At 51.1% G+C, this 138,947-nt stretch overlaps 6 protein-coding genes across 13 annotated transcripts; 3 read left to right on the top strand and 3 right to left on the bottom strand.

Annotated features, from left to right (window-relative positions):
• Nucleotides 1–1,301: 1,301 nt before the first annotated feature.
• Ciapin1 (cytokine induced apoptosis inhibitor 1) lies at nt 1,302–17,209 on the bottom strand. Of its 4 annotated transcripts, none has more exons than XM_013366046.4 (9): nt 17,091–17,209; nt 11,659–11,841; nt 11,046–11,198; nt 9,712–9,788; nt 7,798–7,963; nt 6,051–6,124; nt 4,874–4,989; nt 2,382–2,463; nt 1,302–1,516 (listed from the first exon to the last, which is right to left on the bottom strand). In XM_013366046.4, the coding sequence occupies exons 2-9, from the start codon at nt 11,813–11,815 to the stop codon at nt 1,406–1,408; spliced, it is 936 nt and encodes a 311-aa protein (XP_013221500.1). In that variant the 5' UTR covers nt 11,816–11,841; nt 17,091–17,209; the 3' UTR covers nt 1,302–1,405. The 4 variants fall into 4 exon arrangements, with proteins under 4 accessions (XP_013221500.1, XP_005318281.1, XP_013221498.1 ...); XM_005318224.5 differs by having other exon boundaries at nt 11,659–11,844; nt 17,091–17,187; XM_013366044.4 differs by having other exon boundaries at nt 16,985–17,133.
• Nucleotides 17,172–32,176, top strand: Coq9 (coenzyme Q9). Its single transcript, XM_005318225.4, has 9 exons — nt 17,172–17,331; nt 18,841–19,009; nt 20,369–20,504; nt 27,465–27,607; nt 27,891–27,975; nt 29,352–29,456; nt 30,707–30,862; nt 31,183–31,236; nt 31,478–32,176. The coding sequence occupies exons 1-9, from the start codon at nt 17,256–17,258 to the stop codon at nt 31,511–31,513; spliced, it is 960 nt and encodes a 319-aa protein (XP_005318282.1). The 5' UTR covers nt 17,172–17,255; the 3' UTR covers nt 31,514–32,176.
• A 1,730-nt stretch (nt 32,177–33,906) lies between these two features.
• On the top strand, nt 33,907–42,707 carry Polr2c (RNA polymerase II subunit C). The gene is made up of 9 exons (XM_005318226.5): nt 33,907–34,066; nt 34,226–34,275; nt 36,434–36,502; nt 36,856–36,908; nt 40,214–40,342; nt 40,746–40,797; nt 41,024–41,192; nt 41,335–41,409; nt 41,982–42,707. Exons 1-9 carry the CDS (start codon nt 33,981–33,983, stop codon nt 42,124–42,126), a joined length of 828 nt encoding a protein of 275 aa, XP_005318283.1. The 5' UTR covers nt 33,907–33,980; the 3' UTR covers nt 42,127–42,707.
• A 214-nt stretch (nt 42,708–42,921) lies between these two features.
• Dok4 (docking protein 4) lies at nt 42,922–54,811 on the bottom strand. Of its 5 annotated transcripts, XM_078032373.1 has the most exons (9): nt 54,633–54,807; nt 49,929–50,186; nt 46,573–46,680; nt 46,295–46,409; nt 45,940–46,059; nt 45,665–45,854; nt 44,833–44,971; nt 44,498–44,621; nt 42,922–44,413 (listed from the first exon to the last, which is right to left on the bottom strand). In XM_078032373.1, exons 2-9 carry the CDS (start codon nt 49,992–49,994, stop codon nt 44,295–44,297), a joined length of 981 nt encoding a protein of 326 aa, XP_077888499.1. In that variant the 5' UTR covers nt 49,995–50,186; nt 54,633–54,807; the 3' UTR covers nt 42,922–44,294. The 5 variants fall into 5 exon arrangements, with proteins under 5 accessions (XP_077888499.1, XP_077888498.1, XP_077888496.1 ...); XM_078032372.1 differs by having other exon boundaries at nt 42,922–44,621; nt 49,929–50,183; nt 54,633–54,811; XM_078032370.1 differs by having other exon boundaries at nt 42,922–44,621; nt 54,633–54,811.
• A 22,692-nt stretch (nt 54,812–77,503) lies between these two features.
• Ccdc102a (coiled-coil domain containing 102A) lies at nt 77,504–94,915 on the bottom strand. Its single transcript, XM_078032374.1, has 9 exons — nt 94,757–94,915; nt 87,626–88,361; nt 85,968–86,194; nt 85,170–85,278; nt 83,312–83,428; nt 82,849–83,058; nt 80,901–81,071; nt 80,023–80,126; nt 77,504–78,032 (listed from the first exon to the last, which is right to left on the bottom strand). The coding sequence occupies exons 2-9, from the start codon at nt 88,217–88,219 to the stop codon at nt 77,903–77,905; spliced, it is 1,662 nt and encodes a 553-aa protein (XP_077888500.1). The 5' UTR covers nt 88,220–88,361; nt 94,757–94,915; the 3' UTR covers nt 77,504–77,902.
• A 22,150-nt stretch (nt 94,916–117,065) lies between these two features.
• Nucleotides 117,066–129,779, top strand: Adgrg5 (adhesion G protein-coupled receptor G5). Its single transcript, XM_040279780.2, has 11 exons — nt 117,066–117,827; nt 118,050–118,125; nt 118,982–119,138; nt 119,660–119,776; nt 120,576–120,692; nt 121,923–122,075; nt 122,791–122,912; nt 123,081–123,349; nt 125,164–125,281; nt 126,802–127,079; nt 127,384–129,779. The coding sequence occupies exons 1-11, from the start codon at nt 117,764–117,766 to the stop codon at nt 127,482–127,484; spliced, it is 1,572 nt and encodes a 523-aa protein (XP_040135714.2). The 5' UTR covers nt 117,066–117,763; the 3' UTR covers nt 127,485–129,779.
• Nucleotides 129,780–138,947: the final 9,168 nt, after the last annotated feature.

Consider the following 138,947-nt stretch of genomic DNA (forward strand, 5'->3'; position numbering starts at 1 on the left):
AGGCTGTGCTCTCACCTGGAACTCCAGTTCTTCCAAAGGACTGAAGTGAGGTCCCCATTTTCATGAGGACTGTGTGCTCGGGACTTGTCTGCACTAGGAGTTTCTTGCCCCATGGGCCTCTCACACTGTCGTGCTGATCCCTACAAGGTGGGTAAGGAAAGCTCTTCCTTCTCTAAGTTCTTTTAAAGGATCAACAGTGGGCAAGCTCATTCAGGATAATCTTCCTTTTCATTAAATCCATCAGGATTTTAAGTATCTCTGCAAAATCCTTTTACTTTTGCCACAGAACCTCACCTGATCCCAGAAGGGAGATTCTAGCGCATTCACAGGTCTTGCTCAAACTCAAGGTCACACAGCGCAGGGGCCAATGGTTGTCTCCAAACTCTGCCTCCCACAAAGGATTTGGAATCCAGCTAGAATTTAGTCACAGCCACAACTCCAACAGTGTGGACCAGGGCCAGCAAAAGGAAACTGAGAGAATCAATACTTTTTAAATCCACACAATCTCTTCAAATATTTGGCAAGATGGATTCCCAGATCTCTGTGGGTGGGTCATGAGGAGAATAAAGGGGTCTCTTGCTCAGAGACTTCAGTTGGTTTAGAGTGCTCTCCTACTTCTCTACAAATCCTTACTAACCTGGACTCTTCCACAGTAGAGGAGAGAGGCTATACTATAGTATAGCACTAGCCCTATTTGTGGGGAGACACGAAGTTCCTCCAGAAAGATGGTTTCATGGTCCCTACTGACTGGATGTCTGTGACAGATATCACACACACGTACAGAGCCTCTCTTTACAATGGACACACAGAAGTATGAAAGTTTAATACCTATAGAGGAACAGAAATGACATGGGACACAGATGTAACACTAAAGTGAGGGGGGAAGGGGTAGAGAGACATGGGATGGGATCACAGTAACCTGTGAGTGACTCCTTTGGTGTTGAGACATGAGACAGTTGACTCGTCACTAAAAACTGCATATCAAGTAAACCACCAACTTGGGAAGACAGGTACGTGGCAGGGTAACTGAGCTTAGGACGGGGCAGGGCCTGGAGCTCGTCCCGGAGCACAGACACTCAAGGATGTCTGGGCTCGAGAGTGTCTGGTCAGTGCTTCTGTAACACCAGGAGAGGGGCCTCTTCCGGGCATGCTCCCTTCTCCTAACACTAGATGAGGAAAGAGGCCCCCCCTGCAGGAAGCCAGGCCACCAAGCCTGGGTCTTTGCATACAAACAGCAGCACGACACACCACTGCACCCACAGCCAGCTTCCCTGTCTACAAGCACCCTCCCTGAAAAGGGATTTCCAACGGAGAGCCAGAGAGTCCAAGGAGGTGGGAGGAGCCACAGTGGTGGGATCTGAGGGACAGGAGGTGGTGGAGGAGCAGATGTGTCCCATGGGTCCTCCTAGGCATCGTGAAGATTGCCATCGCTCAGCAGCACCTTCTCGCCAGGTTTGAAGGCTGGCATCCCAAGGTAGGGGCAGTTGGCACAGCGGAAAGCATCGCCCAGGTAGCACTGTCAGGAGAGAACCGGCAATCACGCAGGGGAACCCAAGAGCCAGCTCACCCAGAGATGCGGGCCAGGAGGAGGGACTGGGTGCATTTGCAGGTCCCACTGGGACCCAAATACTAGTAATTTTTAAGATCTCTAGTTGCATGAAAAATAATAGCTAAGTTAAGTACCCTTTCACAGGTCATGGCTATAGTTTTTTTTTTTTTTTTTTTGTACTAGGATTGAACACAGGGGTGCTCAACCACTGAACCATATCCCCGACATTTTTATTTTTTATTTTGAGAGAGGATCTTGCTAAATTGTTTAGGGACACTCTAAGTTGCTGAGGTTGGCTCTGAATTTACGATTCTCCTACCTCAGCCTCCTTAGTCGCTGGGATTACAGGTGTGTGCCACCAGGCCCAGTCACATGTCTATGATCTAAGCTGTTCAAGTCTTAGCCAAGCTCAGCCTTAGGGCTGAACAACATCAAGACACACTCTGGGTGGACTTGTAGAAAGAAAGGGGCCAAACCAGGCCTGGAGGTGTACACCTATAACCCCAGTGACTTGGGAAGCTGAGGCAGAAAGATCAAAAATTAGAGGTCAGCCCCAGCAACTTAGTAAGATCTTATCTCAAATTTAAATAAATAAGTAAATAGAACTAAGGATGCCAAGTAAGAAGTGACCAGAGTCCTCCCCATGTGTGAGCATGTAGGGAGATAGCCTCTTCCCACAACCACCCAACACGCACGTCTTTCCATGCTGGCCCAGTACTAGAGCACTTGACAGGTGATCCTTTAGAGGTGGAGCCAGTCTGTGCATAGTTTAGGGTGATGCCTGATACCACTGGGGGTTTTGCAAATGCTGAGTAAGGATCCCGATATTTACGTTTCCACAGGCTGACTTGGGCTGGGCATTCTTCTGTTCCTGTAACTTCTCTTTTTCTAGTTCTTCTGCAAGGCCACAGGTGCTAGGGGAAAACAGTTGCTGATGAATGAGATATGCCACCATCCAGGAAGTCCAAATCCACAACAGTACCAAAATGTGCTCAAAGACTTTCCTCATTACCAGGGTTTCAACTCAAATGCCTGCAAGGTCAGGCAGACAGCAGCCACAGGCAGGGGGCTACTGGGAAGCAGGAGGTGGGTGGGGTGTGCTGGGGAGCACCTGCTGCAGAGGGCGCCACTGCTCAGCCTGCCCATCACAGTGCAAAGCAGATCCAAGAGGGGAAAAGTCTGGAGTTCTACTTCACTCTTAAGTGACAGCAACTTGCACACTTAAAGCAAAACATCACTGACAATTCAAAAAGCCTGCAGCCAACAGTCCAAGACTTTCACCACCGTTCTATTCACTTGTAAAACACCAACACCAAGGCTTGCAGGTTCAGAAGATGCACTGAAGCAGGTACCCCAGTTTCACCCTCCTTCCGACCCCACCAAAATTTGGCAAAGACTAGAGCCACACGACAGAAAACTGGAAAGGAGACAACTGTGATGCAGCTGGAAACCAAAGCAGAGAGGAAGAGGGCACTGCCGTGGCAGATCTGGCACTGCTCATCAGAGCCAGGGGTGGGGGTGGGGGGTGGTGCCAAGAAGATCCTCCTGAGAGGTTAAAAGGGGAAAGGTTCAAAGATAAAGAGTTTGGATTGTTCCCCAAAGGCCTGCCTGGCTTCCCTTCATAAAATTCACCTACAGGGGCTGGGGCTGAGTGGTAGAGCACTTGCCTGGCACGTGTGCAGTACTGGGTTCAATCCTCAGCACCACAAAGAAATAAATAAATAAAGACACTGTACCAACTACAATATATACAAAATCCACCTACAGGCTCAGAGCAGCCAGCTAGCTTTTGCCCACCATTTTTTTCAAAATATTTTTTTAGTTGTAAATGGACACAATATTTATTTATCTTTTTACATGGTGCTGATGTTCAAACCCAGTGCCCCACGCATGCAAGGCAAGTGCTCAACCGCTGAGCCACAAACCCAGCCCCCTTGCCTGTCACTCTTAACCATGAAAAACCCAGGGATATTTTATCAGAATCATCTGAAGAAAGAAAACAACAAAACTAAATAAGAAAATAATTTTCAGCCCACATTTCTATACCCAAATTACCACTCATCCAAGAGTAGGAAAAAGACATTTTCATACATACAAAGTCATAAGCAAAATTTACCTTCTAAGTAGGATTTCAAAAAGTACTACAGAAGAATTCACTCCACTGACACATACGTGCACGCGCGCGCACACACACACACACACACACACAAAACAAAACAAAAAAGAGGAAAGACAGGAGCAGGAGGGACTCCTCAGGACAGTGAAGTGGGAGGCCAGGATGTCAGCTCTGTGACAGTCACGTGAAGACAGACACGCCGAAGGCTGCCGTCCCCATGCTCCCTGCTACCATCACAGCTTTATGTGAATCTGAGGCCAGGCAGGCCAGCTGGATTTCTGTCCCTGGCTTACTTCAAACATGGGCTGGTAACATTGAACTCCCTCCCACCCTGCCACACACACACTCTGAGGCCCGGAACCACTGAGGACACTCACCTCTGCTTTGATCCACTCCGGAAAGTAGAGCGTGGGCTGCAGCAAGCTCGCAGCAGCCTCCCCACCCCCATTATTATCTGCGCCTCCTGAACCCTGCCCAAGGCTCACCACACTGCGGCCTCGGTTCCCTTCAATTCTCTCAGGACTCTTCCTCACTTCCAGAGGGGCTCTTCCAGATTTTTAAAGAGGCTGACACCAAATAATCCATGACCCAAGACGCTGTTCAGTTGACCTTTCCGGGGGCCTCCATGTCATGCTCAATACTGACCTGTCCTTTACAGTCAGAGTGGGCTTTCTACTCAGTTCTTTACAACAATATCACATGGAGATTCACACATAGGCGGTCAAATATCAAAAACCCCACATGCGGGGGGGGCTGGGGTTATGGCTCAGTGGCAAAGCATTTGCCTAGCATGTGTGAGGCACTGGGTTCGATCCTTAGCACCACATAAAAATGAAACAAATAAAGGCACGCCACCCATCTACAACTACAAAACAACAACAAAACCAAAAACCAGATGGGTAAATATGATCAAAGTGTTATATGCACATATGCCACAATGAAACCCATTGTTCTATACAATTAATTATGCCCTAATTAAAAAGTAGAAATGATTAATACAAACTCAGGAGAATAGTAACCTCTTGTGGGAAAGAAGATGCAGCTAAGGTAACAGTAAACATTTCTCTTCCTTAAACTGGGTGATCAATACATGGGTGTTCATTATTCTTTAAAATGCACCTATTTAATACATGCCTTATACAATATGCATTTCACAGTAAGCATGTTTTAAACAGTATGACACTGTGACAACTTATTCTAGCACTTACCAGTTCTTACAAGCCTTCCTCTTTTTTCTTTCTCCACAAGAAGCAGCCCGTAGGGAAGCAGGATCTGGTTTTTTCAAATCTTCTGGATCCAGTAGCTCATCTGAGTCAATGAGATCCTGGAATGTTCAAAGCAATTAGTGATACCGACATGGTCTCTCTAATAAAAAGCTGAAGTGATCACAGGCTGTGAGAGCAAATGTGCACTGTTCACCCTGTCCTCGGGTTGGTTGTCATGCTCAACCAGACCACACACTCAAGAGGCCAACTGTTCACAAAAATGCACCAGGATGTAAGGGAATTGGGAACTAATTACATGAGAAATTCCTGCAACACTACCAGCAATGTGTAGAGAATACGTGCACTTGTAGGAAGGGTGGAAGCAGGCAGGGCAGAGAGAAGGGTTACCCTTAGTCCAGTGTAGGAAGAGCCACGGGAAAAAGGGAGTAAAATATTTTCCACATAAGTCCAAAGTCAAATGATTACACATGTATTGTGTAACTCTTTGTAAACAAGCATACAGTGGGTCTGTAAGTTCTATGAAGGTGTGAACTAGGACCCATGCTATCCATTAATTTAACTTTAATCATAGAAGCACAGAAATAAAGAATTTTATTATAGACAGAGCTGATCAACGTTTGCAAGGACTGTTTTTGGTGTTATTTTTTTTGGTACTGGGGACTGAGCCCAGGGGTGCTCTACCACTGAGCTATCTCCTTTGTCCTTTTGATTTTGAGATATGATCTCAAGTTGTTGAGGCTGGTCTTGCAGCCTCCTGCCTAACCTCCTGAGTAGCTGGGATTACAGACATGCAGCAGCAAAGCCAGCTTAAGGTATTGCTTTTAAGACAGTGAATATACAGTGACTTGTCCAAAAGGGTCAATAAAAACATTTTAGCTCACAAACTCTTTTTTTGGTTTATACATGTTCACATAAGTGTATCACATAAATGAGAATAAGAAAATCTGTGGGGAAAAGAGATAGTAAAAAAAATAATTTAAAATGCCACCAACAGGGAGTGCCCTTGAAATCAAAGACTCCAGTGACAGGCACAACCACGATGCTGGATTTTAAACACGTTCATACCTACAGGTCCAGAATGGTCACTCCAAACTATAATTGTTTACACCCAAAGTGGTGCCTGGAAGGAGGAGGCCAAGTGACCATAGTGCCAACTCACCATGGTCTCGTCCTCCATGTCATTGGCTGAGAGGGTCCAGAGCTTGGCAGTGGCAGGGTCCACAGCAGGTTTCACTGAATCCAACCAATAAAAGAAAAAGAGTTCCATAAGCAGCAATAAACTACTTGTAGATGTAAGCACTTCCTTTTTTTGGGTGAGGACGGGGGCAGGGGACCAGGGATTGAACTCAGGAGCACTTGACCACTGAGCCACATACCCAGCCCTATTTTGTATTTTATTTAGAGACAGGGCCTCACTAAGTTGCTAAGACTGGCCTTCAACTTGTGCTCCACCTGCCTCAGGCTCCTAAGTCACTGGGATTACAGACATGTGCCACTGCACCTGGCCACTCAAGTGCTTTCTATGGACTCTGTAGAGAACTACTGAACTCTTCTGAGAAGAGCTGAGTTTGGGTCCAGCTTGACAAGAGGCATGACCTTGGAAGCCATATGTTTAGCACGTCCTTTGTTCCAGACACTACAACAACACTTTATATACATCAACTCAATTTTGCTCACAACCTTATGAGGTTTTTGTCATCCTAATTTTATACTTATGAGAACAGATTTAGACTTAGGCCTGCTATATGAGGTCACAAATACATATACATTGCTTCTCCTTTTTATCTTGGTTCCCACCCCTATAACATGGAGCTAAACCGAGTTTCCTCCACCTATTTTGAGAATTAAATGAGAAATCTGTCAGACTTCATAAATAGCAAAACCTAACCTCACCTAAACCTGCTATTTAAGAAAATATGCACTAGAGCTATTGGTGGCAAGGTATCACAGTTGGCAGACACCCCTCACACCTGCTGATTCTCTGTCTAGGTCAGAAGAAGGCAAGGAAGGGCTGAGAGGGCTAAGGCCTGGGACTGAGTGGGGGAAAATCTCAGAAAGGCTTTTAGGGCAAGCGCACTCCCCAGGGATTGAAATGTTACAACAAGGTGCTCAGACTTTCCATCGTCTAATTGTGCCCACCCATTAGAACTATGAATCCAAAAGTCAGATTCCAAAGGATTTCCTAAGATTTAGACTAGACAGTCAAAAGCGTGCTACACGGATGTGCCAGTAAATACCGATCAAATTTTGTATTTCTTATAGCTGGGACAGAAACTCAGACATTGAAAATAATGAAAGGGCTGGGTATGGTGACACATGCCAGCAACTTGGGAAGCTGAGGCAGGAAGATTACAAATTTAAGGCCAGCCTCAGCAATTTGGCAAAACACTCAGCAACTTAGAGCCTCTTTCAAAATAAAAAAAGGGCTGAGATTGTAGCTCAGTGGTGAAGCACCCCTGGGTTCAATCCCCAGCACCAAAAAAAAGAAAAAAAAAAGATATTATAGGACCCTCAAAGTTAGAAAAGCTGACTTAATAGGCATACAAAAAAGCTATGGGAACAGAAACTGGGTATCATATCTCTATTGCTATTGCCATGAGGAGAAATAGCATACCCCATATCTCTGGGGCCTACAAAGACTTCACTGACGAGCTATGTGACTCCAGCCTCCAGAATGAGGAAGCCTCAATACCTCTGTGCAGAAGGGGCTGAGCTAGACAATACTTATGTATTATATCAGGTCTGTATCCTGATACACCCAGAATAGAAATATTTGAGCATTCTGTGCTCTGGAAATGACAGAAATTAAAGGAATAATCTTCTAGAAATATTTAGATCGCTCACCCAATTTCTAACATGTTTCCCTGGCCCAGTTACACAGGAGAATGTCCCCAGGCCAGACTTACCCAAAGGAGACTTTTTGGTGGTAGAAAGTTTAAGCTGACTGGAAGAACCCACTTCAAAGTTTGGTTTTTTGCCTGTGATCTGAACAGAGAGCAGGCTCTCACTGTTGCAGCCCAGATGTTCCTGGATAGACTGCTTCTCCTCAGGGCTCAAGGACTCCCGCTGCAGCTGGAATTCAAGATATCAAAGGGATTAGTCCACACACTTTCTATCAAACGTTTTACTATGTTCATCCACACAGGGTTAAACACTCATCCTGTGTATTAAGTATATAATAGCAGAAGGGAACATCAATTTTTTTTTTTTTTTGGTACTAAGAACTGAATCCAGAGGCTTTTAACCACTGAGCCACATTCCCAGACCTTTTTACTTATTTTTTATTTTGAGACTTGGTCTAAGTTGCTTAGGGCCTCAATAAGCTGATGCGGCTTACCTAGAACTTGTGATCCTCCTGCCTCAGCCTCTTGAGTGGTGGGGATTACAGGCATGGCCCACTATGCCTAGCCTAATGTCACTTTTCATGACACATTCAGGTTCACTGATCAGAACCCTAAACTATAGTTTTGTTGGCATATTTGCTTTGAGAGTCTACCTTTGGAAAGTTTTAAAATACTTATGAAAATTAGGTTCAAGGCATTATGCTAGTCTTTGTGTTTAATAATTATGATTACAAAGATGAATTATCAAGAGCTTTGTAATGTTTTGAACAACCAATAAAAAATAAAAATTAAAAAAAAAAAAGATGAATTAGACACGGTCCTGCTGAATAACAGAGAAGCCTATTCACAGTGAAGATAGTAGAAATTTATATCCTAAAAGAGAAAGGGGAGGGCTGGGGCTGTAGCTCAGTGGTAGAGCGCCTGCCTCACACATGTGAGGCACTGGGTTCGATCCTCAGCAACACATAAAACTAACTAAATAAAGATATTGTGTCCATCTACAACTAAAAAAAAATATTAAAAAAAAAAAGAAGAAAAGAGGAAAGGAATCCTTTCTATATTCCTTGAGAAGTAGAGCAGATTGTAAAGGTAGGAAAAAATGGGCCAGGGTGCCAGCTTTAGGTCCACTAATTTTTGAATGGTTAAATCATAGTCCATCTGTGGCATGGAGTACTGTTACATCATTCACAAAAATAAGGGAAAACATACTAAGGTGAATAAGTATCAAACACATTTAAAGATAGGAAAAATATAGTGACTAAACTACACTGACATACATCATTTACATAAAAAAGAAGTTTATGCATATGATAGTAAGTACAAAAGAGAAATTCTGAACAGATGCACAAAATGCTTCCTCTGAGGAGGGAGTGTGAGCAATGACTGGTATTTCACTTTCAAATTCTATATTTTTCAGTATAAACTGAATCTTTATGAACATTCATTATTTTAAAATCAAACACGGAAAATCTTAAAAGGAAAAATAAGCAAGGATGGCATAAACAATCTAAGGCCTATAAGAAATCAGCTATAAACTAGCACAGGATAACATTTACCTCTCCCACACCCAAGACAATGTTGGCATCAGAGAGGAGCGCGGAAATATAAACACCCCTGCTGCACAGGAACATCTCTGCTGAGTGGTCTCAAACATGATATTCCCTCAACTCTTACCAGCCTGACAGAGTGGTGGCAGGCTGTCTAGAAGACAGCGTTTCACCCAGGCCTAGGATTTGGGTCCACTGACAGATGGATCCGAGGCAGCAGGGCACCTTCTCTCCTCACCACACTGCTACCACCACCAAATAGTTCCTGGGCGACCAGAACAAGTGGTCTCCATGGGTCCTGCTGAGTCTCTTTCCTCGTTCCCTGCAATACTGACCCCTCCCCTCCCCCTGATTATTCTAACAAGCAGGCTCAATGTGGCCACCCAAGGTTTAAATTCATAGCAAATAAGGTTGTCTACACAATGCATACCTCTTTTACTTCCACAAGACCAGAGAGAGTGAGAGTTGAACACAGTTTAGACGCTGTCTTCACTTTGCTATCTTTATCTGCCAAGAGGAAATCCCCAGTTAATAGGTCAGAACAGGAAAAATACTAGAGGCTCTCCCTATGCAAGTCAGCAGGCCCAGCCCCAGAGTCCAAGGTGTACAGAGTGCAGTAACAGCATTTTAATTTGAAAACTCCTGTGGTTTTCAAAGTGCTCTTACCTATGCTCTTGTGATTGTGTCTTATTACCTGTTTCTTAGAACACCTCCCTTCAGGGGATGTTGGACAATGAATGTTATAAACTGTAAAGTGCAGAGAAATAGAAGTATTCTCTCTGTAAAGTTCTGTCAGAAACACTATATTTAGTCATCCAGCAAAGAATGTCTGCTAGTTCCATAAAAGTAATGGATTCTTTTATACATTTCAAAATCCTTTCATTTCTATTATTTCATTTGAGTAAGTAAATCCTCACATTTTGATTGAAAGACCAGGGGAAAATGCTAAAAACTCAGATACATAATTAAAGGTCTCTGACAGCTATGCCCCTGAGCAAAAAGGAGGTTTTTATTTCTTGGACACTGCCATTAATTTCACATGACTTAAATCTACCTCACCACTCTCAGACTTCCAGTTGTTATTTTAATAACTTTATATTTTGAAATAACAACAACAATAAAAATATAATAAAATATATTAAATTTGGGCTGGGGATGTGGCTCAGTTGTGGAATGCTTGCCTAGCAAGTGCAAGGCCCTGGGTTTAATTTTCCTAGGGGGAAAAATGTTCAGGGAGGTTTGTGGACCCCTTTACCTCATCTCGTGTACGCTAATATTTCTCAAAATATGAAGAAATCCTTCCTTACCCACAGGAAACCACATGCACTTTCTCCCTTGAGATGTGCTCTCTGTGTTATAATTTGCTATTTCAAGAATATTAATAGAAATACAGACTTTTGAGACTGACTTTTCCTCTCTGCACACTTCTCTTGAGCCACATACCTGACACACAGATCAGTCAACTCCTTTTTATTGTGCTCTTTTCCACACTACAGACATACCAAAGTTTGACCTTTCACTTGCTGAATGACCCATCCATTTGTAGGTGGTAGTTAAGTTTCCTTCTGTTTTATTACCAACTGGGTCAGCCAAAGTTTGGAATTTCTTTGATCTATTTCCTCAGTCTTTATCAATAATTTATCCCTGACGAGAGGCTGTGCGACAGGAATACTGATCTCCAAAATGGCATCTTCTATTCAGAAAGACATAGCAAGCATGCCCATCAACCCGCGACTCTAGTTTTTCAAGTGAAGATTTCCTTACCTACAGCTGTCTCTACTGGTTCTTTCAGGAAAAGACATCCCCCAGGCTTAAGAATCCGGGCCATCTCAGCCAAAACCTCGGCACTGTGCAGAGTCACACTTCCTGGGACTACACCTGACAAGATTACGTCAAAGCTGGATTCCTTGTGGGCAGCTGAAAAGAAGGAAGATAGTCAGCCCTCACCTGAGACCCTGAAGCAGCCTCCCAACCCCTCCCAAGCCCCCACAGAAGCTCCGCCTCCTGCCCAGGCCAGGGAAACCCTACCTGTCTAGTGAGCACAATTAAACCACCACCACTAGCAAAGCAGGCATGAGGCTCTGCCTGCTCTACTCCAGACTCAGTAATTTCATATTCTTTCATGTGCTCAGAAAGTAAAAAGTTAAAAAAAAAAAACAAAAACAAAAAAGTGAAACAGCTACTAAGGAAGAAGAACACATAAAAATCAACTATACTCCTAAGGCCACTACATATCTCAAGTGAAAAACAACAAGGTGATTGGCCACTACTTTCATGTACTACCCCATAAAAAAACTTGGATGTCACAGAACTGCAGACATGCAGCACTCCCGTGGAAACTCCCGGAAGTCCTGAAGTCAGCAGGCTACATACTTACACTGCAACAGCTGGCTCATGTTCTCCACCGACACTTGGCCTTTGTCACCAGTTAACACTTGAAGTTTATCCACCAGATCTTTCAGAGCCTCCACAGGGGATGACTTATCCCAGACCACTGCCACAGCCTGGCCAGCTGAGATCCCAAAATCGGCCATTCTTCCAGTGTTGACAGACCTAAAAGCTACTGACCAAGAGAGAATCAGGACTGAGCAGAGACAGCAGTGCAATTTAACCCAGATGCAGTTAGAATGGCAACCTACTCCAACCTCCCACCCAGGACCTCTGATATCATCAGAAAGCTTATTGTAGACTCTGGAGTTGAATAAATGAACCCATGGTCTCAAGGCTTCCTAATCCCTATACTCTCCAACAAGGCAGAAGGTGGGAACCCTGATGTGGCAGAGTCAAGAAAAGGGGATTAGATTCGAGTAAGAAGTTGGCAGCAGGAAGATTTTTCTTTTTTGAGATAACTCAGCAAGAAGAGACTATAAAACACAAAGGGCATTAATTAGGCAGAAGTGTGACTCAGCAAGGAAGGCAAATAAATGGAGATATAACTCAACCACAGCTTACTATTTCTAAAAAAGAGAATACACTAAATTTTACAAATTAAATATTGATATTTTCCTTTTCATCAAAGTATAAAAATTCAATTAATTTATATCTATAAAATCAATGGTATCAACTATGTCTTTAACATTTAATCTTGCCAGACTATTCAAAACACTACATATATTATCTAGCTGACCTCAGAACAGACTTAAACTGCTACTGTTGCCGAAAGCTCAGTCCTTGCCCCTGATGCCAATTCAATAACGAGGACATGGTTTTGAGAAAAAGGAAAAAGAATGTTTACTGCTTTGCCAGCAAAGGAGAAACACAGGGACTCCTGACCCAGAAGCTGTGATTCTGCCCATCAGCAGGAACGGGGGCTTTTAAAGAGGTGACTCAAAGGCTACGTGCCAGTGTTCTCTGTCTGGAGTGTAATTCACTTGTTAATTTGGGAGACAGTCATTTCTGAGGTCTTCTGGTACCATCCCCAAAGTCTGGATTTCTTCATTCCTATGGTGAGAGTGTGCTCAAGGACAGGTAACTGTCTGGGATGGGGGAAGAAAAATAATCCTATTTCCCCTGAGATTAGGGAGGAGCAGGGAAAGAGGAAGAGAAAGTAACACGTCCATTTTTAAAAATAAGCTGCAGTGGCAGAGCAGCAGGGTTATATTCAAAGCATAAACTGGACCACTGTTACAATACTGCTATCATTTTAGAGAGAGGGAACTGAGGCAGGTAACTATGTACAATTCACACAACCAGTAAGCATTAGGTGGATAAAGAAAGGGCTGGAATTTCCTGTACTTTAACTGTGGAAATTTCTCTCCAAGGGTCAACTTTCTCCTCCATTTGATATGCAGATAAGTATATACAGTGTTTACAATGAAAATAGGTCAAGGGCTGAGTTGCTGCTCAGCTCCTCCTTACTTAAACATTAATGCCACTAAATTTGACTTAAAATATCTCAAATAAATGAAACAGAATAGGTAGTAGAAGGTCAAGCATTGATTAATCTTAGGTGGAACACTTCTGGCTTCTGCAGAAGTGGTTGACTCAGAGTCAATTATGTCACCACGAACATTCTGGGGCTGAATTTAAGCCCTGTCCACTACACTATTCCTTCTTTAAAAATGTGTACTTCAAATGATAGTCTCCTAGCCAAGCACAATGGCACAAACCCATAATCCCAGTAACTCTGGAGGCTGAGCACACAAGTTCAAGGTCAGCCTGTGTGATGTAGTCAGAATTCATCTTAAAATAAGAAATAAAAAAGGACCAGGAACGATAAAACACCCCTGGGTTCAATCCCCAGTACCAAGAAAAAAAAAAAAGGCATAAAAAACCCAACAGTGTCTACAAATCATGTTAACCAGAGTCCCTCCCTAAACACTATAGAGCTTTGATGTTATTACTCATTTCAGAAATGAGTTACTAAAGGTTTTAATTTCTAGAGCAAAGTCAACACTGCTTAGCCTGCTGGATTCAGGCCCTTCATAATCTGGCTCCACCATTCCAAAAGTTTGCGTTTTCTCTCTATTGTGCCTTTTATGTTGTTTTCATGTGAACACCAACCCTTTGTTATCCCGATCTGATTATAAACCCCAGTCAGTAAAAGGATGCCAGGTGTCAAGACAGGCAGGATTCCTTAGTCATTTAATTTCAGCTTTTAAATCCCCAAAAAGAATACCAGAGAGAACTAAAACGTTTAAGCTTTTAATTGTCACATGATGTTGAAGAAGAGTTCTTGCAAAATCTTTATGGTAACTTGGGATCAGTTTCACACTTAAGAACCAGCCAGGGGCTGGGCATGGTGGCACACGCCTGTAATCCCAGCCACTTGGGAGGCAAGGGCTAGGGATGTAGCTCAGTGGTTAAGTACTCCTAGGTTCAATTCTCAGTAACAACAACAAAGGAACCAGCAAGGGAGAGTGGTTGGGAGTGGTTGGGAATGAAGCTCAGCTCTAGCATGTGCAAGGCCCAGATTTTGATTACTGGCAAAAACCAAGACAAGACAAAAAAAGAGCCAGTCAGAGAAGACAAGAATAAAATTGCTGGGCAGTTAAGTTATAAGAAATATGGGCTGGGGATGTAGCTCAGTTGGTAGAATGCTTGCTTTGCATGCGCACAAGATCCTGGGTTGGATCCCCAGCACCACAAAGAAAAAAAAAAAAAAAGAAAGAAAGAAAGGACCTGGGGTTCTATCTACACTGGGTCTTATCAGGTACATGGCCATGGGTAAGTTACTAGCCTTCCTGAGTTTATCTCTCATCAATAAAGAACAGTAACTTCTATTTTGCAAGGCTGCTATGAGAAATAAGGAAACAATATGTAAAGTTCTCACTAGGGTCTGGTATACAGAGTTCAATAAAACAATGTTCTAAGCTGGGCACTGCACGCCTGTAATCACAGTGGCTCAAGAGGCTGAGGGAGAAGGATCACAAGTTCAAAGTCAGCCTCAAAAACTTAGCGAGGCCCTAAGCAACTCAGCAAGACTCTGTCTCTAAATAAAATATTAAAAAAGGGCTGGGAATGTGGCTCAGTGGTACCTGGGTTCAATCCCTGGTACCAAAAAAAAAAAAAAGAAAAGAAAAAGAAAAAAGTTCTAAGTACATTAGGCTCCCACTCCTGTGGCTAGTTCATTTGCCTTTGCTTTAGATAGTCCTATAAAACCTTTTTCTTCCTCCTTGGCCATGCTTGCTAGGACTCCTCAGGGAACTATGTGAAGCTTATTTTTCATGGTTAGTATGAGAGTTACACTTCATGACATCTTAGTATCCTTGTGGGACTGTCAGTAAGTTAGAAAAATGTAAATATCTTGCTTTCCATATCTCCCAAAACAATCTTACAGCAAAAGGGAGATCATAAAATGCATTTACTAAATATTAACAAAGAGGCATAGATCCTACTTTCAGTTGGTGTTTTCTGCATAAAATAGGAGACTGTGTTCTTTTATATATCTAAAAACCAGAAGTGTGATACTTTTCCTCATCTGCTTTGTGTTGCTGTTGTGAACTTATCTTTATATATGTAAAAAAAAAAAAAAGGGAAAAAAATTCAGTCAACATACTTAGGAGCTGACTCAGGGCCCATTTCATAACTAAAGAAGTGGAATAGAAGTCATCGTCACATCATTGACCTTGCTTATTAGATACCTCTCCAAATGACTGCTGACACATATATCCAGGGCTTTACTAAAATGGCAGGAAATAAAAGCAGACTTCTGAGAATAACAAACTTGCTCATTTTTACGCTATCCAAATCTTGAGGCATTTGGACCCTCTTAAGAAGGATAACATGCCTGTAATCTCAGAGGCTAGGGAGGAGAAATCTCAAGCTCAAAACCAGCCTCAACAACTTGGTGAAGCCCTGAGCAATTCAGTGAGACCTGATCTCAAAAATAAAATATTAAAAAAGGGCTGGGGATGTGGCTCAGCTTAAACACCCCTGGGTTCAATCCCTAGCACGCATAAATAAATAAATGAAGCCAAAAAAAGAAGGAAATAAAGAAAACAAAGCCCAGCAGAGCACAGGCCTACAGTCCCATCCACCTGGAGACTGAGGTAAACAGGATCACTTGCTCTATTAGTTCTAGACCAATCTGGGCAGCATAGTGGGACCCACAGAACAAAATATAAACAAAAAGAAAAAAAGCCTCAGAGAGAGATCAGTATTCCTTTACCTAAATTTAGAGATATGGATCTAAAATTTGTAGAATTTTGGCCCAGGGGTCTCATCCCCTTCCCCCATCACCCATGCAGGGGAGAGCAAGATATTTTGAAAAAAACTAGTTGCTAGGGGTGTACATACAACTTTTTAAATTTGGGGGGTACTTCGGATTGAACCCAGTGGCCCTTTGCTACACCCGGAATCCTTTAATTTTTATGTTGATAGAAGGCCTTGCTAAATTGCTGAGGCTGGTATGGAACTTGAGATTTTCTGCATCACCCTCCCCAGTCGCTGGGATTACAGGCCTGTGCCAAGGGCCGTGCAAAACACAATTTAAGCAGATAAAAAAAAAAAAAAAAAGATGAGACCTAATCTGCAAACACAAAATTTACATAATTATCCCTAACCAAAAATCATTTACTTCTTCCTATTAGCCTACCCTTAAGATTCCCCACTGAGGTGCTCTGCATTTACATTTTTTAATGACAACACTGTGACCTCCTGGAGCCATCAGGCCATTGCCTGGCCAGTTAGTAATTCCAGAAGCAACACAATCAACTTCTCCCAAACTTGCAGATCCTGCAAGCCACCCTCGGCACTTGGTAAAGCAAGACTGCCGCCTACACACCATAACAACTCTCGAGGACCAAGACTGGGGTGTTCGTTTTAACAAGCATCCTAGAAGATTCGTCCTAACTGGCAAGTCTGAGGAAGACTCAATATCTTGGGAGGTTCAGACAAATCACAGGTTCAAATTTCATCTGTTGGCTTATGGAGCCCCAAGCTTTCGTGCTCCGCTGCCTGGCACCTTCAGAGACGCAAACTTCGGAGAACTGCGACGCAAGGTCACAACAGTTGGCTAAGAGGTAGAACCGGGTCTCAGACTCCGTCTCCCCGCCCGAGCTCAGGTCCTTCCCACCTCAGCGATCAGTGCTCAGGGGCGGCTGAGCGACAAACGAGACAACCCAGGAAGGACAGGGAGCCACAGCGTCAGGAGCCCAAGCAAGTAGGTCCGGGACCGGGCTCGGGCTCGGCCCCTTGCTTCCCAAAGCATAAGCCCGCCGCCGCCGGGGTTCTCCACGGGGCGGCCTTGGCTACATTCCTACCTAGGCACGAGGCTGGAAATAGGAAATGGGAGGATGTGGGTCATGGAGGTGGCGGGAGAGGCCGTTGGAGAATGTCGGGCGTTCAGGTTGCTCCAAGTGCGCTCACCTACAGCTAGGGCTGGCTCCAGGGCTCTCCGCGCTCGCCGGCTCCGGGTCTCGTGCCTCTCGCGAGAGGGGGAGGCTCCGCGGTGTCAAAAGGGCAGAGCGGCTGCGCAGCCGACCCGGCGTTTCCCTTTACGTCAAGTCGTCGGCCTGCGTGCCCGCTCCCAAGATGGCGGCGGCGGCGGCAGCGTCGGGTGTGCTGGGCAAGGCAGGCTGGAGGTTCCTACAGCTGCGGTGCCTGCCCGGTGAGGGAGCGGCCGAGCCCGGGAGCGGGGAAGAACTGGGATGGGGATTGAGGCCGGCTTGGCCTGGGTGGGGGACGGAAGAGGCCGTCGTGGCGGCCAGCGAGCAAGGTGAGATGAAGGACATCGGCGCGGAGTCGCCGGCTTTTCAGTCTGGAACGGTCCATTTGGCCGCTTCGGTCTCCAGTTTGCAGCTGTTAGGGGCGCGAGCAGCGGGGCAGGGACTGTCACTCCCATATCACGGAGTTGGCGGAGCCTCTGAGGGTTGAGTGTGTCCAGATCACGCCGCTCGTCTGTTGCAGAACTGTCAGCCGCGGACCCATTCCCAAGTCCATTGCCTTTGGTCCCAAGACAGGATCACTTGAGGGACAGTTGGACCGAGAGCGTCCAGTCTGTTGTTTTCTAAAAGTCAGTCATTTCCCCAGCACTTCACTAATTCTGTGACATTCTCTTTACCACCTTTGCCGCTATGTGCACAGTATTTTATTTCTACATCTGAGTATCCTAAAAATAGACATTTACTTTATATCACTGTCATAAATGGAAAACTGATATCATTTGCCACAAATAGAACATAGTATGCATTGACCCATTAACATAAATATATAGCTAATGAAATATTCTTTGGCATTTCACTTAAAATTTTCTCATGAGCTGCAGTAATTCCCGACATATTTTGGGATCTTCCTCTTTTTCAAAGTTTTATGGATACTTCTGTTTATCCACTAACATAGTGATATATATATATATATATGAATGAATGAGGGAGAGATACTGATTCTGTGTCTTTTGAATTCATTGTTCCCCGAATTCTATAGATTTTTTTAATGAGTGCCTTTTTGTCATTTTTATACAAATTTCTAGTAATATGTTTAGTAAAAGTAATGCCTATGACCTATCCCTTAAGATATTTATCCAAAAGAATTGAAAGCATGTGTGTACAAAAAGGTTTGTACAAGTATATGCATAATCATTTAATCATAACAGTCAAAATTTGAATCATCCCAGGTATCCATCAACAAAACAATAGTGATTTGGGGGGGAGGTTTTGGTCTCTCTTTCCCAGGCTGGCCTCAAACTGGTAATCCTCTTGCCCCAGCCTCCTTAGTGGCTAGAATTATGGACTTGTGCCATGCACCAGTGGCTTGATAGAATTTGCTAATGTAATAATACTAGGCAATAACAACCGAAAGATCTGTCAAAGATAAACAAAGCCAGACACTAATTAAAGGATTTGGGACAGATTTTAATCAATAATAACTTTGCAGAAAGGAAACTTTTTACCACACAGCTGACAAATGCAGATACAGGCCCAGAAGCCAGGTAGGATTTTCCTCCTGGCTCACTGTTTTTGCCAACACATGTCGCAAGGTTCCATTTTTGTGTGTGATCCAACACTTGGTTGTCAAGGTGTCTCTGCCCTATATTTCCTCAACCCCATTCTTTTAGCACCTCTAGGTTTCAAAGGGTCTTCTTTGATGCAAGATCCTGACAGCCCTGTTTCTGTTTCAGTGTCCCGCTGCCGAACACTCCTGGTGCCACGTGCCTTCCATGCTTCAGCTTTGAGGTTCAGGTCTTCCGAGGAGCAGAAGCAGCAGCCTCCCCCATCTTTTTCTCAGCAGCATTCTGAGCCACCAGGAGCACAAAAACCCGATGTAGAGTCTCCCCGCATACCTCCCAGGTAGGCACCAGAACCCAGTCCACCTGTCTGTGGCTACCTTGCCTGCTTGGTTCTGTCTGTCCCTTCCTGGCTCAGGCTCCTGTCCATTCCCCTCCTCACCTTCTGTCAGCTGTCTTTGAAAAGAACCTATTGTTTTTATAAAGATGGTACCCGTGCAGTCTAAAACATCTGAACAGTACAGAGAAGTTTGCAAAAATTATCTGAAACCCCACACAGAGATAACCCTGCTGACATTTTTGCCTTCAGGTATTTCTCTAAGCATGTTTCATAAATCTGTGTATATAATAAATGATTGATTACATTCTATATGCTATTCAGAACCTGTTTTTTCACTCCGCAATAACTTTTTTTTTTTTTTTTTTTTGGTACTGGGGATTGAATCCCGAGGCACTTAACCACTGAGTCACATCCCCAGCCCTTTTTTAATATTTTATTTAGAGACAGGGTCTTGCTGAGTTGCTTAGGACCTCACTAAATTGCTGAGGCTGGCTTTGAACTCAACAATCCTCTTGCCTCAGCCTCCCAAGCTGCTGTGATTACAGGTGGGCGCCACCATGCCCAGCTCAACAGTACACTTTTAATAACCCCTCACAGTTTATTTTAGTGATTGTATAACATTCCAGGAAGGAATGGGCCAAAATCTATTTAACCTGTCCTAAATTGATGACTATTTAGGTTTCCTTCGGTTATATGAAAGATTATGTGATAAACTGTGTAAACTTTCCTTAAAGATGGGAGCACTGAGTCAAAAGAGATTTACATTTAAGTCTTCTTACATATGTGGGGCCAAATTACCTTTCAAAAAGATAATAATGATTTACCTTTCCACTAGATTTGATTTTTCTTCCTAATCCTACCACTGAAAATTGAATGTTCCTCGATATGAAGTTAGAGTGTTCTTCTTCATCTTTTTCTGGTTTCCTAATGAAAATCTTTTCATTTCAATTTAACAAATATTTTTTGAGAATCTACCATGTGTCAGCCTTATGAATGATACACTATTGTCCCTACCCTTATTGGGGACATGGAGTTATAGTCTGCTGCAAATAATGGGAACAAAACTCTGAGCTCAGTGTGCTGAGAGCCGGAAACAGGGAAGCCCAGGGTGCTGTGGGAATATTGCCTTCATGTCACGAGACCTCAACTCACTTGGTCCCTTTTCTTTGGCTGTGTGGCCGGGGAAGGATGATGGGACTTTTACTGGGCTGGCAGTGCGACATTCATGCTAACAGAAGTAAATGTCCTGCCAGCGTGTGCTTAGAGGAGACCCAGAGCCTGTGGCTTCTGGTCAGGCCCACTTTGCACTCCAGGCGATAGAGAGTGAGGTAAAGTGTGCTGGGCTCTGTTCCCACATTTCAGGTACACTGACCAGAGCGGGGAGGAGGAGGAGGACCATGAGAGTGAGGAGCAATTGCAGGACCGCATCCTGACGGCAGCCCTGGAGTTTGTGCCTGCCCATGGGTGGACCGCAGAAGCTATTGCTGAAGGAGCCCAGGTGTGTATAGGTGGGGGCGGGGCAGCCTGACCCAGATCAGCCAGGAGTCCCTCGAGTCGACAGAGGGCTTCATGCCCTTTACCAGCCCAACTTGGAGCCTCTCACAGGTAAAGACTGTCTAGGTTTTGGGGTTTGTTTCCCAACAGGGTGGATACGGCTTTATTTTTAATTATAAAAAGAGTAGCAGGCTGGGCACATGCCTGTAATCCTGAGTCTGAAGGCTGAGGCAGGAGGATTGCAAGTTTGATGTTAGCCTCAGCAATTTACCAAGGCTACAAGCAACATAGGGAGATCCTGTCTCAAAATAAAAAATAAAAAGGGCTGGGGATTTTGTAGCTCAGTGGTAAAACAACCCCTGGGTTCAATCCCCAGGGATTGAACCAAAAAGGAAAAAAAAGAAATCCTCCACCCAGAATTCAATCACAAAAATAATACGTGGCATTATGGTCTAAGGTAGCTGGCTAAGCAGGCATTATCTGTGATCAAAATTACCATATCTCACTGATTCTAAGATGCCATTGTTTGTAAGAAGCACCATTTTTAATGTATCAATAAAAAATAAAAATGCTGTTATTAAACTGATACAAAGTTATAATTTAGATCTGGAGTGTCCCCCAAAGGCTTATGTGTTGAAGGCTTGATCCCCAGTACAGCAATGTTCAGAGTTGGGGGCTTTTGGGGAGTGATTGGGTCATGAAGGCTGGTTTTACCAATGAATTCATAATTAACAGGCTGTTGGGAGGTAATGGAGACTGGTGGAGGTGGGGCCTAATCGGAGGAAGGGGTCACTGAGAGAATATGTTGTCCCTACGCCTTCCTCACTCTCTGCTTCCTGGCTGCCAGGAGGTGAGCAGCTTTCCTCTGCCGTGCCCTTGGGCCATGATATTTCTGCCTTACCACAGGCCTAAAAGCCATGGGGCCAGCCAGTCATGCACGGAAACCTTTGAAACTAGGAGCCCAAATAAACCTGTCCTCCTTTAAGTTGTTATTCTCAGGTATTTTGTCACAGTAACAGGAAGCTGACTGACACATCATCAATTCTGTGATTCACACTGATTTTTTTTTATTAATAGAAAATATATGTGCATCTTAGAATTAATAAGATATGGTGTCAACCCCCAGGAGGAAACCACTGTGAAAACCAGATTTCTTTCAGTAGGTCTAACAGCATTTACTCATGCATTGAAATAGACTACCTCTAGTAGTCTATTTTTAGTTTAGGCCATGTGTGCAGAATCATCTAGCAAAGCCAGATACTATCCTATGCAGGGCCTCTTGGATGATGGGCAAGTTTGCTGCTTTACTTAGATCTGTTGTTTCTTGTCTTTCACTCTCTCAGAAGAGAACATTTGGTAATAGAAATCATGTAAGTGGAATTTGTAAACTCAGATTCCACCATATGCTCATTGTGAGGCACAGAGTTGGATCCTCAACACCACATAAAAATAAATTAATGAAATAAAGATATTGTTCCTTGTATAACTAAAAAATATTTTAAAAATTACATGTAATGTTTAGATTCATTGCTGTATATCCATTCGTGCACATGATACAGTGATATAATTTGGCTAATGTTATTCCCTAGGATTTCCCCTTTCCCTTCCCCTCCTCTCCCTCTCTGGCCCCTTTCCTCTACTCTATTGGTCTCCCTTTGATTTTCAAGAAACACCCCCACACTTATCTTTCTTTTCCTTTTTCCTAAATTCCTCATATGAGAGGAAACGTACAACCCTTGGCTTTCTCTTAACATAATATTCCCAACTTACATCCATTTTCTGCAAATGACATAATTTAATTCTTCCTTATGGCTGAATAAAACCCCATTGTGTGTGTGTGTATCACATTTTCTTTACCAATTCATCCATTGAGGGACACCTAGGCTGGTTCCATAGTTTGGCTGTTGTGAATTATGCTGCTGTAAACATGGGCATGCATGTATCACTGTAGTGTGTTGACTTTAATTCTTCAGGATAAAGACCCAGGAGTGGTATAGCTGGGTCATATGGTGATTCCTTGTGTGGTCTTTTAAGGAGTCTCCATACTGATTTCTAGATTGTACATTGTACCAATGTACAATCCCACCAGTGTAAAAGGGTTCCTTTTTCTCTATATCCTCACCATTTATTATTGCTTGTATTCTTGATGACTGCCATTTTTACTGGAGATGAAGTCTCAGTGTAGCTTTGATTTGCATTTCCCTAATTGCTAATGATGTTGAACATTTTTTCATGTATTTTTGGCTATCTATAGTTCTTCGTTTGAGAAGTGTCTAAGTTTACGTGCCAATTTATTAATTGGGTTATTTGTTTTGTTTTTATTATTTATTTGATGTTGTTTTTTGAATTTTTTTTTTTTTAAAGAGAGAGTGAGAGAAGAGAGAGAGAGAGAGAGAGAGAGAATTTTTTTTTTTTTTTAAATGTTTTATTGTTTAGTTCTCGGCGGACACAACATCTTTGTTGGTATGTGGTGCTGAGGATCGAACCCGGGCCGCTCGCATGTCAGGCGAGCGCGCTACCGCTTGAGCCACATCCCCAGCCCTGTTTTTTGAATTTTTAAAAATGTTTTCAAAGTTGTCAATGGACTTTATTTTATTTATGTATATGTGATGCTGAGAATCAAACCCAGTGCCTTACACATGCCAGGCAAGTGCTCTACCACTGAGCCCCAGCCCTAGCCCCTGTTTTTTGAATTCTTTATATATTCTGGATATTAATGCTCTGTCTGAAGAGTCACTAGCAGAGATTTTCTCCCATTCTGTAGATTCTTTCTTCACATTCTTGTTTCCTTTGCTGTGCAGAAGCTTTTTAATTTGATGCCATCGTATTTATTAATTCTTACTTTTAGGAGTCCTATTGAGAAAGCTATTGCCTGTGCCTATATTTTGGAGCTTTGAACCCTGTGTTTTCTTCTAGGAGTTGCACAGTGTCTGGACTAATTCCTAGGTCTTTGATCCATTTTGAGTTGGCTTTTGTGTAGGGTGAGAGATAAGGATCTAGTCTTATTCTTCTACGAATGGATAATCAGTTTTCCCAGCACCATTTGTTTAAAAAGCTATCTTTCCTCCAACATGATTTTGGCACTTTAATCAAGGATCAGATGACTGTAGGTATACGGGCTTATCTCTGTGTCTTTTATTTTGTCTCATTGGTCTGTGTGTCTGTTTTATGCCAATACCAAACAATTTTTGTTACAATAGCTCTGTAGTATAATTTGGAATCAAGTATGGCAATTTTGGTTTTGGGTTTTTTTCCCTAGTTCTATGAAGCATGTTATTAGTTCATTGTGAAAACTTTGAAAAGTACAAACATATATAAAAAAAAAGAATTTGAAAATAAAGCACTTGTGATCACACCAGAGAGTCTCTTTTCAGTATTTCAGTGCCTGTTCTTTTTTGTTGTTGTGTTGTACTGGAGGTTGGACTCAGGGGCACTCAACTGCTGAGTCACATCCCCAGCCCTATTATTTTGTATTTTATTTAGAGACAGGGTCTCACTGAGTTGCTTAGTGCCTTGCTGTTGCTGAGGCTGGCTTTGAACTCAAGATCCTCCTGCCTCAGCCTCCAGAGCCACTGGGATCATAGGCATGTGCCACTGTGCCCAGCTCAATGCCTATTCTTTCAATTTTAAAAAAAGAACTTTATTAATCATTAATTATTGAGCAAGTACTGTGCATTAGGCTCTATTAGGGACATGACAGTGGGCACAGTGGACAAAGTTTCTGCCTGTGGAGCTTCCAATTCTGACATTAAGCAAACAGACACAGTGTAGACTTATGAAATATGACAAGTGCTGCCAAGAAGAGGTGCTATTGGGACACGCAGTTGAAGACTCTGAAAGGCTTTTGTGTTGATAAACAAGTAGACTTTCTCTGGTTTTGGAGGGAGATGGGGATGGCTAAGTCCAGATAGGGAAACCACATGTGCAACATAAGGAGAAGAACGCTGCCGTAGAAGGGCCAGAGGAAACCAGCGTGCAAAGGAGGTGCCTGGAGGAGTAGGACTGAGGAAGGCCCGTGGGGGCCAGGTCAGGCAAGGCTGCGAGGTCTTGTTAAGGAGCTTTTACTCTAAGAACAGTTGAAGATGTGAGGTCACATTGGCAATTCAGAGCATCGCGGGGTAGAAATGGATTGGAGGCGGAGAGAATCAGTCCTTGGAGGCGGAAACCAGTCATCCACAGGAGATGAAGTGACCCAGTTTAGAGCACTGGCAGTGGAGGGGAGACCAGTGGGTGGGTGTGGTGGTAGACTGGACATGGGAGGGAGCAACAGGATGGTGGTACCAGTGTTGTCATGCATGGGTACACGGTGGTATGGCTTCTGAGAGGAGAACCACTGGCAGAGGGCCAGGTTTGAGGAAGGACCATACAGTCTTGATCTGTGCTAAGTGTGGCAGGTCTTTTGTCTTTTGAATTGCTTAGAGGAGGCACGGAGCCCCGGCACTGGAGGAGCTAGCTGGACTAGAGGCGGGCCTTCAGGCATGGCCAGCATGTGTATGTCATGATTAAATTGTGCAAGTGAACGAGATTGCCCAAGGCAAGGGAGTAATGTGATGAGAGAGAGGACCATAGACCTTCAAGGAAATCTGACATGACAGAGGAGAGTGGGACAGAGCGAGCCGCTTAAGTACTGGTTAGAGTCCTGGCTGTGGGAGGCAGAGCCCGAGAGCCACAGACTGAGCCACAAAACTTTGGTTGCTTCAGTGGCAGCTGTCACTGGGTGAAGACCCCGGTCAGAAGCCAGCTGGGATGGGTTGATAAGGTGAGGAAGTAGCAAAGCATTTGGCCCGGCAGAGGGGTGGAGTGGAAGTTTGAGCCTGACTGGACCCCGCAGGAAGAGCACAGAAACAGGGGGAGGGGAGAAGATGGGCAAAATCCAAAGCAGCAGACACCTCCAAGGCAAGGACTTGAGCTCTGGAAGATACATAGAAGGACTGACCGTGAACATGTGAGCACAGAGCTGGAAAAGACAGCTGCAGGCTTGGTTTCTAGAAGAACACTAAGGGGGTTCCCAGAGAATGGCCCCTGTTTTCTCTGTGAAGTAGGCGTAGCTGCATCTTGAACCTGAGGTGAGGAAAGGGTGGGAGGAGGCAGAGGTTTGAGGGTAGAGAAGGTTTAAAAGAAAGTGATGGAATAAAGTAGAAGAAAGAAATGTAACAGGTCGTGTGGAAACAGCAGATTATGCTGAATATTCTAGGTAACTCTTCGGTGCATCTTCTTTTTTAGTGGCCGCAGAGTGCCTACTGAATTTACTCGACTTCATTTGTCAAACATTTGGGTATTTCTGATTTTTTAGTATTGTAAACTTATTTATACAACACAGTACATTTATTAGTTTCCTTAGGACAAATTTCAGGTGGAGTTGCTTTATCAGGAAATATATTGCTCAGAATTCAGTTAGGAGACCATAACTTGCCAGTTATTGGAATAGAATTTAATAGAAAGAGTTGTTAACTGGTATCAGTAACCAGGTAATGGAAAGGATAGAAAGAAGGGTATCGTGGAGGTGGCAGCAGCAGGAAGCAACTTCATCCGGCCGAGGAAACAAAAGGAAGAGTTGGAATTATTGAAATGAGGAGCTTGAAGGAGAGTTCCCATGTGGGAGGAATCTCGGGCCTCTGAGGTGGAGCTGCTTAGCTGGCACAGGTGTCTCTGTGCTTGGAGGGAGGGTCCTTGGAGGCTGTCGTCTGAGTTGGGAGGGCAGGACGAGGATGTGGCTTGATGAAGCTTGTTCCGCACATGCTGGGAAAACTGCACCCCAGGCTCTGCAGTTGTGTTGCTGCTCCTGGAGGGAATTACTGCTTCCAGGCTGAAGGGCTTCCCTAGGGTGCTGCTCCTGGGAACCTCAAGCAACAGGATGCAGACAAGAAATGTGTTTGCAGAGTGCCAGCCCCACAGTGCAGGAGCCAGCAGGGATGTCACACGTGGCCCACGCTCACACCCTGTTGGAGACAGAGCAGCTTCGTGTGTCAGAGCTTCACGCTCTATGAAGAGTGAGTGACAGTAGTGCCCAGCTGATAGAGCTGCTGTGCAGGGGCAGAGACCACGTAATGTGCTCAGGGTGTCCCTAGCAGGTGGCGTGCATGAAGTCACCATCCGCATCGAGGCTGCTGTCAGACTGTCCTCTATGGAGTCTGCACTCCTCCAAAAGAGAGTGCTAACCCCTCCCAACAGTAGGAATTCATATTTAATATATTTGTGTTCTTTTCCTGCCATCTGTCTCTGCTGCTGTCAGTGTTCTGCTTTCAGTAGATGCTCAATTATTGCTGTAGATCAGGAATAACAAAATTTCTGTGGTTTTGTTAACTCCTTGACAACTCATTATGAAAAAATTTGTTTTAAACCATTGAGCGCTCCAATTTCCAGCAGATGCAGGGAATCAAAAGAGGAGTCAGGAAGGGAGGAATGAGTGCCCTTCCCAGACCCCCTGGTGGTATTAGGGCTCCAGGTTTCAATGGCCAGACCAGAGCTGACTCTGACTCTGACTCTACTGACTTACGACTGACTTATGCTAGAGAGGATGTTTTGGCTCATTTTAATACAGAATAGTCTGAAAGTAGCCCTGGCCAGTGTTCTTTTTGCTTTCCTCTCTGAGCTGACTTCCCAGCAGGGGCCGCCCAGGCAAGAGTAAAGGTGGTGCAGCAGGACAGCAGGACGAGTACCTTCCCTCAGTACTAGGGAGAGTGCTATGGTGGCCCGGGACCTGCATGTAGTGCTGTGCCCATCCCTATGCTGGTCAGTGAACTCTGGTCATCCAACATGTGCTTGGCACACACACCAAGGGGCTTGGTGGATAGTGGAGAGACAGGTGGTGGTGAGTTTCACCAAAATCACAGGGACCTGGGGTGAGGAATGTGGAGTCTCACTGAAGTCAAGGCCTTGCTTCTGGAAGAGGCATTAGAGATGCACAGGCGATGAATGTCTGTCACACCTGCCCACCTCTCTGTGTTCTCTCTCCCCTCTGTAGTCTCTGGGTCTGTCCAGTGCAGCAGCCAGCATGTTTGGGAACGATGGCAGTGAGCTGATATTGCACTTTGTCACCCAATGCAACGCTCGGCTCGCCCACATACTAGAAGAGGAGCAGAAGCTGGTGCAGCTGGGCCAGGCAGAGTAAGTCCTTTGGCTTTGTTGTTGTTCAGAGTGGCAGCTAAGGATGGGGACTCGGGCCCTACCAGCTGTCTCCAGAAGCCAGCCCAAGCAGAGCCAAAAGAGGGTAGCACCAACGGCCTTGCTGCTTGGAGGGAACCGAAACCCAGCAGCGTGTCTCTGACAGCTTTAGCCAGGCCAGCATCAGGAGCTGGTGGGACCCTCCTCCCCAGGGCTGAATAGGCAGTGTAGCGCCAAGTTCTGGCCTCTGACCTGGAGACACACTGTTTTCTTTTCCCTCTTCCAGGAAGAGGAAGACAGACCAGTTCCTGAGGGACGCAGTGGAAACCAGACTGAGAATGCTGATCCCGTACATTGAGCACTGGCCCCGGGTACAGAGTCCACATCCAGGCCCCAGAGCACAATAATACTTAACATTCTCAGTACCTTTCACTCAGAGGACTTGCGTATTATTGAGAAGTTAGCTCACTAATCTCCATAAAGCCAGGAACGCTTACTACACTCAGTAAAGCTAGGTTCAAACTTGGGAGTGCCCACAAGAGCGACTCTGAGCCGTTTCTCTCTCAGTCTTGGACATGCGAGTGGCCTAGATCACATCCTGGGGGCGGGGGTCCCCGCAGCTGAGTGAGCCACTAGGTCATTGTAAGGAAGACCCCATGGAAGAGGTTAGGAGAGTCAGGGATTTTTCAGCCGTCTTCACTTTAATGATAGTCCTGTTGTGCTTAACATCTCAAGGACTGGAACTTCTTGTCCAATTGCCAATGCTTGGGAAAGGCTTTTTTCTGGAGTTTCCTTTTTCCTCTGTTTCAAAGCATGTCACAGTGTGGGCCATTCTCTGAGTTAAGAAAATGCAGTCAAAGTACCTTAGAAATGAGAAGGATTTAAACATCCAGTGCCTTCAGTCCAGCTGGAAGACTATTGAACGCATAATTTCCTTGACAGCCTTGTGAGCACCTATGGTGCTCCTGACCTCAAGCTGGGTGTGAAGGGGTCACAGCCTGGGGTCATCCCGCCCCCTGCAGGTGAAGCTGTGGAAGTGCATGGGCCTGGCCTCAGCTGCCTTCCAGATTGAGCACAGCTTTTCCTCCAGGGCTGCTTAGCTGAGAGAAAACTTCCCAGCCCATCCGGGACCTCTGTCATCAGACAACAGCCAGTGGGTTTTAGAGTTGATAAAGAGGCAAGACCTTGTCCAGTTAGGCCAGGAGGAGCTGAAGTCTGCTAATGGCCAGGTCCCTGGTTTGTGTCATCACTGGTATAAGTTGAAGGGTTTTTGCTTTCAGGAGACCGAAGTCAGCTTGAGTTAAGCAGAAGAGCCTGGGAGGATTCCTGGTGATGCTGCTGTGGGGCACTGAGGGCCGGATGCTGCAGGGCGCTGGGGTCGGCCTGGCATGTCCTGGAAACCACCCCAAACTCTCCTGCTTTTTACCCTCGCTCCCCTCTGCTTCTAACTCTTTGTGACAGAATGAGGTCCCCTCTCCCATCCTTGCTCTCAGGACTCAGAGAGACCAGTCTAGACCCTTTGGCTATTTGCATTCCCAATTACAAATATTAGGGATGGAGAATCTGTTTTTGTCCGAGTTAGGACAAAAACATGCCCCAGGCTCCCAGCTTTGGTCAGGGTTGGTAACTGCCAGGAGCTCCCACCGCTGGGTGGAGAGGGCAGATCTCAGAGAACCAGAGCTGGGCCGACCCCCTTTATGTTCCTTAGCCGCCTGTGCAGTACCTATTCCTGTTACTCTCTCCTCAGGCCCTCAGCATCCTCCTACTCCCTCACAACATCCCACCCAGCCTGAGCCTGCTGACCAGCATGGTGGATGACATGTGGCATTATGCTGGGGACCAGTCTACTGACGTGAGTTTTCTGAGGGCCCACAGGACACTAGGAGAGGGTTGGGGAAAGCACTTCTTAAAAGTTGGTGAAATTTCTTTGATCACAAGTCTCCTCAGGGGGCCTGCAAGAGTCATTCCCATCTGAGGCATGAAGAGGATCCCTCAATAAGCCAGAGTGGGATGTAGGTCATCTTCATTCAGGGACCAGCATTCCAGTCACAAGCCAGAGCTTATTCCTTCCCAGGCACAGTGGTGGTGCGAGACCTCAGGAGGCCTCGGGATTGGGAGGCCCTTTATTAGTCATGCCCCCTCCCTCGCCTGAGATGTAGATTCTGCAGCAGAGTTCCTCAGCGTCTGTCCTTGCTGAGCCTGATTTTGCAAAAAGGAGGTGCCATGTTGACACCATTGCTTTAAAGAGAAACTCTCCCTGCCGCCCATCTTGACCTGCTTTGCTAAGAGATCAATAATTCCTTTTAAAGGGGTACCAGGGAAGAATCTGACTTGTTAATGCTACTGTATTTCTGGTGGGAAATTAAAAAATCAAAGTACACCTTCATAAAATAAATTAAAATCTGATGGTACTTCGTGGAATCCAGAATGAGGAGGCCCACAGATCCTCCCACCACACTTATAACAAAGTGCTTTAATCAACATCTTCATGTGGGAATATACCACCAACAGAGAGGGTAGGAACATGAAATTAGAAAGCAAAGAAATTAAAGGAATAAAACACCAAGCAGCTGAGCTGGTCCTCTGGAGAGTGGTTTGCCAGGACCAACACAAGTCACCAGAGACTTGAATGCTCATCTTTCCAAGGTGTTGTAACCTGTCCCTGATCTGCCCCAGCCCTCACTGGACTGAGAACACACTAGGGTTTGGTCATAACTGTCTGGTTGCAGAGCCTCCCCAGGACTCTAAGACGCCCTAGGACTTAGTCTTTTCCCCAGCAGTTCTAAAATGGACTGGATGTAGTCAGATCACCTGAGATGTTTATTAGAACTCCTGGCTCCTACCCCTTAATTCAGATTCACTGACTCAAGACTCTTAAGAGGTTGGGGCCAGGAGCTCACATTTTTAATCCTCCAGACAATTCTGATGTGCAGCCACATTGGGGACACTATTGTTGTCCAGAGGACCATGTGTATTGTATCTATGAGGGAAAGAAGTCAGGAGAGAGTTCGGGAGTCAGCAAGGCCTTAGATAGGAACTACCTTGACCACCACAGCCCACAAAAGCAATGGTGACTCTCTTTCCCGGGGGGTTTCTCCGCAGTTTAACTGGTACACCCGCCGGGCCGTGCTGGTTGGCATCTACAACACAACAGAGCTGGTGATGATGCAGGACTCGTCCCCAGACTTCGAGGACACTTGGCGCTTCCTGGAAAACCGGATTAATGATGCAATGAACATGGGCCACACTGCCAAGCAGGTAATTGGGGACTAGCCGTTTAGGAACCTCTTCAAAGGGTGCATTGATTCTCCTTGGGCCACAGCTGGTCACCTGGCTGTTCTGCTCCTGCTCCCTCTCTGCCTCAGCTGATGGTCCCCAGGGCCTTCCCAGGGAGCCTGGCTGAGCAGCTCTCTTATACTAGCCCGCCCTGAGGAGCTGTGCTTTGCCCATTTGTAACTGTGTTGTCCATAGACTCTTCCTCCAGTGCACAGTGCAGGGGGTCACAGGCTTCCTGATCAGTCCCATCTGTCCCACCTTTGAGTTCATGTTGGGGCTTAAGGGCCACTGACTCCTTCCAGGTGAAGTCCACTGGAGAGGCGCTGGTGCAGGGCCTCATGGGTGCAGCAGTGACGGTGAGTACAGCGCAGCTTATCCCATCTACCCCTCTGATACGTGTCGCCCCACATGGTTTTGTAGTCTTAAGACTAAAAAGATGGCAGCCCTAGTGTTGATCCCAAATGCCCCTTTTTACTCCCGGTGTGTGTCAAGAGTGGGTTTCAGAGCCAGCCCTGCCACCTGGAAAACGCCAGTCTTCCCCTCTGGAGTCCTGGAGGAGGGAAGGACCTCACCACTCTGTTTCCATCCCTGTATCAGCTCAAGAACTTGACAGGTCTAAACCAGCGCCGGTGAAAGGAAGGGGTGAACCCTGAGTGCCTGGAAGAAAAGGAGCAGGTAGATTTAAAGAGTTTTAACAAGTAAGGAGTGCAACCGTGGGACAGGGTGTTACCAAGTGTTACCGAGAACACGGGAGGACTCAAGTCACCAGCAGCTACCTGGAAACGAGGGCACTTGGTGATACAGTTGTGACATGGGATGCGGCCACCGCTTCAGTTCCCGATCCTAGGCCTGGCCTTCTGATGCCTTTCTGCATTACAACTGTGTGACTGGAAAACCACACTCACCCAAGCTTTCAAGCCACAGAAACTCAGCATGTCCCTGTCATGGTCTCCCAGTCACCTTGGTCCTGTCCTAGCCTTCCTAGGAAAGCTCTGTGGCGCTCCCAAGTCAGAAACAAAGTCTACCGCCAGGTGGCAGCTCAGCCCCAGTGCGACACAGGCATGAGTGACCCAGGTGTTCCTTTGCTGTCCTGAGAGCGGCTCCTGTGGGTCCATTCAAAAAGCTGCCTCACCTGAGACAGTTCCTGCTGGGTGGTGGCTCTCAGCCTGGCCAGAAGTATGGTACAGTGTGTCACATTACACCACAGGTGGCCAGTGGTGTCACCTTACACCAGCATGCATTGCAGCATTATTAGTGTATTTAGAATCTGTAAAAATAATAAATACGTTTGAAGCATTTGGCTGTTTTGAGCTTTCCATGTAGACCACGATCGATATCCAAGACCCCCGTGGGACACAGAAGTATGGGGAAAAGGCGTGAGCCAAGCGGCCAGGAGACTTGAGTTCTGGCTGTGGTGCTGATCCCCACTGGATAACTAGGACCACCCCATGTCTCTGGGCCCAGGTCTTCTGTCAGACAAATGAGGGTAACAGGTTGTCCCCCTAAACCACTCGATGTCTTGGCTACTCTTGTCTCACCACTTCAGTGATCGTCTGTAGCTCTCAGCCCAGTGCTCACTGGGCTCCTTTGCATCTCTGGTTGACTGTCTCCTGCTTTGCTCTCTCCTGCCTGTGTCAGCCGAATATTGATGGGGATGTCAGGAGCTAATCAGATCTCAGATCTCTTCTCCTGGGCCTACCACTGGTTTTTTTTTTCCCCCCTATACTTCTGATTCTTTGTGCCTTGTGACACCCTGTGAAGTTCCTGCAGAAGCTACTCCACATCGCATTTCCCCCTTTATCCTTCAGGGCATCCCCCTCATCTTAGCAGATGGCTATAATTCATAATTCCCTGAGATGGCATGAGCTGCCGAGTAAGAGCCCCCTTGGTGCCCTTCCTCTAGGCTCAGGAAAAGGTGTTACTCTTTGCCACAGCAAACTTCTCTTTATTTTCTGATTGCTTTTCTGCTCCCTAGATGAAGCTCCTGCTGGGTTCTATCTAAGGGCCTCTCTTCTCTATGAGCAGCTGCCACTTTTTTAAGACCCGTTTAAACTCATCTCTAGTCTGTTTAGGGGCTTTGGTAATGGAGCACACACTGTGGAGCCCACCACCAGGCACTGGGGATGCAGAGATGAAGAGCTCTCACCCACTGTAACTACACAGAGCTGTAGATGATAAGCCCAGCATGGTGGTGCACACCTGTTATCTCAGCTACTGGGGAGGCTGGGGCAGGAGGATTGAAGTTCAAAGCCAGGCTTGGCAATTTAGTAAGACTCTATCACAAAAAATAAATAGGACTGGAAATGTTCCCCTGCATTCAGTTCCCAGGACCACAAAGAAAAAAAAAAAAAAAACCTAGATGCATTGTATCTTCCTGCTGTTTTCTGAAGTGCACGATCCCAACTTAAAGGGCCAACAGGAAAGGGTATATGCCCATCTTTCAAGCACATTTAGCTCAAGTATACACACATTGTTTTTCCATAGGTGTACCAAGCTTACTTAATTCTTTTTAAAGCTTCATAGTATTCCTGTGTGTTTAACCAAGTCTCTCAAAAATTACTGTCTAGTGAATATTTTTGCCATTACAATACTGCCACGAACAACCCTGTACATATTTTTACAACTGCAAAGTTTTCTGCAGTATGAATTCTTAGAAGTTTATTTTTTAAAAAGTTGGTACTGGAGATTGAACCCAGGGTACCACTGAGCAACATATATCCCTAGCCCTTTTTGTTTTTTATTTTGAGGTAGGGTCTCACTAAATAGCTGAGGCTGGCCTCAAACTTTCAATCCTCCTGATTCAGCCTCCCAAGCCTCTGGGATTATAGGCGCGCGCCACCACCCGCAGCTAGTTCATTGTTGAGTCAAAAACATGCTCAAGTTTTGCCACATTACCTTCCACGATGGTTGAACCTGATGTACTTAGGAACAGATGGGGTTTGAAAACGCGGACCTGGGGTGGTTTCGGCCTCCGAGCAGCAGGTGGCGCTGCGCGCGATCCTCAACAAAAGGGGCAGAGGCCGCGCTGACCGACTTCCGGTGGCGGAGTCGGCGCAGGCGCGGCGCAGCTGTCGCGGGGCCCGGCTGGACGCGGGGCGCAATGCCGTACGCCAACCAGCCCACGGTGCGGATCACGGAGCTCACCGACGAGAACGTCAAGTTCATCATTGAGAACACGGACCTGGCGTAAGGCCGGGGAGGGGCGAGGCTGGCGGCTCTGGAGCGGGGGGAGGGAGGGACTTCCCGAGCCGCCCGGTGCCAGGGTTGCGCTTGGGAGCCTGCGCGCGGGGCGGCCTGTCGCGGCAGCGGCACCCTCACGCCGCCGCTCGGGGTTTTCGCCTTCAGAGTGGCCAATTCCATTCGGAGGGTCTTCATCGCCGAGGTGCCCATAATAGGTAAGCGACCCCCTGGTTGCCAGAACCGCCATTCCCGCCCCCATTCCCTCCGCCACCTGAGGCTCCTGCCGCCAGTCCTCGGGTGGGGCTGGCATTGGGGGTGCTGAGAAGACGGCAGTGCTGGAGACTTGATCAGGCCCTGTGCCCTTGATCCCGTGGTCACTGCTGGCCTTCCTGGCTCCCTCGGGCCAGTTAGGTCCACCCTTACCCTGTGGGTGAGGAGCGTAGGCGGCTTGGGTTCCAGTACTGTTTTCACTTACCGTCTGTGCAAACAAGAGAAGGTAAGAGGGCAAGTTATTCAGCTTCCGCATGCTGCAGGTAGTCCTCCTCTGCAACGTTCAGACACTCTACGCCTTACCGACTTCTAGCAAGGATCAAGTGAGGTCATCTGTAAGTGCTTTGCGATCACTAAGCCTTTTCTAATGATCTATTCTTCCGCTGCTTATATAGAGCATGTAAGTGCCAGGCATGGTGCCAAGCACTGGAGGTGCAGAGCTGTGTGGAACAGCGTTTCAGCCTTCTTGGAGCTCACAGTGAAGTTGCAGGGGGGAAAAATCGAATCCTTACACAACATTAGTGTAAGGTAGACTGTGGTCAAAACAAGAGAAGCATAGCCACAGTGAAGCTGGCACTTAGTGGAGGGAAAACTTGTCTCTGGTTGGGGTCCAGCCACTCTGCTGTGAATGTTTTATGCATTGACCATGCGTGTGTAAAATTCAACAAGTAGATTCCAAGTGTCAGCTCAAAGAAAATGGGCCCCAAAAAAGGAAATATAGCTGCTGTTTCAAGTGTTCATGCTTTTAAGGAAATAAACAGATCAAATGATTATAGAACAAGAAAATTTTTAGTTCATCCACATCACCACTCCCAGTCAAGTTTATCAGCTCAGCCTGGACTGCTGGTCCTCCCCCTGCCTAATCCCTGCAGCCTCTGGGTATGTTTCATCCTGAGTAAAGAGAGTTGTACTTCATGATGTACTTCTGGGTCTAAATGCTGCTTTTCCCACAAATTTGGTTTTACGAATGACATTGAGCACCCACACTAGAAATGCAAAGGGTCTCAAGACCCTGCCTTGGGCATTTTCAAAGGTTGAAGTAGAGATAAGACATGCACATGTCACAAGGCAACATGTGAGAGGTGACTTAAGGGAGCTCTGGTGGTTTGTGAAAGCAGTTCAAAGGGAGCAATTGATCATAGCTGTAATAGGAAGAGCAGAGAAGTCTTGGTTTTTAGGCCAGGATTTTAACCTGTATTGAGGTGGGGGGCAGTAGAGGTAAAGACATTTCAGGGAATGGAGATGGGAGAGTAAAGAAGCAGAAAAGCTTGGGTCATGGTCCTTGCTTGGGTTGAGGAAGTGTAGCAGGACAAAGCAGGTATCTGGTCCTCTTCTGACCTCTGTTACTAGTGTCCGTGCCCTAGTAACAGTTGGGCTGCAATGCTATTTTACTTCTTGACTTAATCATGTGCAGATCTATATGTGAGGACAGTTGTGTTTAAGTCAAGCTTATTTGAGAGTACAGTCCTTCCTCATCCACCTCATTGTTGATAGGATTGTGCCTTACCCACTGAAGAAATTCAGTAAACATCTATCCATTGAAAGATAGTGAAGTTTTAAATTGGGTGATCTGGTCATTGTATCATAAAATGACATATGACCATAAGTCTGTTATTTCTGTGAAATTTTCCACATTTTAAAAAAATATTTTCAGTTGTAGATGGACACGATGCCTTTATTTTTATGTGGTGCTGAGTATCGAACCCAGTGCCTCACATGTGTGAGGCAAGCATTTTACCACTGATCCACAACCCCAGTCCATTTTCCATAATTTTTAAGTGCCCCAATAGTTTTTGGATTTGGTGTTGGCACAGGTTGGCTTCTCACAGAAATATTCAGCTCAATGATATGTTCCCATTCCTTTTATATTCTTTAGGTGAGTGTCAACCCCCTGCATTATCACCTGGGCAGGGAGGTGGAGTATGGGGTGTGTAGTTTTTGTTAAAATGCAGATTCCTAGGCTATGGTACTGTGGAATCAGCCTCTGGCAGCTGGCTCAGGAGTCTGCATTTTAGAAGCATCAGGTGATTTCTGAATCTTGAGCACACTGTTTGATTCTCTGATGAAGTTGGTGACTTAACTACTCTTCATTTTTTTTTTTAGCTATTGACTGGGTTCAGATTGATGCCAATTCTTCAGTCCTTCATGATGAGTTCATTGCTCACAGGCTTGGTGAGTGCTGGTGTTGGGAGAGTGAGGGGAGAGTACTATGCCTGGTGTCATAGGAGGAGCCTCTCAAGGGGAATTTAGGTTCTTGGGTTGGCGTTCCTGTTGGGTGTTTTTTTGTTTGTTTGTTTGTTTCCCCAGAACTGGGGATTGAATTAGGGGGCTCTGTACCACTGAGCATACATTGCCCAGCCCTTTTCTGTTTTTTTATTTTGAGACAGGGTCTTGCTAAGTTGCCCAGCTGGTCTAGAACTTGTGATCCTCCTGCCTCAGGCTCCTGAGTAGCTGGGCTATAGGAGGAGTGTGCTACCATGTCCAGCTGTTGGGTCTTGTTTAAAGTGCTTTTCTGTGTCTTACAGGACTAATTCCCCTCACTAGTGATGACATTGTGGACAAGCTGCAGTACTCCCGGGTAAGTGTGTAATGGGTTGACTGTGGAGGAGGGGAGAAGCTTCAGCTCTCTGAGGGATCTTTTCTGACCTCTTGCTTTTAGGTTGATATTTTAGAAAGACATGAAAATGTTGTCTAAAGCCTGAAGTACATCCAGGTTCTTGGTTCTGATGGAACTCAGATTGATGATAGGTACCCAGGGCATGAGGTGTCTTGTTAGCCACACAAGAGGGCGCATCCATCAGAATGTCCATTTATGCTGAACAGTGGGTTCCTTCCTTCCTTCTTTCCTTCCAAAGTGTGTCTTCCCAGGGTGGAGGCCTGGCAGCCTAAAGGGAGGCAGCAGAAGGTTGTGGTGAAGATAAGGAGTATAGAGGGAGTGGAAGCCCTCAGAAGAATAGCACCCGAGGCACTCACATAACTAACTGGTGCCTGCCAGATCCATGCCTCTTCCTGTAGGTGATGCTGGTTAACATGGCCAGGGTAGGATCCCTGGCTCCAAGGTCAGGTTTGTTCTTTGATGATTTTATCAGGAAAAAATGGGAGATTAGGTTTCCTCCATGTTTTTATGGGGCTGCATTAGATAACAGTCTGAGTATGCTTTCTTGGTGGCTTTGGTGATCCTTGAATCAGCTCATTCTCTGTTTCCAAGGGCATGTGTTTGTGTTTTTGTTTTTGTTTTATTGTGATTTTTTTTGGGGGGGGGGGTTCTTGTTTGTTTTTGTTGTAGTTAATTTGATACATCTTGTAACATAATTTTTTTTGAGAGAGAGAGAGAGAATTTCAATGTTTATTTTTCAGTTTTTGGAGGACACAACATCTTTGTTGGTATGTGGTGCTGAGGATCGAACCCAGGCCACACGCATGCCAGGCGAGCGCAATACCGCTTGAGCCACATCCCCAGCCCCTAACATAGTCTTTTTTTTTTTTTTAAGAGGAATATTGAAGCACACAGAAAAATATGAAGCTAATAACATAGTGCATTAACAACTTGCTTTTGTGTGTGACAGAGAGAGAGACAGACAGACAAACTGGATACTGACCCCAGTGGCTCCCACGTGCTAGGCAAGGACTACCCCTAGCCAAGACTTTTGTTGTTGTTTTGTTTTGTTTTGTTTTGTTTTGTTGGAACTGGAAATTGAACCCAGGGGCACTTGACCACTGAGCCACATCCCCAGACTTTTTAAATTTTTTATTTTAAGACAAGGTCTCGCTAAGTTGCTTAGGCTCTCACTAAATTGCTGAGGCTGACCTTAAACTTGTGATCCTTCTACCTCAGCCTCCCAAGTCGCTGGGATTATAGGGGTGCATCACCATGGCCTGGCAAGACTTGTTTTTAAGAAATAAAACATGGATGTTGGTGGAGATAGTTGTACCACAATTACAAATAATTTGGCAATGTCTTGCATAAAGATATGCATGTCCTATGGCCTAGCAATTCCTTCCATTAAATTTTCTTCCAGTATTATATTTATTGAACAAAGATGGTATGGGTTTTTTTCAGCTCATCTTTTTCTAAAAATCTACAGAAAATTTTGGGAAAAAATATTAAACATTAAAAGAATGTTTTCTCTGTAGTTATCAGTTGTAAATAGTTTGCTACATTCACTTATTTTCATATCTGGTGTTTTGGTTTTTTTATGAACTATTGGAAAGTAAGTTACAGACATCTGATCCATATCACCTAAATACTTTTCAGACACTTCTTTTTTTTTTTTTTTTTTTTGGGGGGTGGTGCTGGGGATTGAACCCAGGCCTTGTACATGTGATGGCAAGCACTCTACCAACTGAGCTATGTCCCCAGCCCCTTCAGACACTTTTTCTAAGAATGGTATTTTCTTATATAATTACCCTATTATTGTGCCCAAGAAAATTAGTATTAGTTATATAATATTTATATAAAGTATATATTCATATTTTTATAGCTATCCCCAAGATATTCTTTACTGTTTGTATGTATATGTGGGTTGTGACATTGTCAAGATTTACTTGGGGGCTGGGGTTGTGGCTCAGTGGTAAGTGCTCACCTAGCATGTGTGAGGCACTGGGTTCGATCCTCAGCACCACATAAAAATAAAATAAAGATATTGTGTCTACCCAAAACGAAAAAATATATACATAAAAAAGATTTACCTGGTTGGTAGAGCTTTTTAGTCTTCGCATTTGGTTATCCTAGCTCTATGGTCTTTTTTCCATCTTGAACAAACTCCTTTTTGGTATACTTTTATTTTTTCAGGTTGAGTTTCTTTTCATATTTTATCTTCCTGAATATATTTTGATTCTTCCCTTTCACATCTTTAAGAAGGATCCAGTCCAAAGGCCTGAGTTGCCTTCCTGCCCCATCTGTATACGACTGTAGAGTACCTAGATGGGAGCCCTAATTATTTCTTCTTCCTCATCATCTTGCAAAATCAGAGTGTGTTGGGGTTTTCTTACTGATGTGAGGGAGAGAATGGTTTTTGTGATTGTGTTCTCCTGAGTTTCTTCTTGCCCAGAGTTAAATTGCTGCAGGAAGTCCCTAACATAGGAATAGGTGGTTTCAAGAGTGACTTATTTAAAGAGTGGCAAAATATTGCTGAGCACAGTGGCATATGCCTGAAATCCCAGTGGCTCAGGAGGCTGAGGCAGGAGGATTGTGAGTTCAGAGCCAGCCTCAGCAAAAGTAAGGTGCTAAGCAACCCAGTGAGACCCTGTCTCTAAATAAAATACAAAATAGGGCCGAGGATGTGGCTCAGTAGTCGAGTGCCCCTGAGCTCAATCCCTGGTACCCCAAAAAAAAAAAGTGTCAAAATATTGACATTTATAGGAACTGAGTGATAGTTACATGACATCAGTTTATTTTACTCAACCTCTCTTTTTTGTGTATGCATGAAACGTCATGAGATTCTTTAAAAATAGGTCAGTAGCTAAAACTTGAAAAGTGCTTTTTTCTTTTCTTCTTTGGCTTTTTATATTTTAAATGGTTTCATTCCCAAGCTGGTCTTCCTAGTCCGTGGCAAGCTGAACCACTGCGCATGGAGCATCCTTTCCCTAACAGCCTTAGTCCTCGGAGGAAGGTACTCAGGCCAGAGGGCGGTTAGCAGTTTGTGTCCCTGTGGTGCCTGGCAGCGTGGGTGCGGAGGAAGCTGGTGTCAGTGTGCATGGGTTGGCTGGAAAGTTGAGCAGCGGAGTGGAGTAGCAGATTGTCACAGCCCAGAAAGCCTGGAGACTGGTCAACCCATTGTTTATAGATGAAGAAATTTAAAGGCAGTGGATATTAGAAGCAGGGAGTCTGGTGGGGTTCACTGGCTCACCACACACGTATTCCTCCTTCTCTTCCTACCTCAGGACTGCACGTGTGAGGAATTCTGCCCTGAGTGCTCGGTGGAGTTCACCCTGGACGTGAGGTGCAATGAAGACCAGACGCGGCATGTCACATCCCGAGATCTCATCTCCAACAGCCCCCGGGTCATTCCGGTCAGTGCCTGAGCCCATCCTCCCTCCCCAGGGTTTTGTTCTTGTGATGGCTCCACATGGGCCAGGTTGGAGTGGATCCTAGCGAGTCATTGACCTTCCTGTGCCCTGTCTTCTTTAACCTGACGCCTGGAAGTGCTGATTCTGGATTCTTAGACAGAACAGGATAGGTGCCTTGTGCCCTGTCACCTGAGGAACCTGTAAAGGCCATGGGATTATTTTGACTAAACGGTATCACAGGAGCATAAACTGGAGTGGAATCCCTGGGGGCACATCTGCCACCACTTTATAAGGCGTCATTTCCCTGCTTGACAGATTGTAGGCTGGAGGTGCTGGGAGATGGCTGCCAGAGGGGCACCTGGCGGGGGACAGGCTAATAGATGCTTCTGTTTGGGCTCCAACGCAGGTGACATCCCGGAACCGAGATAATGACCCCAACGACTACGTGGAGCAGGATGGTAAGGGGCTGGAGGAGTGTGCAAACATTTTCCTGAGCTGTCACCACATGGGCCAGAGGGGCAGGCCAGATGCAGCCTCTCGTGTCACCAGGTCTCCTTGTGACTTGGTTCTGTTTTTTCTGTGTGTGTGTGTGTGTGTGTGTGTGTGTGTGTGTTTTGTTCTGATCCCACTCCAGGCCAAATTTACCTCTCCTGGTCCTTGACTGACTCACATGTCTCCTTGCAGACATCCTCATTGTCAAGCTGAGAAAGGGCCAGGAGCTGAGGCTTCGAGCCTATGCCAAAAAGGGCTTTGGCAAGGAACATGCCAAGTGGAACCCCACTGCAGGGGTGGCTTTTGAATATGATCCCGACAATGCCCTGAGGCACACAGTGTACCCCAAGCCTGAGGAATGGTATGTTCCTTTCAGAAGTGAAGGTGGGCATTTAGGGCTAGAGCCGGGGTGGACACAACTGCTAGTGAGCGAGAGAGGGTTGGCTGGCTGTGAACGTCAAAGAGCAAAAGCAGCTGCCTTATTGACCTGTGTTTGACCTCAGGCCAAAGAGTGAATATTCAGAGCTGGATGAGGACGAGTCACAGGCTCCCTATGACCCCAATGGCAAGCCAGAAAGGTAAGACCCTGGTCCTTTCTGGGATGTGGGTACAGACTGAGTTAGGCAGTCCCGCCCGCTCCCTCACATCATAGTTCCCATAGCTGAGGGAGGCCCCAGCTGCCCAATAGCCTGTGATATGTGCACATCCCAAGCCCTTTTTGGTAACCATGAGAAAGAGGATCTCTCCGCTGAGTCAAGCTGTTCCTATTCTGCCTTGAGCTTCCAAAGAAAAGGCTGTGCAGGTCCAAGTTCAAGGCAGAAACTGGCCACAGTGCTACAGTGCAGAATATGTGGGGCTGTAGCAGATTCACTGCTTATTTGATTTTCCACTTTTTCCGCAGTGTAGAACATACATGGTTGTTTTGGGAGTCTCACAATGCATCTTGAAGTAACATTAGCCTCCTTGAGGGCCTGCAAAGAGTTTGGACCACTCTGCATAAGAGGTTTTAGATGAAGGGAGGTCAGCCAGTGCTAAAGTCAAGTTCCTTACAGGAACAAAGTCAAGACTCAGAGGAAGGGTAGTCCCTGGCCGAGATGGGGCGGGCTGGCCAGCCTGCATCCAAGGCTCTCACTGGATTCTTGCTTTTTAGGTTTTACTACAACGTGGAATCCTGTGGTTCTCTGCGCCCTGAAACCATTGTTCTCTCAGCTCTCTCTGGATTAAAGAAGAAGCTGAGTGATTTACAGACTCAGTTAAGCCACGAGATCCAAAGTGATGTGCTGACCATAAACTAGCTTCAGCTCACCTATTTCAGCAAAAGTGGGGATTCCAGAGAGTAGTTGGGTTTCAGGTCTTTGACACCTTCTGGTTTGGGGTCTCTGGACTGCTATTCAAGCCTCATGACAGGCCATCAGTGCCAGCCAGAGGGGGGCTGCAGATTACCAGGGATGCCATTGGAATTTAGGGTAGGACAGTTTTTACTAGACAGTTAGCATGCCTGGCCCTATTTGTTAAGGCCCAGTGGTATTCCCTAGCACCCAGAACATCCCTCCCATCCCATTTCCTAGCACCCCAGTAGGGGGCATACTGCTTCCCCTCTGAGAACCACTGAGCGGGACTCCTCCTGGTCATTCCAGCTCATTAATACCCTTTCCATCTAAAAGGAAGGGATTTTCACAGCTGGAGCTTAGGTTTTCGGTGTTAGGATTGAGTGCTAGAACCTTCATTTAGGCAGGTGATAAATGGTCCTGGCTCTTTCCCCAGAGCCAGGCTACTGGCACCTCAAATTTCTGGGTGTTCCTAATTTGGAAAGTAATCCTTTAGGATAGACTCTGGCTGTCCCCTCCCTCCACAATAAACATGCTGTTTGAACGCCTTCCCCTCCAACAGCCTGATCCTTTTGCTTGGTGTGGGGGACCGCAGAAGCAAAGGCCCCTTCCACCTGTTTCATTTCTCCTTAATGAAGGTTCTGGCCCTGGCCCCTTAGCGCTGTCTTCAGGTAGGAGCTTACCCAAAGCAGTTAATGAGGCAGCCTGGAGAAAACCAGAGTTCAGCCTAGAAAGGAAGGGGTATTTATTGATTAGCAGTAGTTGTCTTTTTTAAAAGTTTTTATTTTTGGCAATAAAGAGTACAACATAATCTCCTTCATGCGTCATCGTGCCACTAGCTGAGCCAGCCAGCTTTACCACCAGACCCAGTCCTGTGGACCCCAGTTCCCGCTGCAGACTAGCTTACTCTGGGTGGTCATTCCCTGGGTCACATCAGAGCTGAGCTGGCTATGCCACCTCCCTGTCTCTAGGGCTCCTTTGGGAGGGGTCTTCTTGCTTTAGCATTCTCCTGCCACAAACGTAATAGTGGTTATTTACAAGAAGGTCTGTTCCCACAAATCCGAACCCTAAAGTATTAAAAAACAATAAACAAAAACCACGCAACCAAAGGTTTGATGTGAATAGAAAGATAGCCCTTCTGCAACGGTAGTCAATAAATACCAGCACTAGAAAATCAATTGCTTTAATTGCATTTCAGCAGGGAGCCTCAGCACCATGTGGGGAAGAGAAATGGGGAGGTGGTGGTTTGAGTGCTCTGGCATAGGTGGCCAAACCCATGGCAGAGGGTCTCCCTCTCCTGGGGCACTGTACCCCAGTCAATGAGAGGGCAGCAGGGGTGCTCCCCACAGCAGTCCTGCCGCAGCCATCTGGCCTGGCCTGGCCCTGGGGCAGGAACGGGCCCCAGCCATCCTCCACCTGGCTGAGGTAATAAGCACCCCTACCCTGAGGACCACTTCTCATCCTGCTAAGCAGGAAGGAGCCTGTGCAGAAATTACATTTTAAAACCAGATTTTTCACCTGAGGCATCAACCAGATGTCACCTCTGCTTAAAACTCCAAGTGCAAGGCTGCTAAGTGGCATTCTGGAAGTTCGGATCCTTCCTGTGCCACTACAGGCCCAAAGGAACAGAGAAGCCACCTGCTGTCTTGGCCACTAGGCTGCTTGGGAAAAGTCAGCAAGCATTGCCAGCCTTGAGTTCTGATTGTCCCCCTCCTCTGGCCCTGGCAATTCAAGCAGGTCCTGGCAGCAGGAGGGCTGTACCACAAAGGACAGGCAAACAGCTGCCCTCATAATCTTTATAACAGCCTTGACCATGGCCTGGTCATGGGATTAAAAATGTATGTGTTGGCGGGAAGGGACGGGGGGAAAAATCTTAATATAGAATATGTCATAAGCCATAAATATTAAAATCATCAACAGGATATAGTCCATGGTGGCTCCGGCCCCTCACATGCTCAGGCAGTGTGGCCAGCGCTTTGCCTTGGTCCAGCCTCACCCTCGGGGGCAGGGAGGGAACAGCTTGCTCCCTTTCTCCAGGTCTTGGCCAACAGCCTCTTGAGGCCATCCACAGTAGGCTGTAGTCTGTCCTGCAACAGGCAGCCCCCAACAGTCATTGGTGCCTGCCAGCCCTGCTGTCACTGGGAAGGGGTCTTTGCCTCGCTGCTGTCCCCCTGGCTGGGCTTTGGCTTTAGCAGGATGAATCTGTCGAGAAGGTCCGTTTCTGAGCTGGCCTGGGCTGCCCCGTACCCCTCACCTGTGGGTATAGAAACTGGCTCAGAACTCAGATCCAGGTCACAAGATGTGCCCTCCATGGGGGTGGGGCACAGAAGCAACTCACCGGCATAGCTGGAGGCTTCGGCTATGTTCTGGGAACCCGTGATGTGGTGCCAGTAGGCACTGCGGGGCAGCATGGTAGTGGGTGTGCAGGGATACGAGTAGTGTTCAGTGCCCTTGTTCAGCAGCTGAGGGGCAGAGGGGTCCCTTCCGTCAGCTCTGCAGGCAGTAGCTTGCTCTATCCCTGAGTAGCCAGCCCAAGACCCTGCCTGTTGACTGTGCACACCTGGCTAGAGACTTGGCTGGCAGACCCCAGGCACTCAGGCCTGCCCACCCCTGCCACCAGCCTCCCCTGCCCCCAGCCTCCCCTGCACCTGGGGCTGATACCCACTGCCTCACCCTCACATTCTTCTCCATCTCCAGCAGGACCCGCTTGTGCTGTTCGGCGATGGCCAGGGTGGCACTGTGGACCCGCTGGTATATCTGCTCCCCCTCCTGTGTCTGAAAGGTGTAGAGCCCTTCCCCAGCGTCACACATCCTGAGGACACAGGTGGCAAGGTGGTGGAGACCCTGTGCTTTCTCAGGCTCTCCTGCATGCCAGTGGTGGCCGCACCGGGGCCCTCTGGGAAGCAGGGGACTCTGCTCCCAGAGCCTGGCCACATAGCACACATGTGCCATTTTCTGTGTGCCAGCTGGAGGTCTAAATGCTTCACAGAATTAATCCATTCTGTTTCCCCACCACCACCCTCTGGTCTTCCCTCTTAATAGTTCCTCATTTTGTGTTTCCTTAAATGGTTTTTACAGATGAGGAAACTGAAGCATATAGAAGCTGAATAACAACCAAGATGATGCAGAGGATCATACAGAATTTTGGGGGTTCCAGTCTGGGGCTACTCCAGCCTCACTATAATTTTATGAAGTTAGGTACTTTACTATCCCAGGAGACAGATGAGGAAGCCAGGACCCAAGTGCACGATCACAAGTAAGTGCCGGTGCCAGCACTGGATCTGAGCCCAAGCAGTTAGACCTCTGGTACAGAGCCTCGCCTGCCCTGCCTGCCCTGGGTGAGTTGCTTCTCTGAGCCTCAACTTCTTCATCTGCATAATGGGAAATCACACTCCCCTTTGGATTGTTATGCTGATAAGTAAACAAGGTCCTAGCACAGTGCCTGATGCAGAAGAGGTCTATCATGACGATGGTGGTGCAGGATGGGGAGGCAAGAGGGTCCTACCGGCCAGCCTCGAAGGTAAAGCGTGTGGCATCCCGGCCATAGCGGCGCAACGAGCAGAGGGGCCACGAGACGAGCTTCACGCGGGGGTTGTGTGTGTCCCAGAGGTAGATGTTTTCGTGGGTGATCTGCAGCTTGCACTCGCCGTACACATCGAGGTTGGGGCAGGGCAACAGGAAGACGTTGAAGCGATCTGCAGCAGGAGAGGCAAGTGGCCTGGAGCTGCCACGGGAGGTGCCTCCTGCAGCCCGCCCCCACCCCCCAGGGCCAGGGCTCACCTGTCTGCTCGCACTGCACCCCTGGGGCCAGGAGGTCAGGCTCTCCCAGACTGATGTCATTGAGCCGTGACCCCAGACACTCCACAGACAGTGTCTTGTACCATTCTTCTGCCTCCAGCTCTAGAGAAAATGGCACCTCTTCATGCTGCGGCTCAGGGTCTCCAGCAGCCCACCCCATCCGCCTTGACCCTCAGTTACCCAACCTTGCAAGGCAAGGAGGGCAAGGCCATGCCCCCTGTCTGCCCGCCTGTCCCTCAGACACCCACACCACCACACCCCCTCTCCGCCTCTTGGCCGAACCACTGACCACGACCACTCCAGGGAGCCTAGAGGAGCCTGCGGCCTGGGACCTCACCTGAGTCGCAGGTGAAGGTGCGCGCGGAGTCGTCGGTGAATATGATGGCCACTGCCTGCCTCTTGGTCTCCTTGGGGAGCCGTGTGACACACTTCACATTGCTGATCTCTGTCACCTAGGATGGCATCCATAGGGACTTACCAGGCTGGAGCACCTCCCTCTGCTTCCCCACAGCACTCCCCTACCCCTGCCCCCACCGCCTGGAGGATGTCCTTGGACCTCCCAACAGTAGGTCATCTCTGCTCACGGGAGCGGGGAGCTAGGCCCTGGCCCCTCACCTTAGGGCAGCCTCTGAGGCACACGGACTTCTCATCCGGATACTTCTCCAGCCGCTGGGGCCCCTTGCTGGAGGATTTCCGGAACACCAGCCAGCACCTCCGGTAGATCTGGGGGGAAGACCACAGGGGATCAGGCCTCCCAGCCCCTCCACCAGCCAGTGCAGCTGCAATTCCCCTCCCTGCTGCAGGGGGCAGTGCCGCACTGCCCTGCCTGCAGCCTCAGCCTGGAGAAAACCTGGAAGGTAGAAACTGGTGTGACACCTCCCTGGGGAGAGGCTTCCTCCCCAAATAGCAAAAACAGCCATTCTCTCCTGGCTCTGGAAGGCTCTTCCACCATTTACTATGAGCACAGCTCTGAGCTGATGTGGGGGCCAGCATTTCCGAGTGGTTCCTGTTTATACATTTTGTATTAGCGCTTCCCAGTTTCAGAGTCACTCCCAAGACAGTTCTATTACCCCATTTTACAGGTGGGAAAAGTGAGGCACGACAAAGTCTCATCTGGTAAATGGTGGTGCTGGTTGAAAGCAGGCTGTGGAGACCCAGAGCCTCCCATCGTAGCCACTGCACAGGCCATTGCTGCCAGGGCTCCAGCCACATGGTCTCCAAAGACAGGGAGACCCTGGTCAAACTGCCCTGGTCCTGTTCTCAGAACCAGGCCAGGCTCTTGGTGTTGGTGCCACCATTCTTGTCTGCAAAAGTTTTCCCTCACCCTCTTCTCATCCTGATACCAACCCTGGAAGATAAGGAGTCAGGGTTACATCCCTGCTCCCCAGGGAACCAGAGGCCCCAGGAGGTGAAGGTGCAGAGCTAATCCAGTGGTGCCCCCATCATGCTGCCTTCCCCACACGGCTTCCTCCCTGTCCCACCACTGCCAACGCCCTGTGTCCCACTCCCCCTAAATCCTCCAGAGCTTTAGAAACTCCTCCCAAGGGGCAGGAGAGGGGCTGACCATTCTCCAGGGTTAAAGGGACAAACTGACCTACCAGACACCTTGAGGGGTGACCACAGCCACCTACATGAGCTACTGAATGGACTCGTCTTCCAGGGGCCCCTCCCCCATGGGACGGAGCTCTGCCTGGGACACCTGCTCCTTCCAACAGGTCCAGAAGCCTGACAGGCCTGTTCCCTGGGCATCCCTGATGCCGCTCTCACTGGCAAACAGAAAGGACCTACAGGGTGTCCCAGTGCAAAGCAGGGGAGGCCAGCGGGGGGCCTGGGCCACAAACCCAAGGCCCTGCCCCTTCCCTAGCCATAATCAGTCATGGATGCATCAGAGACTTGGCAGGCAGGGTCACAGTGGGCCTAGGTAGTCCCCAGAAAGTGCCTAGAGCCCGGTCATTTCTGGCTCCTGCCCAGGACACTTGAAGGCATGAGTGCCCCTGCACGCTGACCCTGGCTCAGCCCCTGGCCCATCCACCTAGCACAGCACCCTGAGCATCTAGCTGCAAGGCTCCTTTAGGGTAGAAATTGTTTTATTCTAAGAATCCTCACTCAAATCCTGGTGCCTCCTTCCCAGAGCTGCTGAGCAAGAGGATGACCACAAGAAGGGACAGTGGATGGACAGCGAGTGCATGCTGCTGGCCCTGATACACCCTGCCGGGCTGGGCCCCACGCAACCTGCAGCACCAGGGGCAGCAGCCCGAGGCCTGAGCACCCTGGTTGCCTGGTTACAGGATACACACTCACACCGCCCCAGGGAGCCTGACTCGAGAGCTCCTTCCCACTTCTCCCAGGCCTTTGATCAGCGCTTCAGAAGCACTCTGCCACAGCTCTGCCGGGGAGGGAGGCCCGGTAGGTAGTGGGGTGGGCTCCCAGCCCCTCCAGCGTCTCTGCCTCACCTCTGCAGGCTGACACTGGGGGAGTGAGGCTCAGGTCTGCAGAGGGAAGCTGAATTCATGGAAAGGAGTAACCCAAACACCTGGCCACACCCCACTTCCCAGCCCCTCTCCCTGGCGGTGCCTACCTGTCCACTTGGGTTCCAAGGGCCCCTTTTGGAACAGGTCGGATACTGAGCCCAAGTGGCCGCCCTAAGGCCAGCACCTTCTGGGCAAGCTCTGCCCTAGACAGGCTTCAGCCCAGCTGGCCCCTGGGGACTGCAAGGTCCAGGCCATAGGAATGAGGAGTGGGTTTAAAGCTGGGTTCCACCTCCCTGGCCTCCCCACCCGGGCCTCAGCCTCTTTGTTCTGTGCTTGAAGTCAGTGACTGAATCCCTGTCTAGGGAGAGCACAGGGGTCCACGCTGCCAGGGCTGTCCTCACCAGGCTGCACTCGGAGTTGGGCTACAAATTCAAATCATGCCACCAGCTCTGCCCTGCAGGACCAAGGGCCCACCTGATGGCAGCGAGGACACTGGCCCAGCACATAACACAGCCCTGAAAGGCCCAGGAGGGGAAGAAGGGCTGCTACGCCCCTCCCCAAGGGCATCCCTTCCCACCTGGTACCCAGGCTGGAAAGCAGGTGCCACATCCTTGGCCCCTCCTCATCCTCCACCCCACTCAGGCTGAACTGGGAGCCCTGGAGCTTCCTGGAGTCCAGGCACTAGGGGCGGGAAGGAGGAAAGGACCCGAGTCCTGAGGAGAACAGACTCAGTGACTAGGGTCACCAGGGCTTTCCTTCCTGCTGGGGAGGGGCAGCTGCCAGCCCCTTCACTGGAGGTGGGGAAGGGTCTGCAGGGGAGCAAAGGCAGCTCTTGGACTCACCAAGATCATTCAGTGGGTCCCTGGGGGCCCTGCTCATGCCTTCTAGGGGATCTTCCCCAGCCGGGTCTCAAGGCTCGGGGGAACTGGTGCACGTCCTAGAAGCCTCATCTGCCGCCCTCCAAGCCCACCACCAACTCCTACCATAAGTTCTCAAGTACAGGCCAGGTAAGTGCCAGCTCTGCCCCTCGCTCTCCTGGCCGAGTTCCCCCAAAGCACTCTTCTTTCCAAACACTTCATTACCATCAGAAACACCCTGAAATGTACATATTCACAGGAGAAAAGCAGCAAGACGCAGGGGAAGGGGTGCTCTAAGGAAAAGAGGCCCCCAGAGGTGGGGGGCGAGGGGCAGGAGGAGCAGGGCCAAGGTAGCGGATCCGGCTCAGCCCGCCCTCCAGGCTCTGCTGCTGCTGCTGCTGCTGCTACTACCCAACTTCAACAATAGCGGGAGCCGCCTGCCCACCGGCCACCACCGCTGCCCAGCGGCTGGGATGCCAGCCAGCCGCGCCAGGGCGGGGGCTGCCGCGGGCTGAGCTGGGTGGCACATGCCCAGCAGCCCGCGGAGAAGTCTCAAGACCACAAACGCACGATGCCCAGGCGGGCGGGCGGTGCACACGCACGCCATGCCTCCCGCCCGTCCCTGGCAGGGCCGCGGGCTCACCCCCAGCTTTCGGCTCTTCATCTTCACATAGCCCTGCTTGACGATGTCGTTGAAATTGGTCGCCATGGCTGTCCCGCCGTCTCCGGGGAGCTAGGCCGGTCGAGACAGGGGAGGGACGCCCAGGTGGCCTGGGTCTGGACTCCTCCGATCACCTGGGTCACCTGTTCAGAGGAGCCGCGTGGCGTCCGTCTGTCGTCGGGCCGCTCCTCACCTCGCCCGCGTCAGCATTGTTCTAGCAGCTCCTGTGCCCGGCGCCTGCTGCAAACGCAGATGACAGCGAGATCAGAGACAGTGACATCTCTCTCCCCTGGCTGTCTCGCTCGCTGTCTTTTTTCCTTCCTCTTCCCACACTCCTCCCTCCCTCCCTCCCTCCGCCCTTCTTCCTTCCCTTCCCTCCCCACCCCAGGGCGACAGAACCATTCAGGAAAACCGAGGTGGAGGCAGCACGAGAAAATGGTCCAGCCCAGTCCCTCCCTCGCGCGGGGCTGGCGGTTAACCCCTTCCTGGGCAGGCTGGCTCCTGCTCCCACCGAGGAGGAGGGTGGAGGAAGGGTGGCCACGAGCTCCCCCCAACAGGGGCTGGGACCCAGAGCTGGGTCCCTCCGTCCCCACAGCTCTCCGGCCACTGGCCCTCTCCCTGTTACAACTTTGGGGCAGACTTGGGGCAACTTGCCAGAACAAACCCCTTCCCCGGGCAGCTGAGCCCCAGGGACCGGGCGCCCGGGTGGGGCGGTAGTCCTAGGACAGGGCCCAGGGCCTGACGGCTGAGCAAAGCCCACACCCCGCTCCCTGGGGTTAAAGACAAGGGTCCTCGCAAACTCCAACCCCTGCCCCACCCATCCTCTACCTGACTCTCTCCAGCCGGGAGGAAAGCTGGGGAGCACCACCCAGGCCCCTCAGGCCGGCTCCAGGCCCCTGGACTTAGCGCTCCTCTGGGTCCTGCTTCCTGGGTAGGAGGGCAGAGTTCAATGGGGCGGGCCCCCAGATAAGCCTGAGGAATGTGCCTGCTGGCTGGAGGTGGCCGCTGTGGGAGTAGATGTCTCACCCTGACCCTGAAACTGGGAAAACTGGGCCCCAACAGGCCACTGGGTCTGGTGGGGCCAAACAGTGCCTCCATGTTCTGAGCATGGACAGGAGTTAATTTCAGGGAGACCAGCCTGGGTGCAGGGCAGAAGATAAGAGTCCAGCGGATGCAGAAGCGAGTGTGGGCACCAAGCTGAGCTCAATATGGGACTGGAAACGAGGGTACCAGCAGGGTCACTTCAAATCAGGCAGATCAGTAGTAGGTAACACAGACTCAGGGGGATCTTAGCAATGACTAACAGCCTCATTTTACATATGGGAAAGAAACTTATCCAGAGAGGGTGAGCCATAGGACTAAGGTCACACAGTAAACCCAAGGAGTAGCCAGAATTGAATGAGAAGTTTCAGGATGGGAGATGGAGGCCAGCCTGGGGACAGATTACTGTCCTCTGGACAACTCGGCCTGCCTGCTAGCACCTAAGCCTTCTTGGCCACGGAGCCTCAGGGACAGGGCTTGGCCAACCACGCGGCTTCCCGTGTCTCCAGCATTGCTAGGTGGAGGTGCAGTAGCATTTGGGGGATCCGCTTGGCCTCTGCCTGGATGGGACCCTGGGGCAAGCATGCTGCTGGACCTGCGGCCACCAGGCCTTAATCAGTCTCCTGGAGGCCAATCTGTTGAGTCCCTAACAGGGAACAGATGGGACACCACAGTGAGTACACACAAACCAGGGGAGGGCCAGAAGGGCAGTGATCCCCTGTTCCATGTGCCACTGTCAGCGGCCCTCCTGTTCATTCAATTTGTCTGTCCTTCCCAAACCCAAGTCTTCCACTTTGCTCTTGGAAGGTCTGGTCCCCACTGGCCGTGCCCAACCTGGGCTCCGGCAGTCAGAGAGAGGTCGGTTTTCCCAGCTCTGTCCCCACTGCCTGCCTCCTGGGCTGCCTTGTCACCAGAGCAAGCGCTGGCTCCCTGGAGCTCCCAAGAGGACTAGCAGGCTGGACACCGCTGTGGTCCGGCGCCGAAGGCCCCTTCCCAAACCCATCTATGAGAAGCCTGGGGGCCAACGTCCTGGCATCTGACTCCGGCCCCCAGTCACAGCAGCTCCTGGCCACACTCAGTCCCTCATGAGTTTGCAAAAGCAAGCCCCCACCTGTGACCCAAAATGGTATGGTACAGGGATGGGGAATGGCCAACAGGTGGACTCACAAATGTGACAGGCAATAAGGTCAAGGGGGGGACCTAGACCCACCCATTCCCTAGAGGGCCTGAACTTGGTGAGCAGGAAAGTGCCCCCACGCTGACCCTGTGAGCCGAGAGAGCATCCCAAGGCAGAGGGATGCAGAGGGCCCCTGCCCTGCCCAACCGGGGAGCCGCTGAGGCTCCAGCAACCTCCCAAGTCTGCAGCAGGGGACTGCCCACTACTGCAAGAGGATGTGAGGTCCTGGGCACTGGACCAGAGACCTGGAAGCTCTGATCACCTAGAAGAGCTAAGTAGTGTCCAGCAGCCCCCTTCACAGTGCTGGTGGGGGCCCCAGCCCCGTCCCAACCTCACATTAACGTGGCAGCTCCACCCCAGACAGGCCCCCACAGCTTTTCAGAAAGAGCCAGGTACGGTCCCTCTGGTCCCTCTGCTCCCTGGGCAGGCAGGTCCCTGCCCACCTGCCCCATGGGCAGCCACTCTGAGCACTCCCTCCCTGGATTCTGCCTGGAGGCTTTGGCTCCAGAACAAACGCTACTCGCTGAAGCTGGCAACCAATGACAGAGCAGGAGCAGATGCCCGCCTGGCTGGGCCTCTCCACCCGCCAGACAGATGGGATCTTATCAGAGCTTCAGGGACAGCCCTACCTGGACACCATCTCGCTGTCTGCCTGCCTCCACCCCACAGCAAAGATCCTATCAGAGGGCGGATTCTCTCCAGCACCAGGGACACTTCCCATTACCTGCTCGCCTGGCTCCTCATCCCCAGTGCTATTGTTACCAGGGCCCAGGGTATGGAGCCACCACCAAAGCACTGCAGGTCCCATCCTAGGTGACATAGACACCAAATACCTAACTGGGCAAAGGGACATGTGAACAGCCATAGTATCCAGATCTCAAGCCCAGGAAAGTGGTGCTATGTCCCTGCCATCTATCCTCTTCCAGTGTCCTACCACCCCTCAGCACGCCAAACTCCTTTCCACACAGGCCCACTGTACCTGCTGTTCCCTGCCTGTGACACTGTTCCCTCACAAGTTCTCAAGGTTCATTCCACTGCTTCATTCAGACTTCAGCTCAAAGGTCACTTCCTCCAGGAGGCCTTTCCTGACCACCCTGGCCAGAGGAGCCCTGCTAGTCAGCTCTCTCACGACATCCAGTGTCACTGTGGGATTTTCTTGTTCCTTCATCTGTCTACTCCTCAGCCACAGAAAGACATCTAGGTTGGCAGCTCCCTGATGGACAGGCCTCTTCTGTCTAGTCAGAGCTCCAGCCCGGCTCTGAGGACACTGCTGAGTGCTGAGAGAGGTGCTCAATATTTGGGGACTGAACAAACATTTCTCTCTAGGTTTTTCTTCCTCATCCTTCCACCACCACACATCTGGCTGCCAGCTCAGTTCCAAAAGCATGAGTGCCCTGAGGCCCAGTGCTGACCCTCGTGGGCAGCAGAGTTGTTAGAGGAGAGCCAGCAGGACTCAGGACCCAGTTTGGTTCAAAGCTGCCTCAGGGGACAGTGTGCTGCTGACGCTGTGTCCAGGTTTCACTGGGTGGCCCCACCTTGGCTGGGGTTGTTAGGTGAGGTCATGCCCAGCCTGATGCCTTCCGGGGAGTAACCAGCACCCAGGCATAGAAAGGAGCACTTGGTGAGAGAGCTTACAGCTTCTGGGACCCACCCCAGATGGGGGGCAGGAACTGCCTGTCCTGGACCCAATTCCCCTGAAAGGGGTCACCTGAAGCCTGGTCCCTAACTGCTATTAGTGGAGTGTTCTAGAGTAGACTCTGGCCCCTGCTCAGCGCTATCAGACCTCACCCAGCCTGAGCCCTCCATTCAGGTGCCCTGGCAACTGTCCTGCCCTGAACTATGAGGGCACCACATAGTAGAATGAGGGGCTCAACCTCAGCTCATGCCCCTTTGCCATGACAGAAAGCATTTAACTGGAACCAAGGCCCTGGGGGAGAAGGCCCCAGGATGTCAGGGGAGAAAGGGTCAAGGGCAGCAGGCAGTTGGCCATGAGTGAAAGCAACGGTAGGCACCCCATCTTCAGGTGAGGGTGGGCAGCGGGGCCAGTGCGGGTGGAGCCACAGTCTCTTGGAATTGGGAGAAGTTGAGCAAGCAGGAGGCCGTGGGGGGGGGGCTGGGAGTGGGGGGGGGCTGGGAGTCGGGGTGGGGTGCCGGGAATGGGGCTGGGAGGGCGCCAGGGGCCTGGGTTTCTCTGATGAGGTGTGAGTGGGTGCAGGTGAGGTCAGATCCTGAGCTGGGCTTCCCGGAGCGGAGAGCTGGGGGTGCGGACAGTTCAGGGGTAGTTTTAGGGCCCACGAACTGGCTTGGGGGCGCGCGTCTGAGACCCCTCCCCCTCACAGAGTTGGAAGGCTGGGGGGGGTGGGTGGAGAGTCCGCAGGTTCCGGAGGGGCCAGGGGATGAGAGCTGCCGGGGGTCTCGCAGGTTCGGCGCGGCCTAGGTCCCCTCCCCGCCCCGCGCCCCCTATTTACCTGGGCGCCGAGGCCCGGGCCGGGGGCGCTGGCTCGGCGGGGCCACGGGGCAGGCTCATGCCCACGTCACGGCGCGGCCGGCGGGGGCGGCAGGCGGCGGCGCCGGGCTCCAGGCGGGACGGCGAGGGAGGCGCGGCCGCAGACTCCGCTTGGCTGGGACTGGGCTGCGCGGCTGCTCCGCCGGGGCCCGCAGCGCCGCCCCGCCCCCAAGGCCCCGCCCCCGGCCCGCCCCCGCCGTATTCCTCCGAGTTGCGGGGCCTGTGCTTGTGCGGGGGCTCCCCACCCCTTCAGGGCGCCCTGGGATCCCGGCTTCGCGCCACCAGGAAGCCCAGATCTCTGGGCTCCAAAGCCCAAGCTCACATCGCCTTTCGGTCCCTGAAAGCTGAATTCCACATAGCTCCCCGCCCCCCAAATCGCACTCTCCCCAACTTCTTCAGAAATCACCGACACACCCTTGCTCCCCTGTCTCCTCCCCGGGCCCTCCATAGCCCGGCGGCCTCCTTGTCCCAGTGACCTCCTCCACCCCTCCACTCGCCACCCACTGGGCCCCTGTCCTGCCTGGACCCCAAATCTCAGGCCTCAGCTGTGCCAGGTAGGAATAGGGACCTCTTCCCCTCCGGGGTTTAAGTCTGTACCCAAACTAGGGGTTCCGGGAAGGTGGTCTCTGGTCCAGAAGTTTCACCATGAAACTGTAGAAATGCAAATTGCCCACCAGACTCCAGACCTAGGAAATAAGAATTTCTGGGGTGTTTCGGCCAGAAATCGATTTGCCAGACCCACAGGTGACTCTGCTGCAGGCTAACATTTGAGAAACCCTGCTTCAGACCATAAATACAAAACGAAACCAGGCCACCTCTGAACCACGGAACCCTGAGAAGTGAAGACACCTCCAATCTAACCAGTGCTCAGGATTCTCAGGGGGACAGGCTTAGTATCCGGAGGACAAGAACCCTAACACTTACCCATGAGGTCCATCCCTCTGCCTCTGAGACACCTGGGCTTGAGCTTTTCCCAGAAAACTTCCATGGGAGTCACTTCCTTCCCCCAGTAAATGTCCCTGGATGGTCCCTGGTGCCTGTGACCAGTTAGGGAGCCCCTGGGTCTTTTCAGGAGCTCTAGCGAAGTCTTTCACCAGCCCCAGACTGACTGGCAAGGAAGTGGCCTCTGTAGTCCCTGCAGCCAAACTGACCTGAGCCTGCCCTCCTGAACTGCTGGCCTGCTGACCTCCCTGTGCATCTTCCAAACTTGACCCCACCTGCTTTGCTTCAAACTACAGCCCATAAAGCCCCCAGCACTCGATCCATCACTGCAAACTGCTTTCACCCCCAGCAACCTCTGAAGAGTGAAAATGAGTTTTCAAAGTAAAAAGGCTTCATTTCTAGAATGGAGTTCTCAAACCTCTTCACTTCAGCCCCAATCCATTCTGTCTGTTCTGTTGTCACCTAATTTTTTTTCACCTAGATTTTTAAAATTAAACTTCTTATTTTGAAATATCTGTAGATTCACACACAGTTGTCAAATATAATACAGAGAAGTTCTGAGTTCTCTTTACTCAGTTCCCCCTAGAGGTAACCTCTTGCAAAACCACAGCACGATACAGTCAGGATAGGGAATATTGCATCCCAGGAAGACCCCTCTTTTTCTCTTTTTTTTTTTTTTTTGTACTGGGGATTGAACACATGGGTGCTCAACCACTGAGCCACATCCCCAGCCCCTTTTTATATTTTATTAGAGATGGGGTCTTGCTGAGTTGCTTAGGGCCTTGCTAAATTGCTGAAGCTGGCTTTGAACTTGCAATCCTGCTGCCTCAGCCTCCTGAACCCCTGGGATTACAAGATGGGTATTCCCAGCTCTCACATTGCTTTTTTATGCACACTCACTTCTCTTTCACTTCCATGCCTCTGTAACTTCAGCAACCACTAATTTGTTCTCCATTTCTATACTTGGTTATTTTAAGGGCTGGGGTTGTGGCTCAGTGGTGGAGCACTCGCCTATCATGTGTGAGGCACTGGGTTCAATCAGCGCCACATAAAAATAAAATAAAGATATTGTTTTCCACCTACAACTAAAAAACAAATTTTAAAAAAAGAATGTTTACAGTTGGAATCATTAATGTTATCTTTAGGGATTGGCTTTTTTTTTCACTTAGTAATCTTTGGCTATTCATTCAAGTGTTTTTGCATAGAACAATAGTTTGTTCTTTTTATCGTTGTATAGTATCCCTGATATGGAGGTACCAGAGTTTATTCATGGAGCCGTTTAACATTATCTCCAGTTTTTGACTACAGTGAATACAACTGTTATGAACACTGCATAGGTTTGTATGTGAACATGTATCTTCATCTCTCTGAATAAATGCCTACATTTATAGTATAGTAAGTATGTTGCACATTTTTTTGTTTGTCTGTTTTTGTTTTTTAACCTGCCACATTGTTTTCTAGAGTGTCTGTATCATTTTATATCACCAACAGCAGTGTAGGTATGACTCATTTTCTTCATGTCCCCTTCAACCTTTGGTGTAATTACTACTTTTCGATTTTTAAGCTATTCTGATCATTGTGTAGGGATGTATCCCTGTGAGTTTTTTATTTATTTTATTTTTTTTGTAGTTGTAGATGGACAGAATGCCTTTATTTTGTTTATTTTTATATGGTGCTGAGGATTGAACCCAGTTCCTCACACGCTTGAAGCAAGCACTCTGCCACTAAGCTACAGTCCCAGTCCTCACTGTTTTTTTTTTTAATTTGTATTTCTCTAATGGCTATGATATTGAACATCTTTTCATTGGGTGATTTGCAGTGTTTTCCTCAATGAAATGTTTCTTTATATGTTTTGTGAAAATTCCAGTTTGATCATTTGCTTTTCTTTTCTTTTTTTTTTAAAGTTCTTTTATTGTAACTCAGAATACTCCTTGGGTTTCATCATTTCCATTTATTCTTTTTTTTTTAATATTTATTTATTTAGTTAGTTAGTTTTCGGCGGACACAACATCTTTGTTTGTATGTGGTGCTGAGGATCGAACCCGGGCCGCACGCATGCCAGGCGAGCACGCTACCGCTTGAGCCACATCCCCAGCCCCTCATTTGCTTTTCTTGCTGTTGAATTTTGAGAGTTCTTTATATATTGTAGATGCTAATCCTTTTTTGGTTATGTGATTTGCAAATATTTCTTCCCAATCCATTGTTTGTGTACTTAACAGCAAAAGCTTTTAATTTTGGTGAAGTCCAAATTATCAATTTTTTCCTTTCATGGATCATGCTTTGGGTGCTAAATCCACTAACTCTGGGCATTTTTTTCTATGTTTTATTCTGAAAGTTATTTAACTTTATGCTATACATTTAAATCTGTGAAGTTTTATGTATTTATTTTTGTTTTGGTTTTTTTTTTAACTCATAAATGTCCAATTGTTGAAAAGGCTCTTTTTCTTCCATTTAATTGCTTTTCCAACTTTGTCAGAAGTCATCAGGCCCAAGTTGGGTGTGGTGGTGCATGCCTGTAATTCCAGTGACTCAGGAGGCTGAAGCAGCGGATCACAAGTTCAAAGCCAGCCTCAGCAACTTAGTGAGGCCCTGACTCTAAAAAATGAAAAGGGCTGAGGATGTGGCTAAGGGAACTGGGGTTCAATCCCTCGTACAAACAACAATAACAAAACAAAGCACAGCAGGACCTATTTCGGGGTTCTCTCTTCTGTTCCATTAATGTGTAGGTTTCTCTGTTAAAAGTACACAGTGTTAATTATCAAAGCTATATGGTAAGTCATGAAGCCAAATACACTGACTCTTCCCACTTTGTTAATTTTCAGAATTGCTTTAGCTCTTCTAGTTCCTTTGGCTTTTCATATAAACTTCAGAATAGTCTTATCTATCTGTACAGAATATCTTTCTGGGATTCTGGTAGAAATTGCATTAAACCTGTTCATCAGAACTGATCTTTTACTATGCTGTCTTGCAATCCAAGAACCCACTAAGTCTCTCCATCAATTTATATTGTCTTTGATTTCTTTCATCAGCAATTAGGGGAGTTTTCAGAATGCAAGTCCTATTCACGCTTGGTTAGATTTATATCTCAGTATTTTATTTAATGATTTTTGGCAATCTTACACGGTACTCTATTTTTAATTTTGCCGCTTATGAGTTTTTGCTGTATAGAAATAATTTCTTGTATATTTATCTTCTATTTTGCAACATCTCCGAACTTCTAGGAGTTTGGGGTTGTGGGGTGGAGCCTTCAAGATTTTCTACAAGGAAAAATCATGGCATCTGCACCCAGAGAAGTTTTATTTCTTCCTTTCCTGTCAGTATGTCTTATTGCCTCTGGCTCTGGCTAGAACGTTCCCGCTCCTGTGTGCATAAGAGCAGTAGGAGAAGCTGACATCCTTGCAGTCAGGGTCCACCTGTGCTGACACAAAGAAATCCCACAGATTGGGAGATTCATGAAGAACAGAAATGATTTCTCACAGATCTGGAGGTTGGGAAGCCCAACATCAAGACTCCACCCCCATATTCAGTTGTCCGCTGTGGGTTGCGCCCTCTCCTTCCAAGATGGCATCTTGTGCTGTGTCCCACGGCAGAGGAGACAGAGGCCGGAGCGGGCCCAGTATACACAGGAAGCCTCTGCTCCAGGGCCTCAACTCATTCCCCAGGAAGGAGCCTCACAGCCTCCTCCCTTCCTAAAGGCGCTGCCTCTTACACTGCCACACTGGGCATTAAGCTCCAATGCTTGAGTTTTGAAGGGGACACAGTCAAGTCACAGTACCTATTGTGTTCCTGGTCTTAGGGGGAAAGCATTCCACTCTTCATCACTAAGAATAAGTGGTAGCTGTCGATTTTTGGTAGATGTGCTTTGCCCAATGGAGGAGGGTCTCTATTGGTTTGGAAGTTTCTCTCATAAATGGAAGTCCATGTCGTTACCTGCCTTTTCTGCGTTGACTTGGTCATGCGGTTGTTGTCGTCCCCCCCTCTTCCTCCCCTCCCCCCTTTCTTTCTCCTCTCCTCTCCTTCTTCCCCCTTCCTCTCACCCCCCACTCCCCACCTCCTTTGTCCTGTACTGGGGACTGAACCCAGAACCACCTCACCCATGCTAGGCAAGCATTCTACTTCTGAGCTACATCCCAGCTCTTTTCTTTTACTTTCCATATTTTTTGGGGGGAGCATACTGGAGATAGAACGTGGGGGCACTCGACCACTGAGCCACGTCCCCAGCCCTATTTTGTTTTTTATTTAGAGACAGGGTCTCCCTGAGTTGCTGAGGGCCTCATTTGTGCTGAGGCTGGCTTTGAACTCGTGATCCTCCTGCCTCAGCCACCCGAGCCACTGGGATTACAGGTGTGTGTCACCGCGCCCAGCTACTTTCCATATTTTTTATTAGTGCATTATAGTTGTGCCCAAAGGTGGGATTCATTGCTCCCTATTTGTCCACACACAATATATATCTATATAATTGGGTCGGTGGCATTCCCCAGTATTTCCCCTTCCCCTCTCCTCCTCCTGCCCCCTTGTCCCTTTCCCACCCACCCACCTTACTTTTGCATTTTCCTCTCTAGTTTCTGCATATGAGAGAAAACATGCAACCCTTGCCCTTCTGGGTTTGGCTTATTTTGCTTAACAGAATGTTTTCAAGTTCCATCCATTTTCCTGAAACTGCCATAATTTCATTTTCTTCATCCCAGCTCCTGTCATTTTGAAACAGGATATCAGCTGCCCAGGCTGGCCTCCAACTTGCAATCCTCCTGCCTCAGCCTCCTGGGTAGCTGAGTTTACAGGCGTGCGCCACCTGGCCCCACACCCACCTTTTAACTTCAACTATTGAACTAGCTTGAAATAAACCTCCCTGAAATAAACCTCGCTAGTTATGATGTTTAATTCTAATACAATATTTCTGAATTTATTCAGGATTTTCTGCATCTATATCATGAGGGTTGTCAGGCAGTGAATTTTTCTTTTTCATTGTCTTTACCTGGTTTGGGTTCAGGGTAATACTGATCTCAAAAGATGGATTGAACAATGCTCTCTTTCTCTCACCTCTTTTTTCTGGAACAGATTGTGCCGAATTGGAGTTCTTTTTTCAAATGTTTGGTAGAATTCTCCAACAAAATATTTTGAGTCTGGAGATTTCTTTTTTGCATGTTTTAAAAATTTAAATTCAATTTCCTTAATAATTGTTGGTCCACTCAAATGATCTGTCTCGTGATAGAACTGTAGCTTGTGTATTGGGGAAAGTGGTCTTTTTTGTGGATCTTTTTTTGTGGATTCTATTCATTTGTTTATACGTGGTGCTGAGGATCGAACCCAGCGCTCACACATGCCAGGCAAGCGCTCTGCCACGGAGCCCCAGCCCCAGCCGGATGTGCTGTGTTCTCTTATTATCACCGTCGTAGATCTGCGTGGTCTGTGGTGACCTTCCCTGTTTCATTCCTGACACAGGCAATTTGTGTCCTCTCACCTTCTCTCTGTTCTCTGTCAGTCTTGCTGGAGCTTTGTCAATTTTATTGATTTTTTTCAAAGAACCAACTCTTTATTTCATTGATTTTCTCTATTTAAAAATAATTCATTGGCTTCTGCTCTTATCTTTATTATTTCCTTCCTCCGCTGGCTTAGGGTTTATATTGCTCTTCTTTTTCTTGGCTCTAAAGGTGGGATCTTAGACTATGGATTTGAGGGTTTTCCTTTTTTGTAACATATGCACTTAGTGCAGTAAAATCCTCTTTCAGCACTGCATTCGGTGGATTCCACAAAATGTGATGTTTTACCTTTTTTTTTTTTTCTTTTTTGTAATGGGGATGGAATCCACGGGTGCTCTACCACTGACTTCCATCTCTTTTTTTGTTTATTTATTTTAATTTTGGACAAGGTCTTGCTAAATTACTGAGGCGGGCCTCAAGCTTTCAATCCTCCTGCCTTAGCCTCCCCAGCCACTGGAATGACAGGCATGCGCCACCACACCTGGATTACCTTAATTTTTATTAGGTTAACGATATCTTAATATTTCCTTTGGTTTTCTCCTTTTTAATTCATTTAGAAGTGTACTGCTTAATTTCCAAGTATTGGGAGATTTTCCTGTTATATCTATATTGCCAATTTATAATTTGAATCCATTGTGGATAAAGAGAATACTCTATAAGATTTTGATTCTTTTATTAAAGTTTTTGAAGTTTGCTTTATGTCCCAGGATATGGTCTCTCTTGGTATATGTTCATGGACAAATTTAGTGTATGTTCTGCTGTTTTAGGGTGGAATGTTCTATAAATATCAATTTGACCTTGTTGGCTGATTATTCCTGTATATCCTTTTTGATTTTTTTTAACTTAATTGTCCTATCAATAGTTGAGAGAGGAATGCTGATATCTCCAACTTTAAGTGTGGCTTGGTCCATTTCTCTTTCCAATTCTATCAATTTTTATTTCACGTATTTTATAGTTCTGTTGTTTGGTGCATATGCATCTTAGATTTTTTTTAGATTAATCTTTTTTTTAAATTATTTTATACTGTCCCTTTCTGTCTCTGGAAATTTTCTTTGCTCTGAAGCCTGCTTTAGCTACTTTATTAATACAGTCATTCTTGTTTCACTTTGATTAGTGTTTACATGGTATTTCTTTTTCCATTCTTTAGTTTTCAACCTGCCTATGTGATTATATTTAAAATCTTGGAGAGGGATATATAATTGCTTCATATTTTTAAATTAAATCTGCCAATCTACTATTTAGTTGGTGCATTTAGACTCTGCATTTAATGTAATTATTGGAAGTCTGGGACTTTGACATTTTATGTCTTTGTTTTCTGTTTGTTCTTTTTTTTAAATTTCATTTCTGTGTTTTTCTTTTCCTGCCAACCTGGGAGATGTTATTTGTTTTTTGTTTGTTTTTCTTTTTCTTTTTCTTTTTCTTTTAGAATTCCGTTTATTTTGATGCACCTATTTTGAGTGGTTTCGTGGTTACTCTAGGTATTACATTATGACCAGATAACATATTGTTGTCCACTGATGTGATCATTTTACCAGTTTGAGTGACAATAGACATGTTACCTCCTATTAGGGTCCTTTACTCTACCCAGTTTATACTATACTCATGTTACAATTTTCCTCTACATATATTTACAACCACATCAGATACTGTAACAATTTTCGTGTCAACTTTACAACACAACCTAGAAAACTCCAGGTAAGGAGGAAAGCCCGTGGTGGTACAGACTGTGGTGTTTCCCATGTTCTTTCATGTCCCTGAGGATCTGTTTCCTTCTTTCATTGTTTCTGTTTAGAGAATTTCCTGTAGTAATTTTTAAAAATTATTTATTTTTAGTTATAGGTGGACACAATATCTTTATTTTACATTCATGTGGTGCTGAGGATTGAACCCAGTGCCTGACGCATGCTAGGAGAGCGCTCTACCTCTGAGCCACAACCCAGCCCAATAGTCACTTTTTAAGGTAGGTAAATTGTCTTAATTTACCTTTCTCTTAAAATGTCTAGATCTGGTTTTCATTTCTGAAGAGCAGTGTCATGGGGTTGAGGATTCCATGTTGACGGTTCTTTTGACATTTGAAAAGTAGTGTTCCATTTCCTTCCAGCCAGCATGGTTTCTGGTGAGAAATCTGCTGTCATTGGAACTGTGGTTCTCTCATCGGAAAACTATTTTTTATATTGTGATTTTTTTTTCAAGGTTGCTTTCAACATATTTATCTTTATTTTCAGAAGTTTGATTATGATGTGTCTTAGAGGCTGTCTCTTTGGGTGGTCCTCTTGGATGTTCTCTCGGATTCTTGAATTGATTGATGATCTTTACCATATTTGGAAAAATCTCAGCAATTAATTCTTTAAGCACTCCCCCACTCTAACCCAATTCTTTTTTTTTGGGGGGGGGCACTAGGGATTGAACTAAGGGGCAATTTGTCGCTGAGCCACATCTCCAGACCTATTTTGTATTTCATCTAGAGATAGGGTCTTCTGAGTCACTGAGAGGCTTGCCCCTCACTTTTGCTGAGGCTGGCTTTAAACTTGCAATTCTACTGTCTCAGCCTCTCAAGCAGCTGGGATTATAGGCGCTTGCCACATGCCCAGCTCCTCTTTCTTTCTTTCTTTTTTTTTCTTTTTTTCTTTTTTTTTTTTTTGGTACCAGGGATTGAATTCAGGGATGCTTACCACATCGCCAGCCTGTTTTACTTTTAATTTTGAGACAGGGTCTTGTTAAGTTGCTTAGGGCCTCACTAAGTTGCTGAAGCTGGCTTTGAACTTGAGATCCTCCTGCCCAGCCTCCCAAGTGGCTAGGATGACAGGCCTGTGCCATAGCCCTTGGCATCTTTCTTGCCTTTTTCAGGGACTCTAATAACACAAATATTGGATTTTTGTTATCCCACAAATCCCTGAGGCTCTGCTAATTTTGATTTTATTTTTTCAGCCTATTATCTCTCTTGCTCAGACTGGGCAATTCCTAGTGTTCTCTCTTTCAGCTCACTGATTGTTTCCTCTGTCCCCTCCCTACTTTTTCATACTGGAGAATCCAGAAGCACTCTACCACTGAGCTCCGTCCTCAGTCCTTTCTATTTTTAAATTTTGAGACAGGGTCTCACTAAGTTGCCAAGGCTGGCCTTGAACTTGTGATCCTCCCACCTCAGGCTTTCAAGTCATTGGGATTCTAGGTGTGTGCCACTGTGCCCAGTCCTGTTTCCTTTATTCTGCTGTTGAACCCATTCACTAAGTTTTTAAGTTCAATAATTGTGTTTTTTAGTCCTAAAATTTCCAGTTGGGTGTCTTTGTATCTTCTGTTTCTTTGCTGAGACTATCCATTTTTCATTTGTTTCAAAGATATTCATAACTACCAACTGAAGCATTCTATGATGGCCATTCTAAATTCTTTGTCAGATAACATCTCTGTCGCCTCGGTGTTGGAATTTATGGGTCATCTATTTTCATTCAGTTTGAGATGTTTCTGACACTTGGTATGAGTGCTTTTTAAACCGTAAGACATTTTTGTATCATGTTATATGACCCTGGGTCTTATTTAAGCCTCCTGTTCCACCTGCTCCCTTTGAGATGCTCCAGCAGGGCAAGGGGTGTAGCACTGGTGGAGATAGCAGTTGAAGGTAGAAGTTCAAGTTCAATTTCTCCTCTTTGCCTCTGTGGACACCTTGGAGGAGGCTATTGCCTCTTCCCTTTGGGCAGGAGTAGGAGTTCTAGCTCCTCATGTTCACCACTGAGGTGACTGTGGGGCTAGCTTTGTTACCCCTTAGCAGCCATGACCTGCCCGGCCGTTAATTCAGAAACTGGTGAGAGAAGGTTCTATGGGGGATTGAGAAAAGACAAACAAACACATAGAGAAAGCTGGGTCCAGGTGGGAAACTGTCCCCTGATGGAGGAACAATGACCCAGAGCTAGCTCAGCACATTTATTATATAGGTCTTATCATCAAAAGCTTGTTTGTGGGAAAGTTTCTGCACAGCAGGTAGACTGAAGGACGCAGCCCTGGTGAGACATCAGTGTGATCTTTTACGCTCAGAATTCTCTATCCCTGGAGCTGGTGTCTGAGCTCTAGGTGCAGACACATGTACCTTGGTGCATCTGCACAAAACCTTTTCAGGCTGGGCATCACCATAGCAACTGGGCAATCTTGATCTGCACTTTGCACAGGAAGTTCCCAGCACAAACGCAGCCATGAGGCCAACAGAGATCATGATCCAAGCCACCCCTCTCCACACCAGGCTGTCTGAAAGTCTTGACTCTCCACTAGGCCTCTTCTGATACCACCCCAGAGTGAAAGGGGCAGAACATCTCAGGACTGCCAAGTCAGGTGGCCCTGCTGTCACTCAGTAGGAGAGCCTCATTATAAGCTGGTTGGAATGTGTGGCAGGGGTTATGACAGACTGGCCAGCATGGAAATCTAGGGTTCCCCACTCAGCCTTGGCTGGTATGGGTACAGGTGGGACCACAGATTTTTTTTTCTTTTTCTTTTCTTTTTTTCTTTTTTTTTTTTTTGCCAGAGTAGAGTAGTATTGTCTACAAATTTTCTCTATTGCCAGCATGCCCCTTTCCTGATCTTTTGGCTAGAGATAGAGGCTTTGTTTGCTGTTTGTTATTTTTTGTGTGCATTGGCATTTCCAGGTTGTGAGCTTTCTCACCTCCAGGTATGCAATAGATAAGGTGAAACAGAAACCCAGGAAGCTTACCACCATGTGTTGCTCAGGTCCCACGTCCCCTAGCCAGCCAGCCTTCTTCTCTCCAGTTCTCAGGGTCTTCTTGAATTAGTTTCATATATAGCCTCCAGCATTATTAATTGCACTTCGTGGGAAGAAGAGGATAATACAGGCCTTCTGTCTTTTCTAGAAGCAGAACAGCCCATTCCCTTTATAAAAAAAAAAAATCCATAAACACTATTTTTGCTCTGCCCTTGAATTAAGCAATTAATATCCATTAAACCACAGGTGTTATGGTGGTGGTTGTTGTTGAAGTGTAATTGACCTGTAATGAACCTCGCATATTTAAAATATGTAATTTGATGGGTACACACCCACGAAACCACCAGCACCATCCAGAGAGTGAGCACATCCCTCCTCCCAGAGCTGCTCCCCCTCCTCATGTTCTCTGTCATCACTCCCGGCCCCTCCCCGCCAACCTCCAGCCAGCCATTTGCTGTCTGCCTCTATATATGAATTTGCATTTTTAAATGATCTTACAGAGGTAGCCATGCATCACTTGCTCTGAGAAATGCATCCTTCGGAGATTTTGTTATTGCGGGAGCATCATAGAGTTTACTTACACTAAATAAGATGGCTACAACCACACCAGGCAATAGCATCTTATTTATTTGTCTTTTTTTTTTTTTTTTTTTGTGATGATGCTGGGATTGAACCCAAGGCCTCATGCATGTCAAGTAAGCGCTTTACTACAGAGCTACATCTCCAACCCCTAGGCAATACAGTCTTCTGGGACCACCACTGTAGATGGAATATCGGTTCACAGTGCATGACTATATATACATCATGTGGGACACAAGTCAGCAATAAAAGGATCCAACTCCCAACCAATGCAACAAAATCGATGAGTCTCAAAGGGATTATGAAGTGGAAGTGAAAGAAGCCAGAGTATATATGGTACACTCCATACACACATATGCACACATATATACAATGCATAGACGATCTTTCACAACATTTATATTTCATCTACATCACAATATTTTATTTTTATCTCCGTCTCTATCTATCACATCTTGACCTGGAACTGTTTCATTCATGTGCTCTAAAATGAAGAATTCTAAAACTACTACTATGAAAAACCTTCCCAACTCCCGTCTCCACTTCTGCACTCGGCAGTTCACCCATGGGTGTTCATTCAATCCTGGGTGTGGGTGGAGGTTGAGGGGAGGGGAGGCCACTGGGAATTACTGGGAAAAGACTGAAATGGAGACGAGAGTTGCATCCCAGCCACAGCCTGCCGTCCTTCTATGAAGCCATTGGCGGGCCATGTCCCCTCTCGGAATCCCAGCGCCCTGGTGTTTAAAGTCACGGGGGGTGGGGCCAGGCCTCCCCTCGATCCACAGCTGCTGGCCCCCTCTGGCTGCATCACTGATGAAGGAGGGCAGTGCTGGGACTCAGCTCATGAGCGGGGTCCTCGGCCCCAGTGTCAGCTCAGCATTGACACTAGGCCTGGGGTCGGGTTGGAGTGGGGTCACCTGGTCCCCAGCTGTGCTTGCTCTGCTCGATCCTCTGGCTCAAGGTTGCTGAGCTAAATGCCTGCTGTCCTGGGGAGCTCACACGCCACCCCACCCTCAGAGGCCCCAGCCCTTGCGGGCAGAGGATTCACTTTATGACATTTTCATTCCCCAGCCAACACTCGCTCTCTCTCAGGAGACCAGCTTTACCTCCTGCCTGAGCATCAGCAGAGCTTGCAGCCGCTCCGGTGCTGGCTCCTGCCCAACTCGGCTGAGAGAGGATGAGCTGGAGCGGCCGAGGCTGAGCAAGCGGGCTGAGTCCTCCTGGGCAGCATCTAGGTAAGGCCGAGAGGTGCCACGGCAGCCCAGGCCTGGCAGGAGCACCAGAGTGGCCTGTGGGTCTTCCCTTTCAGGCCTGCCCTTCCCTCCTCCTTGCCAGCTCTCCTGCCCTCCTCTGCTGGGAGGACCCTCCAGGCCCCATGTGCTGCCTGGGGAAACTGAGGCAATGGGTAGGAGACGAGGGAGAAGGTGAAGCCAGCTCCCTGGAGCTTCTAGAAATGGCCTTAGAGGTCGGGCTCTGGAGACCAGGAGGATCCTGGGCATAGAAGGGCAATGCTCAAGAACTCAGGTTCTGGGGCTGGGATGGGGCTCAGTGGCGGAGTGCCTGCCGAGCCTGCGCCAAGCTCCAGGCTTGAATCCTTGTACCACAGAAGCCAACCAACAAGAGTTTAGGGTGCAGCCAGGTGCAGTGGTGCACGCCTATATTCTAAGCAGCTTGGGAGGCTGAGGCAGGAGGATCGAGAGTTCAAAGCCAGCCTCAGCAAAAGCAAAGCTCTAAGCAACTCAGTGAGACCCTGTCTCTAAATCAAATACAAAATAGGGCTGGGGACGTGGCTCAGTGGTTGAGTGCCCCTGAGTTTAATACCTTGTACCCCCCACCCCATGAAAGAAAGAAAGAAAGAAAGAAAATCAAGCAAGTACATCACATATGTGCTGCTAACACTGAAGAAAAAGCCCCAAGGCTTTTGCTAAAAGATGCTCAGCAAAGCCAGGTGTGGTGGCGCAGGCCTGTAATCCCAGCAGCTTCGGAGGCTGAGGCAGGGGGTCATGAGTTCAAGGCCAGCCTCAGCAAAAGCGAGGAGCTAAGCAACCCTGTCTCTAAATGAAATATAAAATAGGGCTGGGGATGTGGCTCAGGGGTCGAGTGCCCCTGAATTCAGTCCCCAGTACCCACCACCACCAAAAAAAAAGAGATGCTTAGCAAGCGCTAGAGAGGCGCTAAGCCCACTTGGCCACCGTCCAGGACATGCTCCTTGACAAAAGCCAGGGGACAGGGAGACTGGCTTTCTGGAGTTCCACCTGGTGTGGGTTGAGACCGTTTTGTGGAGACCGACACCATTCTGTCCACCAATGTGGTGTGACATTGGGGACACTGTACTAGCTCACTGAACATCCCAGCAGCAATCCCGAGGAGGGGAGCATCCTCATTTCACAGGCAGAGAAACGGAGGACCCCGGAAATACAAGAGTCGCACCAGGAGTTGACCTGGTGACCATGGAGACTGTCAGGTCTGGGCCTCACCTGGAGGTTCAGGGGACTGTCCATGTCACCCTCCACCCCCACCCCACAGAGCCTCCTGCAAGGTCCCCGCTGGCCCACGGGGAAGAGGGACGACTTGGTAGAGCGGGACCTGGGGGGGGATGAGATGTGGAGCCAGACGAGTCCCAGGATCCCAGGCGACATGGAGGCAGTCTTCAGACTGGTGAATTCTTTTCAAATGACGATGGTGAGAGGCTGGGAGAGCTGGCCCCCAGCCGTACAGGGGCACTGACATCCGGGTCACTTGACCAGTTAAGATGAGGCCCTGTCCTATCTCCCTCCTCCAGCTCGACAGTGACACAAACCAGTCTCTCCAGGAAACGTCACATCAAAGGGGACCTACTGGAGGAGAAGCCGGTGGAGAGGAAGGAGATGGCCCCCCGACTCCCCCTGCTTCCTCCCACGGAGGCCAGGCAGGGCAGACGTCAGCTGGGCTCAGGAAGGAGGCCTGGGAGGACATGCCGGTCCCACCTCCCAGCACAGGACTCCCTCTGGGCGCTTCTCCCCACGCTGCCCCCTGAGCGCACTGTGAGCCGCTGACAGCAGGTCCCACACGCTGTGCCCACCCGTGGGAAGGGAGCCGAGAGCCTGGGCCCGCCCCTCCCCTCCCGTCACTGATTCATCAGTTCATTCAAAGATTCTGAGCACCTACTATGTGCCAGGCGCTGGGCACTGGGGACACGGTGGTCTATAAGAACAACACATGCCCTAGAAGAGTTCATGGCCTAGTTAAGTGACAGGCCTTGATCCTGACACTCCACGGTTGCAGGCATAACTGTGAGATGGGCTGAGAGGAAGGGAAAGAGCTACATGGTGCTGGAGGAGATATAAGAGACCTAATGCGTCTGGGAGGACTGACTGAGGCAGTGACTCAAGGTGAGAGCAAAGCAGCAGGGAGTTAAGCAGGCAAAGAGGGGAGGGAGGGTGGCCTGGGTTGAAGGGACTGCATGGGCAAAAGGGGTCTCAGAGGCCACTTCAGGGTTCAGTCCCCATCTTAAGAGTAACAGGTGGCTAGTCACAGGTGCTAACTTGCATTTTGAAAAACATACTTCTGGCTGCCCTTCGAGAATAGAGGGAAAGTCCTGCCTAGGATTGGGGGAGCCAGACAGGAAGCCAGGGCAGGCCTTGCAGGAGAGGGGAGAGGGTGGGAAGAGGGTTAGAGGCCAATCTCAAGGATTTTCACACAAGTGTCCCTGAGTCCTTGGTGACGGATCCCCAGGAGTCAGGAGAGTTCAGGAGAAGAAGGAAGCACGCCATGACCCCAGACTAACCTGGCAGTGCCTGCGCCTCCACGCACAGCGAGAAAACCAAGCCCCACTCCCACCCCACCCCAGCCCACCCCCCTTGACAAGGTATATGTGGTGTGCCCCTGGAGAAGGCCCCTGTCACTCACTCATTCCACCAGCCCTGACACTGGGCCCCCAGCTGCCTGTGTTTTTGCTTTTGTAAGCAATGCCACAATGAGCATTTGTGTGGCTGAGTATTCGCACCCACACTTACAGATCACAGGTGCTCCCAGCCGCCCCTGGGGTAGATTTCCATAACTGTGCCCATTGTCTCGGCAGCATTTTGCGGGTGTATGGAGGGAGCCTTTCCCATGGATGGAGGGAGCCTTTCCAATGCCTAAGGTCAAGGCCGCTCCACCTTTCATATCTGGTACCTGGGGAATAAAAAGCCCAAACCTGTCCACAAGGCTCTATGAAGCCCCAGATCACTCCCATGCTCCGCGCCTGTCTCCTCCGGGGGCTCCAGTCCCGCACCCCCCCACGACAGATGGCTCTGTAGGGGTGAAACGCTATTTGCTCAGCCAACAGATGAGCCTTGTAACCGTGTGGATTTGGGGACCCTCTTGCCGTGCCTCTGAGCCCCCCCCCCCAGGGCCTGGGACTGAGGGACGCCTGGGAATCATTCTCCTCCAGTTTGTTCATTCTTTGGAGAGAGGGCTGCTGAGCTGGGGGGACTGGGGAAGGCGAGGAGGGGACACTGTGGGAGGAGGCCAGCCCTCTGGGGGACAGGGCCACGGCTTAAAGGCTGGGGCACTGCCTTGGGGACGCAGCCTGTGGTCATTTCCTGAAGCAGGCAGCCCTGTCCCTTGGCAGCCAGCTACCTCATTTGTGGGGCCCAATTTAAAATGAAGGTGTGGGACCCCCCTTTACAAGTTGCTCACAATTTCAAGGCAGCAGCCACAGAGCGTTAGACCAGGTGCTGGCTCTTGGAAGGGCAGAGCCCCTGTGACCTCGAGGCCACCTGCCTGTCCTGGAAGGGGTCCTCCTCAAGGAGCAGCAGAGAGGAAGTGGGGGAAGAAAGGGCCAGGGGCCAGCCCAGCCCAGCCCTGGCCCACTGCCGCACAGCCAGGGACCCCCAGGGCAGGTGCACCCAGAGCACCTGGGGGGCATTAACCCTGCGAACCTGACTCATGGGTGGCCTAGGGTAGCAGGACTGAGTCCTCTAGGGAATCAGGAGAAGGCATGGAGACTAGCCGTGTGCACAATGGTGGCACTTCCTGCGCCCTCTCATACACCTGGGTCTGTGCTTGGCCTTCAGAGCCACCCCTCTGGACTGGAGCCTGTATCCTCCAGAGAGGGGAAGGGAAGAGCCCAAGCAGCCGGCCTGCCACTCACTTGCTCTTCTGGTCCACGTCTCACCCTGCAAGGGACCAATGGGGGTGGGTACCTAGGGGAGGAGCCTGGGGTCCCAGTTCCCACAGCCACCACCCTCCTGCCTGCACGAGGTGGGGTCTGGGCAGGGGTGTGCAGGAGCCAGTGTGCTCTGGACAAGCAGGGGCTCCCCCTTCCTCAGGGCAGTCGGCCCGATCTGCCAGCCTCCAGAGCCAGGGCCAAGGCCACGGCCATGTCTCAGCTCCTGGCCGGCCCTGGCAGCTGGTGCCTGGCGCCTGGGTTAGTGTTTTCGAATCAGCCACGCAGCAGCCCTTCCACTCCATCCCGGTTTGCTCTTCCATAAAAAAATTAATGGTCCCTGCAAATAAATAAGCACAACAACGGAGGAAGGCTTTTTAGACAATCAATTAAAAGCCTGGGAGAGGGATTATCTCATTGAAATATCAATTTTTAATAGCGCTGCATCTGTGAGTTTCCTCTCAAAAAAACTTTGTGCGGTGCGCTCGCCTCTTGCTCTTGCTCTGACTCGGCTCCTTGCTGAGCCTCTGGGCAGGCCTCTGGGCACCCGCCTGCAGCAGGGGCCTGCGGGGCCAGGAGGCTCACTCTCCATTCACCCAGGGCTTGGCGAGCTGGCTGTGCGCCAGGCAGAGGGGCTGGGTACCCCGGTGAGCGCGGGCGCAGGAAGCGGGCACTGGTCAGGTGGGGAGACCAGGAAGGTGAAGTCATTTGGAAAAGTAAATGTCAAGAGGCAGAACTGGGGGCTCACGGGGACCTGGGAGCATCTGGGTGGCAGAGGAGCCGGGAAGCGTTTGCCACTTCTTGCCCTTGGGGAGTGGCCTTTAAAAGGAGACCAGAGGGTATGAAGGGAAGCTGACGCAGGCAGAGGAACAGCACACCCGGTGGCCCTGAGGCAGGAAGGGATGGGGTGATGGAGGAGTGGAAAGAAGGCCGGGCCGGGACACAGTGAGTGAAGGGACACTGGGACACGGTTGGAAGGGCCACCATCCAGACCTCCTGGAGGCCAGGGAAGGGTGTGTGGTTCCTTCAATGAACCCCGTGAGCCTCTGGGAGTGGCCCTAGTTCAGTCCTGCTTCTTAGCTGCGGTGAGGCCCAGGGAGGCTGCTGAAGGCCTCACCTTGGCTTTCTCACCTGCGAGGCAGGTAACAACGCGACCACCCAGGGCAGTAGCCCAAGAAACCACAGAGGCCGATTCCCAGGCTGCACCTCTTTTCTCTGGGCCCCACCCCTCTTAGCTTGGCAGCATCTTCAGCTCCCCCCTCCCCCCTTGGGGACGGGATCAGATAAGCTCTATCTGATGCAATATTCCCACAGCCAAGTTCCCAAGGAGCTGGGTCCACACCTGACTCCAATTTAACAGGGAAGGGAGGGGGCGGGAGGGGAGGGTGCTCTCTGAGGTGACAGCCCTTCCTGCAGTGAAGAGCCCCCAGGCCTCAGGGGCAGGCTCCTGGGATTGGCTGGGGCAGGGGAGTGGCTGGGTGGGGCCAAGTCTGCAGCCGCAGATGGGGGACCGTGGATCCCTGGCCCAGCTGAACAAAGGCACTTTCCCCACCTGGATAATGGGGGGTGGCGGGGACACGGGTCAGGAAAGGTGCCCTTGGACAAGGCCGACAAACAATTGCACCTCTGAGGTCTTGACCCCTCCTTCTAATCCCCACAGGACACCCCCAGATTTCAACCATGGACACTGAGGCTCAGAGGCTGAGTTCTTGCTTCGTTAGCAGGGAGGAGAACCCACATCGGGTTGGGGTGCCCTCTCTCTAGAGTTTTTGTAAATTTATTTCTTGGGTGCTTGCACACACTGGGCAAATGGTCCGTCACGGATCTATATGCTCCTGAGTTATTTTAATAAAGGGGCAACGGATTGAGATCCTATTGGAGGGGCTGGGGTCGAGGCTCCGTGGTAGAGCGCTTGCTCAGCATGTGTGAGGCTCTGCGGTCAATCCTCAGCACCACATATGAGTAAATAAAATAAAGGTCCAGTGACGACTAAAACATATTTTTTTAAAATCCTATTGGGAGTATCTGGGGTTCCCAGGATGCAGTTGCTAGGCACCCTGGGAGAAGCCATGTGGCTAGTGTTTGCAACTGGGTAATGAGGATGGGTGAGACTCGGGATGAGGAAGGGTTTGCGGAGTGATCTGGGGGCACAGGGCTTGGGGACGTCCCCCCAGCTCCTTGGTGCCCCTTTGGCTCTGTCCCCCACTTCCCCGCCCCTCCTTCCCCTTCTCCCTGGCACCTACCCAGAACCTGCTGGGACCAGGCTGAGACCTGGGCTGAAGGCTGTAGCCCCAAATGCCAGCTCTTTGAGTTGAGGGGATTTGAACCCTAATCCTGTCACTTGCTGGTGGGTCCCGTCCCTCTCTGGACCTCAGGTTCCCCATCTCGCTGTGGTCCATCCCCTGGGCAGCTGTGAAGATTGCTATTCTGTGGCAGAAGGGAGAAGCTTGAGCCCAGCTGACACTGTCCCTCCCCTCATGGGGAGATTCCGGTTCCCGCAGGCAGGACCCCTATCCCTGTCCTCCAGAGTGGGGCAGTCCAGGCATGTCCCCACATCCCTGTGAAGGCATGTGGCGTCCAGTCTGACGGGGCCATGAGCAGTTGCAGAGACGGTGCTGGGGAAGCTGGGGTGAGGGGCTCCCCCAGGGCCCGTCTGGACTGTATCTCAGAGCGACAGGCACCGAGAGCCCTGGGAGAAAGTGCTCCAGGGTGAGCCAGCGTCTGGGGCACTTGTGGGGCCCTGGAAAGTGGCTGGTCCTCTGATGGGAGAGGGGGAGGCCAGGGCTCCTGGAGGAGGAGGATGGGGGCCGAGGCTGGAAGTGGGAAGGGGAGGAGGCCGAGGGTTCTGAGCACGGAACCTCCCCAGCTGTAGGGGGCAGGGGAAGCCGGTCCAGGGAGCCCCTGCTCCATTGGGAGGCGCCCGCCTGGGGCCCAGGAGGCAGCTGGCGTCTAGCAACCCTGCAATTAGGGAAGGAGGCAGAGGAGCCCCGTGGGGGCGGGGCAGGCTGAGGGCTGCAGCTGGCTCCTGGGTCCTGCCTCTGCCTCCAGCCCCCAACCTGCGGCCCCAGGGGCTCGGCCTGGAGGGGCTGGAGGTCTCGGGGCAGACAAGCTCCTGGGGTCTTGCAGGGGAGTGCACAGCCATAGGAAAGGCCAGAAAGGTAACATGAACATCGAAGTCACGCTGGATGTGGGTTTGGTCGACCGACCGTTGTGGTTCCCATTTTACAGATAAGCAAACCAAAGCCCAGAGAGGGGAGGCAGCTTAGTAGAAGACACACAGCTACCCGGAGAGCAGCCTGGGTCAGAAGCCCCATTGGTCTGGAGGGTTGTGGTTTGAATGCCTGGCTCTGGACCATGGAGGGGCGGCCTGGTAGTCAGGTTGGGCAAAATGACCTTGGCTGGAGAGTAAGGGCAGACTGCAGGGGAGGAGGCCGGTCAGGCTGGGTCTGGCCCCACTGGTTCTGCAGCCAGTCTGGGCACTCCAGGCCTGGAGGAGAGGCCCTGGCACCGCTGCCCGGGGCTGCTGCGTTTCGTGCCCCCCTGGCTGCTGCCCTCTAGGAGAAAAGCAGCTGTCTAGCCCCTGCCAGGGGCTGGGTTCCAGCTTCCGCCTTCTACCATCTCCACCACCCATCTTCCCTCCACCATCCATCACCATTTCCCTCTCCCTTCTTCCTCCCTCTCTGCTAACACTTGAAGATCCCCACTAAACCCCGGGCACTGTGCAGGCAGCAACCCACTAGTACTCTAGGAATGAGCAGGGCTGGGCCTGGCTGAGGCTGCAGTGGAGTGGGTGGGGTGCAGGGGCCGTTTGTAGCCTTGCCTGGAGGGTGGCATGGGTGGACTCTGGACACAGACTGCCTGACCTGGGATCCCAGTCTCATGGGATCATTCATCAGCTGTGTGACCTTGGGATAGTTACTTGCTTTCTCTGAGCATAAATTGGGCTGGTGATGATAATAGCCGCCTCCTGAGGCTGTTGGGAGAGATCAGCAAGACACACGGCATGTGAGGCACCCAGTGTGGCTCTTGGCAGTCACCCTGTGCTGTCGGGAGCCTGGGGCAGTGCTGAGCCGTGCATGATGTGCACGTGTCCTGACTGTATCTGGCGCTGACCTGGCTCTGTGTGTTTCCTCTCGGTCACTCCAGGGCTCCCCCCTGTTCCAAGGGAAACTGGATTCAGCCAGAGGGGGCACCACGCTCAAGTTCCTGTAAGGTTGGGGCAGAGATCTAGGGAAGATGGGTGCAGGTAAGGTCGGATAAGGGTGGGGACTGCCTGCAGCATTCCAAGGAGACACATCATCTCTCTGCCCAGCAGCTCTGGCCGTGGGGGAGCGGGAGCCCGGAGTGGTCAGAGGTGCTGATGCCTTAGGAGAGAGAAACCCACACTTTTATGTGAAAACTTCCCATTACTAATATTAGCCATGCATTAAAGGGTTTTTTTTAAAGCATCATCTGAGCCAAAGCTAATGCTTCTTCTGGCAGGCGCCGCGCCCCACCCACTGGGAGGCTTGCTGTAGGGAGGGGAGCACAGGGGGCTGGAGCAGGGACCCAGGGGACCCCGGCCGAGCTGCCCCTCCGCAGTGGGGTGGGAGGCGGCCCTTTCCTGCCATTCTGGATGCAGACTAGGGGGAGAGCTGTAGAGGGCCCTGCTCAACCCCATCTCGCCCAGGTGCCGGGCAGTCTGGGAGCCGGGAAGGGGCCTGCTCTGTGTCTGGGGTGGCCGGGCAGGTGGAGGTGGCTCCCAGGGCTGCTACCAGCAAGGGTCTGGCTCCTAGCTCCTGGGGTCAAAGGGCAGCACTTTGAGCCTCCTGGGGCCAGCTTCCTGTTTGGCAGGAAATGGTCCCTTCCCTGCTGGTGGCGACTTCAGGGTGGGGGCTGGAGGGGCGGGAATCCACCCAAGACACTCCAACCCCAGGGGCCGGTCCCCGAGTCCCACCTCGACTAGAAGGTTCCACTAGGGTGTTCCCGATGACCACTCCATCGGGGATGCGATGGTCTTCTGGCTATGGGAGGTTTCAAAATGAAACATCAAACATAAAATAAGGGCTGGGGCTGGGGCTCAGTGGCAGAGCGCTTGCCTTGCACGTGTGAGGCCCTGGGTTCGATCCTCAGCACCACAGAAAGGTAAACGAATAAAAATCATTATAATTTTGTGGCCATAAAAATATTATAATTTAAAAAATAATAAGATAAAATTACCTGTAATGTTACTATTCCTAGAGCAGAGCTAGGGTACAGACACGGCTCCCCATGACTACTGTGTCTATGTTTAATGTGCCTAAGACTCAGTACTGACTGTGCCACACCTCCCTCTGGGTGAGCAGCCATTGATCACCTGCACTTCATCCCTGTGCCCAGCTGGCCACTCCCTCCTGTCCAGGGCAGACCCCCAAGTGCTTTGATAATAACTCACCTTTATGGAGCTCTGGAGAAACTCATCAAATTCTCTTGACGACTGTCACTGTGTGAGACCGCTTGGGGAAACTAAGGCTCAGAGAGGACAAGTAACTTTCCTGAGACTGCACAGCCAGTGAGGACCAGAGTAGAAATTTGAACCACCAGGTAGCAGAAGTGCAGTCTCCACTTTTCCACATGGCTGCGCACAGCATCTCCTCCTTCCAGCTAGGATGCGCCTTCCTCCCTTCTCACATTCATTCATTTTTTAAATTTTTATTTATTTTGGGGGGAGTACTGGGGGTTGAACTCAAGGGCACTAGAGCACTGAGCCACACCCCTGCCCTAGTTTGAATTTTATTTAGAGACAGGGTCTCATTGAGTTGCTTAGCGCCTCGCTGTTGCTGAGGCTGGCTTTGAACTCTAGATCCTCCGGCCTCAGCCTCCCGAGCCGCTGCTGGGATTACAGGCATGCGACACAGCGGTGGGCTCATTCATTTATCATGTCACTCGATGCTCCTGAGCTCTGGTTCAGTGTCAAGTGCAGGCTGACGCTGACCCCCATGTCCCCTCCTGGGTCAGCCACACATTTAGGACTCTGCCCCAAGATTTTGAACTCCATTTATTACAAAAGACTGGGTTCGTCACATCGTATTATGAACAGCTGCTGCCAGACCACCAAGGCAGCCCAGTGGGGACCCCAGCAACCTTCCCCGGACAGGCTCCGCCCTGCGTAAATCCTGGATGCTGACGTCACCTGGACTGGGCCTTGAGCGGTCCTGTGTTTACAAAACCAATGGCCCACGCAGTCCTGGACGTGCATAGGACATACGTGAGGCAGGAGTCCCTTCCCCAGGCGTCCTGTGAGGTCATGGAGGGAGGGATAGTCCGTGGTGGGAGCCGCATCTGTACCCACGGCACACACAGGCAGCTGTGCCCCTTCATGTGGCTGCTCAGCCTGGGGTCTGTGGCTTCCGGCCAGTCCTGCCCAGCCCTGGGAAGCTCTAGGCCACCTGGATCTGCAGGTCCTCGTCCTCATCTAGGTCACTGGCTCCATCCCCGGCCTCCTCGGTGCCAAAGCGGGTGCTGCGGATCTTCCCGAAGAGGGGTGCGTTCTGCTGCTGCCTGCGGAGCCTGCGGCAGGCAGAGGGTGACGGGTCAGCAGGAGTCCGCCACCTCCTGATAAAGTGGCTGCAGTTGGGTTGATAGCGGCTGCCAGCACCTTATGTGACCTCGGCTCTGCCCCTGGTGGGGACTCAGGGAGGAGCTACTGTCAGCCTAATTATAGACAAGGAAACTGGGCCCAAAGACACTGAGTGACCGTCCCCAGTCACAGGGAAGGGCAGCTGTGGGGCTGGGCTCTGGGGAGGGGGCTTGGAGAGGTAAGGACCTGGTTGAGGTGACACTGCAGGGCCAGGGTCCCAGGCCAGCCTCCAAGGGCAGAAGGAGCCAGGTTTGGAGGTGGGGGAGGGAGGGGGGTCTGAGCCCCTCACCTTCCCAAGGTCAGCGGGAAGGTGCTCAGCCCTAGGTGCTTCTGTCAAAATTCCTGAAGCCAAAAACGTGGAGGCCAACTTGGCCTCCAACGAGAGCCAAGGGAGGAAACGCCCGCCCCGCCCGCTCGGCGGCTTCCTGGAAGGCATGAATTATTAACAGGCGGGGAGGGGCCTGCGCTCCATTACCGCGCAGTGATTTGTGAGCTGTCCCCGGACATTAAAGTATAACCAGTGGGCAGCTAAAACGAGGCAGCTGTGCAGGGTGGCCCTGCCCGGCCCCAGGGAGGCGCCTGCCTGTTGTGAGAGTTTATGGCCCGGAAGAATGTGGCTGAGACTGCGGGGAAGCCCTGGACTAGGCGGCCTTTGGAGGGGTGCGCGCTGCATGGGACAGGCAGAGCCCGCCCACGTTGGGCTTGACCCTTGGCGGGACCCTGCACGACACCAAGGGCATCATCATCTCAGGAAGCTGGGGAAACTGAGGCTCAGTCAGCCACAGCACAGTGCTGTCCAGAGCCGGGACTCTCAGCCATGAGACGTGAGCGCACGGCCTCACAAAGTACATACTCAATAAATATGGGTTGCTGATGACGGGGTGACCCTGCAGGGCCGCCCGCCATCTGCGTGGCTGTGCAAGGGCTTTCTCTCTTGGGCCTTAGTTTTCTCCCCAGCCAGCCCCCTAGAAAAAAAGACCCCGCCCCTCTTTTCTCTCTCAGAAGGAACAGGCTGCTCCTGGCACAGTATCTAACCGGCAGCCGGGGTAGTCATGGTGGTAGTAACAGCAGCAGTTAGATCAGCATTGATTGCGCCAGGCGCTTTCATAAGCATAAATCAGCCCACTGAATTCTCCCAATGGCCACGAGGTGAGAACTATTCTCACCCCCATTTTACAGTTGGGGAAACTGAGACAGAGACGTTAAGTGACCTAAGACCACCCAAAGCCTCAGCACACAGCATGGACCTTCCACCACCCAGGCAGCCTGGCTGCAGGTAGGAGAAGGCAGGTGACGGCCTGGCCAGGGCTGGGCACAGGGAGGGATGCGGGTCAGTCCTGTGGCCCTGGCTTCCCAGCTGTGGGAATGGGGAGGGCAGGCCCTGAACTTCTCCACCATCTCCTGGCATTAGGGGAAGTGCAGGGAGAAGGTGTGACTCTCGGAGGGCAGAGTGTGCCTCTGTCAGGGACCCTCTGTCTCACTGGAGGGGCTGATGGTCCTGCTGGCACTGACGGTCTCGCCTGATATTAGGGCAGGGCCTTATTCCCTGGCCTCCAAACCCTCAGATCCCTGCTGGCCTGGAGTCACCCCAGCCCTGGGGGCTCCTTGTTCTGTCCACGAGGTCCAGCCTGCTGGCCCTCCCAGGGCTCTGCTCCTCGGGCCTGACCTCTCTGGCCAGGCTTCCTGCCCTTGCTCCCGCCCACAGCCTGCCGATCCAGGCCTCCAGCTGCTGTGGCTTCCTGCACCCCCCTTGGCTTCCTGGCCCTGGCCCTTCCGGCCTGGAAGGGACAGGATTTGGGCCCCAGGACCCTTCCTTCCCCGTCCCTGCTGTGGCTCTGGGAGGGGCTCCAGGCTTGGCAGGTTTCCCTGGGCCACACCTGGGCCGCGGGCCCTGGCCGAGCTGAGACCCCTGTGGCCTACCTGGACTGCAGGTGCTCCAGCTGCACCTGAAGGTTCTCGCTCTGCTCCGTCTGCTCGTCCAGGGACCGCTGCAGTTTGCGCGCCTGGTTGTGGGCCTCGTCCAGCTGCGGGGTGAGCAGGGACCAGAGCCCAGGGGTCACTGCGGGCGAGGACAGCCAGGCCAGACACATTCCCCCCCTCCACTGTGGGGCCGTGTTTGCTCCTAAGGCCTGGCCTGAGGTGCTCTCCGTCACTCCTGTGCCCTCCCAAATCCACTCATCCTGCAGTGTCCCCAGCCACCAGTCCAGCCATCCACCCACCTGTCCCCTCAGCCTGCATCTGCCCGTGGAATGCCCATGCCCCCCACAATCACAGACCTAACCAGCGCACTCCACCAGCCTAGTCCTGTGCCCACCTCCCCGACACCCCCACCCCCACGAGCCCTCCCTCCTTCCCTCCGTCCACTCATTCTTCTGCCCATGGATGTGGTCAGCTGTCCAGCTATCTGACCACAGTCTACACGTCCAGGTGCCATCTGTCTGTACACCCGGCAGCCTCCCATCCTTCCCCTAATGCCAGATAGCTGCTGTCTGAGCCCCTGTCCACCCTCCCTTCTCCTCCTCCCATCCACCTGTTCGTCCCCCCAGGGCACCCTCCTGGTCCTCCATTCAGCTTCCCACATGCCGCCCACCCCGGGCTGTCCACCACTCACCTGCCATTGCCTGGGTCTTTCTCGCCCCACCCTCCTGGCCCCGCCCACCTGTCCATGCATCCACCTGTCACTCCCTAGCCACCACCCGAGGAGCTTGGCCAGCCCCTAGGACCCCAGCATGGGCACAGCAGGGCCCCGAAGTCCCAGTCCTCCTGGGGACCCACAGCTGCTCGGCCACGGTACTCGCCTCGTCCTCGGCCTGGGCCAGCTCCTTCTTGAGCTCCTCCACCCGCAGCCGCAGCTTCTTCACCTCAGCCTCGTGCTGCTCCACCCGCCGGTTGGCGTGCGCCAGCTCCGCCACCTTCTCCTGAAACTGCTTCTTCAGCTTGCCGTGCACGTGCTTCAGGTCGGCCAGCTCCTGGGGGTGGGGGCGGGGACAGGGAGGACCCAGTGTCACTGGGCGCTGGGCCAGGGAGTCCTGGGGGTCAGTGTCTCCTCTTCCTGCTGCCAACACATGGGCATTATGGTCTGGAGAGCAGTGGAGGTGCCATCTCGGGAGGCCTGGAGGCTCGGGAGATGAGGCCAGGAAGGAGAAGGCTGGGCTGTGAAGGACCCGGCTCCACTTTAGCCGAGGAACTGAGATGCCCCGGGGATGCCCAGCAGATGCTGGAGCCGCAGGGCAGGATTTCTCAGGAGGGACCGAAGCATTTACAAACCCGGGTCTGAGGGTGACTGAAGCTGGGGAGAGGGTGTCTGAGGAAAAGAGGTCACAGGTAGGAGTGCCCGGAAGAGGAGGACCAGCCGGCAAAGGTGCCCAGCCCTCAGCGCTGGAATCTGTTCTCCCTTCTGCAAACGGCATCATTCTTTCTCTCTGCCAACCTGAGCCTGGTTCCTGTCTCCGTCATTTCTCGCTTCCTTGGGCGCAGCAACGGCCTCCCTGGGCCCTCCACCCAGCACAGTGGGCATGAGGAAGGGCAGCCTGCCCACACCTGCCTCCCGCTTTATTTACTTACTTATGTTCTGTGGTCCTGGGGATTGAACCCAGGGGTGCTCTACCACTGAGCTACATCCCCATCCCTTTTTTATTTTGAGGCAGTCTTGCCAAGTTGCTCAGGCTGGCCTCAAACTCCTGATCCTCCTGCCTCAGCCTCCAGAGTCACTGGGATTACAGGTGTAAGCCACTGTGCCCAGCTCACCTCCTGCCTCATGTACCTTGGATCCCTTGCTCACCCCCTCCAGCGGTGCTGCCCTGATCATCCTCATTATTCTCCAGTTCTCTCCTCCCCACCAAGTCAGCTTACCAGTTAACCTCTGCTCTTCTTGAAGACTCAGCTCAAACCTCACTGACTGCGGGGAGCTTTTCCAGGACCCTGGGCCTAAGCTAGGTTCCTGGGTATCCCCTCTTCCTGCCACAGCTCTGGAGCTGTGACTGGTATGAGCATATATGACAGTGAGAATGATGCCTGCATCTCCTGAGCTACCAGCTCCGGGAGGGGCAGAGAGGTCAGCCACACCTGTCTGCTCACTGCTAAGTCCCCAGCACCTAAGCAAGTGCTTAATACATGCAGCTACTATGTATGGGACTGACCCATAGTAGGTGCTCAATAAATGTGGCTGCTATACCAAGTGGTCTAGCATACAGGGGGTACTCAATAAATGCAGCTATAGGTTGAGCTTCTTTCATCCAAAATACTTGGGACCAAGTGTTTTATATTTCAGATTTTGGAATCTTTATATGTATGCAATGAGGTATTTGGGGGATGGGACCTAAGCCTAAAGATGAATTTTATTTTATTTTATGTTTTGGTACTAGGTATTGAACTTTGGGGTGCTTTACCACTGAGCGACCTCCCTATCTCTTTTAATTTTTAAATTTTGAGACAAGGTCTCCCTAAGTTGCTGAGTCTGGTCTTGAACTTGGGATCCTCCTTCCTCCGCCTCCTGAGTTGCTGAGTTTACAGGTGCGCACCACCACACACAGCTTGCACATGAAATTAACTTGTGTTTCTTCTACACCTCATGCCTCACTCACAGAGGCTGAACATAGTTTTACACAATATTCTGATGGACCTGTGTTTTGACTGGGACCCATCAAGTCAGGGGTGGACTTTGCTCCACGCTGGTGGGCCTTTCAGATTTCAGGTTTGTGGATTAGGGACGCTCAACCTGTTACAGTGGGGGTTCTGGATGGGCACCTTGTTCTTCTCGAAGAGAGCTGCCTGGCTGGCCCGCAGGTCGCAGTCCAGGGCGCTGGCTGTTTGGCGCCGCCGCCGGGCCAGGGCCTCCTCCAGGTCGCCGACCTGAGCGCGCAGCTTCTTGTTCTCCCGCTCCAGGCCCAGCTTCTCGGTCTCCAGCCGCTCCCGCCGGCCCCACTCGGCCGCATTCTCGGCCTGCAGACGCTCCATCTGCGACAGCAGGGACGGAGTGAGCCCCTGGGGGAGGGGGCTGGAGGCCCCCACCACCCCCAGCCGGTTTTGGCTGCAGGAAGTCAGATCCAGCTGCAGCCGCTATATTAAGCCGAGCGCCTTCCACGTGCGCAGGATGTGGGGCGCTTCTGGTCTTTGTGAAGCGTTGGGGGGATCCCTGCAGACTGGGGGATCCTGGGGGCGTGGCTGACCCCCCCAGGGCAGGCCTGACTGCCGATGGGGGGCCCCTCACCTCGCCCCGCAGCTCAGCCATCTTCCGGTCCATGCTGGAGCGTGCGCCCAGCTCATCCTCCAGGTCCTCGGACATGCGGCCCAGCTCGTCCTGGTGCGCCTCCTTCAGGATGCTGAGCTGCAAGGACACCGCCCAGCCTGTTTACAAGAAAACCGCGGGATCCATCCCTAACAGGCCTGGGGAGGTGCTCAGCAGAGAGCCTTAGCCGTGCCCCGTGGGGACAGGTGTCCAGACAGGCCCTGACTCTGACCACTCTGCCATTTCCACTGTCCCCGGCTTCCTGCCCCTTGCCATGGAGCCCCCCAGGGTTCACCGTGGCCTCCTCACCATTCTCCAGGACAGGGCCCCAGCGGGAGCTTTGAAGAGGGCCAGATTCCAAAGGATGCCCCTTGCAACACCAAAATCTCCTTTGATGGCTCCCAGCGGGTACTTGGGACAAATCCAACTCCTGTGATCTCAGGTGTCCTGCACAATGGGAGTCTCATCCGCCTTCCTCAGCCTCATTTCCCACCCCTGTCCCCTCGATTACTCGAACTCACAGAGTTCCTGCCTATCACTCGGCTTCTGCATGTGTCCCTGGAACACTCTGAGGTATTTCGCAGGATTGGCTCTTTTTATCCCCAGGCCATAGCCTAAAGGCCCCCACCCTAAGGAGGCCTCTCCTGGCCACCCGGCCTAGTGGCCCACTGGAATTGCAAGTTGAGGGGACAGGCAACACGTCCATCCTGTGTCCCTGCATGGCCTAGGTACAGCAACCCTCAGCATGCACTGATCTAAACACGGCTCTGCAAGCAGGTGCATCAGAATCGGTTGGGGTGCTTTTAAAATACTACCATTCCCTGCTGGCCACCAGTGGGACCCGGCACGCTGCTGCTCCACGTGAGCTTGACAATGAGACTTAATCACGCCTAGCGAAAGGTCCCGGATGCAAGAGAGAGAATTTCTGCTAAACTGTGTGTTTGTGTTTCACTCACGTTTCTTCAAAAGATTACTCTTCACAAGTTGAGAAGATTAATGAGGTAGGGTTCTGTACTCAAGCCCCTAAGATGATGGATAATTCAGGAAGGAAGGGAGGGGGTCTGCTTCTTGGACTTTTAGGAGCTTCCTTAAGAGGTTCTAAGGGACGACCAGACTCCTCCAGGGCACAGCCTCAGGTTGTGCAGTGTCCCAGGTCCTCCTACCTCTGGGAACCCAGTGGATCCAGCCTGGCTTTCCCTGGCTGGCTGTGCCCCCTGGTGGCCACTGAGGTCTGCACAGGAGGCAGAAGTGGCAGCCCAGCCTTTCCTGAGACCCCTAATTGCAGTGGTCACTCCTCTCTACGGAACCTCAGTTTCCTCCTCTGTAATATGGGGATGTGAGGAACAGTTCCCTCGACTGCCACGAGATCCAGCACACCCCAGGCACCCAAGGAACATCACACTCCATTCCTTCACCCTTCATCCTGTGAGATCTGGACCACTTTGAGGCCTCACCTCTCACTACTCTCCAGCCACAGTGGCCCTCTCTGTGTCTCTGTGTCCTTCACTCTCTAGGCTTGTTCTGGCCACAGGACGTTTGCATTTGCTGTGAACAGCTGCTCCCATCCCTTCTGAAGGATGGCTTCTTCTAACCCCTTTAGGTCTGGCCTCAAATGTCACCTTAGAGAGGCCCTTCCTGGCCCGCCACTCCTGTGTCTCATGACATTATGTGTCTGGTTATTGCCGCCTCCCTGCCCCTGGCTTCCACAGGTGACCTCCTGAAGGTACCCTGATACCCAGAACCACTGAGGAATGAGTTCTAATCTGTCTCCCATCCCAACTCCCAAGATTCAACAGCGTGTTTCTGCCTCCTCCAGGAAGACCCGCTGTCCCCAACTCACCTGCTTGAGCATCTCCTGCTTGGTCTTGCTCAGCTCCTCATACTTGATCTTCCACTGGCTCAGCTCCCCCTCCAGCTTCTCAATGTTCCTGCTCAGGGCCATCTTATCCCTGGGGAAGGAACAGGAAGGGGCAGGCAGACACCTCCTGTATTTCTGTTTCAGTTAGGACATTGCGGGGTGGTGGGCAGCGCTGGGGATTGAACCCAGGGCCTTGTGCATGTGAGGCAAGTGCTCTACCATTGAGCTACCTCCATTACCATTAGGTGGATTTTCATTTGTTTGGTATTTTTGGCTTAAACAGCAGCAATTTATTGTCTCTCAGATTTGGAGTCTGGAAGTCCAAGGTCACATGCTGGCAGGGGTGGTCCTATCTCGGGCTGTGAGAAGGTACCTGTTTCAGGCCCCTCTCCTAGCTTTTGGTGGTTTTCTTGGCCAAAGAGGCAATGACCTCTGCAGAAGCATCACCACAGCCTTCACTCTTACAAAGGCGTTTAGTTCTTCTACCCACTGTGGAGCTGGCGGCCAAACCCAGGGCCTTGTGCAGGCTACACAGCTCTCTATCACTCTCTCCCCGACCAGAACACACACTCCACAGAGGCAGGGACTTGTCTTATTTATGGCCGTGTGGTCAGGACTGAGCACAGCGCCCGGTCCAGAGCAGATGTGAGATGTATTATTAGGATGAATCGAGAAAACCCTGCTGTGGGTCCTCCAAAACCCGGGGCTCGTGCCTGAACAGCACCTGCACCCTAGCGGCTCTCAGGCCCAGCCCCCAGTCCCTGCCTGCCCCACACTCACTCTCGCTCCTTGAGCAGCACCTTCTGGGACTCGTCCAGCCGCAGGCGCAGGGCGGTCAGCTTGGAGGTGTCCTCCTCGGTGCTGGCGGCGTCCTCCCAGGGTAGCCGACTGCGCTCCTGGCGGCTGGAGCTGCCCCGAGGGCCCCCAGACCCCAGGCTGCGAGCCTCCCAGCAGCCCTCGGGCTCCTCTGGTCTGTTCTTCAGGAGGGTCTCCACCAGCTCCAGGTCCTGTGGGGACCGAGGTGGGGGCTACAGCAGTGGCCTGAACTCTGGCCCTGGAGGCCTTTCCCCTGGCCTCTCTAGACCCTGGTCTGGGATCAGCGTGGAAGTCACGCAGTGTCTCTGGGCCCGGTTTCCTCTCCTGCAGCCTGCCTTGAGTCTCTGGGAAGAGGGACACCCTTCACCTCCTGGAACTGCAGGCAGACACCAAGGTTTCCCGTATCCTGGGAGATTCCCCAGGAAAGGGGCTGCGTTTCCTGGTCACTGGACACACACAGACGTACAATGGCACCGGTCAGAACCAATGCCGAGGCTCAGGTTCCTCCCGGGGCTTAGGAAGATCCCCTCAGAGGAGTCCCAGCTCTCTGGTCCTATTTTTTAGGGGCAGACACCGAGGCACGCAGAGGACAGTGGCTCTGGGGAGTCCCCAAGGGGTGATCTTTTTACTCCTCCTGGATCTCAGATTATCGTGAGTGGGGTGCCCTGGATGTCACCTGGCCCAAATCCCCTTTTCACAAATTGGGAAACAGGGAGGGAAGGGACTTGTTCTGGATCACAAGGACATGGAAATGGCTGTCAAGAAGGTAAGCTCAGACTGCAGACCCAGGGCTCTGCCCCCGGTCCCCACAGCCTCCTGACTGTGATCGTAACCAGAATGAGTATTAGGCAGGAGCAGCACTGTGAGGCCCTGAAAGGAACTGGAACCTCTCCAAACACCAGGCCACCTTGGGGAGAGGGGCCTCTGTCACCAGAGGTGGCAGTGCCCACTCTAGCCCACAGAGAGGGGGCTGGGCCCAGACAAGGGGCTGCCAAGATGCTCGTCTGGAAAGGGGCTGTCTGGGTCTGGAAGTGGGGAGCAGAACCAGGACCCTGCCTCAGGTGGCCTTCTGGAAAAGGCCTGCTGACCCAGCGGCTCTGACCATGCATGCTCCAGCCATACTGACTGTCAGCATCTGGAGCCACATGGCCTGGGTTCAAACCCACTCTAATCACCAGCTTGGACCTTGGTTCTGACCCTTCTGTGCCCTGGGTCCTTAGAAGGACTGCAGGGATAGACTAAGTAATGTGCACTCAGTGCTTGGCAGGCAGAGGCACTGGGCATAGGCATTGGGCCAGGGGGCAGTTGTTGCCATTCCCCCAACCCCCCAGGCCCTCTCAGCCTCTGACCTTTGCAGTTTCAGTGCCGTCTGGTTCTGTTGACTTCTCAGGTGTGGGACTAGAGGGACCAATAGAACCTGGGATTCTCTCCCCTGAGGATCAACGGAAGGAGGTGATCCAGAGCCCAACCTGCAGACCACCCCCACCACCCAGGTGGCCTGGTCCTCACCAGCTCCTTTTGGAGCCCTGCAGCCCTGACTTCTGGCTAGGTCCAACAGCCTCACTCACTTCCAGACCCAGGCCAAAGGCTGGCACCTCCTCTCAAACCGGGCCTCCACGCACCTGGCTGCCCTGGGGCCTCTCCGCCCCGACGTCGCGCACTGGCTCATGCTCCCGCTCGGGATCTGGCTCTGGGTCTTCGTGTGTCTTGTCCGTGGCGCCTCCTCGGGAGCCTCGCAGCAGCGCCAGCTCGCGGCCCCGCGCCTCGCACTCTCCCTGCGCTTCCTGGCGCTCGCGCCGCGCACCTGCCAGCTCCTTGGTGAGCGCGTCCAGGCGCTGGCGCAGCTGGCGCACCTCCTCACGCGCGCGGTTGCGCTCGGCGCGGACCTTGCTCCACTTCTCGCGCCAGTTGGCCGTGCAGTCGGACCACCAGCGCATGGTCTTCTCCATCTGCGCCGCTCGTGCGCGCGCCTCCTCCAGCTCCCGCAAGCGCAGCTCCTCGCGGCTCTCCCAGTCCCCGTCGGCCAGCAGCGTGGACGGCGGTGGCAAGGGCAGCGCGGGCGGCGGCCCTGGCGAGGGCGTGCCGCTGGGCGGCGTAGGGGGCAGCGAGTCGATTGGCCCCATGCGCTCGGGCGACGGACTACCCAGGATGGTCAGCAGGCTGCCCTTGGATAGCTGCGGGGACTCGGCCAGTCGGGGACTTGGCCCGTGGCTCATGGCGCGGCCAGGGAGAGTGCTGGGCTAGAACTTGTGGCAGGGTTCAGAAGCGGCGCGGGGGACGCCTGGCGTTATCACTGTGCATGATGGTCACGGCGACCCACTGCTTGCCAGGCCATCAGGTAGAGATGCCTCTTCGTACCTGAGGGAGAAGGCAATCTTCATTAGGCTGTGACCATCGTAGGTCTATAAGATGGCCACAACAGCCGGACTGGCGCGGGAACAGCCCTGGCAGAGGCGGGAGGAGGGAGGTGTGTTCCAGGGCAACCAGTGAGAGAGGCAGGCCTGGCAAGCAAGGGCCTGCAGATGCACCCCGAGTCCCTTCCTGCAGCAGCTCAGCTCATTTGAAACCTGCGTTTGCTGTCCTTGACCTCCACGGGAACATCTCAATGGTTTGTAAGATGGCCCACCTTCACACACCCCTGGGCTCTCATCCTGCAACTCATTCGAGCTATCACCTCCTCCCAGAAGCCTTCTGGCCACCCCTCAGGCCAGGCCCATCAGCCCTGCCCGTCTCCCTCACCACACTAACCAGCTGGCTGGACCATTTACCCGAGTCTGCTCCCCACCTCATCCCAGGCTGCCAGTCTGCTAAGGACAGGGGCTGGGTCCTGGCCACTGTTGTAGTTCAAGCACCATAGCAATGACCATTTGTATAGTGCTGATGACAGCGGGTACCATGCCCAGGGCTATCTGTGAATTACCTCCTGTGTTCCTCTCAGACTTGAGGTGAAAGTCATGGCCATTACCATGTCTAGGAATTCAGATCCAAACACCAGTGCAGAGTTGTTGAATAAAGGCACTGGCTGGCGACAGTGACGGAAACAACCTTAGACCAGGGGGTTCTGGGGTGGCTTCTCCACTAGAGCTGCCCTGTCTGACCTCCTCATGGTGGCAAACACCTCAGTATCTCACCCAGCCTCCCGCTTTGCCCAGCACTGGCTCTGCAATTCATGGACACAACACCCTTTTTTTTTTTTTTTTGGTACCAGTAATTGAACTCAGGGACACTTAACCACTGAGCAACATCCCAGCCCTTTTTTATATTTTATTTAGAGACAGGGTCTTGCTGAGTTGCTTAGGGCCTTGCTAAGTTGCCGAGGCTGGCTTTGAACTCGCGATCCTTCTGCCTCAGCCTCCTGAGCCTCTGGGATTAGAGGTGTGCGCCACTACCTGCTAATATCCTCCTTTTAAATAAATGAGATGCCTGTCCTTCTGTGTCCCTAACATGCCTTACTACATCAGTCTTTCAGGCTAGTCATACTGCCCCTAAGACCTGCCCTTGTGGTGGGACTCCACATCAAACTGTGTGCACTCTGGGCCTCCACCTCCTTCCAGTCTCCAGCCCTCGCTGTTGGCGGTGTATCTACTGTGAATGGGAAGCTGACAGCGCTGTGCCCCGCCCCCCCAGCCTGAGAGGACATGGGAGGTCTCCTTCCTTGGGTCCAAGGCCCGTCCCCGCCCACCCCACCCTGCTAATGCTGTCCTCTCTGGGGCCTTCCCCCTGCTGCAGTCCATCCTGGCACTCCCCCGTCCCTGCCCTCTCTTCTCCCTTTTAAGGCCACACAGAGTGGCCCACACTTGCTGTCCTGCCTCCATCCACTCCCTGGCCTCTCATGGGCCACCCCACTGTGTCACCATGTCCTCTCTAGCTCCTGGCACACCAGCACTCCTCTTGCTTGCATGCCTCTTCCAGGACTCTGTCCTTCCTCCCCTCTGGCTGCTCCTCTCAGCCCAGCTGGTCAGTTCCCAGGGGTGCCCCTCAGTGCTGCTGCCACCCAGCAGCCTGGGCCCTTCTCCTGCGGCCGGCGCCTGGCCATCTCCCTCTTACTTTGACTCCTTCAAATCCACTGTCCACAGCAATAGCTGGAGTGGCTGTTTAACGACCCAAGCCTGGCGCTCATGCCCCCTCGCTCATTACCCAAAGCCAGAACCCCTCTCCCGCTTCAATCCCAGGCTCACTCCGCCCCCGGGCCTCCAGCTCCAGCAGGTCTTCAGTGGCAAAGGAGCCACAGCCCACAGAGCCCCTGAGCGTCATCTGCACCACCCTGTCTTCTAACCGGGCTCACGCTCCATGGTCCTGATCTCTCCCTTGCAAAACCCAACAGCCCCTTCCCATTCTTTCCCCAGGCAAATGCTGGCCTCAATGCTGCTCTGCCGCTCTGCCTGCTCCTGCCTTCGACAGCACAGCCAGGCGTCCCAGGTCTTGCACCACCACTTTAAATCTCTGGCTTTTGTGTCGTGGCTCCTCAGGGACCCTACTATGTACCTCTAGTCCTCTGGCTGTTTGTTTATTATTTCACCCGACAGGTACTCTAGGCCCAGCTCTGCCACCAACCTCTGGGTCTTTCTAGGCCTCGGTTCCCCTCCTTGTACAATTGGGGAGGAGTAAGGAAGCAAAGTCCTACTCCCCCCACGGCTGGCAGTACTGGGGCTTTCACCTGGGCCTTGCACATGCTAGGCTAGTCCTCTTCCACTGAGCCCTGGCCCTTTATTTTTAAAACTTTGAGACAGGATCTCACTAAGTTGCCCAGGTTGATCTTGAACTTGTGATCCTCCTGCCTCAGCCTCCTGTAGCTGGGATTGCAGCAGTGCCACCATGCCTGGCTGGAGCTCGGCACTTCTTCATGAAGTTGCTTCAGATTTATCTGGACAGTTGAAATGCAGCTGCCTGGCCCTAGTGCCCAGACAATGATGCTCAAGAGGTGTGAGCCTGGGAATTTTAGGAGTCCCAAGTTTGGGACATTTTAGTATTTTATGTGGTGTTACCTTCTCACACAAACACTTGTCCTGAGCCAATTCCACCTATGCAGCCACACAGAGCCAGGCCCCAGTTCCAGAGGGATCCCTAGCAGGCCAAGTGCCCTTGTGATCAGGGTCTTTGCCTGTGCAATGGGGTCGCTGGCCTTGAGGCCCACTGGTGCCCAGACATCTGTGCACACACAGACACCTCTGCAGACACACATGCAATCCCATGCACATAAACACACCAGCAAGACACGAGACCGACCCACGTGCACACACAACTACATGGTCCACGGAGAAGCTCACCTGTAGACTCAGACTCACCTGCAGACACACATCATGTCAGCCTACCCATAGGACACACAAAGATGTCCTCATCCCTAGAAGCAGACACGCAAACTCACATATACACACAGACACGCGCGTGCCTCCTCTCCCCATCTTCCTGGCCCAACTCCACATGGAGAAGTTCTTGGAAAAGAAAAACAATGTGTACCTCTGCGGAGAGGGGGAGGGGTGGCGGAAACCCAGTGGCAGCCCCACAGCCCTCCCGCTGGTGCTGGCCCAGCCTGTCTGCTGGGCCCTTCCTGTAGCCCCTAAGGTAGCCATGTGGCAGGGAGGGGCACAGCCACATCCTCTGCCTCTGAAGTTGCCAGGCCTGGCGTGGGGCTTGGCCAGGACCCGGGTGCTGATTCCTTCCAGGAATCCCAAGCCGGAGGCGCAGGGGCAGGGCAGGCGCCACCCAGACCCCTAATGGCTTCCAGGCACCCACGCAAGAGGTGGGGGAGGGGGCTCCAGTCAGTCCTTGTTCCCCTTCCCAGCTGCCTGGCAGGGCTCCTCCTGGGGGCTGGAGCAGCGGGAGCAGGGAGACGGGGGACAAGCCTCCTTCCTTTCCCCTACAGGGCCTGGAGGGGTGTGCGCATGCGTGTGGGGATGGGTGGGGGCAGAGGTCCACAGGTTGGTTTATGGAGAAGCCCACCCCACTGGCACAGCAGAAATCCTGCGCATGTGCGTAGACCCAAGGGCAGCCAGACCTGCCTAGCAATGCCACCCCCTCCACAACAGCCTTGGGGACTCCCTGAGGGGGCAGATGCAGCTGAGGCACAGGGAACAGCTGTAGTATAGGTAGGCTCCAGCAGTGACCCCCTCCGCACCACCCCACCTTCCCCTTCCCACCACAAGGCTCAGTGCATGGGGAGCTCCTATGTGTGGGTGGCGGGTTGATTCCCTCAGGGTGTCACCACCCCCAAGGAGCAGGTCAGGGTGGGCCCAGCCACCACAGGCCCTCCCCGCTCCTGCCTCCCTGGGTTTCTGTTCAGGCTACCCTGGGCATTCCGAGTACCCCTCCCACTCTCCAAAACCCCCACCCCATCCTTCCAGCTCAGTTGCCACCACCACCAGGAAATGCCTTGATGTCCCCATTCCCATCCCCCACCTGGAGGCCACAGCCCAGTAACCTCCCACAGTCAGACCTGGCCAGCTGCCCTCTCATTTTACAGCACAGGTTTCACCCACCCAGAAGGGACACTTGGGCAACCTAGAGCTTCTAGGACAGGCTCTGCATACAGCAGTTGCTTAAAGTTGGCCGATAATGGAGAGCAGGAAGATGAACCATGATCTTGTATTCCATTAGTGGGCAGTGGATCTGAGTGGGAATCCCAGCCCACTGTTGTGTTCACTGCCTGTCCCACGACAGAAGCAAGAAGGTTTGAATCCAACATTCACTACAGTACAGCCTCAGCAGCCCTGCCCCCAGAAAAAGACCAGGATCCTCTTGTTCACAGATCTCTCTGGAATGTCTCTCCCTCCTTTCTCCATCAGCAAACTCCTGCAGAGCATTCAAATCCCCAGCATCCACTCCCTTAGGAAGCCTCCCTTAATCTCTGTGTACAGAGTGTAGTGCCCCCAAACACCAGGTGCCTCTCTGGGTTTCAGTCATGGCCACACTGTGAAGTCCACGAGAGCATGTGGTCCTGCAGAGCCCAGCTTACAGCAGACGCCATGTGAATGCTACCTGGGCTGATGGATAGAAGAGGGACCACACTTCTGTTAGGAGTCCCTTGTGACCAGGGACAGTGTGGAAGGGTTGAGCCATCTTGAAAATCAGAATTCGGTTTTCAGCCAGGCTCTAAGACAGGTAGGTGTCTGAACCTGTTTGTGACCAAGGTCAGAATCAGAGGGGATCTCCAGGCCACTCAGGGTCTGGCATCTTGCCCAAGGAAGCGTGACAACTTTGTGTTTTGTCCTTAATATGTATGGGTAGGTCTCTCCATATCCACTGAGTTGTGAGCAATGCTAAGACCTGGACTGCGGCCAGCTGACGGGATGGGGGGGCCCAGAAACACTGACTGCTCCTCCCAAGAACACTCAAAACTCCCTGTGTCCTCCCAGAACCTTTCAGGTAGGGCTGTGGGGCAAGCCCAGGGCCACAGGCCTGGCTGCGGGCAGGGAGCAGAGCCCAGCAGGAAACCACAGAGAACAGCCTGATTGGATAAGTGTAGGGCCCATGGCTGGTCAGGCCGCAGGCTGTGGGCACCTGTCCCTCTGACCTGCTGCCTACACTCCAGCCACTGGACCTCCAGAGGAGAACTGGGAGGCCAGAAAACTGGTCTCCAGGCTGGAACTGAGCCCAGCAGTGGGCACCCTGGCTGTTCCCAACTGCCCCCCGTCTCAGGCTGAAGAGCCACAGTGATATCCTGGATGACAGAATGGAACTCCTTTCTTTACAGATGGGGCAACCGAGGTCCAGAAGGACAGCTATGTGTCCCCACACATCGACCAGCAGTAAAGCCAGGATAGGGAGCTGGGGTATTGGGATTGGTTGCCTTCTCTCCTGGGTCATGACCACCTTAAGGGGACAATGCCTCTGAGAGCACCTATAAAATGGAGTCCTCAGGTACCAGTGCACAAGTCCCTGCCCTCTCAGGGCCTCAGTTTACCTACCTACAGGGTGGAGAAAGACATTAATAAGATTCCTAAAAAGATGTAACCCAAGAAAGCGTGAACGCGTGCTAAACGGAACCAGTCCAGCCCCCACCATCGCTATGGAGAGTGGGGTGGACAGGGTTACTAGCCCCACTTAAGGCAGGCAAACCGCAGCCCCGGGTGAAGAACGGGCTAGTCGCGATCAACGCTGGTACCCCCGGAACGGTGGGGCAACTGAGACCCCCTCCCTTCCCTTCGCAGTAAGCCGTGGCTCCACCTGCCCCAACTCCTTCCAGAAGTCAGTTTCCAGCTTCCCCAGTCGCCTTGGTCCTCACTTCGCCGCCCCCTTTGCTATCGCCCGGGTCCTGTGCGCCCCCCAGCGCCCCCTAGCGGCGGCCCGCGGGTCTCCGGCCGGCGCGGGGCGGCCCCACTCATCCCACCGAAGGGCCCCCATTGGCCACCGCCGCGAGTCTGGGCGGGGCTCCGCGCCCCGATTGGCCAGTGCCGCCTGTCCATCCCGCATTCGCCATGGTGACCACGTTGGGTCCCCCGGGAGAGTTCCACATTCCGCCCCCGCCCGCCGCCCCCTCCCGCCGGCCGGGCCCCCGCCCGCGACATTCCGAGGGCGGCCCCCTCCCCCACTGCCCCTCCTCGCCGAAGGCCCGGAGCCCAGGGAGCTGGGGGAGTCCCCCGGGGGAGGGGGCCAGAAAGTTCTGCTCTGAGTTTGGGGGCTGCTGCGGGCGCCCCATGCTCCCCTCTCCTCCAGTCCCCCCCACTTAACTCCTTCCCTCCCACGGGAGGCTCGCGCCTGAGCGTGTTCCCGCGCCGCGGTGGCTTCCCGCGTCCCACGCCGCGGTCCCCGCTCACCTCGGGCCGGGCCGGCCGTGGCTCCGGACGTGGGGCCGCCGCGGCTGGGTGGAGCGGGCACGGGGCTGGCCGCGGCCGTCGCCGGGAGGGCCGAGGGAGGGCCGCCGAGTCTCCTCCTCCCTCCCTCCCGGGGGGAGGCGAAGGGGGGGCGGCGGGGACCCCGGCGCGAGCGCCCGCCGTGGCCCGGCTGCGACCCCGGCCCGCGGAGTCACTGGGTGGGGGGGCTCCAGCCTGACTGCAGGCCAGGGGCGAGGGGCGCGGGGCCCGGCTGGAGAGCGGCAGGACCCCGACGAGGCCCCACCCTCGCGTGGGGGCTGACGCTTGCGGGGACCCGAAAGCAGATCGGGGGCCACCGGGCTTCGCTTTCCCGAAGTCTCAGGTTGCCCGAGCGCCAGCGACATGCTAGGTGTCCCCGGGCAGAAGTGGGCACCGTGGTCCCCAGTTCACAGGTGGAGGAGCGGTGACTCTTGACTTTTGTTAATTGCGGTCTTTCTAGGGCCAGCGATGTAACCCAGTAGACGTGGGCCAAGGAGTCTGTGCCCTCCCTGGGGCTCAGTTTCCCTTTCAGTACAACAAAAGCGTTGACTAAATCAACCTTACACCTGTTAGGAGTAGTGGGGACCTGGCCCCACTTGTGGAGACTTCTTTAAGATGTTCTGTGGTGCTTGGGGGCGAAGGGACACGTGCACGACCCTTTAGGGCTTCCTCTGTCTTGGCAGTAGGGTGTCTGCTGTTTTGACAGGCAAGGGGTGTTGAGAGGATGTCCCCTGATCACATCCTGTACCCTGGAAGTCCGCTTGAAGGTGCATGTATTTTTAAAAAGAGGACCCAACACTTACAGAGATGGAGGGAACCCCGCTGGGGTGGGTTATGACCTCGAAAAAGTAAAAATGACGATGTTTGTTTTACCCCATCACTAAAAATATGGATTGTAATCTCAACCACGCACAAGCTAGAGTGAAGAATGAAATCGAATGCTAATATTTGAAGGCCTTTTTTTCCCCTAACAAAGCTGAGTGTAAGCATCCTTCCCTTCTAACACTTTTTTTTTTTTTTTTTTAGCTAGAGGATGCTTTTTTTGCAAAAATTTGAGGGCTTCCTCAAACCTGAGGATCACTCTGAATCCTTTGAAGGCCCCACCTTTCTTTTGGGAAGGTCCCAGTCACTTCCTTTACATTTGTTCTGTGTCTCTGCGGTCATCCACTGCTGGCTTCTCAGTATTGCTCCCATCTGCTTCATGAAATCCCACACTTTTTTGCAAGATTTACAGTTTCACTTGTGGATTCATTTGCTGTGTATGTGTTCTGCATGGCGGCCTGCTGACAGCAGCTGATAACCAACTGGAAACAGGTTTTGTGGGAATACAAGTTTTGAGTTTGGTTAACATGCCGATTACTAATCTGCACAACATGTGGCACTGTGCTGGCCTTTGCTTCCTGTGCAGTTTGGAACTGTGAGATCTTGACATTGAGAACTCAGGACAAGGACACCCCCTTTTTAAAAAGTGTGGTACTGGGGATTAACCCAGAAGCACTCTACTACCAAGCTACATTCCCGTGCCTTTTAATTTATTTTTTGAGACAGGGTCTCACTAAATTGACTACGTTGGCCTTGAACTCAGCCTCCTGAGTTGCCTGGAATACAGGTGTGTGCTACCATGACAGGTTTTAGGGCACACAATCCACAACCTTTTTTTTTTTGAGGGGGTACTGGGGATTCAACTCAGGGGCACTTAGCCACTGAGCCACATCCCCAGCCCTATTTTGTATTTTATTTAGAGGCAGGGTCTCATTGAGTTGCTTAGTGCCTCACTGTTGCTGAGTCTGGCTTTGAACTTGTGATTCTACCGTACCTGGCTTAGTTTTTTAAATTTTGAGACAGAATTTCACTAAGTTCTTTAGAACCTCGCTAACTTGCCGAGGCTAGGTTTGAACCAGTGATCCTCCTGCCTCAGCCTCCAGAGTTGTAGGGATTATGGGCATGCACCACTGTACAGCAGGGCATGCAGCCTTTATGTTGGGGAATTGAAGCCTCAGAGAGGCTCTTGACTGGGATTTATACAGGGTCTCACAGCCAGTAAGTGACAGCCTTGAGCCGAGTGCCAGGAGTTCTTTCCCAGAGTCTTTGGAGGCGAGGCCGAGTTGGTATACATAAACTCTGCCTATAACTTCATCACGATCGGGCCCTCTGTGCAAGAGACCGTAAGGGAGATCCCTGATGGGACACTAGAGCAAGTGAGTCACACCGTGAACAAGTCAACAGGGTGAGGTGAGGTGGGCTGGGAGGAGGGGGACCCACTCACTCAGAGAACCCAGATGAGTGCTGGGCAGCTCACAGAGTTACCGAGTTTCATCCACGCTATACGCTGGGTGTGGCCACCGCCCGGTCCATCACGAGGAAAAGGAACCAGAAGCCAAGGGGTTGGCCCCAGCTCTTACCAGGACGCCTCAGAGCCCAGATCTGACTCTCAGTTTTACCACCGCCACCCCTGCTCCCAACATTGCCCCTCCAGGCACTTCCCCAAATGCAATACTGGCTTCTCCCAGGGGCTCTGGCAGAGCATCTGTCCCCAACTCAGGACGGCAGGGCTTTTGTCTGAGGCAGTAGACCCCATGCTCAGCAGTTGTCTCCTACACCCAGGCCCCTACTTTCAGCCACCAACACAAAGCACTTGAGCCCTTATTTACTTGGTGTTTTTCTTTAAGTCATTTCACTTTGGGGGGGTTTAAGTGCATTTTAAAGGACAATTTCATATGACTAGGGAAAACAGAACTCTGTACTAGTTGCCATAAACAGAAACAAATCAGAAATCAACAGCATGCAAAGCCAACAACGTCATTCAAAGCTAGCTAGACATTTTCTCTTTGTTAGAAAGGGACATCGTTGGCACATCCTTGTTCAGAGCAGCAGTAGCCAAAAGGTGGAAACAGCCCAGGTGGCCCTCTGCAGACGCGTCTGTGGGATGAAGGAACGTGGCATATTCGTACAGTGGAATATTAGCAGAGTCGACGTTCTGGTGTGCTCACCGTGGGTGAAACTTGAGGCCGTTGTGCCTGGTGACGTAGCCAGTCACAAAAGGACAAATACTGTATGAGTCCACTGGTGGGAGGTACCTAGAATAACCAAATTCATAGACAGGAAGTAGAATGGTGGTCTCCATGGGGTTGGGTGAATGGGGAGTGGGGACAGATTTTCAGTTTGGGAAGATGGAAAGTTCTGGTGACAGCCACACATCAGTGTGACTGCACTTCATGCCACTGAACTCTATGCTTGAACATGGCTAATGTGGTGAACTTCATGTTATATATATTTTATCACAATAAAGATGTAAAATCAGGTATCTTATTTTTGAGATCTAATAAAAGACAGAAGAGTGTGGGGGCGCATAAATGAGTGTTAGAAAGAGGCTACAGACAGCTAGGTGCAGTGGCGCCCACCTGTAATCCCAGGTGCTCGGGAGGCTGAGGCAGGAGGATTGCTAGTTCAAAGCCAGCCTCAGCAACTTAGTGTGGACCTAAGCAACTCAGTGAGACCCTGTTTCTAATACACACACACACACACACACACACACACACACACACACACATACATATACAAAAAAATGGCTGGGGATATGGCTCAGTGGTTAAATGCCACTTAGTTCAATCCCCCATACTAAAAAAAAAAAAGAAAAAGAAAAAAAAAAAAAAAGAAAAAGAAAGAGGCCCTGATTGAGAAAGACTTGGAAAGTCGAGGACTTGTTCATGGTGTGACTCAGTTGCTCTAATGTCCCACTAGGGACCTCTCTTTCAGTCTTTTGCAGATCACCAGGCTGAGCAGCCCTCCATAGGGAGACTTCTTTAGGGATGGCATGTGGCCCTCCATCTTGCCTGGGGGACTGGGCAGGGCACTGGCATGCCTCCCTACGCTTGGCCTCCAGACTGTTTTGTGGGGCAGCAGAGGCAGAGAAGCCTTCTGGGAGGAGGCGGGACTTGAGCTGAACCCCACGGGTGGAGAGGAGTCTATCCAGGACTGGGGGTGTGTGTGTGTCATCTCCCTGGGATGGAGCAGGGAGATGGGCACCGCCAGAACTGGGTGGGAGCAAGTTGGACGGGTTAGACTGGGAAGGCAATAGGGAGCCACTACTGGCTTTTGAGCAGGAGAGTGTCCAGGAGTGAGTGCCAGCTGGGGGGTGCAGGGCCAGGTAACTGGCACTCCCGGCCGAGGCGGGGCACAGTGAGGCTCTACAAATGCAGCCTAGGACACTGATGGGCTGGCAGCGGGCAGGCCTCTTCCTGGCCCCTGAGATAGCTGTCCAGGCTCCCATGTAGTGTGAGAAAGCAGGACACTGGTGATTTAATCCTAGAGGTGCCCGGAGACTTCAGACGGGAAGAGCCTAGAGGTCAAGTTCTAGGTTATGGTCAGAGAAAACCAAAGTACAGTGCCTGGGGGTGTAGCTTAGTGGTAGGGAGCTTATGCTGGGTTCCCTCCTCGGTACCACAACACAACAAAGGCCAGGGCTGAGCAAGTCACCCAGCAGGGGTGTGGCCGCGGAGTCAGGACGCGGTGCACTGGGCTTCTTGCAGTCTTTGCACTGAAGCTGGGGCTGGGGACACGGCTGCCTTCTGAGGAGCGGCTCCTCTCTCCTTCCCTGCAGAGCCATGGGGCCACCATAGAGCCTTCTGTGCTAGGGCTCAAGCTAGAGGGCGAAGAGGGTGGGACAGAGAGGAGGGAGGTGCCTTTCTGGTCTCTCTCTGGCTGCATCTCCATCTTCCTCTGGGCATGGACCAGGGAGTCTGGGTGGGGACCAGGCAAGAGTCAGCACCCTATCTCCCCCTAACTCTGCTGCCAGGGAGCTCTGCTGCCTGGGAGGCCGTTCCCCGAGGTTTCTGCTACTGGGTAACTTAGGCCAGGTCGCCTTCTCTTTGGGCCTCAGGTTCCCGCTGTGAGTGAATCATAGTGGCCTGTGAAGCACATCCGGTGACTTTGCCAGGCTTGTGGTAGATAAGCCCTGCACGAACCCCCACCCACGGCGGGTACCATCATCATCTCCAGAGAAGAAACTGAGGTTTGGAGAGTTGGGGTTCTTTGTCCCAACTCACCCAGTCCGAACGGTGGTACTTGCACCCAGGCAACCAGAGCCAGCCCTGGCCTGAGGTCCCTGCCATCGCCAGCGGCCTGGATTCTCAGGTCAGGCGGGGCTCCCTCTGCCTTTTCTGCAGGTGGAGAAACTGAGGCCCAGGGAAGTAGTGTGGCTCCCCCAAGGGCGCAGAGCCGAGGTGCTCTGCACAGCCAGGTGACCCAGACCTCATGCACCCCTGCAGAGGGGCAGCTGCCCCGGAAGTGCTGCAGGGCCCAGGGAGGGCTTGGCGGGGCCATGGGCCGGGAGGAAGCAGAGGCTGTTACGGGGAAAGAAGAAGTGAGGGGAGCGCTGTGCGGTGTGGGGCGTGGAGAGGTGGGAGAAGGGAGAGGCGAGGGGCGTGGGGTGCACAGAGGGGCCGCAGCAGCCTCCCGACTTCCCCTTCTTCTGCAGAAGCAGCAGGACAGCAGCGAGGCAGGCCAAGAGGTCAGGCAGCAGCTTCCAGGTTCGTGTGTTCTCGGGGACTCTCCTCCCTCACCAGCGGCGCCCTGTCCTTACCCGCTGCTGGATGTGCCCTTGCCTAGGTGGGACTTGGGGACCTCCTAGGAGCAGCTGGGACCCATCCTCTTTCCCTTTTTGGGAGACAACTCCAAGTCTGGGGGAAAGTAGAGACCTGTTTTTAGAAGAGGCCATTTAAAATGAGAGATTGAAGACTGGGTCCAGGTCCTCGTTGCCTCATGTGGCTTGGGGAAGTTACCGGACTTAGCGTTACTGGACCTCGGTTTCCCAATCTGTAAAACGGGTTAGCCTGGTTACCTGAAGTGATGGGGATGAGGGACTGTCTGTCTGGTCCCCAGCATGGGAGTGGCACTCCAGGATTGAAAAGGTTCCTCTCCAGGCACCCTGGATTGGAGTCTGGGGACATGGTGTCTCAGGGACATGGCCCTGGGGATGGCTGGGTCCCAGACCCCCTGCTGAGTTCTGCTGTGGCCTTCCTTTGCTCATCTGTGAAAGGGGCTGATAAGAGCATCTCACAGGGCAGTTTTACAGACCACAGTTTTGCTTCTCTTCTAGTTGGGGAGGCCTAAATGGGGGCTCCAGGTGGTGTTTGGCAGAGGTGGCTGTTTGGTGGAGCAGGTGGGGCCCTGGGCAGGAGCTTGACTGGTTCTGCAGGCCCTGGTCCTGTGGGGAGAGGCTGGGCTTGGGGACCAGGACCAGGTCTGGGGAGGAAGGCAGGGCTTCCCAAGCCTGGACCTGGGGTAGGGCCTGGTTCCCAGGAGTGCGGATCATAGAGATGGTTGGTTGAGTGCTCCTCTCTCTCTCTCTCTCTCTCTCTCTCTCTCTCTCTCTCTCTCTTTCGGAAATAAGTCTCCTTGATGGTGTCATTTTACCCGAGGCCCAGGGAGCCAAAATTCCTCTGCCCAGCTTCCCTCCGCTGGGCGCTGAGTACAGGAGCTGGTTCTCAAGTTCACGTCTTGGGAAGGCTCTGTCCTGTGTCACCTGCGTCTCATTTGTCTGTTGGCCTGAACAGCTTTGTACTTGTCCAGACAGCAACTCAGGTGCCCAGCCATCTTGGGGAGGCTGCAGCGTGCAGCGGGCAGAGCGGGGACTTGGAATCGGGAGCCCTGAGTGGAGTCCCAGCTTGGCCACTGGCCTGCAGCAGAACCCCAGGCCAACGCCGCTCTCCTGGGGCTCAGCTTCCTCGCAGCCTGTTGGAACGTCTTGGAAGTCAGGGAGAGGGATTTCCACTTCTCCAAGGGCTCCAGGCAGTAAATCTCAGGGGAGGAACCTGCATGGCCCAGGGTGTGGGTGATGTGCGTGGGCCCCTCTGAAGGGATAGGAAGGGCACCTGGAGGCCACATGCAGAAGTGAAGATGGTGGTTTGCCCCTAGGAAAGGGGCAGAAGCCACGGCTTCTATTTGGGGTGCTTGGGGAAGGGGTCACTTCTGCTTTGGCCTTGATTTCTCCAGGTGTGCTGTGGGGTCAGGCTCCTCCCCCGTGCCTGCCTAGGAGCAGCGTGGAAGGGCCTTGGTACCTGGCCTTAGAGGATCCAGACTCTGGAGGTCAGATCCACTTGCCTGCTGGTCCTCAGTTTTCCAGGGTTTGGCCAGGGGTCGGCCAGGGGTCTTCTATACTATTAGGTCCTCTTCTACTGAGGCCTCTGTTTTCATACCTGAAATATTTCCCATTTGTTCATTCAGTTGTTTCCCCAACCCACGTCTTTCGTCTTTTCTCTGAGGTTCTGAGAGGGCAAGTGAGTCACACAAGGTAACACAGCCAAACAAAGCCAAAGAGCCAAATAAGTGAGAACCCAGCACTCGGACTCCAAAGTCTCCATTTCTCTTTTAAAATGAGCACATATTAATAAATAGTATTAAGAAAAATGGGTGACCATTTGGGGAAAAAGTAAACTCAAATCTATTTCTCGAATTATCTCCTAAGACCAAGGAGACAGGCTGAAGATTCCAATGTGAAAATGAAACAATAAAATTACCAGAAGAAATGCAGGAGAATTCCTTTATAACATTGAAATAGGGAGGGGTTTTCTAGCTAGGACTCAAAATCCAGAAGCCCAAAGAGAAAGTACGGAGCTTGTAATAGACAAGGATCTGATTTTCCTATTACAAAAGAGTTGCTAGAAATTAAAAGGAAACATATAACCCAATAATCAAATGAACAAATGGGGAACTTGCTCGTGGGAACCCGCTTCAGCCCAGCTAGGTTGTTTATAAGAGTAAAGGCTAGAACTGGGACAAATGGCTACAAATAGGGACTATTAAATCAATTCTAGCTTATTTCTACAATGTTACAGTATGCGGTTGAAAAAGTGGAGTCTCTCTAGACCCTGTTGTGCAAAGCTCTCCCAGATGTATTTTCAAGCTAGAAGCAAAGAGTGGGGCTGAGGATGTGGCTCAGGGGTGCAGCGCCCCTGGGTTCAATCCCCAGTAACACAAAAGAAAAGAAAGAAAGAAAAGTGAAAGTGGCTGGCTACAGTAGGGTCTGTAATCCCTGAGGCAGGAGGATCGCAAGTTCAAAGGCAGCCTCAGCAACAGAGAGGCAGGCGCTAAGCAACTCAGTGAGACTCTGTCTCTAAATAAAATACAAAATAGGGCTGGGATGTGGCTCAAGGGTTGAGTGCCCCTGAGTTCAATCCCTGGTACCTGCCCTCCCCCGTCACACAAAAAAGCAAATGCAGGACAATACATAGGGTGGGCTACTTTTTGTATAAAGTGGGGGGAATTCTGTTCGCCTATATCTGTATGGAGAAACTCTGGAAGAGACATGGAATTCTAGAAGTGGTGGTACCTGTGGGTCGCTGGGAATTGAGAGGGGGCATCTGCAGGGTGGAGGACTGCTTTGCATTTCAGACTTCTGTATTTGTTTATCAAATATAAAATATTGGAAAGATGCAAATTTCTAAACTATCCAGAGTAAATGCAATTTGAGAAATGTATAACTACAACTTTTGGGGAGAACATGAGGAACTGTAGACAAGGAAAACAAAGGGGAGATTATGATCTCCCCTCTCAGAAGCGACTCCTGCCTGTTCTTGGATGTTTATTGTGCTTTTGCACATGTAAGAAATAGGATTTGGGGGGGCTGGGGCTGTGGCTCAGTGGTAGAGCACTTGCCTGGCACATGTGAGGCACTGGGTTTGAATCTAGCATCACATATAAGCAAATAAATAAGTAAAGATCCCTCAATAACTAATAAAAATATTTTTAAAAAGAAATAGGATTTTTGGGCCAGGATGAGATTTCATTGTTTTGCAACATGGTTTTTGATTTTTAGAAGCAATATGTTACTATTATTTTTTCTATGTTAACATATAGTCATTTGGAGGATTGAAAAGAATCCTAAGTATCAAACTGTTTCCTTTTTTTCCTGTTGTGAAGGTTATAAGCAAACACTCATAGCAAATTTATTTTTAATAGCCCCAAATTGGGAACAATCCCAGCGTCCCTTGAATGGATGCATGGTTAAAACAAACTATGGTACATCCACACGAGATACAGCTCAACAATATATTTTTTAAAAATGCATTTGAAAAAAGCTATTGATATGCACAACTTGGATGGATCTCCAGGGGAATTATCCTGAGCAACAGAAAAAAAGCCAATACAACATCAAAACCAGGAAAGTAACTTTGGTACAATCTGCAGACCTTATTCAGAGTCTGCCAGTTTTATAGGCTCTCATTTACGCATGTGTGTGATGTGGGTGCCTATTTAATTCCATGCAATTTTATCACATGTGTAAATTCCCATAGCAGCCACCACAACGAAGACACAAAACTGTTCTGTCACCACAAGGATCCTTGTGCTACCCCTTCATAGACATGCCCAACCTCACCCGGGGCGACCACTAATCCATTCTCATCTCTATAATTTTCATTTCAAGCATGCTATGCATTGCAAGTCAAATCATATAGTGCGCTCCATCTTGAGATTTTTTCCTTCCTTTTTTTTTTTTTTTTTGCTCTGGAGAAATCCCTTGAGATCTATCCAAGTTGTGTGTACCAATAGTTGTTTTTTTTTTCCCTCAAATTTATTATTATGAGTATTTTGGTACAGGGATTGAACTCAGGGGCACTCAACCACTGAGCCACATCCCCAGCCCTATTTTGTATTTTTATAGAGACAGGGTCTCACACAGTTGCTTAGGGCCTTTGCTTTTGCTGAGACTGGCTTTGAATTCATGATCCTCTAGTCTCAGCCTCCTGAGCTGCCGGGATTACTGGCCTGTGCCACTGTGCCTGGCAAGTTTATTATTTTTTATATTGCTGAGTTGTATTTCATGACGTGGATGTACCAGTTTCCACCCATTGAAGGGCATTGGGGGTCGTTTTGGGGCTGTTATGAATTAAGCTGCTATGAATGTTCATATACTGGTTTTCTTGTGAGCATGGGTTTTTAGCTCTCCGGGATAAAAGCCCAAGAATACCATTGTCGGGTCACGTGGTAGGCGCACATTAGGTTTTACAGGAAACTGACAAACTGTTCCAGAGGGGTGAAGCTCTGATTTACTGAACTGTTCCTCCCTTGATGGACAGATACACTGTTTTTAAGTCTTTCTTGTTATAAACAGTAGTATTCTAGGCATCCTTTTTTTTTTTTTTAATTTACAAAATGTGTTATATTTTCCACTTCTACTTTTAACATATCCCAGGCACTTTAGAACATCTATAATGTCTAGCTATTTTTAAAAAATATTTATTTATTTATATATCTTTAGTTTTAGGTGGATACATTAGTTTGTTTTTATGTGGTGCTGAGGATGGAATCCAGTGCCTCATGCACGCTAGGCAAGTGCTCAACCATTGAACTACAGCTATTTTCAGGAAAGTACTTAGCATTTTCAACTACATATTTATTAATGAGGAATACAATGTACTCACAAAACAATGGTGATCGTTGTAGGAGAATGTCTTTTACATAAAACCTATCTGGCCCAAGAGCTCCTTCTTCTCATTGTCAAGGTCTTCTCCACGTTCTCTAACCCACTGGACAGGATTCCTAGAGGCGGTCTAACAAATCCATTTCAAAGTCTCCTCCCAAAGACACTTCTGGTTTTTTAAAACAAATGGGCATTTACAAGATGTTATTTTCTAACTCAACCATCCGAGGGCAACCTCTTTGCATTTAGAATTTCCAGATGTAGCAAAACTTTTGAAAGGTTGGGGAGCAAGTTGAGAGCAGCTTTTTCGTATTCTTTTTTTTTTTTTTAAATATCTGGAAAGAAGCTTTATTTTATTTTTTTTTAATATTTATTTTTTAGTTATCGGCGGACACAACATCTTTGTTGGTATGTGGTGCTGAGGATCGAACCCGGGGGCCAGTGCGCTCCGCTTGAGCCACATCCCCATCCCAACTTTTTCGTATTCTATGCGAAGGCCTTCGACAAACACCAGTAAATCTTCCCAACCAGTGGTGGGCATGGTGGGCATTTCCAATCGGTCAAACACGGCATGTTCCTCTACCTTTTCTCCCTTTGTTAGAAGAAACACCAACTTCCCAAGAGCTGCCAACCTTTCCAGAGTCTCAGGAGTGGAAGTGCCAGATTCACGGGTCAAGGTCAAGGTCAAGGTGGGTCTCTGAGGGTCAAGGTGCAGTCTCCCTGGAACAGGTGCTGGTGCAGGTTGATGGCCAGGCTCCTGTAGTCCCTGTGCGTCACAGAGCGGTTGAGGAGGGCCTGGCGCCGCTGGCTGACGGGGCTGGGCTTGCCGCCATCCACAGGCCTTCTCAAATTCTAGTCTTTATACTTCAAGATACCGCTTTTTTGGAAGGTCACACCTACTCTTTGGAGCAAAGTTCAAGTAGAAAGCCTTTCTTTCCCCCCAGTCCTTACCCTGTGGAAGCGCCTGACATTTAAATCTGAATAATTCTAAAAATTTCTCTCTTAAAGCTATCTGATTCTTCCATCCACAGCTGTATTTCCTGAAAAAAATGATGCCGTATTTGTCACCCCTTCCTCACAAACCAATCACTGGTTTATCCAATCTGCCATCTAGCATTTAGCCCGTGAGTTTAGCCGTTTGCATTTACTGTAATGGTTGATGTATGTGGACTCGGGTTTTTCCCATTTTCCTTTGCCCTTTCAAATACTTACGTAAATTGCTTTTTGTTTGATTTGGTTTAGTTTTCGCTTTCTCCTACTTCTCTACTACATTGTCAGCACCAGGGTTTTTATTATTAGAAAAGAGGGAAAAATAAAGGGGGGAAATGGAACTGTACTAATGCTGTTGAAACAATCTAAAACTAGATTCTAGAAGTCCCAGTTACACACCAGCATAACGTTAATTGCAAATCTTTCTTGTCTATTCATTATAGCAAAGTTAGCAAACCTGTAATTTTCTTACTAAAGTTTCACAGTATTTTCTACTTCCTCTTTTTGCATAAAAGTTATACTATTTAAATATATATATATATATATATATATCTTTATCTATTTATTTTTATATGGTGCCGAGGATTGAACCCAGTGCCTCACATGTGTGAGGCGAGTGCTCTACCACTGAGCCCCAACCCCAGTCCATATACACTATCTGTTTTTATTACTTTAGTGTTGCCCTTGAAACTTCACCAAAAATATTTAGCATACTAAATCTAATGTTATTTAATATATTAAATCCATTCATCTTTTTTTGAGGAGTGGATACCAGGGATTGAACTCAGGGACACTCCACCACTGAGCCACACCCCCAGCCCCATATTGTACTTTATTTGGAGACAGGGTCTCCCTGAGTTGCCTAGCGCCTCACTTTTGCTGAGGCTGGCTTTGAACTTGTGATCCTCCTGCCTCAGGCTCCCCAGCCACCTGCCCAGCTAATGCATCCATCTCTTTCAGGGGTGGTGGTGCTGTGGGATTGAACCCAGGTTCTTGTGCATGTGAGGCAAGCACTCTACCAACTGAGCTATACCTCCAGCCCTAATCCATCCATCTTTGAACAAGACAGAGCCAATCCCTCCCTCCCAACATCCATGCTCTGGTTGTCCAGCCTAAACATTTTTGTGGGTATTTATTCCTGACTCGCACTATTATTTCCACAAGGTAGAGTCATAAAAATGAATTTCCTGAGTCAAAGGTTATTCAGAATATGACTTTCCTATATGTCACCAAACAGTCCCCTCTGTGATGGGACTCTCGAGTCTCAGGTGGGGATTGGAGGATGAGCCTGTCCCTACAGCCTCTCCCTGGGTGCTGACCTTTGCAAGTCCAGTGGTAGGAAATGAACGCTCCTGTCCTTAACTACCTCCCTGGGCCACTGCCACCAACAGGCATTTTGAATTTTGGGGCTCTTCCTCCTGGAAGCCCTGGGAATTTTTCTTCCTCAAGAGAGAAGGAAGGTTGGCTCTCCTGCCCTCTCCTGCCCTCTCCATTTTGTCTTCTCTGACCTCTCAGTGTGTTCTGGTTTGATTTTCTAACGTCAGGTTTTAGAGGTATACTTCATATACAATAAGATGCTCCCCTTCTTTTTTCGGGGGTACTGGAGAGTTGACCCAGATGTGCTCTACCACTGAGCCACATCCCCAGCCCTCTTTTATTTTTATTTTGACACAGGGTCTGGCTAAGTCGCTGGAGCTGACCTGAAACTTGCAACCCCTCTGCCTCAGCCTTCTAAGGTGCTGGGATTTCCCGCATGGGCCACTGTACCTGGCTTCAAATTCGCCCTATTGGAGAGTCGTCTAATGAGCTTTGACAAATGTACGCAGGCGTGTATACACATAGATTACAATCAAGATACAGGACATTTTTATTGTCTTGAAAAGTTGCCTTGTGCCGTTTTGTAGTTGATATCTTTTCCTTGTCCCCTTGACAACTACTGATCTGGTCTCTGATCCTAATGCTTTTACTTTTCTAAATGGTCTTGTAAGTGGAATCATAGAATCTTTTGTGTCTGGCTTCATTCACTTAGCCTTGTGATTTGGAGAGTCACCAAAGCATTAACGATTTCAGCCATTCATAACTGTTCCTTGCTGACTAATATTCCACTGTATAGATATACCACAATTGGCTTTCACCAGTTGATGGAAATTGTATTGTTTCCAGATTTTGGTTATTATGAATAAAGCCGTTATGCCTGTGGAAGTCTTCAAGTAAAAGATTTTTTTCATTTTTCTTGGGTAAATACCTAGAAGTAGAATTGTTGGTTTTAAGGTATGTGTATCTTCAGCTTTATTGGAAACTGCCAAGCTGTTTTCAAAATGGTTGTCCCATTTTGCATTCCTTTCAGAAATGGGGAGCATTCCAGATCTTCTATATCCTCCACAACACTAGACTTTCCCAGTTGTTTTAATTTTATTCATTCTAGAAGGTGTGTAGCAATATCTCATTGTGGTTTTTATTTGCATTTCCCTAATAACTATTAATATTAAACATATTTTCATGTGTGTATTTGCCATCTTTTTTAGTGTAGTGACTATTCAGCTCTTTCCCCATTTTAATTGGATTTTTTTCTTATTAGTTGTAAGAGTTCTTTATATTGTCTACATACAAGTTGTTGATGTTTTTGTTTTTTAATCAGCTATTATGTTTGGAAATATTTTCTCCCAGACTTGGCTGGTCTTCTCATTCCCTGTATATAGTAATCTTCAAAGAACAGAACTGATGACATCCAAATTACTATTTTTTGCTCTTATGGAGTGTGTTTTAGGTGTTGTTTCTAAGAAATATTTTCCTAATCTAAGGTCAGAAAGAATTTCTCTCTCTTTTTTTTTTTTCCTACAAGGTTTATAGTTTTCATTTTGTATTTCAATCTATGGTCCATTTTGAGTTCAATTTTGTATGTTGCAAGTTGTGGATCCAAGTTCTTTTTTATTTTGGCATTGGAGAGCCAAATGTTCCAGAACCACTTATGGAAGATTATATCTCTCCATTGAATTACCTTTGCATGTTTGTCAGAACTCAATTGATCAAAAAATGATAATAATACAAATTTTAAAATAAATCAATACACAGATATATTTTTGGACTCTTCTGTTTCACTCATCTGCATGTCTGTCCTTATGCCAAACATGTTGTCTTTATTACTATAGCTTTATGGTAAGTGTGACATTGCCAGTGAGTCTTTTTTTTTTTTTTTTTTTCAAAATATTTTCACTATTCTAAGTCCTTTTTTTTTAGTAATGAGAATTGGACCCAGGGGCACTCTACTACTGAACTACACCTCCAGCCCTTTTAGTTTTATTTTTGAGACAGGCTTTTGCTAAGTTTCCCAGGCTGGTCTCCAACTTGTGATCCTCCTGCCTCATCCTCCTGAGTTGCTGGGATTACAGGTGTGCACCACTGCACCTAGTGACAGTTTGTTCCTTTCCAGTGTAAATTTTTAAAAAAATATTCATTTTTTAGTTGTAGTTGAACACAATAGCTTTATATATTTATTTATTTTTATGTGGTGCTCAGGATCAAACCCAGGGCCTCCCATGTGCTAGGCAAGTGCTCTATCACTGAGCCACAACCCCAGTCCTCAAGTGCAAATTTTAGAATCATCAGTTTCTACAAAATATCCTGCAGAAATTTTGATTGGGATTGGATCTATATTCCTGAGGGACATTGCTTTTCACTTCTTTTCAATTTTCTTTTCCTGAAATGCCTTTGGCTGTGAAAATATGGGCCTCTTGAAAGTTTGGAAAACTTCCCACATGATTTCTTTTCTGAAGGACTGGGCTTAAGATTGTTATTATCTCTTTCTTTGTAAGAGTTTCTGTAGAGGAGGTATTATCATTTCCTAAATGTTTGGAAGAATGTTCTGGTGAAAGTCATTTGGGCTTAACATTTTCTTTATGGGAAGGTTTTTAGATTATGAATTTTAATTCATTTAATAAATAAAGGACTATTCATATTTTCTACTTCTTCTTGAGTAAGTTTTGGTAATTTGTGTCTCCTTCAAGAAATTTTTTTTGTTTTGTATGATGAATATAATTTGTTTTTTTTTTAATATTTATTTTTTAGTTGTAGTTGGACACAATGTCTTTATTTTATTTATTTTTATGTGGTGCTGAGGATTGAACTCAGGGACTCACATGTGGTAGGCGAGGGCTCTACCACTGAGCTACAATCCTAGCCCAATGAATATAATTTGTTAAGCCTTACATTGTTAATATCATTTCCTGACCCTTTTCAGTGCTGGAGATGGAACCCAAGGCATCCCTTGTGCTGGGCAAGTGCTCCACCCCTGAGCCACATCCCCAGCCCCTCCCTTAACTTTTTATTGTCTGTAGGTCTGCAGTGATAGACCCTCTTTTATAGTTGATATTGGTCGTTCTCCCTCCTCCTTTTTTTTTTTGGCTAGAAATTTGTCAATTTAATTTATTTTTTCCAATAATCAACATTAAGGTTCATTGATTTTTTTCTTCACTTCTTTTTAATTTTCTATTTCACTGATTTATGTTCTATATAATTTTCTTTCCTTCTGCTTACTTGGTGCTTAAATTTTATACTTTATCAAGGGAAAAGCTTAGATCAATGACTTGAAATCTTCCATCATTTCTAACCTAAGCGTTTAAGGCTCTGCATTTTCTTTTTTTTTTTTAACCTTCATGCTTTTGATTTTGTATGAAATTCTACAGTAACCAAGTTTACTTTCTATAAAGGTTCACTCTCATAACAGGATCCCAAAACCTCAAGTTCAAATTTAGATAATAAAATAAAAACTTTGGTTTTCAAGTGGTTTAAAAATTAAAAAAAAAATCACAGAAGCACTTATATTAATAGCAGCATCTCACAAAAAGGGGGAAGAGCAGTAATCAGCTCAGTTAGGGACTACAAAGTAATGCCATTCAAGAAAGGACAGAGGAAGAAGAATGACAACTATTGATCATTAGACCACTAATGACTCTCTCACCCACAGAGCTGTCTCCAGAATCTCGTTATAACTGATATTTTAAGTTTCTCTGTTTGCAGTAAACCTAGATCTAGTTACCACAGGCTTTGCACAGACACTTCTGGGTTATAAGGTGATTCAAACAACATACTTAATGCATCTATGCTTGGTAAATATTTTTCAAATAAGTCCATCAAAATCTACATTTTCTTTTAAGCATTGCTTTAGCTATAGTTTCCCTTGTGATTTTGTTTTAACCCGGGGTTACTTAATAGCTTGTTATTTAATTTCCATGTATTACATTATTAATTTCTATTTTAATTCCCTTGTGGCCATAGAACTTATTTTGTATGATTTTAGTCCTGTTAAATACAAATTTATTTTATAGCCGAGTGTACGATCTGTCTTTGTGAATGTTGTATGTATACCTGAGAAGAATGTGAACTTTGAGGTTGTTGGGTAGAGTGTTCTATAAACACCGATAAGATTAAGTTGATTGACAGTGTTGCTTATGTCTTCTAGTTTTGATTTTATATCTACTTGTTCTATCAGGTACAGAGAAAGAAATATTACACCCTGCAATTATAGTTGTTGATTGGTGTGTTTCTGCTTTCAGTGCTATCCATTTTGAAGCTCTATGATCAGGTGCATACATATTTAAGATTTTTTGGATGAATTTATGCCTTTAGCCTTATATAATCTTTAGTTTTTAATTTTGGGTACTGGGTGGGTAATGCCCACAGCCCACACCGCCCCCTGCCCTTTTTTTAAAAAAAAATTTTGAGAGTGAGTCTCACTAAGTTGTTGAGGCTGGCCTCAAATTTGTGGTTCTCCTTCCACAGTCATCTGAGTAACTGGGATTACAGGCATGTGCCACAGCTCCTGGCTCTTGTCCTGTAGAGTCTTTATCCCCAATAATATTTCTAAGTTTTACTTTTTTGGATATTAATCTAACTATTCCATTTTAATTATTATTGCTGTATCTGGTTCCACCATTTTACATTGAATTTATTGGTATCTTTATATTTAATATGTCTTTCTCTTAAATAGTAAACCTTGGTTTCGGCTTTCAAAATCCAGGCTGATAATCTTCCTTTTAACCAGAGCATTTGGTTCATTTATTTTTAAATTATATATATATATATATGTGTGTGTGTGTGTGTGTGTGTGTGTGTATAATTTTTTGAACTGGAAATTGAACCCAGGGATGGTAGACCCCTGAGCTATATTCCTAGTCCTTTTTACTTTTTGAGACATGGTCTTGTTAAATTGCTGAGGTTGGCCTTGAGCTTGTGATGATCCTCCAGCCTTAGCCTCCTGAGTCACTGGGATTATAGGCGTGTGCCACTGCACCTGCCTTGGTCCGTTTATATTTAGTGTAATTGTCTCTATGACTGTGTTTTAACCTACCACCTTGCTATTTATTTTCTCCTGTCCTGCCTATTCTTGGTTCCATTTTCTTCTTGCCCTGTCTTATTTTAGAGGGAGTATTTAAATGCCCATTTAGTTCTTTTTGCCCATTGATTGACTGGGTTAGTTGTGTTTTTGGTGTTAAGTTTTTCTGAGTGCTTTGTGTGTTCTGGACATTAATCCTCTGTCAGAGGAGCAGATGGCAAAGATCTTCTTCCATCCTGTGCGCTCTCTCTTCATTCTCCGGTTTCCTTTGCTGTGCAGAAGCTTTTTAATTTGATGCCATCCAATTTGTCAACTCTTGGCATTGTGTCCTGAGCTTTAGAGATCTTGTTAAGGAAGTCACTGCCGGCATCAATATGTTTGAGAGTGGAGCCTGTGTTTTCTTCTAGAAGTTGCTAAGTTTCTGGTCTATTTCTTAGGTCTTCGATGCACTTTGAGTTGACTTTTGTGCGGGGTAAAAGATGGGCATATACATAGACGAATGTAGAAAAATTAAATGATTTTATTTCTATGATTGTCTTATCATCTTATCTGTTTTCTTTTTCTAAGGGTTGCTCTGGGGTTTACTGTCTACAAATTTAACCTTCCACTATTGGCCTTCAAATAACCTTGCAACACTTAACATACAGCATAAGAATCTGACAACAGAATATTCCATGTTCACGCTTTTGCCATTTGTGCCATTTTTCTTCCACATTATTACGATTCCCACAATATGCCTGCACTATTACAGATATAAAAATTAAGGGGTTTTATTTTATTTCATATTTAACACATTTTTACCAAATCCAACACTTTTCATCTCCTTGTACAGGTCCAGATTTCCATCTGGTATAATTTACCTTCTACCCTAGGAACTTCCTTTGAAATTTCTCTCAGTTCAAGTTTGTTGGCCATGAATTCTCCAAGTCCTGGCTCCTCTGAAAAAGTTCTTATTTGGCTTTCATTTTTAAAAGATATGTTCACTGTGCATAAATTTTAAGCTGATGGGTTTTTCCTGAGAGATATGCTGTATTTTCTTCTGGCTCGTATAGTTTTTGATCAGAAGTCTTTCCTCATCCTTACTGTTTATCCTGGTCCACCTGGTTCTTGTTCTCCGGACGCCCTTCAAGATTTTCTTTCTTTTTGCTTTTGTGGCCACACGTCCATGATGGGACAGGGTGTGTTTTATTTAGATGCATCCTTCTGGGTTTGGTAGAGCTCCTTGGATCTATAGTCTATTCTTTTAATAATTTAGGAAAAGTTTTAGCCATTATCTCTTCAATGTCACTCTTTTATTTCTGTTGTTTTTCTATTGTTTTTCTGTTTCTATTTCTGTATCTTCTCTGCCCTCTCTACTCCCAAGACTCCAATGACGTACATATTGGAATATTGACTTTTGTCAGTATTTAATTTTCACTCTTGCTCTTCATGTCTGTTACAGTTTACATGTTGAAAGTCCCCTGCAAAGCCCCTGTGTTAAGGGCTTTCTATCCAGGGTGATGCTCCGGGAGGTGATGGAAATTTGAGAGGTGGGGTCTACTCAGGGGAGACTATGGGATTTGATCCTTTCCTCCTTTCTTTTTTCTCTTTGATCTCTGACTCATGATGTAAGCAGTTTTGCTTGTCACGTCCACCTACCATGATGTGCTGCTTTGCCACAGGCCCAAAGTAATGGAGTCAATGCATCATGTCTTCTAATTCTGATTTTTTAACTTCTAAAACTGTGAGTCAAAGGTAACCTTTTTCTCTTCATAAGTTTTTATCTCAGGTATTTTGTTACAGTATTGGGAGGCTGAATAATACAATGTTTCAACCAGGTTAATCTATATTGCTCTTCAGGTTTACTGAGCTTTACTTGGCTGGGTCTGGTTTGCTGATAAATCCATTGAAAGATTTCTTCATTGCTGATATGGAGTTTTCATTTCCATCACTTCTACTTGGCCATCTTTAGTAGTTTCTGTTGCCTCCTACAATTTCTCATATGTTCTTGGAATTCATTTTTCTCACTACATCTTTTATGTCTCAATAATGGCTTCCTTTCCTTTCCCTCCCTCCCTCCCTCCCTCCCTCCCTCCCTCCCTCTTTCTCTCTCTCTTTCTTTCTTTCTTTTCTTTTCTTTTTCTTCCTTCCTTCCCTCCCTCCCCCTTTTCCCTCCTTCATTCCTTTCTTTCTTCTTTTCATGCTGCAGATTGAAACCAGGGCCTAAGCCAGCAACCACTCTACCACTGAGTTACCTCCCCAGTCCTGGGTCCCTTTTTATTTATTTATTTATTTTAAGTGGAGTTAGGGGCTGAATGCAGGGATGTTCCACCACTGCCCTTATTTATTTGAGACAGGATCTCTCCCAGTTGCCCAGGCTGGCCTTGGGCAATCCTCCTGTCTCAGCCTCTCCAGTAGCTGGGATTACAGCTGGGTGCCCTGCACCTGGCTAGCCCAGGCCTCTTCTTTTACTTGGTTTTATTATGTGCCACAGAGTCCCTGACAGACCTCCAGGCACTGTGCATAAGAGGACAGTAGTGGGTGAGTCAAACCATATTTATTCCTAGAAATGGGCATATTTTGTACCTGTGGCTTTGGTAGAGGGCATTGAGTTGATGCAGTCTGTGGTTGATTCAGGTTTTTCGTTGCCATAGTTACCGTCTGCGCACCAAGGCGGTTACTTTGTGCTGAGCACTGGCCTTGAGTCCCCGGGGATTTTCTCGGTGTCCCTGTTTGGTGCTCAGCTTGCACAATGTGACACCGACGGGCTCTCCGTCCGGGTTCTAGCTCCTTCCCCAGCTCCGTCTGCGGTTGCTGGTCCCCTGGAGCAAGTTCTGTGGTGGGGGCGGCGGCTGCTTGTTCTGCTGCTCTACTTTCGGTCTTAGACATTCAGACGAGAGCCCAGGAGGGGGACTGGCCAGTGTTCCTGTTTTTCTCCACACTCAGTGCAGGTGCGGGAGTGCAGGCCGACTTCCTGTCCCCCACCCCAGGAGCCACCTGGGCCTGAGGGGTGGGAGGTCCTGAGCAGCTGGGGGCTGCTCCCGCCCCTTCCTGTCAGTCAGGATGCCGGCACCCGCGGCTGTCCTGCTCCACGGCTGTCCTGCTCTGGCAGAACCGCCTGGAGCAGGTCAGGGACGTGGTGTGGAGTCTCCCAGGAGAGCCAGGCGTCCCCAGGGCACCCGCACCACCTTGAACTCTGCAGACCCAGAGCTCAGGAGGGCCTGTCCCCACACTGCTGCGCCCCCCTGGGTCCTTGGCAGGTCCTGCATGTCCTTGTCACCATGGGGCCTCTCTCAGGCCCTGCCCCTTCCAATCAGTCTCATCAGCTCCCAGGGAGGACTGAGGGAGGGACTGTCAGAGGTCTGGACCCCTTTTATTTATTTATGTATGTATTTATTAAATGTATAACTAGGTTTTTTTGGTAGTTGTAGATGGACAGCAAGCCTTTATTTTATTTTTATGTGGTGCTGAGGATCGAACCCAGTGCCTCACCGTGCTAGGCAAGTGCTCTGCCACTGAGCTACAGCCCCAGCCCTGAACTCCTTTGAAATCTGGATCTCTGGGGATGCTAAGCTGCCACTCTAGCCATGAAGAATTCGTTAAGAGTGAGACCGGAGGATAGCAAGGTCGAGGCCAGCCTGGGCCACTTAGCCAGACTCTTGTCTCAAATTAAAAAAATAAAAGGCCCAGCAGCTGGGGGGGTGGGGGGCTGAGGCAGGAGGGTTGCGAGATCAAAGCCAGCCTCAGCAATTTTAACGGAGGCCCTAAGCAACTCAGTGAGACCCTGTCTCTAAATAAAATTTAAAAAGGGCTGGGGGGAGGTGGCTCAATGGTTGAGTGCCCCTGGCTTCATTCCCAGAACCAAAAAATAATAAAAATAAAAATAATAAAAATAAAAATAATAAAAATTTAAAAATAGTAAAAATAAAAAGGGCTGGGGACATACAGCATCCCTGGGTTCAATCCCCAGTTCTGGGGAAAAAAAAAAAAATTCTTCCAGACCTGGATTGTTTTCTTCTGGTCTCCTCTCGGGCAACTGTGCTTTCTCCGCAGGGTGCAGAAAGGGGAAAGAGTTCCTCTCCATGGCACCCGGGCACCACCTTGAACCTGTGTTCCAAATACTCTCAGAAACCAGCTCGGTGGGTTGCCCTCGACCTCAGCCCTCGAAAGGCTCAACAATGGATCAGTAAATCGTTCGGCTTTTTTCCTCGGTCACGCTGGAGTGACATTCTCTCGTGGCTCTCTGCATCCAAAGTGGAAGTGGAAATCATTTTAATATGCCTTTTACACAAGGAGAAACAACCTTCCTGTTCAGTGTTGCTATGACGACTAAGTAAATCTTAGTCCTTGGAGGAATCCCTTCTGGAGCCTTCTTTTCCCCTGCCCCTCGGGACAGGGTGTGCCCCGATTGAACCCAGGGCCTTGTGTGTGCTAGGGAGCTCTCTACCGCAGAGCCACAACCCCAGCCACCCCGCCCATCCTGTTCTTAACCAGCAGCCTCTTGGCACAGTTTCTGGGGAGCAGCTTCACCTGTCCTGCGGTGGGGATTCCTGTACATCGTGTGTTCTTTCGTGGTTCGCTTCCTCATTTGGTTGGGGTGCATCCTCCAGCAGCTTTCTGAGAAAGGGCGCCTGTGTTGAAATCTCCAGTAATCCTTGTTGGGACGATTTACATTTAAGAGTGGAGCACTAAAAACTCCATTGCTTGTCTGGGCTTGGGGACCGGGAGAGCTTTCCCATCAGTTAGATCTTGGCCATTTCATTGAGGAACACCGAATGCTGGTGGCCTTAGGATACTCTCCTAGGAACAGTCAGTTTAAGCAGTTTCTTGGTTCCTGTTAGAAGATCCTGACCCAGGGCAGGTTAATGTCAGGGAGGGACTGACTCAGATGTTGCTTGTTCCCAGTTCCCCCCTGGATGAGGTGGGGGGCTCTATGGAGTCCCCAGAGAGTCCTCTTTATGGGAGGGTGTCTTAGGCGGAGCTGTGGATGGCAGCTGTTACCCAGTGATCAAACATTCTGGAGTCACAGAGACGCGGCTTCAGGCACCTTCAAGCAAAGCGAGACCCGGTCCTCCTAGCCTCAGCCTCCTCATCTGAAACGCAGGCGTAGTGAGGAGCTAAGAAGAGGCTGCAGGTCCCAACCGCGGGACATGCCAGCTCCTGGAGGAAGTCAGAGGTGGCTCTGTGACCACACTGAAGGTGCACGTTTCCCAGGGCAGGAGCTACTTCTGGAGAGACCTGGCCACAGGGCATGGATGGCTGCAGAACCCTTTTCGTCTGCATGTGCTTTCTGATTTCTCAGGGCAGGATGGCAGGTAAGAAGGCTCCGCTGGCCGGGGTCAGACCCCATGGAGGCCCAGGGCTGGGCTGTGGAAGGCAGAGGCCTCGAACCCAGGCAGATGGAAAGGGGGCCACTAGTCCTCCTGGGGGCAGCAGCATGGACGAGTCTCCGGCTGGGGATGGCAGGTCCAGAGGCCGTGGGCCATCGGGCAGCTGAGGGTGCAGGCTGAGGGGGAGGACGGTCCTGCCCCCCACAGAGACAGCGCAAGAACTCCTGAGCTGGATGCAGAACATGGAGCAGGCCAAGGGCCGGAAGCTGACTTCTCCTGCTCGGTGAGTGGTGTCCAGCTGAACCTCTCGGTCAACTGTGCTCCTGCCCCAACTGTACCCCGAATTAGTGCCCCAGGCCTGGTCCCGTGCAGACTCTCTCCTTCTTTCTTTTCTTGTGGTGCTGAGTATTGAATCCGGGGCCTTGCACAAGCTAGACAAATCCCGTATCACTGAGCAACATTGGGACGGGGCCTTGCCAAGTTGCTGTGACTAGCCTTAAATTTGCAATCCTCCTGCCTCAGCCTCCTGAGTTGCTGGAATTATTGGCATGCCAGCGGTGCCAGCCTACCACGGTGCCAGTCTACTGCGGTGCCAGCCCAGGGTAGACTCTTAACTGCATTGGTCAGGTTGTGTTTATTGAGAAACCACTGTGTGCCTGAGGCTAGGTTATGGAAATGGAAAAAAGTCATGTCCCTGCCCTCCTGGAGTGTTTTGTCTAGGACAGGAGCCCTTAACCATCGATGTCATAAAACCAAGTGGGTCTCTGCCTTTTCCTAGGCAGGGACTCTAGGACTGTGGCTGGAGCCTCCATGGTCTGTAACTCAGTGACCAAGAAGCTCTGGGTGAGAGGTCAATGCTGGTGACCCACTTGGGCTAAGAGCTGCCACTAGGAAGCACAGAGATACGTCTCTCCTTAGGGGGAGCAGTCAGGGAAGGCTTCCTGGAGGTGGTGACAGCAAACTAGGACCTGAAGAGGAGTCAAGTGGGAGAAGGAGATGGGTGGGAAGCCAAGGTCAGGGTGTGACAGGGACCCTGCAATGGTCTGGAGTGGGAGTGACAAGCTGGGGCACGGGAGACCCTGCACGCGCAGGCCACCCACAGCTCTCTTTTGCCCCTTGGCCGCGTGTCGGGCCCTCAGGCAGGTGGAGGGCCTGGAGCAGAGGCTGCTGAACGCCAGCTTCTTCGGGGACAAACTGACCCTGGAGACGCGCACCATCCAGTCTCTCATCTTCAAGCTGGGCTGCGACTTCGCTGGCCTCGCACTGAGCAGCCACACTCTGGAGCAGGTCCCGCAGGTCAGAGGTGGCCGGGAGAAGGGGTGGCCCCATGTCCTGTGGGAGGTGAAGGTCCGCACTGTCCCCAGGCTCCGCGGCCTGGCCCCAGCCCAGGCGCCGCAGGAGGGGAGGCGCCCATGGCCCCTGAAGGACGGTGTCTTCGTCCCCCTTTGTCCCAAGTCAGATGGAGGTGTGTCCCTCGGGTGGCAGCATTGGGAGAGGCCAGGGAACCTGGCTCCGCTAGTACCTGCGTGATCCTGGCTGGATGCCTGGTTGGTACCGGTGCTGACCCGGCTCCGTGCTCAGGGACCTCAGTTGGGTGGGGTCCAGAACCCAAGCTCGAGGCTGGAGCCCCTGATGGACGCTGGGCCCTGGGGCCGGGGGAGGGGCAGTCCAAGGCTCTGCCAACGGAGGCCCCGGGGAAGGAACTGCAGAGGGTGAGGCCCGGAAGGTTTGGTGGGGAGTGGGTCAGCAAAGGCACTGGGGCCAGGCCCGCCCGCAGGCCCTGGACACCGGGCTCAGCCTGTGTTGGCCCTCCGCAGGCCCGGGTCCCGCACGCCATGCAGTTCCCCGCAGAGCTGACCCGAGAGGCCTGCGCGGCCCGGCCCCGGGAGCTGCGGCTCATCTGCGTCTACTTCTTCACCACCTACTTCTTCCAGGTCAGCAGGTGGTGGGTGGAGGAGGGCAGGTGCCGGCCCCTTCCTGGGGACACTGCAGGCCACTGCTGGCCTCTGAGTGGGGACCAGCCCACTGTGCAACCTTGGCCTGCCGTAGGCCCTTACCGGGCCTCAGTTTCCCAACAAGCTGTAGGGAGGTGCCCTCACAATCTGCAAACTAAACCTAAGAAGGCTCGCAGGTGTGCGCCTGTGTGAGAGACAGACACCGAGGCACAAGGTCCCTGCCCTCGGGTTCCCTGTCTCCACACCTGGACTTGGGGATTTGCTGGGTGCAGTGGTGCACACCTGTAATCCCAGTGGCCAAGGAGGCTGAGGCAGGAGGATCGCGAGTGAAAACCAGCCTTAGCCAAAGCGAGCTGTTTAGCAACGAAGTGAGACCCTGTCTCTAAATACAAAATAGGGCTGGGATGTGGCTCAAGGTCAAGTGCCCCTGAGTTCAATCCCGTACCCCCCCACCCACCTCACACAAAAAAAAGATCTTAGGGATTTGACGTTAGCGTGAGGTTGAAGACAACCACAAAATGGCGGATGAATGAGGGTGGGGGCGGGGTGTCCCCAAGGGACAGTGCCAGGGAAATCTAGAGAAGGTGCCACTCAACCTTGGCTTTGAAATTGAGGATAGGTGTGAGGTGAGGGCTGGAGGGTGGAATGCATCAAACAAATGGGCAGCGCGCCCCCTGGTGGTGGGTGCGAGGATAGCCCCAGGTGGTGGGAGGAGGGGCTGGGAAAGAGGGCTCTGGTCTCCCCTGGGCCCTCAGCCCTTGGTCCGCTGTCCTTCCAGGATGAAAGCAACTCATCCCTGCTCAACAACTACGTCCTGGGGGCCCAGCTGGACCGCAGCCACGTGGACAACCTCACAGAGCCAGTCAACATCAGCTTCTGGCACAACCAAAGCTTGGTACTGTTGGAGTACCCCCCTTTCCGCCCCCCCACCCCTGCCCCTCTGTGGGTCTCCTGTTGAACACTGGTTTGACCAAACTCAGACCTGAGGAGCCGTCACATTCTGAAAATTCCTACTAAGGAGATGAGAAACTTTCACTCATTGCATTCTTCAGGATTCTTTCTGTTGCTAATGATAGAAGACCACCTCAAGCCCGCTTAAGCACAAAAGGGAATTCTTGGCTCACGTCAATGACATGTCCAGGGGTGATCCACCTTCAGACATGGCTGGATCCAGGGACTGACACAGTACTATTATGGGTCAGTCTCTCTCCATCTCCCAGCAATTGTTTCCTGCCTTGGCGAGATGGGTGCTAATCAGGCAGGCTTCCTTTCCCTCTTTCTAGGGGGTCTACCTCACCAGTGCAAATCAGGATCCAGGGTCCTAAAGGCTCAGCTGGCTCATGTGTCCATCCCTGAACCGGTCTCTGTGCCCAGGGGGATGGAACGTGTGGATTGGCCCCACCTGGGTCACGGGGGTGGAGGAGTGAAAACCCTCGTAGTGGAATAGGGGGAAGGGCTGCCAGGTGGACACAGCCCAGTGCCCTGTTTCCCTGTCCCTGTCTTTGCTGAAAAGCTCAGAGCCCTGTCCTCCGGCTCCATGTCCCTGCAGCTTCACCAGAACTGCCCTGGACCTTCCTTCCCTGCTCCGGGCAGTTCCCTCCCCCTGGAGCAAACGCCCTACCTCCAGTGTCCTGGAAATCGGGGTGGAGGCCTCGGTGCCCCGCCTCTGGCCCTTCCTCTGCGGACTCCAAGGCACTGCCCAGTGTGGCTGGAATGAGTCTCTCCCCCTCTGGGCCTAGGTCTGGGTCATCCGTGGCCCTCACCAGTGGGAGAAGGGGGACCGCTGGCTATAGAGCACCTACCATGCCAGATGCCAGCGCTGGGCCTCAGGAGGCCCCGGGGACTTTCATTTTGCACCAGCCTCCCGCGTAACCTGGGCATGAACGACCCCACTTTGCAGACAAGCAGACTGAGGCTCAGAGAAGCCTAGCGTCTTGCCCAGGTCCCTCTGAGAGTCCCTGGTGGGCGTGTGGTCGGCATCTGGGACTGTCCGATGCCCAAGCTCAGCCCGTGCCCCGTACGTGTTGGAGGGAGGCAGCGGAGCCTGCTTTGCCCCCGGGACGCTCAGACCCTGAAATCTGGCCCCTCCCTGCTCCCCCGGGACTGACCCAGCATCTCCCCTCAGGAAGGCTACACGCTGACCTGTGTCTTCTGGAAGAGGGGAGCCAGCAAGCACCGCTGGGGGGCCTGGAGCCCCGAGGGCTGCCGCACAGAGCAGCCCTCCGCCTCCCAGGTGCTCTGCCACTGCAACCACCTCACCTACTTTGCTGTTCTCATGGTACGTGTGCTTCCAGGCTGGGCCAGGGAGTCAGAGCCACACAGGGCTCCATGCCCCTGGCAGAGGGGCAAGGCAAAAGCTGGTATAAGGGGAAGAAAATCCAAATCAAGTGGGCTTAAACCACACACACACACAAAGAAACTTAGGGGCTCATGTTCCTGAAAAGGTTGGGCTATGGCGGCTTCAGGCATGGCTTGGTCCAGGAACTGAATAGCACTGAGACAGGATTCTCTCTCTGTTCTTCAACTGTGTTTGATCCGTGCTGGCTTGGCCCTCCAACAGGGTCTGCCCCTGGATAATATGACTGCCAGCAATTCCAGGCTCATGCCCTGGGAGCTTTCAGGCCAGTGGAATAAAAGCCTTTCTTACCCAATTCTGCCAGCTAGTCTTGGGACTGAATCCTGTGGCTTGATGTGTATCATGTGCTCATCCCTTGAGCCAATTGCTATGGGCAGGAGGAGGAAGGCTCCGATAGGCCAGGCCTGGTAGCCCGTCCAAACACTGGGGTGGGAGAAGTGGGGCCCCTTCCCACGGGGCCCAGAGAATGGGGGAGGGGCATTTGCATGGGGGGGGATGGGAGTTTCTGGGGGAAAGTCGCTACATCTGCCAGGGAGGCTGGGCTTGCGGGGAAGGGACCCTCCGTCCAGGGCCGGGGAGGGCATGTCCACGAGGAGGGCATGTCCACGCTCTGGCTCTAGCCCCCTTCCTCCCGCAGCAACTCTCGCCGGCCCCGCTCCCCGAGGAGCTGCAGGCCCCCCTTGAGTACCTGTCCCTCGTGGGCTGCAGCATCTCCGTGGTGGCCTCGCTGCTCACCATCGTGCTGCACCTCTATGCCAGGTATGCCCCTGCCTCCGTGCCCCGTCCGTCTGCTCGCCCTCCTCCTGGTCCCCACCGGGTCTCCCAGGGCGGGGCCAGGAGGCAGGGGTCACAGCGCACGCAGTGGGGTCACTGTGCCGCCCAGCGGGTGGCGCTGCCCGGTGACATCCCGCCGTGCTCCCACCCCAGGAAGCTCAGTGACGCCGTCACGCACATCCACATGAACCTGCACGGCTCCGTGCTGCTCCTGAACGTGGCCTTCCTTCTGAGCGCCACGGCGGCCGTGGCCCCGGTGCCTGGGCCCGCGTGCTCGGCCCTGGCGGCCACGCTCCACTTCGCGCTGCTCAGCTGCCAAACCTGGATGGCCATCGAGGGCTTCAACCTCTACCTTCTCCTCGGCCGCGTCTACAACGTGTACATCCGCAGATACGCGCTCAAGCTGGGCGCCCTGGGCTGGGGTGAGCCCGCCTGCCCACTTAGGGGTCAGCTGGCCCAAGTGACGGCCCTGCCACCCCCGTGTCTCTGTCAACACACACACTGCAGCCTGTCTATCACCATCTGCACCTCCACCTCCACCATCACCCCACCAACCGCTCCAACCACCATTACTACCTCCACATCACCTCCTCCAGCTCCTCCATCACCACCTCCACCACCACCATCAGCCCCACCAACACCAGGATCACCACCATTACTACCTCCTCTTCACCTCCTCCAGCTCCACCAGTACCATCTCCATCACCACTATCACCTCTACCTTCAACCCACCATTACTACTACCACCACATCACCTCCTCCAGCTCCACCAGCACCATCTCTGCCACCATCACCACCACCACCTCTACCCCCATCACCACCTCCATCAGCACTCTCACCTCTATCTTCAACCCACCATTTCTGCTACCACCACATCACCACCTCCAGCTTCACCTCCAACACACCATCACCACATCCATCAGCTCCAAACCCCCTTTAACCCACCATTACCATCACCATAACCATCACCACCTCTATCTCCATCACCATCACCATCATCACTTCCAACACAACCATCACCACCACCATCATCCCCACCAACTCCATTTCAACCATCATTACTACCACCACCACATCACCTCCAGCTCCACAATTACCACCTCCACTTCCACTTCCAACACCATCACCATCACCATCACCTCCACCACCACTATCAGCCCCACCAACCCCCCTCCAGCCCACCATAACTACACCACATCACCACCTCCAGCTCCACCTCCATCACCATTATCACCTCCACCATCATCTCCACCATCACCATCACCATCTCCACCATCACTATCACCATCAGCTCTACCACCTCCAACTCCAACATCACCATCACCACCTCTACCTCCACCATCACCATCACCTCCACCACCACCATCACCACCACTGTCAGCCCCACCAACTCCCCTCCAGCCCACCATAACTACCAACACAGCTCCACCTCCATCACCTCCAATACCATCTCCACCATCACCATCACCATCAGCTCTACCACCTCCACCAACACCATCACCATCACCTCCACCACCACCCTCACCACCTCTACCTCCAACCACCATTACTACCACCACATCACCACCTCCAGCTCCACCTCCATCACCACCATCATCACCACCATCTCCACCACCATTAGTTGTACCACCTCCACCTCCAGCACCACCATCACCACCTCTACCTCTGGCCACCATTACTACTACCACCATATCACCACCTCCATCAGCTCCATCACCCACCTCCAATCCCACCATCAACCCCATTACTTCCTCCCACTACCATCATCACCTCCACCTCCACTTCCAGTTCACCATTCACCACCATCAGCTCCATACTCTCACCTCCATCCCTCCCTTGCTCCCACCTCCATCACCACCATCCCCTGCCCACCGTTTCCACTACCTCCCACCATCCCTCCATCGTCACCATCATCCTTATCCTCACCACTTCCTTCCTTCCATCATCGGTGCCTCCATTACCACCTTCCCCCTTTTTCAATTATGTCTACTTCCTCACCCCTCTCTCCCATTTGCTCCTCACCCCTTCTTCCCCGGGTGGTCCCCTCTGCTGCCCCTCCTGTTCTGTCCTAGAGCCATCCCTCATGAAGAGCCTCTTCCGGGAGCGCAGGCTCAGTGCTTAGAGGCTGGAGCTCAGCTCGGCCCCTCCCCTCCCCTGCCCAGTGGGGTTCCCTGTTAGCGGGCCCAGAGATGAGGGTCAGCCCTTTGGGCCTCCTGAGCCTTTGTCCCACCCTCAGGGGTCCCTGCCCTCCTGGTGCTGCTTCTCCTGGCCGTCGAGAGCTCCGTGTACGGGCCCCGCGTGATTCCCATCTCCAGGAGCCTGGAAAATGGCACGATCATCGGGAACACGTCCATGTGAGTGCCCGGCGCTGGCAGAGCGCCCCGTGGGCCTGGGGCTCTAGACGGGTGTCCTGCAGGTCAGGCCTGGCTGGAGGGCGAGGAGGTAGCTCAGACGGGGAGGTGGGGGGGGGGCGCCACACTCCTCCTCCCGGTGTGGCAGTCTCCTGCAGGGCAGCTGCGCCAGCTGACGCCAGGAAGCCGTGGGTCAGAGGGCACTGCCCGCTTAGCCCCCAAGGCCGGCAGTGGAGCCTGCCTGTTGGGCCCAGCCTTGGCCTGCAGCTCCCAGTGGACTGTCCAGCATAGCCTGCTCCTGACCATCCTGCTCAGCCCCGTGCTTCACTGGTCCAACTCTGTCTCCTCCTGACTTGCTCCAGGGCACGACCTTGCCAGGCCCCACAGACCCCCTGTCTTGAGAAGAGAGTGCGTGGACCTGGGGAGGGCAGGGCAGGCATGGGGCTCAGTGTCCTTGGGGCTGGACGGGAGGCAAGGCCTTTGGGGGCCCAGGGACAGTCTGCTGCCTCCTCCTGGAACCTGCGACGTCAAGCCTGCTGTATAGTTAGGACAGCGAGGCACAGAAGCCCTGGAACCCTGCCCAGGAGACCCAGGCAGGCAGTGGCAGAGCTGGACCTTGCAGCCAGCGAGCCCCAACCACCAGGCCCGTCTCATCCCACTGTCCCTGTGGGCTCAGAGCTGGGTGAGGGGAGGGGCCGCTTTCTCTCTGGAGGTCGGGTTGTGTCTCCAAGGAGGTGTGACTCACCCTCGTCAAAGGTGTGTTTTACTATATACTATGTGATATGGACCGAAGAGTTGAAGTGACGCATGACAGGGACGTTAGGGACCCTAGGCGAGGCACTAGCTTCCCTGTGTTTTCCCTCCCCTCCCTCCACCTCCCGAAGCCATAACTCTGGCTTCTGTGACCCTCTTTCACCTCTTAACCGTCGTTAATACCCTCGCATTCCTCACGCCACCCTGGAACACCACCCAAATGTCCGCTGACGGGATTAAGAGGGTGAAGGGGCTGTTGCTGCTGGTGCATCACCTAGCAGTGACATGAACCCCAGCGCTGTTCCCAGGACAGTGGCTGCAGCAGCAGGAGCCCCTGGGGTCCCTGAGCAGGTGACCGTGACAGGGGCACAGGGTCTGGGCTCAGACCAAGGGACTTCAAGTCCCACCTCTGCCCCTGACTAGTGTGTGGGTCGACTCCAGCAGGACTGGAGGCTCCTGAGCCGGAGCCTCAGTTTCCTCGTCCTCAGGGTGGGGAGGGATAGTGCCCGCCGTGTGGGTCATGAGAACCGCGCGGCACCGTCCACGCCAGGCAGCCGCCCAGCGCTCAGGTTGGGTAAGAGGCGGCACCTCTGGCCAGGAAAGACAGGAAGGGCTCAGGGGACCTAGGGCCAGGGTGGGGGGGGGGCGGAGGGGAAAGGGAGAAAAGAAGGAAATAGTCGTCTGGGCCGCAAGACGAGGGGACATCCAGAGGCAGCCGGCCTCCCTGGGCTCGGAGCTGCGCTGACCTGGTGCTTCGCTGTCCCCCGCAGGTGCTGGCTGTGCAGCCCCGTGGTGCACCAGGTCCTGGTCATGGGCTACAGCGGCGTCACGTCCCTGTTCAACCTGGCGGTGCTGGCCTGGGCGCTGTGGGCCCTGCGCAGGCTGTGGGCACAGAACAGGGCACTGAGCGGCCGGGCCTGCAGGGACGCCGTCACCGTGCTGGGCCTCACCGTGCTGCTGGGCACCACCTGGTCCTTGGCTTTCTTCTCCTTTGGCCTCTTCCTGCTGCCCCAGCTCTTCCTCTTCACCATCGTCAACTCGCTCTACGGTGGGCCCCGGGGGCAGGAGGCCTGAGGATTGCTCGCAGCGGCTGGGAGGTCGAGGGCCAGGGGACCAGGGGCGCTGCGTCCTTGCCGAGCGGGGTGCAGCCTCGCCGGCACGGAAGTGCCCTCTGGGCCAGCGGGGCCGGTCCTCTGGCTCCTAGAGGCCATTCCTTCTGTCCTCCAAGAGGAGGAGGCTCTGAGGACTACTCCTGGGCCCAGGGAGGCCCCGCTCAGCCCGGCTCGGAGGTCCCTGGGCTCCGGGCAAGGTCCTGCTCTCAGCGATGCCCACTGACCGGTCCTTTCTTGCAGGTTTCTTCCTCTTCCTGTGGTTGTTCTTCCAGAGGTGCCACTCGGAGGCGGAGGCCAAGGCAGAGATGGAGGCCTTCAGCTCCTCCCAGATGACGCAGTGACCCGGCACCGCCTGCGGCCCAAGGCCCTGGCTCCTACCAGAGACGGTGGCAGGCCTGCTGCAGGACACCGAGGCCCCGGTGCCTCCTGGGCCTTGCTACCTCCACCGCCTCCCCAGGCACAGAGGGCGCCGTGGGCCGGGGTCAGCCAGCTGGCCGGGCCTGTCGGCAGAGCTCGGGCCTGGGAGCCAGGAGGCCTGGCTCTGAGTCCTGCCGAGCGATCTGGGGCCTATCACGGACCCTCGGTTTCCACATCGGTGACGTGGGGACAAGTGGCTGACCGGGAGCTGTGTGAAGACTGAACACCAGGGGAGAAGAATGTCAGTGGGGTGGCATTCCCTCCTGGCCTCCCGCTGTGGCCTCCACTGCCTTCTGGAGTGGGTCCCTACCTTCCTCCTGGGGAGGATCGGGCTTCACCTGACCCGCGGCCCCTGCCAGCCCTCAGGGCCCCACCCCAGCCCTCACCAGCCTGTGCCCAAGGAAGGCCACGTTTCCTTCCACCCCCAAAATGATAACATCCAACTCAGAGCCCATCCTTCCCAAAGATGGGGCGGTCCAGTCCTCTCCAGGGCATCCTCCTCCCGTGCTTCCAAGACCCCCACAGTCCCTTCAGGTCAGCCACCAAGGCCACAGGCCTTCCCTGGCTTTGGGCCGGGGAAGCTTCTCCCTCCAGTTGGTTGAGCCTCTGAGTTAGGTGTCAGGGGAAGACTGAGTTTCCCCTGGTGGGCATGAGGGTGTGGGTTCTAAACTCCAAGCTCTGGTGGCCACGGTGGCCTTAGACCCGTCTGTCAGGAGACAACACTCTCGAAGCCGGTGCTTTTCCCGGGATAGACACCAGGCGGCGCTCTTGGCCTGTGAACCGAGGCATTGGTGCCAAGGCTGCCCCTGGAAACGCAGCCGTCACCTGTGGACCCCAAGTGCCCGCTGGAGAGAGGGGTCCCTCCAGGACTGTGCCTGTGGAGTGACTGCAGGAGGAGACCCCAGGACAGCAGTGCGAGGTCACTTTGGGGGGCTTGTGCCCCAGGCATCCTGGCACTAGAGCAGCTGGCCGGGATGGACTCTTAGGGCTCTGCCCCAGGCCATCAACAGACTTTGTGACCTTGGGCCAGGGAACTGGAGCGGGTCCTTGTTCTCCCAGGGTCTCCTCTTCCCCTCTGCACATCTCTGGAGGCGAACAGCTCCTCGCTAGCTGGCGAGTGAGTGGTCCAGGCCCAGGGCCGCTCCTGGCTGAGACTGTGGACAAGTCACTCAGACTGGGCCTTCCTTTCCCCCTCTGTACAATGGGACAATGGTGGGACCTGCTCTGGAGATTCAGCAAAAGAGTCCCTATAAAGAGGCTCGGTCCTCAGGGAGGTGCTGCGGGCTCTAGTTGGGTTGTTGGTGTGACCGGTGTCGGCTGAGCCGCAGGCCCAGGTCTCCCAGCCTCTCGGCCCCTTCTCAGGCCCCTCCACCCTCCCTTCCCCTCGGGGCCTCTGCTCCAGCCTTTCTGGCTTCTGTTCTAGGAACACTCACTGCTAGTGCTGCCCCTCGGCTGCACCCTGTCCCCCCACATCCTCAATGCCCCAGTCCTCTGGTGGCTCATTTATCACGTCTTCTAGGACAACGCTGCTCTGAACCCAGGCAGAGCAGCCCCCCTCATCAGGGTGATGGAAGTCCCCGTCAGAGCTCCCCGGGGCCCCTGGCCCGGCCACACACCCTAGCAGGTCCTCCAGGCCTCGCGGGTCCCCTGCTGACGTGGGTGCTGGGGGACCATGGGAAGGTGGGCAGCTCCAGGCAGAGGTGACCTGGGCCGTGGCTGGATGGGCAGCTCTGTGAACTGGGCCTGTGGAAGGCGGCACCCACCCAGCCCAGAGCCTGGCCTCTCCGACCCCAGCAGCCTGGACCTACCTGAGCGTGTGGCCCTGGCAACGCTGGTGGGTTTGGAGGTTGCAGGAAGTGGTCCCAAGCTGGTGGCCTTGAGCCGTGTTGGGGTCTAGGCTCTGGGCAGGGACCGCTTCCTGGAAATACCCCAGTGGGGTGTGGGGACAGGAGCTGAGGAGACTGCAGTGCCACCCCGCCCTCCCCTCACTCCCAGCCCCGAGAGGCGGGAAGATGGTGGAGGCTGGAGGGAGGCCCCTGTTCAGGGCCAGGGCCTCCGAAGGACAGCAGGGGGGCCGCACGCTTCTGGGTTGCTTTGTTCCTGGTGTCTCAGGGAGACACGTGGCGGGTGTTGAGGGTGGGGCTGCCGGGTAAGGTACAGGGACGTAGTTCTGGAGACACACTGACTCTAAAATAGTCTCAGTCTATCTGAAATTCAAATTTAGCTGTGTGTGTCCTATATAGCTATTTTTAATTTTTGCTAAAACTGGCAACCCTAGTTGAAGAGAGCACTGCTCGGAGATCCGAGGCGTGGACTCCTTACCCTTCAGATCCACCCACGGGCAGCCCCTCGGCCCCACAGAGAGCCCCTCACACGCAGCCCACTCAACTCGTGGTTTCCGTGTGTCTATGGTCAGCCCAGGCCATCACCAGGAACCCCAAGGGTTCTGCGTTGGGGTGCGCCCACCCGGCTATCAGCCCTGCTCGGAACCAGCCTCTTCCCGGGCCTCCCTGCCTCCTTGTTCCCAGTTCAGACTTTACCCAGTAGCCAGAGGGCATTTTCCACGCTGCAGCCTGACCATGTCCCTCCCCTGCTCAAAGATGCCCTGCCATACCCTCTCATCCATGCTGCCAGACTGTCCTTGGGAGCTTGAAGGTCCCAGGTCCTGCCTGTGCCCAGCCTGGAGCCCACCTCCCTCCTGCCTTCCTCACCCCCTGGATCCTGCCACGCTGACACTGCTTTTGGTTCCCTGGACTGCTGCCTTCTCCTGGGGGGCCGGCCTGGGGCCGAATGCTCTCCCTTCGACCTCACTGGGGCTCCGCGGTGACATGTCCTTAAAGGTCTCAGCGCTGCACATCCCTGTGCCCTCTAGACCGGACAGGGCCTCGTCCCTGACCTCCAAATCTGCAGTAGGATCGCCTCCCGACGCCCCTCCTCTGTGACAGACGTTGTCTCCCTGTGTGACAACTGTCCCTGTCTGTCTCCGTGTCAGATGGAGAGCACAGTGGAGACAGGTGCGGTCTCATTTGCTCATTCAGCCGCCGCATAATTGTTACACGCTTTTATTTTGGGCGCTGCGCTGGTTGCTAGGGATGTATAAATAACCAGTCGCCACATTCTAGTGTGTGTGGGCGCCATCAGAGGCCATTCAACACTTCCATAAAAGATCTGACAGGTGGGAACTTGGGCTGTGCTCCAAGGAACAGGAAGCCAGGTTTTGGCAGAGGGATACTGAGGAGTAAATGGAGGGGTGCTGGATTTGGGGGTGCAGGAGAGGCTCAGTGAGCTGGCCCAAGGCCGGAGTCCTTGCAGCAATCTTTCCATGTGCTGATAGTGAACTTTGGGAGAGCTGGGGGTGGGGGGGAGAAGGGTCGGGGGAGCCGCTTTCAGGTGAGATCAAACTCCCGAAGGTGATGGCACGGTCCTGGGTTGGGGTGCCCTAGAAGCAAACGCAACGTGGAGGGGAATTCGGTTAGGTTAGGCCAGGAGGATGCCCAGAGAGTGAGATCAAACAACGGGGTGACTTTCCGAATCACAAGAAGACAAGCCACCATGAGTGAGCGTCAGCGGGGACAAAAGAAGCAACAGAGTTGGACCCAGCCACAGAGCAGTGAGCAGCCACGCAGGAGAAGGCTGAAGAGATAAAACAAGCTGCGTGTGGTGATGCATGCCTGCAATCCCAGCTACTCAGGAGGCTGAGGCAGGAGGATCTCAAGTTGGAGGCCAACCTGGGCTACTGAGTGAGAACCTGTCTCAAAATCAAAGTGAAAAAAGGGAAACGGGCTGGGGGTGTGGCTCAGGGACAGACTGCTGGCCGGGCGCGTGTGAGGCTCTGGGTTCAACACCTGGGATGTAGAAAGGGGTGGGAGGGGGGAGGGGGGAGAGAAGAACAGATGGAATTTTAAAGATGAGCATAGAAAACAAGGAGGAATGAAGAGAGAGATGGGGGGAAATGGAAATCTAGAAATGAAAACCATGATTTCAAGACCTAAAACTCAAACAGCAATAACGGTTGAATGGAGAATTGACAAAAAATGCCACAAGAGAGATAGGAAGGTGGGTAATACCCAGAGAGGCTGAGAGCAGCCGGGGACGGGATAGGGGACCTTCTCTGTCGGAGTCTCTGAAGAAGAGAATAAAGGGAATAACCAAGAGGTACTATTTGAAGATAAAATGGCAGCACCTATTCTAGGAGTGTTGGAAAACAGAGCCACAGAGCCAGGAAATGCCCAGTCCCCCAAGCACAACACACCGCAATCCATCCTGCGCCTGCGTTTCATTGAGACCACGGAGTGCCAAAGGCGGAGGAGGGATGAAAGCCGTCTCCGAGAAACGACAGGTTGTCTGCGACGGGGACAGAGCGCCAGGCGCCTTCCCAACAGCCCGACAGAGATGCGGAGGCGGGCATCACATCGCCAAACGGGGGAGACCCAGCCAACGTGGCTCACAGTGACGTCCTGCCAAGGACCCTTTCAAGAACAGAGACCAAAGGACCGAGATCCGTTTCTTTTCACACTTGCAGATAAATAAAAGCGGAAAAGGATCCAAAGAAACTTCAAAAAGATGCAAAAAGATCCCGGACGGCCAGCCTGAGAGGCAGGAAGGAGTGGGGGCGCAGAAAACGATAGAAGTAGGGAAGAATCATCCGTGTCCAATGAAAATTCCATTTGTGATGGGACAGAAAGATCTTAAGTCCCCGTCCATCTGGGGGCTTAAGATGTGGGTGGACACTGGTCCTGTGGGTGGTAGGCAGTTTAAGTGTGTCCCCGAAGGGTCATGTGCTGGAGCTTGGTCACCAGTGTGGTGAGGTTGGCAGATGGGACGCTTAGGTCAACTGTCTCAGTCCTCCTGGAAGTTTGTCCTTAACTATTCCCTCCCCACACATTTACAACACATCGGACAGGGGGACAATTTTGCTTCAATTTTCGTAGTTTGCAAAATTCAAGAGGAGAAGAAAAGTCTATTGTATTTACCCCTAATTTTTTGGGGGGGGACGGGGTACTAGGAATTGAACTCAGGGGCACTCAGCCACCAAGCCACATTCCCAGCCTTATTTTTGTACGATTTAGAGACGGTCTCACTGAGTTGCTTAGCGCCTTGCCATGGCTGAGGCCGGCTTTGAACTCGTGATCCTCCTGCCTCAGCCTCCTGAGCCACTGGGATGACAGGTGTGCGCCACCGCGCCCAGATACCCCTAGTTTTGGTCACTGCATTAAGGAGTCTTTTTTTCTGACACCTCTTCTGATTTGCCCCCTGGATTTTACATGCATGTGGAATCAGGCATAAGATCGATCCTTTTATTCCTGCCTACTTTCATTTAGCTTCCTGTTTCCGGCTCATCGAGGTTGTAGGTGCATCCGACTTTTACTCCTTCCTGTGGATGCAGAATATTGCACTGTGACCGCACCAGGTTGGGCTGGTCTACTCACCTGCTGGTGGCCCTGTGAATGGCTTCTACTCTGGCTATCATGAACAACGCTGCTATGAAGAGGAATGACCAGCCTTTTGTGGGGATCTATGGCATTAATTCTCTAAGGTACCCGCCTAGAAGTGGAGACCCTGAGTCAGAGGGGAACTCTCTAATTTTTTGAAGAAATGTCGAACTGTTTTCCGAAACAGCTGCGTCGTGTTAGCTGACCACCGGCAATGTCCAGGGGTTTCGGTTTCTCCACGTTCTTGTCGACACCTGTTACTGTCTCATTTTATGTTGTCCTCATCGTTCCTGATGCGTAACTGCCTCCGAACCTTCAGAGAGGTGATCTTAGAGTCTTTTTTCTTAGCTCCAGTTATTGTCAGCAGGAAGATGTTCTGGTTTGGATCTGCAGCGCCCCCCAGAGGCTCACGATTGAAGGGCTGGTGCCCAGTGCAGCAATGTTCGGAGGTGAAGCTCTGGGGAGACCTTGGATCACAGGGCTCTGATCTCACCAAGGCATCGATCCATTGGTGATCAACCCATCAACCCATTTTTGTTTCTGTTGACCTGGACAGTTGTGAGGAGGGCTGGCCAAGTGTTTTGTAGAGTGTCCCTCAACTGGGATCCATCTCGTGTTTTTCTCCTGCTTTGGCGGGGATTCTGCTTTGTGGGGGAAGACCCCAGACCTGCAGTGCCATCTGATCGGCAGGACTTGGCACCGTGGATGTTGACCTTGGTCACCTGGCTGAGGCGGAGATTCTCAGGCTTCTGAGGGGGCTCTCTAAGATGATGAAAATATTATCTATTTTGAAGAGTGGAGGCGATTGCGTAACTTGTTCTTGTCAAGACTTGCAGAGCAGTTCGTTTAAGAAGTGCATTCAATCGTGCGTAAGTTTACTTTCATAAAAAAAAATCTGACTTTCAACATTTGACAGAACAGGGAGAAATGGAAAAATTCACCACTGGCAGGGGACATTTCAAGTGCTTCTTTTAAAATTTTATTTTACTTTGTTGCGGGGCTGGGGCTGGGCCTCAGGGCCTTGCATGTGCTACCCAAGTGTTCCACCTCAGAGCCACACCCTGGCCTCTCAAGTGCTTCTCTTAATTATTGATGGCAGAGCTGAAAAAATTAGCCAAGATACAGAGAATTTGAGCAACACAAGTAACAAACTTGATCTAATGGACAATAATGGATCCTGTGTCCCGGGGTCACAGTCTTCTCAGGCTCTTAACAGCCCATTTACAAAAATCGATTGCAAACTGGCTTAGAAAGCAAGCTTCGAAAATTTCAAATATAGAGTACATTCTTTGACCACAAAGCAACGAGGTTAAAGAATAATATCAAGCATAGTTTTTAAAATCCCCATCTTTTGGGAAATTTGTCACAGGGGTCGAGAAATTGACTGCAGCACAGAAAAGAGAGTCTAAAAGAAAATGAAACCATAATGTGGAATTTGATCCAAGACAATGTCAGATCAGCCGGCAAGAAACACTACCCAAAAGGCCGAACGGCTAAAATCGGTTATGTACATGGGGGAAAAGTGCAGTTGGAGCACTGCCTGTAGCATAATCAAGAATCAGTTCTAAATGGATGAAAGATTTATATGTCAAAAGTACAACTTTAATACTTTTTAAAGAAATCAGGCTAGCATCTTTTAGAATAGGAAAGCAATTCTTAAATAAAAAATGCATAAACCATGATGAAGAGATTGATATAATGAAAAAAAACAATAATTTCTGTTTCCCAAAAATACCTTAAAGCAAGGGACAAGTCAAATCTGGACTGTTCACATTACATTAGTCTGCTTTCTGTTATTATAATGAAACACCCGAGGCTGGAGAGCTTATGAAGAAAACAAATCTATTCAGCTCACAATTTTGTAAGCTACAGATCCAAACAGCATGTTTATGGCTCTGGTGAGGACCCCCCTGGCTGTGTCATCTCATAACAGATGAGGTCACAAGGTAAGACAGGAAGCCAGAGGCTGGGGCGTGCCTTTGACTTCCTAGGCCCCACCTCTTAAAGGTCCCACTCCCTCTTAACATCCCGGGGACCACGCTTCCACCGCATGAACCTCATATCCAAACCAGAACCTACACACAACTAAATTAGGGTTGGTGTTAAGAAGCTCTATGGATCAGTAAGAAAAGAATAAACAATTGGAGAAGAAAATGGGCAAAGCACATGAACTGGAATTTTGCAAAAGACGAAACAGTTATAGGCAAATAGCAGGTGACCAGAGGGTTCACAGGTGCAAAACCCATGCGGCTTCTGGGGAGCGTCATTTTAGCCACTGGAAGGAAGGGTTGTTAATTCTTGTTTTCTGTAGCTGTAGGTGGACAGCTGCCTTTATTGTATTTATTTTCTGTGGTGCTGAGGATGGAACCCAGGGCCTCCCACGTGCTAGGCGAGCTCTCTGCCACCGAGCTACAGCCCCAGCCCAGCGTCGTTAATTTCTGCGGTGACCAACCCTCTTGGCCTGATCTGACATTGCCCACAGGTCACCAGGGTTCCCGGGAGGTTCTGGTCAATCTAAAATAAGCTCGCGGATGAGGGGCGCCCGCCTGGGCCGCTCTCTGATATCCCCCCTCAGTCGTCTTCAAGCGAGTTTATTGCTTAGTTATTTGGGGAGAAAGTAAAACAAAACCTACGAAAACTGGCTCCTTCATGCTGGAGCCCTCCTAACCCTGGTGCACCAGGTCCCCGCTACTCGACCCCCGGGGTGTTAAGAGGGAACCTTGCAGTGGGACAAGAGCCACCTCGGAATGTCCTAGGAGCCAGCTCAGCTGCAGAACTACTGTAACGGTCCAGGTGCCTCCAACAGGAGTGTAGCCAGGTAACCCTGGAGTTCACGCAGTTGAAGAGCATGAACCCCGGAAAACAGGGGGGTCCCGGCCACTGCCCACAACAGGACAGACCAAGGACACAGAGTCCCGAGTGAAGACACCAACCTGGAGGGTTCCCACAGCTCCATGCCTTTGAACTCAAGGGCACTTGGCCACTGAGCCCCACCCCCAGCCAGACTTTATATTTTATTTAGAGACAGGGTCTCACTGAGTGGCTTAGGGCCTCACTAAATGCTGAGGCTGACTTTGAACTCATGATCCTCCTGCCTCAGCCTCCCAAGCAGCTGGGATTACAGGTGTGTGCCACCATGCCCTGCTTTAAGAATGCTTAAAGCCAAGGAAAAGGAAGTGGTACCTAAGCTTGTAGATTGCACCCACTGACAGAGTGAGGGAGGGACACACAGAATTCAGGTCACCCCTGGGGTGGGCGGTGGAAGTTCAGGAATTTAATTTTATTTACCTCGAAAAGTGGCGGTGCAGGGGTTGGGGGGAGGTTACTCAGTTTCTTTCTTTCCTCTTCTTTCTCTTTCTTTACCTTTGTGTGTGTGTGTGTGTGTGTGTGTGTGTGTGTGTGTGTGTTGCTGGACTCGAACCCAGGACCTTGCACACCTACACAGTGCTCTACCATTGAATTACTTCCAGCCTCTAAATTCACATGTTAGAATCCTCACCCCTAAACTGCTGGTATCAGGAGGCAGGTCCCCCTTTTTAGTGATACTGGGGGTTGAAGCCAGGGCCTTATGCACGCTGGGCACTCTACCCCTGAGCTACACCCCCAGGCTCAGGCACCGTCTCCCAAAACTGAATGAGTCCACAGGTTTTTGAAACATGAGGGAAGTGTGGAAGCAGGGATTGGCCATTTCTGCATTCAAGCTGCTTCTTCTCTGAGCCCCGTTTTCTCCCTGGTAACAATAAGAGGAAATCCTTACCACGTACCGGATGGTTTCTAAATATATCAGCTCATTTTCACAACAGCCCTGTGAGATGTTAGTATCATATAAAGCACACAAGGAAATCGAAGCACAGAGAGGTTCAGTGTCTCGCCCAAGGTCACACAGCTTCTTGGTGCTCTGCTTCCCTCTCACAACTGTATGGGGTGGGGGTTTGACCAAGGGGCAGCGTTCTGGGGTGGCCGGGGTTGTACGTGTGTGTTCCTCCTGTGCTCACACCCAGTCAACCTCGAGTCTTCCCCCCGCAGGGCCTGTGAGGGAGGAGGGGGCAAGTGGTTAAGGATGGGGGTGGTCCCCAGAAAACTCAGGTTCAAACCTTGGCTCTACCACTCACTCCTCATGGGCCTTGGCAACCTCCTGGCCTCTTGTGGACCTTCATTAATGACCTGTCCACTGCCCCAGCAGTTGTCTCTGGGCGATCTGTGACAGGGCTTGGCCAAGAGTGGACCCTTGGGGGCATGAGTGACCCCTGGCCGGAGCCCGGCACATTCTAATGGGCTAGGAGGGGCCCTGTGCAGCCCCGGGGCGTCTAGAGTGGTATTCTCACTGCGACCACCAGGGGTCAGGCTTGACCAGTTCTGCCTCCTCCCTGGCCCCAGTGCCTGTGGGTGGCCCGCAGAGGGCAGGGTGGTGGGGACACCATGTCCCGCCATCTGACAGGGAGGGTGTTTCCAGCAGGGCATGTTTGACACCCTGGCTTGACGCATTCTGGTAGGAGGAAGCCGGCCGGTCTGGCCACCTGTCTGGTGGGCTATGGTTCTGACATCTGCCCAGTCCTTGTTTGTCTGTTCAGTTACCTGTCCATCCTTTGGTCTGCCCATCCAGCCATACGCCGTCATCTTCGTTTGTTCACCTGCTCTTCATCCAGCCATCGTGTGATTATCTATTGTCCACTGTCTTCCGTCTATAAGCCCTCCCTCCCTCCATCCATCCCTCTATCCCTCCCTCCCTCCATCCCTTCCTCTATCCCTCCCTCCCTCCCTCCCTCCATCCATCCATCCCTCCATCCCTCCATCCATCCATCCCTCACTCCCTCCCTTCCTCTATCCTTCCCGCCCTCCATCCCTCCCTCCCTCCATCCATCCATCCCTCCCTCCCTCCCTCCATCCATCCCTCTATCCCTCCCTCCCTCCATCCATCCCTCTATCCCTCCCTCCCTCCATCCATCCCTCTATCCCTCCCTCCCTCCCTCCATCCATCCCTCCACCCCTCCATCCATCCATCCATCCATCCCTCCCTCTCTCCCTCCTTCCCCCTCCGTCCACCCTTCCCTCCATCCCTTCCTCCCTCCCTCTCTCCTTTCTTTATCCGTTCATCCTGGTGTTCGCCCACGCGTCTGTCCATCATGATTTTATCTGTCCATCCATCCATGCCAACGCCTGTCCATCTACCCCATGTCCATCCCTCGTGCAGTGAGATCCTCTGTGGAGCCGGAACTTGCCACTCACAGGGCAACCTGGGGTGGGGGACCCAGAACAGAGGGCTAGAGGGGCCGGGCCACAGAGCAGGGTGGCAGGAGGTCCTGAGGGTCTTCGGGATTCTGTCCCCGCAGGACGCCCCGAGGCCCTCCAGCTAGCAAGGGCGTGGGGCAGGGGCAGCTGTCCTGGCTTGTCCTTGAGAGGACAGGAGACAGGGTGAGCCGCCACCCAGGGTCACGCTGACAGCAGAAGCCAGAAGCGAGCCAGGACGTCAGGTGGCAAGGGAAGTCATCAAGGCCAAAGCCTGGGGTCCCTGGGCCGTGGGGACGGGCCTGGGTGAAACTCTGGTGAGGAACCAAGAAGGGAGAATTGGCGGCGGGCGTGGTGACTTTTATTTTTAAACTTTAAAAGAATTGTGTTAGAGAACACACACGGTTCCACAGAAGTGATGGAGGAAGTCCCCACGTCACCAGCGCCCGGGAGGAAGGTCACCACCCCTGGAGCCCCTCCCTCCTCCTGCCACACCCCCTGCTGACTTAGAGGAAGCTGAGGGCTCCTGTGATGGTCAGCAGGGTGGCAGGACTCACCTGAGCCGTCGGGGTGGCTGGCGTCCCTCTTCACCGCCTCGTGCTATTCCAGCTGGGAACGGCGGGGTCACGGGGCCGTCCTCCTTCTGATGGACGTTTGGGCTGTTTGCAGGGCTGGGGGTCAACCCGGGGCCCTGAGCATGCCAGCCAGTGCTCTGCCCAGATGGGCACC

This window comes from Ictidomys tridecemlineatus, chromosome 15 (genome assembly GCF_052094955.1).
Source record: "Ictidomys tridecemlineatus isolate mIctTri1 chromosome 15, mIctTri1.hap1, whole genome shotgun sequence".
Classification (NCBI taxonomy): Eukaryota; Metazoa; Chordata; class Mammalia; order Rodentia; family Sciuridae; genus Ictidomys; species Ictidomys tridecemlineatus.

Coding starts and splice junctions, on each gene's coding strand:
- Adgrg5 (XM_040279780.2), top strand. CDS start 117,764: ATGGATGGCTGCAGAACCCTTTTCGTCTGCATGTGCTTTCTGATTTCT. Junction 120,693..121,922: donor TCTGGCACAACCAAAGCTTG/GTACTGTTGGAG, acceptor ATCTCCCCTCAG/GAAGGCTACACGCTGACCTG. Junction 122,913..123,080: donor GTGCTGCACCTCTATGCCAG/GTATGCCCCTGC, acceptor CTCCCACCCCAG/GAAGCTCAGTGACGCCGTCA.
- Polr2c (XM_005318226.5), top strand. CDS start 33,981: ATGCCGTACGCCAACCAGCCCACGGTGCGGATCACGGAGCTCACCGAC. Junction 36,503..36,855: donor GTTCATTGCTCACAGGCTTG/GTGAGTGCTGGT, acceptor TGTGTCTTACAG/GACTAATTCCCCTCACTAGT. Junction 41,410..41,981: donor CCCAATGGCAAGCCAGAAAG/GTAAGACCCTGG, acceptor CTTGCTTTTTAG/GTTTTACTACAACGTGGAAT.
- Ciapin1 (XM_013366046.4), bottom strand. CDS start 11,815: ATGGCCGATTTTGGGATCTCAGCTGGCCAGGCTGTGGCAGTGGTCTGG. Junction 11,199..11,658: donor CATGAGCCAGCTGTTGCAGT/GTAAGTATGTAG, acceptor CCTTCTTTTCAG/CTGCCCACAAGGAATCCAGC. Junction 7,964..9,711: donor GTCTTGTGGAAGTAAAAGAG/GTATGCATTGTG, acceptor CTTGAATTCCAG/CTGCAGCGGGAGTCCTTGAG.
- Dok4 (XM_078032372.1), bottom strand. CDS start 49,994: ATGGCGACCAATTTCAACGACATCGTCAAGCAGGGCTATGTGAAGATG. Junction 46,410..46,572: donor GCCTCAGAGGCTGCCCTAAG/GTGAGGGGCCAG, acceptor ATGCCATCCTAG/GTGACAGAGATCAGCAATGT. Junction 45,855..45,939: donor GGTGCAGTGCGAGCAGACAG/GTGAGCCCTGGC, acceptor CTCCTGCTGCAG/ATCGCTTCAACGTCTTCCTG.
- Coq9 (XM_005318225.4), top strand. CDS start 17,256: ATGGCGGCGGCGGCGGCAGCGTCGGGTGTGCTGGGCAAGGCAGGCTGG. Junction 19,010..20,368: donor TCTCCCCGCATACCTCCCAG/GTAGGCACCAGA, acceptor CCCACATTTCAG/GTACACTGACCAGAGCGGGG. Junction 30,863..31,182: donor TGGGCCACACTGCCAAGCAG/GTAATTGGGGAC, acceptor GACTCCTTCCAG/GTGAAGTCCACTGGAGAGGC.
- Ccdc102a (XM_078032374.1), bottom strand. CDS start 88,219: ATGAGCCACGGGCCAAGTCCCCGACTGGCCGAGTCCCCGCAGCTATCC. Junction 85,279..85,967: donor GTGCTGCTCAAGGAGCGAGA/GTGAGTGTGGGG, acceptor TTCCTTCCCCAG/GGATAAGATGGCCCTGAGCA. Junction 83,429..85,169: donor AGCAGGAGATGCTCAAGCAG/GTGAGTTGGGGA, acceptor GTGTCCTTGCAG/CTCAGCATCCTGAAGGAGGC.